This window comes from Salvelinus alpinus, chromosome 6 (assembly GCF_045679555.1).
Source record: "Salvelinus alpinus chromosome 6, SLU_Salpinus.1, whole genome shotgun sequence".
Classification (NCBI taxonomy): Eukaryota; Metazoa; Chordata; class Actinopteri; order Salmoniformes; family Salmonidae; genus Salvelinus; species Salvelinus alpinus.
The window spans coordinates 59,094,056-59,238,234 of record NC_092091.1 but is presented as its reverse complement, the minus strand read 5'-3'; positions in this window follow the sequence as shown (position 1 = coordinate 59,238,234).

The window sequence follows — 144,179 nt, the reverse complement described above, 5'->3', positions numbered from 1 at the left end:
TGTGCCCTCTTTCCATCTCTATGGGCCTGCCTCATACAGTCAAACTTGCCATGGCCACACTGGCCTTCTCTATCTCTATCATAGAGGGCTTCACCGCCCACAGATTTAATGCTCTCTTCTGCCATCAAGGGAATATCCCAATGTGCCTGTCCACAAGAGTGGCCTTTGGGCAACCACATCAAACACTAGGAAGTAACCTTGGGGTCAAATAGAGTACACAACAGATAAGCTTGGAGGTGTTCAAAATAGGCTAGTTAATACATTCATCTGAGTATAGAAACAGTGTACATTAATAAGTGTGTTAAAAAAAATAATCTAGAAATTTGAAAAAGAGAAAAAAATACTTTTGCCATTAGAACCATTGTTTATCATCTGTAGACTCGGTATTGCAAAGAAGATGAATTAAATTCGAAATGCAGCCATTTTTTTTGCAGAGATAAAAAATATCTTCCTTTGTCAAAAACCATGAATAGTCAATGACACTCATTGAAATAGAAGAGGGAGTTTGAATTAAAAACATGAGGGCGAATGGCATTATTCCTGACATGGCGAACCGAGTGGGCGCACTCTGTGAGAGAGGGACGCAATTAAGATAACCTACAAAGAGAGAATTTTGTTTGTGCTGGTTGTCAGTGTGGGGCACCTAACCGATTCTTCTGGCAGGTGGATGTTTTATGAAAAACATCAACAGCTCTGATGTCTGGAAAGATATATTGTAGCTTCTTGTCCCTGGACATGACTGAACATTTACATTTTACATTTGAGTAATTTAGCAGACACTTTTTCAGAGCGACTTACAGTTAGTGCATTCATCTTAAAATGGCTACAAAGGGAACAAAAGGACAGTCTTAAACTGACCTCTGGGAAGGTGTTCACTGACATTTCTCTCGTCGTGTTAAACACCCTTTAACTAGCATGTGGTTAGCTAGGTTTTGTGCCAAAGTAGCAATGTCATTTTGAGAGGATTTTAAGATTTTAAGGTTTTTCAGAAATTAAGATTCCTGCTTTAAATTTTCCATTTGGAATTCTGCATAACTTCGTAACAAGAATTGGTTCACTGATTTGAAATAAATATGAATGAGAACCTTTTTTTGTAATGAGTCATTCATGACACCCAAGGACACTGTACACAGGCAACAATAAAATACAAAAGCAAAAATGTAGGATTAAAAACATTGAAGGTGCAATAGTTTGATAAAACAGCTACCCACTGGGTTCAACGTTATTCCGTTGAAATGATATGGAAACAATGTTGATTCATCCAGTGTGTGCCCAGTGGGTAAGGCAAAAGGCAGAGCCCCGATAAGGGAAAGCCCAGATGTAAATGTATATTGGGGTAATATGTATCATATATGCAATTATATACACTTCATATCACATGCGACCCATAATAAGACTATGCAATTAACCTGTTAAATGAATTACAGTGGCAAGAGAAAGTATGTGAACCCTTTCGAATTACCTGGATTTCTGTATAAATTGGTCCAAAAATTTGATCTGATCTTCATCTAAGTCACAATAGACAAACACAGTCTGCTTAAACTAATAACACGCAAACAATTATACGTTTTCATGTCTTTATTGAACACACCATGTAACCATTCACAGTGCAGGGTAGAAAAAGTATGTGAACCCTTAGATTTAATAACTGGTTGACCCTCCTTTGGCAGCAATATCCTCAAACAAATGTTTTCTGTAGTTGCGGATCAGACTTGCACAATGGTCAGGAGGAATTGTGGATCATTCCTCTTCACAAAACTGTTTCAGTTCAGCAATATTCTTGGGATGTCTGGTGTGAACCGCTCTTTTGAGGTCATGCCACAGCATCTCAATTGGGTTGAGGTCAGGACTCTGACTGGGCAAATCCAGAAGGCGTATTTTTTGTTGTTGATTTACTTCTGTGTTTTGGGTCGTTGTCCGGTTGCATCACCCAACTTCTGTTGAGCTTCAATTGGCTGACAGATAGCCATACATTCTTTGGCAACATGTCTTGATAAACGTGGGAATTCATTTTTCCGTCGATGATATCATGCTGTACAGGGCCCGAGGCAGCAAAGCAGCTCCAAACCATGATGCTCCCTCCACCATACTTTACAGTTGGGATGAGGTTTTGATGTTGGTGTGCTGTGCTGTTTTTTCTCCACACATAGTGTTCCTTCCAAACAACTCAACTGTAGTTTCATCTGTCCCCCGAATATGTAGCCAGTAGCGCTGTGAAAAATCAAAGTGCTCTTTTGCAAACTTCAGACGTGCTGCAATGGTTTTTTTGGACAGCAGTGGCTTTGTCCTTGGTGTCCTCCCACGAACAACATTTGTGGTTTAGGGTTTTACGTATTGTAGACTTCGTCAACAGAGATGTTAGCATGTTCCAGAGATTTCTGTAAGTATTTAGCTGACACTCTAGGATTCTTCTTAACCTCATTGAGCATTCTGCGCTGTGCTTTTGCAGTCATCTTTGCAGGACAGCCACTCCTAGGGAGAGTAGCAACAGTGCTGGACAATCTACATTTATAGACAATTTGTCTTACCCTGGACTGATGAACCTCAAGGCTTTTAGAGATACTTTCGTAACCCTTTCTAGCTTTACGCAAGTCAACAATTCTTCATCTTAGATCTTCTGAGATCTCTTTTGTTTGAGCCATTGTTCACTTTAGGCAATGCTTCTTGTGAATAGAAAACTCCAATTGTGATTGTTTGTTATAGGGCAGGGCAGCTCTAAACAACATCTCCAATCTCGTCTCATTGATTGGGCTCCAGGTTAGCTGACTCCTGACTCCAATTAGCTTTTGGAGAAGTAATTAGCCTAGGGGTTCACATACTTTTTCCAACCTACACTGTGAATGTTTAAAGGATGTATTCAATATAGACAAGGAAAATACAATAATTTGTGTGTTATTAATTTAAGCACATTGTGTTTGTCTATTGTTGTGACTTAGATGAAGATCAGATCAAATTTTATGACCAATTTATGCAGAAATCCAGGTAATTCCAAAGGGTTCACATACTTTTTCTTGCCACTGTATCTGACCGTGTTTAACTGACTAAGATTAAGGAATGGTCATGAGAAGTGAATATCAAAGCAAGTATTATTTATTAACTGTAATATGAATGGATTCCAATACAAGGCATAAAGCTTAAGTTACAAGGCCATTTTTTCTTGTTTTATTTAACCTTTATTTAACTAGGCAAGTCAGTCAAATAACAATTATTATTTATAATGACGGCCTACCAGAAGGCAAAAAGGCCTCCTGCAGGGATGGGGGCTGGGATTAAACATTTGTAATAAAATAAAAATATAGGACAAAACACACATCACGACAAGAGAGACACCACAACACTACATAAAGAGAGACCTAAGACAACAACAGCATGGCAGCAACACATTTATTTTTTATAAAATGTTTATTTATTTAACCTTTATTTATCTAGGCAAGTCAGTTAAAAACAAATTCTTATTTACAATGACGGCCTACCAAAAGGCAAAAGGCCTCCTGCAGGGACGGGGGCCGGGATTAAAAAAATAAATAAATAAAATATAAATATAAATATATGGCAAAACACACATCACGACAAGAGAGACAACACAACACTACATAAAAGAGAGACCTAAGACAACAACACAGCATGGTAGCAACACAACATAACAAGATAACACATGAAAACACAGCATGGTAGCAAACAATACTGACATCATCATAGCAGTCATAATACAGGTATAAAGACCCTAAAGTTAAGTTACAAGAAAAAGCATGAAGAAAGAGATGCCTAGAGAATGAGAAAATATTGTAAAACCGGTTTCCAGTGGACAGTATATAGGATAAGAGAGATAACAACGACCATCATTGCATTTCTGACTTCTAAAGGTAAAATTTTTCAAACCATTTTCAAACCAGCCACCATTGACCAATGATACCAAGTTTACAGTAACCTGATCTCCCAGGCCCACTCTCCACATGTCACCGCATCTAAATTCTTGTGTGTGGGGATGAGACCAATGTATATGAGACAGAATTCCTGAGATAGCAATAAAACCCCTTTGCACAGAGTAATTCAGAGTTCACCCTATGCTGATACAAGTAACTACAGAGATTATGCATCCTTAGCATAGCGTCCTCCTTAAGGGGCACATTTCAGATAGATACTAGACATGGCTGCTGGAGGAGTACTCTATCACACGTTCCAGTAATCAGTCCTCTGGATACTGTAGAGAGATAGATACATTTTGGCCCCTTGATGGGTGGATGGGCTGACTGGTCCTTGGACATTGTCCTTAGTGTTTTGTTGAGCCATTTGCCATGCGGCCGAAGGTGACAGAGAGCATATAAATTAAGGCCGAGCCTACGTCTTCTTTCCCAAATATACAAACGCTCTACACCCACACACTTTTCCCAACACATTATCTCTCACATTTCCCCAAATTGGACAGCTATAACTTCATCATGTCTTTAACAGGTAGCATTCATCACTTTATCAAACCCTGCTCTGACTTTAACTCATTCAAAAACATAAACGGAGATAACGCTGCCTGTGTCTTGCCATCGTCACTCATATACAGCCCATTCAACCATCAAATGTTCATCTTATGGGGCCAACATGTCTAGAGAGAGGCCAAAACACTAAAGTGTCAGATGGAGGAATATTGTTCAGAAGCTCATCTATTAATGATCAAAGGAGAAATCCTCACACTCGGCAGTATTCTTGTAGTTAAAATATGTGGTTCACCAAAAGGGCAGTTTCATTTGTTTAATATTCGGAAGATAAGGCTTAATTAATACCTTATAGCTGCCGAGGAACAGTGAGAGAGCTCTAACCGGTCTTGATACATGACCAAAGGCTCATTCTACATAATTCATTAGTATACTGTCATATACAGTTGGACCAAACTTCCACTTCAATATCAATGAAATACTGTATGTACTGAACTTAAAGGATGCATCCTAAATGGCACCCTATTCCCTATACTGTGTGATCCATATGGGCCCTTGTCAAAAGTAGTGCACTATTTAAGGGAGAAAAGTGACATTTTATACTCATCCTTAAGAGTAATAATAAGGGTCAGGTTAGTATGAATTGTTTATACGGGGTGGGAAAAGACACCAGACACATGATCCCGACCTAATCTTGCGAGAAACTTTTACTATCAATTTAAACCACTAAAAGGTAAGAGATTATTCAGAGTATTCATTATTCAGATTATTCATTATTCAGAATGTATTCATTTCTTCTCATTACTTCTCATGAGTTAGTCCTCTCACACTGTAGTGCCTACGTGTGTGTGTGTGTGTGTGTGTGTGTGTGTGTGTGTGTGTGTGTGTGTGTGTGTGTGTGTGTGTGTGTGTGTGTGTGTGTGTGTGTGTGTGTGTGTGTGTGGGGGGGGGGGGGGGGGATTTATCACTATTTTTCAGTCCTTTTTCTCCTCTTTTATGATGAGTGGATTATGGAGAGGCTGAGTGTGGTCTGGGGCTGAGGAAGAGGTCTGCTGATTTATGCCCAAGAGGGTAATTTGTTACAGGGATATTCACACAGTGGAGAGATGCTGGGGATATTGGAACAGTACTTAACTGGGCTGACTCCTAGACAGATTGGTTGTTTAGCCCCTAAAAACTCCATATTAATGCCCATGATTTTGGAATGAGATGTTTGACGAGCAGGTGTCCACATACTTTTTGTCATGTAAAGTGTTGGTCGCATCTTTCATGAGCTGAAATAAAAGATCCCAGAAATGTTCCATATGGACAAAAAGCTTATTTCTCTCAAATGTGCGCAAAATGATTTACATCCCTGTTCATGAGCATTTCTCCTTTGTCAAGATAATCCATCCACCTGACAGGTGTGGCATATCAAGAAGCTGATTAAACAGCATGGTCATTACACAGGTGTACCTTGTGCTGGGGACAATAAAAGGTCACTCTAAAGTGTTCCGTTTTGTCACACAACACAATGCCACACGTCTTTAATTTTGAGGGAGCATGCATTTGGCACGTTGACTGGAGGAATGTCCATCAGAGCTGTTGCCAGAGAATTTCAAGAACTTTGAACGTTTCTTCAAGTGCAGTCACAAAAACCATCAAGCGTTATGATGAAACTGGCTCTCATGAGGACCGCCACAGGAAAGCAAGACCTAGAGTTACCTCTACTGCAGAGGATAAGTTCATTAGAGTTTCCAGCCTCAGAAATTGCAGCAAAAAATAAATGCTTCACAGAGTTCAAGTAACAGACACATCTCTACATCAACTGTTCAGAGGAGACTGCATGAATCAGGCTTCCATGGTCAAATTGCTGCAAATAAACCACTTCTGAAGGACATCAATAAGAAGAAGAGACTTGCTTGGGCCAAGAAACACAAGCAATGGACATTAGATCGGTATAAATCTGTCCTTTGGTCTGATGAGTCCAAATTTGAAATTTTTGGTTCCAATCGCCATGTCTTTGTGAGATGCAGAGTAGGTGAATGGATGATGTGTGGTTCCCACCGTGAAGCATGGAGGAGGAGGTGTGATGGTGTGTGGGTGCTTTACTGATGACACCATCTGTGATTTATTTAGAATTCAGGGAAAACTTAACCAGCATGGCTACCACAGCATTCATCAGCAAAACGCAATCCTATCTGGTTTGCACTTAATGGGAGTACAATTTGTTTTTCAACAGGACATTGACCCAACACAGCTCCAGTCTGTGTAAGGGTTATTTGACCAAGAAGGAGAGTGATGGAGTGCTGCATCAGATGACCTGGCCTCCACAATCACCTGACCTCAACCTAATTGAGATTGTTTGGGATGAGTTGGAATGCAGAGTGCAGGAAAAGCATATGTGGGAACTCCTTCAAGACTGTTGGAAAAGCATTCCAGGTGAAGCTGGTTGAGAGAATGCCAAGAGTGTGCAAAGCTGTCATCAAGGCAAAGGGTGGATACTTTGAGGAATCTGAAATTTTAACACTTTTTTGGTCATTGCATGATTCCATGTGTTATTTCATAGTTTTGATGTCTTCACTATTATTCTACAATGTAGAAAATAGTAAAAATAAAGAGAAACCGTTGAATGAGTAGGTGTGTCCAAACTTTTGACTGGTAGTGTATATCATTTGTTTTAAAGACCTGTGCGCATTTATGGGGCAAAACAGGCGGGGTTGGTTTAGATCCCTTTCAAAATACAGAAATCGTCCCCGTATGATGCATGTAGCATCATATGATGATGCATCATACGTAAAGTTTTCTGTATTTTGAAAATGACATACCTTTAAAACGTTTTTGCTGACAAGCTAAACTTTTTGGGAATATGTCAGCAATGGATTAGTGAAACAAATACCGAAAGATAGTTTTGGGTGGAATATTCCTTTAAACCCTTCAAAAGAAAGGGCCACATTTGTAACATACGTTAAAATAAATGGTCAATTTAAGATATGATTGTTATGATTATCAATGGAAAAAAATATTTTTTTTTACCAATGAAGACTTGTATGACATCCCAAATTGCACCCTATCCCATAGGGTTCAGGTCAAAAATAGTGCACTATATAAGAAATAGGATGCCATTTGAGACGCAACCCATAAATGGGTTAGCTGACAACGTCACGTAAATGGTGCATACGGGGGTCAAAAGAGAAACAAAATAAGAAATAAAATAAAAAATAATGTGAATTTGGTTCAGTAACCTCTGGTAGCCACTAAACACGGTTGTAATAAACAGAGCACTTTCTGTTTTCTTCCGGAATGTACGTACATTTCCTGTGCCAATGACTGTTCTCTTCTTTAGTCTCTATTTGATTGATTTTAATAGCGTCTGAAAAAAAGATGTTTGCTGTACTATTCCTAGTCTAATGGGATACTGTACGTGCCATACTGGGACACCATATGAGCGATAGTCTTCTGTGCCATTGTTGCTGGTTCTCTTTAGGGACCTATTCATTCTGCATCATGGAAGTTCAGCTTTACAGCGTGTGTCAAATCTAATGGCAATGTTCCTGCTTTAGTGGAGAATGCGTTCACGGTAAACCGGCTCAATTGGAAATGAACTTTACATTTCTATTGTGGAATCTGTAACGCTTCAGCTTTACAGACTGAAAACACTCTTTTCAGTCTCCATTTTATTGCATCCTAGAAAAGTAGTATACTATTCCTTATTTATTGGGATGCCGTACGTGCCATACCGGAATACATGTACTGTATGTGCGAAAGTCTGCCATTGTAGCTTGTTCTCTTATTGTCAGTCTCCATTTTGTTGCATCTAAGAAAAGTAGTTTACTATTCCTTATCTATTTACATTTCCTGTTTCACACTTATGTAGATGAGACATACAGTATGGGAGTGTAAATGTTATACAATTTGAGCGCTCGTTGTTTCGTATAGCAAGGTCGGTGCTTCTCAGAAACGTTCCACAACGGGGAAAGAAAACAATGGGTATAGTGTGAAGTGGGCTAACAATTAACGCAGCGGCACATGGCTTTTCACGTGCCGCTGAATAATCTGAGCGGCCACTGTGTGGATTTCTCTGTTTTAAGTGGTTGTTTTGACTGAAAAACTATCTCTGAAAGAGCCACTGCAAACAGGCATGAGGGAGAGCCGGCTCTTTCAAGGCTATGCAGGGGCGTACACAAGCCCCTGAAAATGGTTGTGTTGTCTTCATGGAATAAGAGGTGGTTAATTTCAGTTGACACTGTTTGAATGCTACCATTTTGTGTGGAATCTTCTCTTTATTTTGTGTTTGAATTCCTCAAATAGAGGTACATTTCAGTTGACACTGTTTGAATGTTCCCATTTCTTGTGGTATCTTCTCTGCCTCTTTTGTAACATTTGCATATTTTGACCGCCTTGAAGTAGTTCAGAGGGTTTTAACCTGTGCAGAACTAAGTCCTAGAATGTCTTTTAAGGTCACATTGTCTCTAGTTATAAACAGGGCACTGAGGGGATGTCAGAAATTGTATATTTTCAGGCTACCTGCAGAACCAAAACTGAGAGAGAAATGTGTGAAAGTTGGCCGAGACAGTTATCGGCTCATTATGTTTTTTGAATGGCGATTCCTCAGCTCAACATGCTCCAGAGTTGACCTTTGCTCCAGAGTTGACCTGAATCTTCTGTGTTACACAGAGGCAACATGCTCACGGTTCGGTTCCCTGTCTCCCCAGAGTGTGGATGTGGCTGGTGCAGCCCCAGATGGTTTATCAGGGCGAACTGTTTGGGTCACCACGCTCCAGTAAGGTCACGCTTCACAGCCCACCTCAGGCAGATCGTCATCCCAGAATCACTGCAGCGGGAAATGGCACCTTTCCCTGATGTGTCTCATTTCAGCTCTCGTACAGATTGGCAGTTTTCGTTATGACACTAGATGAATAGCTCAAACAGTAAGGCATATTATACGGCATGTTCATCAAAGGACTGTTACGTTTTATGGTCAGATTCAGAGGTTATTTTGAGGTTATGAAGTTTTTCTTGTGTATTGAAAAAAATTGAACAATCTGTAGCTGTCACTTGACAAGACGTTTATGTGAATCGCAGTTGTTGTCGGCATGACAGACAATGACACTTCAAAGCTAACACCTTATCAAAAGAGTGAAAAAGAGCTGAGATTCATTTGAAAGCAATCAAATCCACATGTGAAGACAGTCCAATCAGAGAGGAATTCACCCCAAAAAAAGGTGAAACCTAATGCGTAATTCTGCTCATTCGTCACAGAAACCATTTAGACACACTATTAGTGGTGTGAAAATAACAGCAAGGCTGAAAATAGTTTTCATCTTGGAACAGACCGAAAGTCTAGAAACCTGGTCCAAGTACAAAATACGTTTCTACAACCTTGATAAGGTTGTAGAAAGGTTGTTGTTACATACTCACTCGCTTCTTATTTACCATCCCATTGGTCCTATTGGCATTGTCATAATTGGAGTGCATAAATGCAAAGCGGCATTTTTAAACTGGTTTCATAGTCTTGGATATATTCATGAGATTCTCCGGAGAGCCTCACTGATCCGTCAGAGTTGGAGACCGGCCAGAAGAAATAAAGATAATTACTTTTAAAAATGTTGAACCTTTTTTTATATTTAACATTTACACAAACCTTTGAGAACGACTAACTACTTGAAACATTTCCCATTTTCCCATGTCATTTTCTCCTCTCCCAGTACTGTGCACCTTTACCTTCTCCTCATAGTGCAACACTAAAAATGAATGTCATGTGAGTACATTGAATTCTTCCCCATATGTTTCCTGTCAGCAACAAAGGAAAAAGCCACAGGTACAGACAATAGCAGACCCCTGAGTGGAAGCACAAAGAAGCCCCTGTCCAAGCACCTCTGCAGCCTCTGCTTCTGAGATGTGTGTGTCAGACTTCAGAGCCCGAGAGCTGAATAGCCCAGTGCCAGCCATGGAACAGACCCAGAACCCACCGCTGTGGGAGGCTAGAATGAACAACAATGATGCCTTTTTTCTCCCTGAACCACCAGAGACATGTTTTGGTTCTGTGTCCATTTGGCACAGTCTCCCATCCTGCCATCCATCCATCAATTCCAAGGTAGAGAGCACTCATTTCAAAAGTGCCTAACAGCCAACCTGAATGAGCTTGAATAGAACCAATTCCGAATTAAGTCTCCACAGTCTCCACTCTAGTTCTGAGCTTTGGGTCACTCATCTGTGACAGGGATGACAGTGAAAAATACAGCATTCACCTTGGGAAAGAGCCAAAATGGATGCCTAATGTCACCTATTATACCTGAGGACTGAGCCAAAAGAAATAACTGAGTGACGTGGCTCTGAATGATTCATTATCACTGCATGGGAAGGGACTGTAGGTTCTCAAAAAAACACATAGGACTCAATCCAAAGTGTATTTTCAGCCTAATGGCTGAGAAATAATTGTGATGAACCTGGATTTCACCCACAGGAGTGACTTCCGGGGGCCCTTAACAGCTTCTAATAGACTTCCTGGACTTAGTCACATGGCACTTAATCGCGCTTTCTCGAACAATGAGAGTAACCCACTGAGCTCTCCAATGATTGACAGGTAAGATGGGGGAAGTGATTATTTGCGTAGGTGGGCAAAGAGCAATTTAAATGCACACCTGAGTAATTTTTTTTGCTAAGAATGTTCAAGTACTGTATATGGTATCCATATTGTGCTGAGACTGAGGCAGTCCTAATACGGACATTGTACTTTTAATAACACTATTTACCTCCAGCTTTGTGAGATGCATCACACCTACAGTATGATGGAATGCAGCTGCCCCCTTTGCTGTTAAAGTCTTGAGGTAATTGGCTGAAGAAAAGCGTAACGTGGAGCTATGAATTGTACTGTACAGACCAAAGAGTGCATATTTTTCCTGGAACTGTCTCCATATATTGCAAGGCTGGAACGGCTATTTAAGTAAATTACATCCATTTTCTGTGGGGCTTGACCTATACCTCAAGCTCTGGTCCGAGTCTGAAGTGTTCGCAACGAAAGCTGTTCAGATATTAAATTAACTTGGTAAAGCCAAGGGGAGATCTGTTATTTGTGTTTTGTTTATGAGTGGCAGTTTAAACAGATTTAATTTTGAAATACAGAATTACTAAAATGACTCCAAATTGTGAAAAAAAGCGTTTTGTTTATGAGAACTGCTTGAAGCGTTTCTGTCTTGTCTCAGCCTATCTTGACGTTCTCTTAGATGATGATCGTCCCTAATATGACAGACAAATGACTTGTTCTAGAAGAGATTCTCTCTTGTGCTTCTCTCCCTCAGAGAATGACGTTCATATCCATAACGATCCATTTCTGTGTAGTACAGATCAGGGACCCATGACGAAATTCCGTTGCTGCAATTTCCTGGGTGCAAATCAACTTCACTTACTGAAGTTCAATAACCAAAAGAGATGTGTTCAAAGTCAAGATGTCATGTCATAGCTGCCACTACATTCTTTCAGCAGACATCTTTGAGTCTTAATTCATCGTCTTCGGAAAACATGGTCACTTAAAAACTGAGGGAGATTTAACCAAATTCTGTTACCAAACTTTGCATCCTCAAAGTTCTTACAGTAAATGTGTCTTTGTAAAATGTTCAGGGTAAATTATTAAAAGTTGTGCTTGTGCATGAGTTTTATGGTTTGTTTAACTTTGAAATGAATGTTCTTTGAGTGGCATACATTTTATGTGAAAAAATCTGCCCAGGGGTGGAATCCCAAAATACATGTTTATTGTGTAAAGTGGTAGAAAGAACTGTAACTAGCATTTCATAGATAAAAGGACCTCCTTCCCTCCCTCACCTCCTTCCTCATCTTAACTTTAGAGGATACCAACAGTTTTTAACCAAATGATTTCCTTCTTTGTCTACTGTAAATATGCTTATTCAGTATACCTCTGTGCCATCCATATTTTTCTCAAAGCATCTGGATTATCACCCTTAGGTAAATAAGACAATTACATACTACTTATAAACAAACACATGCATATTCCCTAAACCAACACATTCATCACAACAAGCACACTAATCTGAATGAACTCGTTCATTCATTAAACGAAGATGATCCTTCTAACGAGCATCAGCTGTTTGGGACGATAAAACCTTGTCTCTGTAATCACATCTGTATCCAATAAATGACAAAAAACAATCCTGCATCTTAGAATAGGAAATAATTCCACTTCCACAATAAATAAATAAATAAATACATTTTTCAGAAAACAAAAATTCCCCCTAGGTTCGTTAGTGTTGCGTTGGTATTTTAGAGCTCTCTTTCCAATGCTTTTCTGACCCAGGGGGGATACCAGTTCCAATCCTGAGGAAAAATAATACGAGAAGTCAAAACTCAGAGGTTGTATCCTCTATATATTCTCTATTAAGACACAGTGCAGAAGGGCATTCTCTCAGGACAAACCAGGTGAGAGAGAGAGAGACAAATGAGAGAGAGAGGGGGAGAGGAAGAGGGAGAGGGAGAGCAGTTTCCTAGAAGCCTATGCTACAGAATGAACCAATCAACAACATAGAGAGAATGCCACACAAGCCATCGCACACAGACACAGATAAAGATCGGCGCTGTCCCGTGTTCCCAGTGCGATCATGTGCTCGGTGTGTTAAATGCTCTCCTACATTCCTGAGGTAATTTCTGGGTGTATAAATAGTCTTGTTTGTATCCAGACGATGACAGCAGGCCAGGGAAGAAGAGCGATGTGAAGTTGTGTTGGGTTACACAAAGCAGACACAATTGGGTGTGTTTGACTGGAAACGTGCTGAACGTGTCATTTGTTGAGTTACGGAGGCAAAAAGGACCTGCACCTCAGAACAGCCACACGTACATGGAAGTTTATAAATGTTAAATAATTGATATAATTGTCTTTTCACTTTGACATGATGGAGTATGATGAAAAAAATCCCAATTATATCCCACATTGTGACACAACGTGAACAAGTCCAAGGGGGTGAATACTTATTACTTGCACTGTACATATCCTATTATGGACACTGTACATATCATATTATGGGCACTGTACATATCCTATTATGGACACTGTACATATCCTATTATGGACACTGTACATATCCTATTATGGACACTGTACATATCCTATTATGGACACTGTACAGGTGAACGTCTGATGAGAGGTTTTACATACAGAGACATTGAAATGTTGGGCTTGTTGATATAATGGAAACCAGAGGTGTAGTGGAGGGTGAATGCACATCAACACCGTTTACTCAACACTTTTGTTTTGCTCTAGCGTACAGCCAGTACGAAAGTATAGGGGGCGTTACTTTACTCACCGCAAACGCCGATCAGTATTTACCCACATATTAATCTTACCACTGCATCCCTGATGGAAACACACTGTAGTTGTATTCTGTTGACTTATGCAGAAGTTGTATTGTGTTACAACATTTGAAACACCTGCTCTTTCCATGACTTAGACTGACCAGGTGAATCCAGGTGAAAGCTATGATCCCTCATCGATGTCACTTGTTAAATCCCCTTCAATCCGTGTAGATGAAGGGGAGGAGACGGGTTAAAGAAGGATTTTTAAGCTTTGAGACAGTTGAGACATGGATTGTGTGTGTGTGCCATTGAGAGGGGGAATGGGCAAGACAAAATATTGAAGTGCCTTTGAACGGGGTATGGTAGTCGGTGCCAGGCGCATCGGTTTGAGTGTGTCAAGAACTGCAACGCTGCTGAGCTTTCACGCTAAACAGTTTCCTGTGTGTATGAAGAATGGTCCACCACCCAAAGGACGCCCAGCCATCTTTGACACAACTGTGGGAAGCATTGGAGTCAACATGGGCCAGCATCCCTGTGGAACACTTTGACACATTGTAGAGTCCATGCCCCGATGAATTGAGGCTGTTCCGAAAAAATGGGGTGCAACTCAATATTAGGAAGGTGTTCGTAATGTTTTTTACACTCAGTCTATGTATGGCAATTGCAGGAGAACCTTAAAGTAACCTATACAAGTTAAAGTAACCTTACACATAGGCATCTTGTACGTAGTAGAGAGACTGAGAGGGCACAATTATACACATTTGTAGAACAAAATGCAAAAGAATTAGCTTATTTTACACATCATTAATTTGAAAGTCCTTCAGTGCCTCTTCAAATGTCATGATTATGCACGAGCACATGATTCTCCTAGATTTACAATAGGCTAACTGTGTTTCATGAACTGCCCCAAGGAGCCAATTATAGGGGACATCTTACTAACTATATGCCATTGCATGTCATTACCTGATTTCTATTAAACAGCCGCACATGGATTCTACTGTAATGTGAAGGTCACAATGTTTTAGCGCTCATGATTTGATATTTGACCACTGGCACATGCGAAACTACATTTAAGACATGAAAAGTCCAATTCAAATGAGTGATGTTTTCGTTTATTTCTGGTTCTCAAGGCCATCTTATAAACTGGCCACCGTCGTCTGCTTCGTGACATTTGGCTGAAATATCACGAAATGTCAGACAGGGTGAAATTGACTGGTGGATATGTTTGAAAACAGTTTTAAAGTGTTTGTTTGAGGGAGTTTTAAGACATCGAGTTAAATGAATTAAGCTGTGTGTGTGTGTGTGTGTGCCCTTCTCTCTCTCCCTGGGGTTGTACTGTATAGCTCAGTGTTTTGGGTTCTGTTGAAACATATCAGGTTTCTCTGTAGAATGGTGTGCCAAAGGCCAGTGACATTTCCTCTTCCTCTGAACGAAGTTCACTGGTTCAGAGCTCTCAATGGTGCCTATAGTGCATGACTTCCCAACCAAATCAGCTGTTTCCCAGCCTCATAGTCATACTTAACCACTGTAGGGCCCATATTCATAAAGCGTTTCAGAGTAAGAGTCCTGATCTAGAATCAGTTTTTCCTTTTAAATGATATTGAATGGTCAGATGGGACTAGACCAGCAGAACTTCCCCGAGACAGTTTTTTAAAATTATGGTCCCAGAATCCTTGTCTGGGACACACCAAGGTAGTCATCATCACCGAGAAATGGCTCCCTGGTGGGTGTAAATAAGCTGTTTAAAACACATTGGTGCCACTTGTTGAATCCTAATCCTTGTCTATCACAGTATACAGTAGTGGAGAACGGGTCTGGATCTCAACAGCTCACATTTCTTTACCTATTTTATTCAGCCTCTGTTCTACATTAATTGAATTAACAGACAACAGTAACTTGATTATGCAATTATGCAATTATGACAGGAGTTTCATGTTGAAATGTCGATATTTTTTCACGCCGTAGGTTATGTCAAAATGAAAATACTGTACAGGCTTGAACAGGCCTTGTCAACTTGTGGCAACCAGCCCCACATTACATGCAATTATAATTTCATTAGTAATGCGTTATCTCCAGGTGCTATGAAAAGAGACGTATGAATGCTTCTGTGTAGAAACATATTGAATTCTAGGACATTGTGTGCAGTTTGCACATTGTCGGACATTTCCCCCCATCACCATTGACTACAACAGTTCACTGTCTGGCATCTGCTGAAATGGCAACTTGTCATCTACTGCAGTGTGCTCATACAATGTGTGTGTCCCAAATGGCACCCTATTCCCTATATACAATAGTGCCCTACTTTGGACTAGAACCCCATGAGCCCTTGTCAAAAGCAGTGCAATATATAGGGAATAGAGTGTCATTTGGGAGACATCCAATGCCTATGTAAAGTGATATATCTTATTCGCCTGCAGCAGCAAAAACAAGACTTCTTGCCCTTCCATTATGTGTCAGCGAGGGAAAATTTCTCCCCCGGATGAGTGGCAGCCACATTGTTTGACTGGTTATATATGTGAAAACACACACAAAAAGAGTGGTCCAAAGATTGGATTCCTTCCCTTCTTATCCCCCTGATATCAGACACATCAGGAATGCAGCTGTCTCTCTTTTTTCTCTTTTCTGTCCTTCCCTCTCTCTCTCTATTTCTAATTCTCTCTCTCTTCCTTGTCACTCTCTTCATTCTATTCACTTTTCTCTCTGCCCCCTCTCTCTCACTCTCTTGCACTATCTCTCTCTTTCTCTCTCCTTGTGCCTCTCTCCTCCTCTCCTTCAGGTCTTTGTTTGACATGGATTAAAATCAGTCCAGAAGACACATACCAGGGCCTATCAGTAGCATGAGATCTGGAGAGGTAAAGTGAGTCATAGTGTGGACTAGCAGGGTCTGTGTGTTCACCTGTAGAACATGGCTGGGGGGTGAGGTCACTGCTGCTCAAAGTAGCTCTCAATCTGAACAACCGTAACCACAGTTGGACCTCTCTCTATATATATACATATATATATATACATACATTACCAGTCAAAAATGTGGACACACCTACTCATTCAAAGGCTAATCTTTATTTTTACTATTTTCTACATCAAAAATATGAAATAACGCATATGGAATCATGTAATAACCAAAAGGTGTTAAACAAATCAAAATATATGTTGTATTTGAGATTCTTCAAAGTAGCCCCCCATTGCCTTGATGACAGCTTTGCACACTTTCGGAATTCTCTCAACCAGCTTCACCTGGAATGCTTTTCCAACAGTCTTGGAGGAGTTCCCACATATGCTGAGCACTTGTTGGCTGCTTTTCCTTTACTCTGCGGTGCAACTCATCCCAAACCCTGTGATTGTGGAGGCCATGTCATCTGACGCAGCACTCCATCACTCTCCTTCTTGGTTAAATAGCCCTTACACAGCCTGGAGGTGTGTTGGGTCATTGTCCTGTTGAAAAACAAATAATAGTCCTACTAAGCGCAAACCAGATGGGATGGCTTATCGCTGCAGAATTCTGTGGTAACCATGCTGGTTAAGTGTGACTTGAATTCTAAATAAATCACAGACAGTGTCAACAGCAAAGAAACCCCACACCACTACACCTCATCCTCCATGCTTCAAGGTGGGAACAACACATGAGGAGACCATCCGTTCACCTACTCTGCGTCTTACAAAGACACGGCGATTGGAACCAAAAATCTACAATTTGGACTCATCAGACCAAAGGTCAGATTTCCACCGGTCTAATGTCCACCGCTCGTGTTTCTTTGCCCAAGCAAGTCTCTTCTTGTTATTGGTGTCCTATAGTAGTGGATTCTTTGCAGCAATTCGACCATGAAGGCCTGATTCACGGAGTCTTCTCTGAACAGTTGATGTTGAGATGTGTCTGTTACTTGAACTCTGTGAAGCATTTATTTGGGCTGGAATTTCGGAGGCTGGTAACTCTAATGAACGTATCCTCTGCAGCAGAGGTAACTCTGGGTCTTGATTTCCTGTGGCGGTCCTCATGAGAGCCAGATTCATTGTAGTGCTTGATGGTTTTTGCGACTGCACTTGAGGGAAACTTTCAAAGTTCTTGAAATTTTTAACTGACCTTCATGTCTTAAAGTAATGGTTATTTGAGCTGTTCTTGAGCTGTTCTTGCCATAATATGGATTTGACCAAATACGGCTATCTTCTGTATACCACTCCTACCTTGTCACAACACAACTGATTGGGTCAAACACATCAAGAAGGAAAGAAATTCCACAAATTAACAAGGCACACCTGTTAATTGAAATGCATTCCAGGTGACTACCTCATGAAGCTGGTTGAGGGATTGCCAATAGTGTGCAAAGCTGTCATCAAGTCAATGGGTGGCCGCTTTGATATATTTAGATTTGTTTAACAATTTTGTTTACTACATGATTCCATATGTGTTATTTCATAGTTTTGATGTCTTCACTATTATTCTACAATGTAGAAAATAGTAAAAATAAAGAAAAACACAAGAATGAGTAGGTGAGTCCAAACCTTTGACTGGTACTGTATATCACACAAAAATTCTCACATATCCAGCAGACTGAAACAACTCCTGCTGAGAATAAGGCAACTCCTGCTAAGATTGGAAGAACTTCTGCTGAGACGGTCCTAATATGGGCACTGTACAGACAGCCACAATATATCAGAAGCATATAGCCAATCTAACATATCACAAACATTCGATTAGATATACTTTACTCTCTGTTGTTCACATAAATGTTATTTCCATACAGAAAAAGCAACGCGTTTCGTCACACATACATTTTTTATGGATGTACATGAACACGTTTGAGTTTGCAAGAAAGGCCTTTTACTGTACTTGTGCATGCGAAATAAAAATTTGAAAGTTGAAACATTTACCCATGATCAACTCTCATTCAAACCTCTCCTAGTAATGTCTTACTCTGTTCTGAATAGACGGTAGACATATTGTGCCAAGACCTCATTTCCAAAAGAGCTCTATTTTTCCGTTTGCTGAAAATCACCAATTCTCATTCTGTATAAAGTCTCGACAGGAGTTTGCCACTCTCCAGATAGCTTGCTGAGAGCTGAACTACTAAACTTCAAGAATAGTTCTAGTTTCTAGTTTTTCTCCCTGATAGACATATTTATACTTGCTATGTGATTCTGTACGTTCCAGCTTAATATCCCTGCCGCGAATTTCCCACTTTCTTTAGTTTTAATGGATTTTCTTACGTAACGCTTCCACTAAAATCCCTCGAAATCAAATTCAAGTAGTCCATTAAAATGCCTCAGCTTTTTTCTCCTTTTCCATTTCAGAGTGTCAGACAGGCATAGCGTGGGACGACTCAGGTGAGTGACACTTTCCGACCAACGAGGGGCCTTCTCTCGTTCGGGCAAAAGTCTGTCTTCCGTCCTCTTTCCTCTGTGACTGGGAAACCAATAAGTGGTTGAGTGGTCGATTAGTGAGTCAATTCATTGGTAGGCAAACGAAATACGGTCCATCCCCTCCTTCATAGCTTCCTTTAAGCGAGGAAGCACAAGTGTATCCTACTGCAGAGGATTTTTATTTATTTATATCAGCCACACCCTCTTTGAATCAGCTGTTGTATTGTCAGAGGACAAAAGCATGCGCACATTTAAAAACGATATTCTACTTATCCTTTTATCTATAAAATGTCTTGCACAGCTAGCTTCATTTGTTTTTCTCAACGTACACATGTATTTTGGGAGCCACCCCTGTAAACGTAATTTGCTTGATGGGAGGTTCCGAGTGGAGAAGGAGCTTCTCATTTCATGTAAGCACATTTTCGTCCACGCTCACTCTCCTCGCCGCCTCTCCTCGATTACCTTTAACCTTTTTCAAAAGGAGGCGAGAGAGGATGGAGGAGAGAAGATGCAAGAGTCGAGCAAATCTAATTGAGAAAAGGACAGGGTCAGGCATGCTCTTAGTTCCTACCACATCCTGTCAATCACAGACACAGCGAGGACCCACTCCGATTACTCCGTGGACAGAATGTTATGGTATGGTAATGAGCATTGCATTAAAGATACCCCTGGATCACCAAGTAGCCCTCAGTCCCTGGTCTACTCTGTGTTCCTAAGTTAGGAGTTTGCTCTTAGCCAGAGTGCCGGACTTGGAATAGTGGTTCGGAAGAGTGGTTTGGAAATAAGTGGATGCGGGTCAATACATGTAAATAAACATTGTTTTCAAGGGTACATTGCTTGTCTAAACGACTCAGCCAAGGTTTCAAAGTTTCAAAGTTTTAAAGTGTATTCGCTACGTGCACAGGATACAACAGTTGTAGAACAGAACAGAAACATTCTTACCTTGAGTGTTCTGTCCAACAATGCAGTGATAATATAGATAATAATTTAAAATAGAATTTAAAAAAAAAAGTACAAATACAAACCACACAAGAACTATGATGAGAGTTAAAGAAACAAGAGAATGCAGGTGTTTACAGGTCAGTGTCAGTACCTTATTCAATTTTCAGGGGTACTGGAGTGGTTGTATATACAGGGCAGTGTCAGTACCTTATTCAATGTGCAGGGGTACTGGAGTGGTTGTATATACAGGGCAGTGTCAGTACCTTATTCAATGTGCAGGGGTACTGGAGTGGTTGTATATACAGTTCAGTGTCAGTACCTTATTCAATGTGCAGGGGTACTGGAGTGGTTGTATATACAGGGCAGTGTCAGTACCTTATTCAATGTGCAGGGGTACTGGAGTGGTTGTATATACAGGGCAGTGTCAGTACCTTATTCAATGTGCAGGGGTACTGGAGTGGTTGTATATACAGTTCAGTGTCAGTACCTTATTCAATGTGCAGGGGTACTGGAGTGGTTGTATATACAGTTCAGTGTCAGTACCTTATTCAATGTGCAGGGGTACTGGAGTGGTTGTATATACAGGTCAGTGTCAGTACCTTATTCAATGTGCAGGGGTACTGGAGTGGTTGTATATACAGTTCAGTGTCAGTACCTTATTCAATGTGCAGGGGTACTGGAGTGGTTGTATATACAGTTCAGTGTCAGTACCTTATTCAATGTGCAGGGGTACTGGAGTGGTTGTATATACAGTTCAGTGTCAGTACCTTATTCAATGTGCAGGGGTACTGGAGTGGTTGTATATACAGGGCAGTGTCAGTACCTTATTCAATGTGCAGGGGTACTGGAGTGGTTGTATATACAGTTCAGTGTCAGTACCTTATTCAATGTGCAGGGGTACTGGAGTGGTTGTATATACAGGTTAGTGTCAGTACCTTATTCAATGTGCAGGGGTACTGGAGTGGTTGTTTATACAGGTTAGTGTCAGTACCTTATTCAACGTGCAGGGGTACTGGAGTGGTTGTATATACAGTTCAGTGTCAGTACCTTATTCAATGTGCAGGGGTACTGGAGTGGTTGTATATACAGGTCAGTGTCAGTACCTTATTCAATGTGCAGGGGTACTGGAGTGGTTGTATATACAGGTCAGTGTCAGTACCTTATTCAATGTGCAGGGGTACTGGAGTGGTTGTATATACAGTTCAGTGTCAGTACCTTATTCAATGTGCAGGGGTACTGGAGTGGTTGTATATACAGTTCAGTGTCAGTACCTTATTCAATGTGCAGGGGTACTGGAGTGGTTGTATATACAGGTCAGTGTCAGTACCTTATTCAATGTGCAGGGGTACTGGAGTGGTTGTATATACAGTTCAGTGTCAGTACCTTATTCAATGTGCACGGGTACTGGAGTGGTTGTATATACAGTTCAGTGTCAGTACCTTATTCAATGTGCAGGGGTACTGGAGTGGTTGTATATACAGTTCAGTGTCAGTACCTTATTCAATGTGCAGGGGTACTGGAGTGGTTGTATATACAGGTCAGTGTCAGTACCTTATTCAATGTGCAGGGGTACTGGAGTGGTTGTATATACAGTTCAGTGTCAGTACCTTATTCAATGTGCAGGGGTACTGGAGTGGTTGTATATACAGGGCAGTGTCAGCACCTTATTCAATGTGCAGGGGTACTGGAGTGGTTGTATATACAGGTCAGTGTCAGTACCTTATTCAATGTGCAGGGGTACTGGAGTGGTTGTATATACAGTTCAGTGTCAGTACCTTATTCAATGTGCAGGGGTACTGGAGTGGTTGTATATACAGTTCAGTGTCAGTACCTTATTCAATGTGCAGGGGTACTGGAGTGGTTGTATATACAGTTCAGTGTCAGTACCTTATTCAATGTGCAGGGGTACTGGAGTGGTTGTATATACAGTTCAGTGTCAGTACCTTATTCAATGTGCAGGGGTACTGGAGTGGTTGTATATACAGGGCAGTGTCAGTACCTTATTCAATGTGCAGGGGTACTGGAGTGGTTGTATATACAGGTCAGTGTCAGTACCCTATTCAATGTGCAGGGGTACTGGAGTGGTTGTATATACAGTTCAGTGTCAGTACCTTATTCAATGTGCAGGGGTACTGGAGTGGTTGTATATACAGGGCACTGTCAGTACCTTATTCAATGTGCAGGGGTACTGGAGTGGTTGTATATACAGGTCAGTGTCAGTACCCTATTCAATGTGCAGGGGTACTGGAGTGGTTGTATATACAGGTCAGTGTCAGTACCCTATTCAATGTGCAGGGGTACTGGAGTGGTTGTATATAAATGACTTAAATGTAAATGTATACAGGGCAGTGTCAGTACCTTATTCAATGTGCAGGGGTACTGGAGTGGTTGAGATGGGTTTATACATCCAACGTGACTTGTAGTTAGATTACATGTAAACAGGGCTGAAAAGTGACTGGTAGCAGGAATACACATATATACATACTTATGGTAATAATATAAGCCATTTAGCAGATGCTTTTATCCAAAGCGATTTACAGTCATACGTGCTTACATTTTCCTTATGGGTGGTCCCGGGAATCAAACCCACTACCTTGGCATTACAAACTCCATGCTCTACCAACTGTGCTACAAAGGACAACTAACATGGTCCATACACAGTATACTAACGGCAATATATACAGTTGAAGTCGTACGTTTACAAACACTTAGGTTGGAGTCATTAAAACTCATTTTTCAACCACTCCAAATTTCTTGTTAACAAACTATAGTTTTGGCAAGTCGGTTAGGACATCTACTTTGTGCATGACACAAGTCATTTTTCCAACAATTGTTTACAGACAGATTATTTCGCTTATAATTCACTGTATGACAATTCCAGTGGGTCAGAAGTTTACATACACTAAGTTGACTGCCTTTAAAAAGCTTGGAAAATTCCAGAAAATTATGTCATAGCTTTAGAAGCTTCTGATAGGCTAATTTACATAATTTGAGTCAATTGGAGGTGTACCTGTGGATGTATTTCAAGGCCTACCTTCAAACTCAGTGCCTCTTTGCTTGACATCATGGGAAAATCAAAAGAAATCAGCCAAGACCTGTCTCCTAGAGATGAACGTACTTTGGCGCGAAAAGTGCAAATCAATCCCAGAACAACAGCAAAGGACCTTGTGAAGATGCTGGAGGAAACAGTTACAAAAGTATCTATATCCACAGTAAAACGAGTCCTTTGTCGACATAACCTGAAAGGCCACTTAGCAAGGAAGAAGCCACTGCTCCAAAACTGCAATAAAAAAGCCAGACTACGGTTTGCAACTGCACATGGGGACAAGGATTGTACTTTTTGGAGAAATGTCCTCTGGTCTGATGAAACAAAAATACAACTGTTTGGCCATAATGACCATCGTTATGTTTGGAGGAAAAAGGGGGGCCTTGCAAGCCGAAGAACACCATCCCAACCGTGAAGCACGGGGGTGGAAGCATCATGTTGTGGGGGTGCTTTGCAACAGCAGGGAGTAGTGCACTTCACAAAATAGATGGCATCGTGAGGTAGGAAAATTATGTGGATATATTGAAGCAACATCTCAAGATTTCAGTCAGGAAGTTAAAGCATGGTCGCAAATGGGTCTTCCAAATGGACAATGACCCCAAGCATACTTCCAACATTGGGGCAAAATGGCTTAAGGACAACAAAGTCAAGGTATTGGTGTGGCCATCACAAAGCCCTGACCTCAATCCTAAAAAACTGAAACTGAAAAAGTGTGTGCGGGAAAGGAGGCCTACATCCTGACTCAGTTACACCAGCTCTGTCAGGAGGAATGGGCCAAAATTCATCCAACTTATTGTGGGAAGCTTATGGAAGGCTACCCGAAACGTTTGACCCAAATTAAACATTTTAAAGGCAATGCTACCAAATACTAATTGAGTGTATGTAAACTTCTGACCCACTGGGAATGTGATGAAAGAAATAAAAGCTGAAATAAATCACTCTCTACTATTATTCTGACATTTCACATTCTTAAAATAAAGTGGTGATCCTAACTGACCTAAAACAGGGAATATTTACTAGGATTAAATGTCAGGAATTGTGAAAAACTGAGTTTAAATGTAATTGGCTAAGGTGTATGTAAACTTCCGACTTCAACTGTACATGTAAACAGGAAATATAATCTAGTGTGTGAGAGAAATAGAGATTTGTGTATGTGTGTGTGTGTGTGTCTGGGTGCAGTTGCACTTATAAAATAAATGCTTTATGCTTTGTGGGTCCGGCGCAATGCAACAAATTAATAGATACCAACGTTTTGAAAGCTATGCTGTTGTAATGATGGGGCAGTGAGTTGGAAGCAGGTGCAGGTGAAACTTTTTAATTAAACAACAAAACCAAGAACACGACACTAACATAAGGCAGAACACCGATACACAAAAACAATACCCCCTGGTGAGTGAACATGGGAGAGTGACATATAAAGGGGAGGAGACGATGAAGGTAATGGTGTCCAGGTGTGAATCGTAATGATTAACAGGTGCTCGTAACAATGAGTGCCAGGTGTGCGTAATGATGAATCCCAGGACCGGTGGTTTTTACTCTGGCGATGTCGTACGCCGGAGGGGAGGAGCAGGAGCAGACGTGACAGCTGGTCAAAAGTAGTGCACTCAGGAGCAGACGTGACAGCTCAGGAGCAGACGTGACAGCTGTCTTCATCAGAGTTTCATCTGATGGTTTTTCAAGGTGGAGTTACAACCATATTTACCTGGTAAAATAAAGGTTCAACCTAATAAAATATTGTTTCCATTTATCCAGCCTTCTCAGATCTACATGAAGTGCCTAAGAAGAAGAGGCTAGGGTTTTGATCCTGAACAAGGCCGCAACAAATAAGAATGGGAGAGTGTCAGTAAGCAGAGCACTCTCTCCGGGATTCAGATGTCTGATGTATATTCATAGCCTACTTGACGGTTGTCTTGGATACGGTTTGTGTTGGGAAATGGTAGAATTTATGTTTTCCTGAGAGGAAGTATTTGGAAAGTGTCTGCCTCCCAAATGGCACCCTATTCCCTATGTAGTGCACTACTTTTGACCAGAGCCCTATGGGCTTCCCTATGGGCCCTGCTCTAAAAACATGCAGCTATTGTGGCTGAATGGAGTTTACAGTGTTGGGGAGTAGGGAACTACATGCTGTTCAACTATATAGTAATTAAACACATTAGCTTGGAAGTAGGGTAAATCAATTCTAATCATGGTAGTGTTTTCAGTAGTTGATAACTTGTTGCCATGGAGCGGTGTCGCTAACTACTGGAACTACACACAACTTTGTTTTGAAAAAATTAAATATGGGTGAAGTAGGCCATTTATTTTTCAGCATCAGACCCGCCTAATTCTCATTTGAAACACAGTTTTTGAAATTAAAGATTTTGTTAACATCTAAATCCAGAGTGATCTGTTATAACAATTTGTATTCAATGAAATTTCATATTTAGATAAGACACTTTTTCATAAAGTAGTTTGGATGTAGTGAACTAGCTTTAGTGAAGGAGACTGTAGGTTAACTTCTTTCATTGTGAAGTAATTGCTAGCTTGATAAACTATATTTTCAGAGTAGCATCCCCAACGCTGTTAGTTTGTTTGGTTCCAGGTTGCATATGAAGGAAAATAAATCACAGATCTTTCTCTTTTGTTCTCTTTCTCACACACACACACACACACACACACACACACACACACACACACACACACACACACACACACACACACACACACACACACACACACACACACACACACACACACACACACACACACACACACACACACACACACACACACACACACACACACACACACACACATTTGGCTCTCAGTCATTTTCAGCAGCAGCTGGGGACTGGAGGAGACTGTGGTGAAAAGAAACTAAGGGGGGACATTACCCACTGTGTCTGCTATAGTGGTGCGTTTGTGCGTGCATGCGTGTGTGTGTGTGTTGAGACTACAGGGGTGGACTGGACAGGACATACCTCACCTCAGCCTACAGCATTACAGCACTAACATTCAAGGGAGGTACATGCTACGAATTTGATCTGCAGCAGTTTATGGACAAACCAGGGGTTGTATTCACTAGGAAACAGATGGGAAGGATCTACCGGATTTTGTCCAATAAGAAACTCTCGTTTTCACCTAACCGTAGGTCAGGATGCATTGCAAAAAAAACAATGTGTGTGCGTGCGTGTGAAGTGCTTGGCTTGAAGTACTTGAGAAGCTACTTTACAAAAAAGAAATGGAACTTGTCCCCCAATTTTATTCTTATCCAAACCCATTTAGCTGCTGGCCAGTTACCATAATGATCAACTGATTATCCTTATATTTATCACTGTCCCCCAAGTAAACAGAATATTCTACAGAGTCCTTATCGAGACGAACTCCTGTGGTGATGTTGGTGTAATTCTGGCCACATTTAGAGACTTCTCTCAGCTGAGGTGTGTTTTTCTCTGTGGCTCTGATAACGGTCGACTGCTGGGAGTAAATCTTTATGGTGGTGCACCGCCTCGCTCCCTCTGTGTCCGCTGCACACCTGCAGAGCTCAGATTAAAACGGAATTATCTGTGTAGAGAGAGAGAGAGCATCTGCCGCTGCCTCCTCCTCAATCATGGGTTTCATCTGGCGCTTGTTGTTGACGTTTTCCCTAGAAGTGAGGGAGGAGGACTGCAGTCCAGCTTATATGCCTCTCTCTATGTGAACACCTGAATGTTAACAGCATGTCACTCAATACCAAAAACGGTCTATCTACCTGCAGGGAAAATGCTTCGACTTTAAATAGCCATTACGGCCACATGTTTATTCCATTTTAGTAATTTACTAGACGCTCTTATCCAGAGTGGCTTACAATCAGTGCATTCAACTAAAATAGGATAAACAACCACATATCTTAGACTGCTGTGAGTGGCGCAGAGGTCTAAGGCACTGCATAGCAGTGCAAGAGGTGTCACTACAGACCCTGGTTCAATTCAAGGCTGTTTCACATCCAGAATGTCAAAGTGGAATTATGTTTTTAGAATTTGTCGAAATTAATAAAAAATGAAAAGCTGAAATGTATTTAGTCAATAAGTATTCGGCGCCTTTTGTTATGGCAGCCTAAATTAATTCAGGAGTAATAACGTGCTTAACAAGTCACATTATTAGCTGCATGGATTCATCCATGCAGGATCCTCTGCATCTCTGTACCCCACACACACAGTTATCTGTAAGGTCCCTCAGTTGAGCGCTGTATTTCAAACAAAGATTCAACCACAAAGACCAGGGAGATTTTCCAATGTCTCGCAAAGAAGGGCACCTATTGGTAGATAGGTACAAAAAGAAATCAGACATTGAATATCCCTTTGGAGCATGGTGAAGTTATAAATTACACTTTGGATGGTGTATCAATACACCCAGTCACAGAAAAGGTACAGGCATCTTTCCTAACTCAGTTGCCGAGAGGAATGGAAACCGATCGGGGATTTCACCATGAGACCAATAGTGACTTTGAAAGAGTTACAGAGTTTAATGGCTGTGATAGGAGAAAATAGGTAGGATTGCTTGCTCAACAACAGTTACTCCACAATACTAAGCTAAATGACACAGTGAAACGAAGGAAGCTTGTACTGAATACAAATATTCCAAAACATGCATCCACAAGGCACTAAAGTAAAACTGCAAAGAAATGGGCAATGAAATTCAATGTATGGCCTGAATACAAAGTGTTATGTTTTGGGCAAAATCAACACAACACATCACTAAGTACTACTCTTCATATCTTCAACCATGTTATGAGTATGGTTGTCATTGGCGAGGACTAGGTCGTTTTTTAGGATAAAAGGGAATTAAAAGAGCTAAGCACAGTCAAAATCCTAGAGGAAAACCCGGTTCAGTCTGCTTTCCAACAAACACTGGGAGACAAATTTAGCAGGCCCATTATACACTGGAGTTGCTTACCAATACAACATTAAGTGAATTTGAGTGGTCTAGTTGCAGTTTTTACTTTAAATCGGATTGAAAATCTATAGCAATACTTGAAAATGGCTGTGTGCAAAGGTGTTCAAAGCTCTTAGAGAGAAAGACTGACAGCTATAAATACTGCCAAAGGTCATTCAAACATGTATTGACTCAAGGGTGTGAATATTGTGTAAATAAGATATTTCTGTATGTCATTTTCATTTTTTTTTTTAAATAAAACATTAAAAACATGTTTTCGCTTTGTCATTATGGGGTAGGCTGTAACACAGCAAAATTTGGAATAAGTCAAGGGGTATGAATTCTTTCTGAAGGCACTGTAACTTAAAAGCCTCAATGTAGACACTGTGATAAGGAAGAGATGTGTATTAACTAAGGTGTTAAAATGGAGGATCCTTCACCACAGCAGACATGAAAGAGCTCATATAGAAGCTTCAGCATAATCAACTGCAGGTGCACTGACCTTGTTTGACCCTCATCTATCCCCCTCCTCTCCTCTTCCTTCTCCTCCTCTCCTCCGTCGTCATCCTCCACTGACTCTATCATTCATACACCTGCTCTTGACGTGCGATAGGGAAGGCAAGACATCAGCGGGAGAGAGCAAAGCTGTTAAATACAGTCATTCCAGGTTACTTTGTCAAAAGGAGGGGAGCAATTCCATACCATCAGCTTCTGTTCAGAGCTATAGATTGTTTCCACACAACTCTAATGTTATTATGTCCCCTTGATAGACATGGTTACAGCTTTTCTGAACAACAGACACTTCTTTGCCATGCAGATAGGGCCCTAGAAGGAAATCATCCTATACTTTCAAATGCCATCACAGAAACATTTACGATAGTGGGCTTGCATGCTAAACAGAATAACATATTCTCTTCTCTTGCTTCCACCTGGAGGGAAACCAGGGGGAAAGCACCAGCGTGCCTAGAATGCAATGAGTTTAGCTATATCCCCCCCAACACACACACACACTCTCAACGGGAATATGACACACAGGAGCTATAGACAGACACTGATTGGCTGGGCTGGTTTGTCCACACTCCAGGTGTGACTGGAGGTTAACTAGAATGGGGAACATTCCCACTTTGGGGAGGCTGCTGTTTATCATGAGGCTGGAGCTGCCTGAGCTGCCTGAGGAGGAATACGAGACGACCAACCACAGAATTCAATTCAACATTATATTATATATCTCTATGTGGCCAACAGTCAGAGAAAAGCCCTAGCTGAAACGTGTTAGGTGGAACTGAATAGATATAGGGACTAATGGTGCACACTGTGTGTGTGTGTGTGTGTGTGTGTGTGTGTGTGTGTGTGTGTGTGTGTGTGTGTGTGTGTGTGTGTGTGTGTGTGTGTGTGTGTGTGTGTGTGTGTGTGTACGATTGACATAATGCTTTGAACAGACGTACAGAGAGCTTGAAGAAGCCTTCCCAGGCCCAGTGACGGGTTGATGGCAGTAAAGGGGGTTGTGAGCAGAGCAGAGCTGTCAGGTGTTGAGGTGTCTGACAGACAGAGGGGTCAGGAGGAACCACAGGGGCCAGTACCAGGGGCCACACTGTTCCTTTAACACACTGTGTACAGCTGCACAAATCACGCATGCACACAAGCGCACACACACAGTTTTAAAAAGACAAACGGTACAGAGCACAACTGCAAAAATAGAATAGAATTGTTTTTTAAACAATCTGTTTAGTCTCCTGGTGAAAAGAGATCGCCAACCTTATACCTCCAACTGTCAGAGCAGTGGTGTATTTTCATAAACACATTAATCATGGCTGCAAATGAGAGGCAATCTTCATGCTTAATAACGCACAACAAGAAATTCATGAAAAAACTCAAATCCCCATAGCTCTACCTCACATAACTTTTTTATCAAGATAATGGCTGACATTTTTGCGCTATTTAGTGTGTTTTTTTTTCTCACATGTTTGTGACTTAATTTTGACTTAATGTTTCTGCCACTGTCTCTTATGACCGCTTCTGGATATTTATTTATTTATTTATTAAATCTTTATTTAACTAGGCAAGTTAGTTAAGAGCAAATTCTTATTTACAATGACAGCCTAGGAACAGTGGGTTAACTGCCTTGTTCAGGGGCAGAACGATATCAGAACAGTGATTACTCACCTCGAACTGGACAAAGATTTTTTCTTTAACGAGTCGGATGAGAAGGATATACTGCTGCTCCAGGACCAGGCTCAAATCCCCGCCATTCTCATTAAGAGGAGACGCCAATACAAAGGACGCAGATCTGGGTGCCTTGTGAGAATTTGTCGGCGAGTGGGTAACCCGCCTCTACCATCTGTCCTATTGGCTAACGTGCAATCATTGGAGAATAAACTGGAGGAGCTCCGATCGAGACTATCCTACCAACGGCACATTAAAAACTGAAATATCTTATGTTTCACTGAGTTGTGGCTGAACGACGACATGGATAATATACAGTTGGCTGGGTTTTCCGTGCATCGGCAAGACAGAACAGCTACCTCCGGTAAGACGAGGGGGGGGGGGGGGTGGGGTCTGTCTATTTGTCAGTAACAACTGGTGCGCAAAATCTAATATTAAAGGTTTTACTCACCTGAGGTAGAGTACCTCATGATGAGCTATAGACCACACTATTTACAAAGAAAGTTTTCATCTATCTTATTCGTAGCTATCTATTTACCACCACAAACCAATGCTGGCACTAAGACCGCACTCAACGAACTGTACAAGGCCATAAGCAAACTTGAAAATGTTCCCGATCACGGCTGGTTGTGATAAGACCCGGTTATGAACCTGGGTCTGTAGTGACGCCTCCAGCACTGTTACGCAGTGCCTTAGACCTCTGCGCCACTCTGGAGCCCAATAAGTACATCAATGATGTCGTCCCCACAATGACCGTACGTACATACTCCAACCAGAAGCCATGAATTACAGGCAACATCTGTCCTGAGCTAAAGAGTAGAGCAGAAATTTTCGGGACACTAAGCAGGACGGTGAGAAGAAATCCCACTATACACTCCAACGAACCATCAAACAGGCAAAGCAGCAATACAGGACTACAGCGGCTCTGACAGTCGTTGGATGTGGCAGGGCTGGCAAACTATTACGGACTCCAAAGGGAAGCCCAGGAGCGAGCTGCCCAGTGACACAAGCCTACCAGACGAGCTAAATTACTTCTATGCGTGCTTCGAGGCAAGCAACACTGAAGCATACATGAGAGCATAAGCTATTCCGGACGACTGTGTGATCACGCTATCCGTAGCCGATGTGAGTAAGACCTTTAAATAGGTCAACATTCACAAGGCTGCAGGGCCAGACGGATTACCAGGACGTGTACTCAGAGCACGCGCTGAGCAACTGGCAAGTGTCTTCACTGACATTCGCAAGATTTCCCTGACTGAGTTTGTAAAACCTATATGTTTCAAGCAGACTATCATAGACTGCTTGAAACATATAGCATACTAACATTCCACATAGAGGTGGAATGTTTTAATGGCTGGAAGTCATTCATCAGTTCCCTGTCCTAAATGGCACCCTATTCCATTGTTAGGACACTACTTTTGATCACTTTACTCAGTACTTTGTTGAAGCACCTTTGGCTGTGATTACAGCCTTGAGTCTTCTTGGGTATGATGCTAAAAGCTTGGCACACATGTATTTGGAGAGTTTCTCCCATTATTCTCTGCAGATCCTCTCAAGCTCTGTCAGGTTGGATGGGGAGCGTCGCTGTACAGCTATTTTTAGGTCTCTCCAGAGATGTTAAGCCTCGGCTTTGGCTGGGCCACTCAAGGACATTCAGAGACTAATTTAATGGCCGGAAGTAGAAGGAGAAATCCTAGTTGAGTTTAAGAGGGAACAATAAATAAAGACATTGCACTTCTAATTTCTGGCATCGGAGCAACGTGACAAGATTTGGCCCTCCAATCCGGTGTCTCCCTATTCTGTCCATTTGAGATGTCCTCCTGACAACTCACTTCCTCTTATGGTCCCGTGTTGTCTTGGCTGTGTGCTTAGGGTTGTTGTCCTGTTGGAAGGTGAACCTTCGCCCCAGTCTGAGGTCTGGAGCGCTCCGGAGCAGGTTTTCATCAAGGATCTCTCTGTATTTTGCTCCGTAAATCTTTCCCTCGATACTGACTAGTCTCCCAGTCCCTGCCGCTGAAAATCATCCCCACAGCACGATGCTGTCACCACCATGCTTCACCGTAGAGATGGTGCCAGGTTTCCTCCAGATGTGATGCTTGGCATTCAGACCAATTAGTTCAATCTTAGTTTTATCAGACCAGAGAGTCCTTTTGGCAAACTCCAAGCGGGCTGTCGTGTGTCTTTTACTGAGGAGTGCTGCAGAGATGGTTGTCCTTCTGGAAGGTTCTCGCACCTCCACATAGGTACTCTGGAGCTCTGTCAGAGTGACCATCGGGTTTTTGGTCACCTCCCTGACCAAGGACCTTCTCCCCCGATTGCTCAGTTTGGCAGAGCGGCCAGCTCTAGGAAAAGTATTGGTGGTTCCAATATTCTTCCATTTAAGAATGATGGAGGCCACTGTATTGTTGGGGACATTCAATGCTGCAGACATTTTTTCGTACACTTCTCCAGATCTGTGCCTCGACACAATTCCTTTGACCTCATGGCTTGGTTTTTGCTTTGACATGCACTGTCAACTGTGAAACCTTATATAGACAGGTGTGTGCCTTTCCAAATCATGTCCAGTCAATTGAATTTATACAGGTGGACTCCAATCAAGTTGTAGAAACATCTCAAGGATGATCAATGGAAACAGGATGCACTTGAGCTCATAGCAAAGGGTCTGAATAGTTATGTAAATAAGGTATTTATTTATTTATTTTTATACATTTTCAAAAATGTCTAAAACTGTTTTTCGCTTTGTCATTATGGGGTATTGTGTGTAGATTGATGAGGGAAAAGCATAATTTCATCAATTTTAGAATAAGTTGAAAAAATTGAAAAAATGGAAGGGGTCTGAATACTTTCCAAATGCACTGTATCTGCTTGTTTTTTGTTGGGTCTCCTCACCTCTTCCAGCTATGCTAAGTGTTTGACTCCTAATTGGAAGGATGTTAGCAGATTATGACAAATTAAATGCATCTCCCTCGGTGTGCAATTGGACTGTGATCTGACTGTAACTTGTCTGGTTGTGAATTTGGAATTCCCTATACTCCTCAATACCCCGAGTGGAATCACAGTCACTGGCTGTGCTCAAGTCACGGCTATATAATGATGTTGATATGTTGCGTGTTAACCACATGCAAAAGACAATTTTCCAACGTATGAATATTTCATGGACAATAAAGCTTTTTAGATTTGAATCTAATTCAAGAAATTTGAATCAAGATGGAGCTTCCTACACTGAATTTAAGCAAACAACCCAATTTCAAATTCTCACCATGGGTTGAAATGATGCAGACACACACCAAACAGTTGTCTGACTTTGACTAGACAGACCAGCAAACTGTAGCCTCTGACAATTGTCTTGTTGACACACAGCAAATAGTCTCCGACAGAGTTTTCTCTGTTTGGGTATAGGAAAGAGCTATAGGGAATAAAAACATTCCCATTAAAAATATTGCTAAGGCCCTCACTGTACGTTAACTCAGCAGGGTGTTGAAAAAATACATTTAGGATTACAAATGTTCACGTCATGTTTTGCTCACCAGACACCAACAGACATGAAACCAAACAGTATGGTGCCATTTGGCGTAGAGACAACACACAGCAAATGACAGATTTGCTTTATCTTGACTTTATCTCTTGGTGTCTGTTTTATAACTGCCCAGCGACAAATCCATAACCAAATGCTATGTGTAACGAGTGAGTTACACAAAAGCAATTACTCAATTAATCGTGTTTATGCTTTGTAACTGAACGTAACATTCGAACAACAATCAGCTGTAACCTCCTCCTTTACATCCAAATCAATTGTCTTTTTACTTACCGGAGAGACATTTTTCACGGGATGCGTTCCAAAAACCGTCGAGAAATCTCGACGATAAAGCCAGGTTCACAAAAATAATTTTGGTTTTACGGTGTCCATATTAGGACAGCCTCCGCCTCACAAGAAGTGCCAGTCTCAACCATCTCCTTATGAAGCTGTCCTTTTGGTCACTGTGAGTGCTTCACATTTAAGCAGTTTATGGCCACTTCACCCCAGAGAACACAAAAACAGCTGAAGCGACTTCTAGCTTAACTTAATCTTGAGAAACACACACACATAAACTGCACCGGCAGATAGTGGACAGAGAGAGACTTCTGTTGAGGGATATCTCTACCTCTATCTCACGCAGAATCACATCAAAAAGTGTGTGGGTTTCGAGCCATTTGGTCACTGTGTGTTTCACACTTTAGGTTCAGTTCATGCTCAGAAGGGTACTACTGAGCTGAGAGATACCCTACTCTTATCTCAAGCAAAATCACATTTCTCACTTTCTGTCCCCTAAAGTCCCCTAAATCCCAGGAATAGAGCTTAGCCTTGTAGCCACCTCAAAATGGCCCAGTCTGAGAAAACCGAGACTCCAGTGATTTCTAAACTCGTGTCTTTTTCCCGGCCTGCTCACAGCACTTTTTTGTAACACTTTTTGTGGGAACTGGTAAGGGAATTAATGAAGGGACGGAGCATTGGGACGCAATGGTAATTTTTCCAACTGATGGACATCTGCGGATGAGCAAAATGTCGTATCTGTGTATCGGCGAAATCCCTCATCGCAGTATCAAGGTCGGAGCATTTATGTGGGACCCTCTAGGACCGTCTCGGGAATTAAAATGCCAGAATCCTTCATTGTCCCTAATTTTGTGTCAAGGCACATCTTGCATTGGTCTACAAAATCAAAAATGGCCACTGCAATGCTTCCCTCTGCCTGGACAGGAGAGCATGGCTGCATCCAGGGACCAAATACTACTCCAAGACACTTGTGTAATTCTGAAGGAATTGGATACATGTGAGCAATATGGTAAAATGTCATATCGGGGGATAATATGGAGCTATTAAAATATTCCCTACACCTATCAAAGTCTTTCAGATCTAGATTAGAGAAAAGTACCTCCGGGTTATGTCTGTAGGGGCCATCATTAGACAAGCTCCTAAGCACAGGTAATAATGGACCCCTGAGGCACCACTTCATATTGCCTGGTTATAATTTGCTCACACACACACACTGAGAGCAAATGAGCTGTTCTGGCTAAGTGGCAGACCTCCAACAGCTCTACCTGCAAATGTATGAGCAAAAATCTAACAGCTCAGAACTGTCTCTCCCTCTTAGTCGGTAACGCTTTATAATAACAAATACCATATTTATTAAGGTAGATTATTTGAAAGTGTTTCTTCTTGGTTTTATATTACTGTACCAACAGCGTCCTTCAGACCCAAAGGGTTGCTTCTTTCATTCTAGCCCAGCACTAACTCACTGGATTCAGCTAATCAATTCTTCACCAAAGCTTTGATTAGTTGAATCAGACGTGTTAGTGCTGGGCTAGAATTAAAATAGTGCACCCCTTTGGGTCCCAAGGACCAGGAAGAATCAGGAGTGGGAAACCACTACTGCTGTACAGTAAGCACATTGTGTAACTTCCCCTGCTCTGGGTCCTATTGTTCAGGGCTTGTCACATTGCATTGCGTTGAGTTTAATGTGATTTTAGATCTCTGGCTGGGATCAAACTGACATTGCTGACCCCCGTGTCGCCCAGCCTGTGGCGGACACTGTGATCTTTGCCAGCTCCAACACCGATGCCTCTCCCTTTGAGCTGCTGCTGCCTCCACACACTGCATGACTTCTGTCATCTTCTGCTGTGTTTGCATGGTGGGGTGTAGACGCACACGTGCACACGCACACGTGCACACACACACACACAAACACGCACACGCACACACAAACACACACAGACACACACACACTGATGGAAGGACAGATACACACATGCCATCACACATGTTATTATAGAAGCAGTTGTATTTCACTGCTGGAATTGGTTAAACATATATTTTATTTGTATGTCTGCATAGTTCATGTGGCATGTGTAGGTGGTGGAATATAAAACTGAAAAAAACAAACGATTCTGACATTCAAGAGGATGTTTATTAAAATTGAGATATGACCCCAATTATAGAAGACCAAACTGAATTAGTTTGACCTCAATTTGTCGGTAATTAGGAAACATATTCAATGATTAAATGTCAGTTGTTTGAAATTCAGCGAGATCCCAGTATAATTAACTTCACTCACAGTACCCACGCTTATTGTTCTCCATTGTACGACTGAAGGTTAAGTTAGTGCTCAAATCTATCCTAACACTCCCACAGAAAAAGGCGTAAATACACTTGATCTTTGCAATAATTATTTTACCTGTTATTTATATAAATGTTTCGTTTTATTTATAATTTTTGTGAATACAAGTGAATGAGTTAAACAGATACATAAAGATGAATACCATGTGTCAATGCTCATCCTCGTCCTTTTCTTAATGAAGGCCTATCTACCGCTTGTCCATGCTGTGTAGGCTGTGTAATCAATTCAATCAATCATGAATAAAGATCAACGCCTGTAAATTGATTGAAGTACCTGTTAACAAAATGGACACACAGCGAGATCCTTGAAGTAGAACAAAACTTGGTCGGAAATTCTGTCCCCCCCCCCAATTATAGCAGTATCCTATGGTATCTCTTACTGCAGTTCCCCAGCAACTGACTGACAATGAATGACTTGCTTATCATCCTGTGTGTTTGAGCACCACTGCACATGACAACTTGGGCAGTTATTAATATTCAGAGTCAAAACGACGCTCCTCAGCTCATGGCGGGATTTCGGCAGCTCATCGGCAACTATTGTGGTTCTGATTCTTTTACGTTGGACCAAAGGTTGCGTTTTAGTCATTGATGAAAAGTCGAGCCACAAACGACTTTTCAAAACGGATGTTAACAGGAATGTGCTGACACAGCCACTGCACTTATTTGTGAGACAGCACCCATTTTTATATGGCTTTCTGTATTTGATGCTTTCTTATAAAGAGAAAAAAGAAAGAGAAAAAAGAAGAAACCTGCACACTGCTCCTGATAGTATCGCTGCTCTTTAATACGCTTTACGTATCGGCCTCGCGGCCTTCGTCAGAGTTTTTGTGGGTAACATATATTTTTTTTTAAGTGCACCCTTATGTAGACATAGCTCCACCCGCGTCCGTTCCATGCAACCAATGGGGTTGGAGTGAAAGGAAAGTAAGTAGGTGTGTGTAAAGGCCTTGGGGCTGATACGTAAAGCTTATTAAAGAGCAGTGATACTATCAAGAGCAGTGTGCTGGTTTCTTCTTTTTTCTCATATTATTCAACTGTTACCAATGCACCTGCATAAAAGATAGCTCAGATGTGTGAGTGGTTTTAAAATAAAAAATATATATATGAAAAATAAGCTATACTGCTTATACAATCCCAGCAGGGGATTGCAACCTAAGTGTAGAGCATTAAGAGAATACTGTAGGCTAAAATGGGGGATATAGGCTATATCTTATCCAGACTTAGAGAATGTCTTATCCAGGATAATCTAGTTAATATGTGACACAGTTGGCCAAGAATCCTGACTTTTCCTGCTACTCAATAATCGCCATGCAGGGAACTCCGCTCTACACTCACTAACAGGGTCATATTCATAAGGCACCAAACAGAGGAAAACGGTCTGAAACAAAGAGGGACAACCTGAACTAATCCAATGAGAAATGCTCGCTTTTGGTTTCAGTTGGTAGAAAAACGTTTTGCTACATGTTGCCCAAATGAATATAACCCAGCCAAACATGAGCTCATCTATCTGCACAAACCTGTAAAGAGATTAGCTTAAAGAAGACCTATTCACCAAATAAATTGGATCATGAAGATCCTCTTTGGGTCTCTCAGTCAGTCTGTGAGGTCATCATATTGGCGCCAAACTAAGGTTTATGGGGAGGTAATCAGGGCTCAGCCCAGCACTGAATTGCCTACTCAATCTGCTTGTTTTTGTTACTGTAGCTGGTGTTCAATGGCAGTGGTTCCCAAACTGAGGGGAACAAATATCCTTTACGTTGATGACCTTTTGCAGATCCAAATTAGTTTTACACGTTGATTCTACAACATCATTTTATTTTTATGAAGGGATGTGGAAACACCGTCCCATACCTAATGTGCTATTGCCAACTACTGTGCTGTTGACACCTCCTGTATGTTCTGTAGCCATCTACTGTGCTGTAGCCAACTACTGTATGTATTGTAGCCAACTTCTGTGCTGTGGCCAACTACTGTTATGTTCTGTAGCCATCTACTGTGTTCTAGCCAACTACTGTGCTGTAGCCACCTCCTGTTTGTTCTGTAGCCATCTACTGTGGTGTGGCCAACTACTGTGCTTTAGCCAACTATTGTGCTGTAGCCAACTACTGTGCTGTAGCGAACTACTGTGCTGTAGCCAACTACTGTGCTGTAGCGGACTACTGTGCTGTAGCGGACTACTGTGCTTTAGCCAACTACTGTGCTGTAGCCAACTACTGTGCTTTAACCAACTATTGTGCTGTAGCCAACTACTGTGCTGTAGCGAACTACTGTGCTGTAGCCAACTACTGTGCTGTAGCGAATTACTGTGCTTTAACCAACTGTTTTGCTGTAGCCAACTATTGTGCCATAGCCAACTACTGTGCTGTAGCCAACTACTGTGCTGTAGCCATCTACTGTGTTCTAGCCAACTACTGTGCTGTAGCCACCTCCTGTTTGTTCTGTAGCCATCTACTGTGGTGTGGCCAACTACTGTGCTTTAGCCAACTATTGTGCTGTAGCCAACTACTGTGCTGTAGCGAACTACTGTGCTGTAGCCAACTACTGTGCTGTAGCGGACTACTGTGCTTTAGCCAACTACTGTGCTGTAGCCAACTACTGTGCTTTAACCAACAATTGTGCTGTAGCCAACTACTGTGCTGTAGCGAACTACTGTGCTGTAGCCAACTACTGTGCTGTAGCCAACTACTGTGCTGTAGCGAACTACTGTATTTGCTGTAGCCGCCTCCTGTACGTGTTGTAGCCATCTCTTGTGCTGTAGCCAACTACTGTTATGTTCTGTAGCCATCTACTGTGTTCTAGCCAACTAATGTATGTGCTGTAGCCAACTACTGTGTTGTAGCCACCTCCTGTAAGTTTTGTAGCCATCTACTGTGTTGTAGCCACCTCCTGTAAGTTTTGTAGCCATCTACTGTGCTGTAGCCACCCCCTGTAAGTTGTGTAGCCATCTACTGTGCTGTAGCCACCCCCTGTAAGTTTTGTAGCCAACTACTGTGCTATAGCCACCCCCTGTATGTTCTGTAGCCATCTACTGTGCTGTAGCCAACTACTGTATGTGCTGTTGCCAACTACTGTGCTGTAGCCAACTACTGTGCTTTAGCCACCTCCTGTTTGTTCTGTAGCCATCTACTGTGTTGTAGCCAACTGCTGTATGTGCTGTAGCTAACTACTGTGCTGTGGCCAACTACTGTGCTGTAGCCAACTACTGTATGTGTTGTAGCCAACTACTTTATGTGCTATAGTCAACTACTGTGCTGTAGCCAACTACTGTATGTGTTGTAGCCAACTACTCTATTGCATGACAATGATTGAAGAGTTGGCAACAGCACATACAGTACAGGACCAGGTTAGGCAATAATACTCTTTGTCATGAGACGGTTGTTTGGATCATGATATTAGCTTTGAAGACAATCCGTGTGAGACGACCACAGCTAACTGCTTGACTAGCCATGCGGCCAGTGTATGGAAATGAAAACAAATCCCACCACTCTCAGGGATAATCCAGAGACAGGGTTTAATCTGATCCAAATTGAGATCAAAGGGTGAAACGGCGGCCATGTTTTATGGAGTAGTTCTACTCATTGCAAAGCTGCTTGTCTCACAGCCTGTCGGTTCTGGTTATGTTCGCTAGCTAGGTGACAGCAGATGACTCATATCACTCTGCCTGGATTACGGAAGTCACCAAAAGTAATCCTTTGGTTGTGTTGATGATGGTAACATTAGAAAAAATATGTATTTGAAAGATCACAATAGCATTTTCATTTGTTTATGTTACTGTAGGCTGTTTTCTGCCGCATGCTCACCTGTGGAGAGCATGGAACAGCGGTTATTCTTGGAAAAAGTGATATTTTGAAATAGAGCTCATCTCTTACATCTTTTGGAAACCTCTGAATATGGTCTTTTGGCGCTCCGTTTCCCTACGTCTGTGACATGACATGTCCTCTCAAAACTGCTTAAACCACAAATTCTGTTTGTGATGTCAAAATTCAAACAATATATGTGCGTTAAATATACTGATTTAGTTAAGGTCCAGGACGGAGTGGGCATGACTTTAAAAATGACAGAGATATTTCAAATTTAAATGAATATGCAGTCAAAATGATTGCCTCTGCGCTTCTAGCGTTAGACAGCAACTTTAGAAGCTGGAGGGAAATGATCTTACTGAACCGCTGTCCTACATTGGACACCGTATTGCAGAACTTTCTCCCATAAACTTGTGCTTTGGGAGGCCATTATGCATCACAAGTACCTCAAGGGTGAATGAGTAATCCTCAGGGCTCTGCAGTAACATGAGTGGTTTTACACCAATTATACTGCACTGTACCTGCTCCAACCTGCTGCATGAACGACACATTAGATTGAAGTCAATTAAGACATCCGCTCTCAGGAGTCCTGTTCATTTAGGCGCCAAACGGAAGAAAACCAGCTGGGCGTTTTGCCACGGTGTGCCCTACTGAACATGGCCAGTTTCACTCCATTTTCAACACTGTGTCAGGTCATGTCTTTCAATCCCTCGTTGAGAATGAATCTGATATTTAGCCAGTCATTATTACTCATCATCTAATACTAACGGATCTTCAAAAAAACTTACCTACAAACTATAAGCAAACTTTTATATGGTATTTAAAAGCTGATGAAAGGCTCCGTTTTAAATCTAACGAGTGTGCCATGACTTTAATCACATCAATTAGTTTGATGATAATGTGACCAACTGAAGAGTTTCATTCCAAAACGCTGTGTATCCAATTTCAGAAATGTTGGAAAATTAGCTTCTATTGTTTAAAGAATGTATGAAACAGATTGGTGTGTTTTTTCACTATCTAATCAGGACACTGGGTTTTTCAATGACAGACATGTACTTTATTTGTTTTGAAATCTATCACTTGATGGTTTCATTTCAGAGAGACAGATAATCATCTATTTTTGTTTTGCTAAACGCTATACACTGAATGTACAAAACATTAGGAACACCTTTTCATGACATGGACTGACCAGCCGAATCCAGGTGAATGCTATGATCCCTTATTAATGTCACTTGTTAAATCCACTTCAATCATGGTAGATGAAGGGGAGGAGACAGGTTAAAGAAGGATTTTTAAGCCTTGAGACAATTGAGACATGGATTGTGTATGTGTGCCATTCAGAGGGTGAATGGGCAAGACGGAAGATTGAAATGCCTATGGTAGTAGGTGTTAGGGACACACCGGCACACCGCTAGGTTTTACACACTTAAATGTAACAAATAACTCTCTTTTTTTTAAGAAAGATCTGTACAAATGATACATTGTGACTTCAATTCTTTTTCAAACGATTCAATCCATTAATATGATATCTGAATCTAATTAGCAGATGCTGTTATCCAGAGAGACTTCAAGTTAGTGCATTGATCCTACAGTAAGATATTTAGGTGAGACAACCATATATCACAGTGAAAATATACAGTAGTCAAACATTCCATTCCGGCTAAACAATGGATATATAGCGTTTTGCTCAAATTTATAATAAGACATACAGTGGGGAGAACAAGTATTTGATACGCTGCCGATTTTGCAGGTTTTCCTACTTACAAAGCATGTAGAGGTCTGTAATTTTTATCATAGGTACACTTCAACTGTGAGAGACGGAATCTAAAACAAAAATCCAGAAAATCACATTGTATGATTTTTAAGTAATTCATTTGCATTTTATTGCATGACATAAGTATTTGATCACCTACCAACCAGTAAGAATTCCGGCTCTCACAGACCTGTTAGTTTTTCTTTAAGAAGCCCTCCTGTTCTCCACTCATTACCTGTATTAACTGCACCTGTTTGAACTCGTTACCTGTATAAAAGACACCTGTCCACACACTCAATCAAACAGACTCCAACCTCTCCACAATGGCCAAGACCAGAGAGCTGTGTAAGGACATCAGGGATAAAATTGTAGACCTGCACAAGGCTGGGATGGGCTACAGGACAATAGGCAAGCAGCTTGGTGAGAAGGCAACAACTGTTGGCGCAATTATTAGAAAATAGAAGAAAATAGAAGAAGTTCAAGATGATGGTCAATCACCCTCGGTCTGGGGCTCCATGCAAGATCTCACCTCGTGGGGCATCAATGATCATGAGGAAGGTGAGAGATCAGCCCAGAACTACACGGCAGGACCTGGTCAATGACCTGAAGAGAGCTGGGACCACAGTCTCAAAGAAAACCATTAGTAACACACTACGCCGTCATGGATTAAAATCCTGCAGCGCACACAAGGTCCCCCTGCTCAAGCAGGCGCATGTCCAGGCCCGTCTGAAGTTTGCCAATGACCATCTGGATGATCCAGAGGAGGAATGGGAGAAGGTCATGTGGTCTGATGATTCAAAAATAGAGCTTTTTGGTCTAAACTCCACTCGCCGTGTTTGGAGGAAGAAGAAGGATGAGTACAACCCCAAGAACACCATCCCAACCGTGAAGCATGGAGGTGGAAACATCATTCTTTGGGGATGCTTTTCTGCAAAGGGGACAGGACGACTGCACCGTATTAAGGGGAGGATGGATGGGGCCATGTATTGCGAGATCTTAGCCAACAACCTCCTTCCCTCAGTAAGAGCATTGATGATGGGTCGTGGCTGGGTCTTCCAGCATGACGACGACCCGAAACACACAGCCAGGGCAACTAAGGAGTGGCTCCGTAAGAAGTATCTCAAGGTCCTGGAGTGGCCTAGCCAGTCTCCAGACCTGAACCCAATAGAAAATCTTTGGAGGGAGCTGAAAGTCCGTATTGCCCAGCGACAGCCCCGAAACCTGAAGGATCTGGAGAAGGTCTGTATGGAGGAGTGGGCCAAAATCCCTGCTGCAGTGTGTGCAAACCTGGTCAAGAACTACAGGAAACGTATGATCTCTGTAATTGCAAACAAAGGATTCTGTACCAAATATTAAGTTCTGCTTTTCTGATGTATCAAATACTTATGTCATGCAATAAAATGCTAATTAATTACTTAAAAATCATACAATGTGATTTTTGGGATTTTTGTTTTAGATTCCGTCTCTCACAGTTGAAGTGTACCTATGATAAAAATTACAGACCTCTACATGCTTTGTAAGTAGGAAAATCGGCAAAATCGGCAGTGTATCAAATACTTGTTCTCCCCACTGTATCTAGAATCTATGAATGAAAAATCTGAGAACAGTAAAATTTTACACTCACATGAACGTACCCATAATCAATCACTGCTAGTGAAAAATGTGTGGATGTAGCATTTGGAAATAAACTCTTCAATTCCCTACGGTAATTATGATGTGTTTAATTTTGAGTGTAATGCGATCACACACTGAGTTGCTTCGATTGAAAATTACATTGAATATGGATCCCTGGAGTGACAAACATCTTTATATCCATTTACTCTAAGTAATGCTACTCCCGAGCCTATAGTACTGTACATTACACTTAATGTGGGCAAAACTGGATGCTTTGTCACGTCACGGTCAGGTTGTGTAATGGTTGTAAGAGGACGTTTTTTAGAGGTCTGAAAAAGAAAACGACTTAAAGAAAGTCCTGAAATCTGGTCTAAGACCTTCACCTGGTTGTAATACGGTTATCTGGCAATAGTATAAGGAACTTGATGCAGTAGCAATCGATTTGGCCAGAAGCCTATATTCCACAAGGCGTGAGATGGGTGCCTATTTCAGCACAAAGGAATGTGACATTCTGGTGAGAACGTCTGTACAGCACAATGTGCATAGCCACTATGTGAACATCAATGCAGTCAACACACACTGCAGTGGGAGCCTTCATGGATGTGGTCTTTCTTCCTGACAAAACGGACGTTTGGACCGTTACCGGTAAGTTCGTCAGGCATGAGCTCCCTGACTGTAGGCTGTGAAGTCACAGTAGGAAGTGGTGAGATAGAGCACTTTGATCTCTCACATCATTCAAAGGCACAGTCGGGTGTGACATTTGACAGGCAAGCAGAATGCAGCTCCTACAGGATAGGTTCATTTCCGTTTCATGGATGTACAGGAGAGGTTATTAGGAGTGTTACTGTGTGTGTGTGTGTGTGTGTGTGTGTGTGTGTGTGTGTGTGTGTGTGTGTGTGTGTGTGTGTGTGTGTGTGTGTGTGTGTGTGTGTGTGTGTGTGTGTGTGTGTGTGTGTGTGTGTGTGTGTGAGAGAGGGAGAGAGAGATTTAGTAACATTTCCTGATTGTAAAGTAACTTGATGCACTACAGCTTCGTCACTGCATAGTGGTATGATTACCACTAAATAAATCAGGGTATGGACTTGTGTAGACGAGAAGGTGACTCAGCTTTCAGCAGTTTGCCAAATAAAAACAACTGAGTGTTTCTCTCATTGTCCACACACGTACGCACACCCACCCACCCACACACACACACACACACACACAACACTACATCAATCTTGGCCAAAGCAATTTGCTGACTGCATGAAAGCAGTTTAACGGTGCAGAAAAAGGGAACATCAACGCCCAGATTTGGAAGTCGCCATTGATCTTTGTTCCATTAGAAGCAGAACAAAGGTTCCATTGAAGCCCACACATCCTCACCTATGATTTATAACTGACTGGTGGCCATCTCGGGATCTGAAAGAGTGTGTTATTAATGATTGTGGGAAGGTTGCGGCAAACCTGGGAGAGAATGGCCCAGAGGGGAAATAACGGCAGTCGGCAGTTCACTGCTTAGTGAGGACCTGAAGGACTGAACTGTCCTTCTAATACAATGAGGATTATGGCTCTGAACTGTCCTTCTAACCTAATACACCGAGGGGTTAAGGCACTGAACTGTCCTTCTAATCTAATACACTGAGGGTTAGGGATCTGAACTGTTCTTCTAATTTAATACACTGAGGGGTTATGGATCTTAACTTCTAATCTAATACACTGAGGGTTATGGATCTGAAATGTCCTTCTAATCTAATACACAAAGCGGTTAAAAATCTGAACTGTCCCTCTAAACTAATACACTGAGGTTTAGGGATCAGAACTGTCCTTCTAATCTAATACACTGAGGGTTTATGGCTCGGAACTGTCCTTCTAATATAATACACTGAGTGGTATGGCTCTGAACTGTCCTTCTAATCTAATACACTGGGGGTTAGGGATCTGAACTGTCCTTCCAATCTAATACACTGAGGGGTTAAGGCTCTGAACTACTAATCTAATACATTTAAGGTTAGGGATCTGAACTGTTCTTCTAATCTATGGCACTGAGGGTTATGGCTCTGAACTGTTCTTCTAATCTATGGCACTGAGGGTTATGGCTCTGAACTGTTCTTCTAATCTAATACACTGAGGGTTAGGGATCTGAACTGTCCTTCTAATCTAATACACTGAGGGTTTATGGCTCGGAACTGTCCTTTCAATCTAATACACTGAGGGTTATGGCTCTGAACGGTTATTCCAATCTAATACACTGAGGGTTATGGCTCTGAACTGTCCTTCTAATCTAATACACTGAGGGTTATGGCTCTGAACTGTCCTTCTAATCTAACAAACTGAGTTTTATGGCTCTGAGCTGTCCTTCTAATCTAATACTCTAAGGGTTATGGCTCTAAAATGTTTTTCTAATCTAATACACTGAGGGTTACGGCTCTGAACTGTTCTTCTAATCTAATACACTGAGGGTTTATGGCTCGGAACTGTCCTTCCAATCTAATACACTGAGGGTTATGGCTCTAAACGGTTATTCTAATCTAATACACTGAAGGTTATGGCTCTGAACTGTCCTTCTAATCTAATCTAATACACTGAGGGTTACGGCTCTGAACTGTCCTTCTAATCTAATACATTGAGGGTTACGGCTCTGAACTGTTCTTCTAATCTAATACACTGAGGGTTTATGGCTCGGAACTGTCCTTCCAATCTAATACACTGAGGGTTATGGCTCTGAACTGTTCTTCTAATCTAATACACTAAGGGTTAGGGATCTGAACTGTCCTTCTAATCTAATACACTGAGGGTTTATGGCTCGGAACTGTCCTTCCAATCTAATACACTGAGGGTTATGGCTCTGAACGGTTATTCTAATCTAATACACTGAGGGTTAGGGATCTGAACTGTACATCTAATCTAATGCACTGAGGGTTAGGGATCTGAACTTTTCTTCTAATCTAATACACTGAGGGGTTAAGGCTCTGAAATGTCCAACTAATCTCATACACTGAGGGTTAGGGATCTGAACTGTCCTTCTAATCTAATACACTGAGGTGTTAAGGCTCTGAATTTCTAATCTAATACACTGAGGGTTAGGGATCTGAACTGTCCTTCTAATCAAATACACTGAGGGTTCTTGGCTCTGAACTGTTCTTCTAATCTAATACACTGAGGGTTTATGGCTCGGAACTGTCCTTCCAATCTAATACACTGAGGGTTATGGCTCTAAACGGTTATTCTAATCTAATACACTGAAGGTTATGGCTCTGAACTGTCCTTCTAATCTAATCTAATACACTGAGGGTTACGGCTCTGAACTGTCCTTCTAATCTAATACATTGAGGGTTACGGCTCTGAACTGTTCTTCTAATCTAATACACTGAGGGTTTATGGCTCGGAACTGTCCTTCCAATCTAATACACTGAGGGTTATGGCTCTGAACTGTTCTTCTAATCTAATACACTAAGGGTTAGGGATCTGAACTGTCCTTCTAATCTAATACACTGAGGGTTTATGGCTCGGAACTGTCCTTCCAATCTAATACACTGAGGGTTATGGCTCTGAACGGTTATTCTAATCTAATACACTGAGGGTTAGGGATCTGAACTGTACATCTAATCTAATGCACTGAGGGTTAGGGATCTGAACTTTTCTTCTAATCTAATACACTGAGGGGTTAAGGCTCTGAAATGTCCAACTAATCTCATACACTGAGGGTTAGGGATCTGAACTGTCCTTCTAATCTAATACACTGAGGTGTTAAGGCTCTGAATTTCTAATCTAATACACTGAGGGTTAGGGATCTGAACTGTCCTTCTAATCAAATACACTGAGGGTTCTTGGCTCGGAACTGTCCTTCCAATCTAATACACTGAGGGTTATGGCTCTAAGCGGTTATTCTAATCTAATACACTGAAGGTTATGGCTCTGAACTGTCCTTCTAATCTAATCTAATACACTGAGGGTTACGGCTCTGAACTGTCCTTCTAATCTAATACATTGAGGGTTACGGCTCTGAACTGTTCTTCTAATCTAATACACTGAGGGTTTATGGCTCGGAACTGTCCTTCCAATCTAATACACTGAGGGTTATGGCTCTAAACGGTTATTCTAATCTAATACACTGAAGGTTATGGCTCTGAACTGTCCTTCTAATCTAATACATTGAGGGTTACAGCTCTGAACGGTTATTCTAATCTAATACACTGAGGGTTAGGGATCTGAACTGTCCTTCTAATCTAATGCACTGAGGGTTAGGGATCTGAACTTTTCTTCTAATCTAATACACTGAAGGGTTAAGGCTCTGAACTGTCCTTCTAATCTAATGCACTGAGGGTTAGGGATCTGAACTTTTCTTCTAATCTAATACACTGAGGGGTTAAGGCTCTGAAATGTCCAACTAATCTCATACACTGAGGTTTAGGGATCTGAACTGTCCTTCTAATCTAATACACTGAGGTGTTAAGGCTCTGAATTTCTAATCTAATACACTGAGGGTTAGGGATCTGAACTGTCCTTCTAATCAAATACACTGAGGGTTCTTGGCTCGGAACTGTCCTTTTAAACAAATATACTGAGGGGTTAAGGCTCTGATCTGTCCTTCTAACCTAATACACTGAGAGTTATGGATCTGAAATGTCCTTCTAATCTAATAGGCTGAGGGGTTAAGGCTCTGAACTATCCCTATCTAGTACACTGAGGTTTAAGGATCTGAACTGTCCTTCTAATTTAATACTCTGATGGTTAGGGATCTGAACTGTCCTTCTAATCTAATGCACTGAGGGTTATGGCTCTGAACTGTCCTTCTAATTCAATAAACTGAGGGTTTATGGCTCAGAACTGTCCTTCTAATCTAATACACTGAGGGTTATGGCTCTGAACTGTCCTTCTAATCTAACAAACTGAGTTTTATGGCTCTGAGCTGTCCTTCTAATCTAATACTCTAAGGGTTATGGCTCTAAAATGTTTTTCTAATCTAATACACTGAGGGTCATGGATCTGAACTGTCCTTCTAATCTAATACACTGGGGGTTAGGGATCTGAAGTGTCCTTCTAATCTAATACACTGAGGGTTTATGGCTCGGAACTGTCCTTCCAATCTAATACACTGAGGGTTATGGCTCTGAACGGTTATTCTAATCTAATACACTGAGGGTTATGGCTCTGAACTGTCCTTCTAATCTAATACACTGAGGGTTACGGCTCTGAACTGTCCTTCTAATCTAATACATTGAGGGTTACGGCTCTGAACTGTTCTTCTAATCTAATACACTGAGGGTTAGGGATCTGAACTGTCCTTCTAATCTAATACACTGAGGGTTTATGGCTCGGAACTGTCCTTCCAATCTAATACACTGAGGGTTATGGCTCTGAACGGTTAATCTAATACACTGAGGGTTATGGCTCTGAACTGTCCTTCTAATCTAATACACTGAGGGTTACGGCTCTGAACTGTCCTTCTAATCTAATACATTGAGGGTTACGGCTCTGAACTGTTCTTCTAATCTAATACACTGAGGGTTATGGATCTGAAATGTCCTTCTCATCTAATACACTGAGGGGTTAAGGCTCTGAACTATCCCTATCTAGTACACTGAGGTTTAAGGATCTGAACTGTCCTTCTAATTTAATACTCTGATGGTTAGGGATCTGAACTGTCCTTCTAATCTAATGCACTGAGGGTTATGGCTCTGAACTGTCCTTCTAATTCAATAAACTGAGGGTTTATGGCTCAGAACTGTCCTTCTAATCTAATACACTGATGGTTATGGCTTGGAACTGTCCTTCTAATCTAACAAACTGAGTGTTATGGCTCTGAGCTGTCCTTCTAATCTAATACTCTAAGGGTTATGGCTCTAAAATGTTTTTCTAATCTAATACACTGAGGGTCATGGATCTGAACTGTCCTTCTAATCTAATACACTGGGGGTTAGGGATCTGAAGTGTCCTTCTAATCAAATACACTGGGGGCTATGGCTCTGAACTGTTCTTCTAATCTAATACACTGAGGGTTAGGGATCTGAACTGTCCTTCTAATCTAATACACTGAGGGTTTATGGCTCGGAACTGTCCTTCCAATCCAACACACTGAGGGTTATGGCTCTGAACGGTTATTCTAATCTAATACACTGAGAGTTAGGGATCTGAACTGTCCTTCTAATCTAATACACTGAGGTTTTATGGCTCGGAACTGTCCTTCTAAGATTAGGGCAACTCTAGAGTAGCCTATGTCCTTATCTGACCAGTGGCACACTATGCTTTGGCCATCACCCAAATGAGCCACATTAAGGCTGTGCTTTGCTAGAGCTTGGTCTACCTTCTGGCATGCTGTAGTGCTGGTGTGACAGACTGGGTTCAAGGACCGGTATCTTGCTCACCACAAGACTGTATAAGCCAGGTGAGTTAAAGTCTGGGCATTCGGGAAGCTAAAGGAGGTCACCAAACCATCTCCGTTACTCTGGCACCATCACCCAAATGAACAAGACAAAGGCTTCCCTTGGCTGTCAAACCCCTGCCCTGTGCCCACTCCGCTCCTGGTCCTCTCTCTCTCTGTATGCCAAGCAGTCAGCTAGGGTACTGGGACAATATGCTTATTAAACAGGACGTCCTGAAGGATTTCGGTCAAGGGATTAGAAGACTTTCACTCTTGGCTTTAACTCTTAAGCATCTGGAGGAAAGAGGCTGCTGCTGCTGTTGCTGCATGATTATGGTGATGATGCTGATTATGGTGATGATGCTGATGATGGTGATGATGGTGATGACGATGGTGATGATGACAATGATGATAATTGCGATGATGGTGATGCTCGGACCACTGGCCGACTACTTCGACCATGTGAAAGCAGATCAACTGAAACAACAGGATGAAAAATCGAATTACCCAGTGACACCAATAAGCCATTAGTCCGTCTGGCCCAACCAAGATTAGTAGCATAATCACAGGCTAATAATGTCGCAATCTGCATCAATAGCATCCAATCACTTTGGGCTGTGAAAAGCACTGTACAGTACCAAATCGAAATTTATGAAACTCAAATACGTTATATAAACTCAGCAAAAAAAGAACTGTCCCTTTTTCACGACCCTGTCTTTCAAAGATAATTCGTAAAAATCCAAATAACTTCACAGATCTTCATTGTAAAGGGTTTAAACACTGTTTCCCATGCTTGTTCAATGAACCATAAACAATTAATGAACATGCCTGTGGAACTTGTTCAGTTTATGTCTCGTAATATGTTGAATCGTAATATGATCATACAAATATTTACACGTTAAGTTTGCTGAAAATAAACGCAGTTGACAGTGGATTTTTTTATTTCACCTTTATATTTCCAGGTAGGCCAGTTGAGAACAAGTTCTCATTTACAACTGCGACCTGGCCAAGATAAATCAAAGCAGTGCGACACAAACCACAGCACAGAGTTACACATGGAATAAACAAACGTACAGTCAATAACACAATAGGAAAGGTATGTATACAGTGTGTGCAAATGGTGTAAGGAGGTAAGACAATAAATAGGCCATAGTAGCAAAGTAATTACAATTTAGCAAATTAACACTGGAATGATAGATGTGCAGATGATGATGTGCAAGTAGAAATACTGGTGTGCAAACGAGCAAAAAAGTTAATAAAAACAATATGTGGATGATGTAGGTAGTTGGATAGGCTATTTACAGATGGGCTGTGTACAGCTGCATGGATCTGTGAGCTGCTCAGATAGCTTATGCTTAAAGTTAATGAGGGAGATATAAGTCTCCAACTTCAGTGATTTTTGCAATTCGGTCCAGTCATTGGCAGCAGAGAACTGGAAGGAAAGGCGGCCAAAGCAGGTGTTGGCATTGGGGATGACCAGTGAGATATACCTAGTGGAGCTCGTGCTACGGGTGAGTGTTGTTATGGTGACCAGTGAGCTGAGATAAGATGGAGCTTTACCTAGCAAAGACTTATTGATGACCTGGAGCCAGTGGGTCTGGCGACAAATATGTAGCGAGGGCCAAACGATGAGAGCATAAAAGTCGCAGTGGTGGGTAGCATATGGGGCTTTGGTGACAAAATGGATGGCACTGTGATAGACAGCATTCAGTTTGCTGAGTGGAGTGTTGGAGGCTATTTTGTAAATGACATCGCCGAAGTCAAGGATCGGTAGGATAGTCAGTTTTACTAGGGAATGTAAAGTCCATGGAGAATAAGAGCACCTCCTCCCAGCTGCCCACTGCACTGAGGCTAGGAAACACTGTCACCACCGATAAATCCACTATAATTGAGAATTTCAATAAGCATTTTTCTACGGCTGGCCATGCTTTCCACCTGGCTACCCCTACCCCGATCAACAGCCCTCCATCCCCCACAGCAACTCGCTCAAGCCTCCCCCATTTCTCCTTCACCCAAATCCAGATAGCTGATGTTCTGAAAGAGCTGCAAAATCTGGACCCCTACAGATCAGCCGGGCTAGACAATCTGGACCCTCTCTTTCTAAAATGATCTGCCGAAATTGTTGCAACCCCTATTACTAGCCTGTTCAACCTCTCTTTCGTATCGTCTGCGATTCCCATAGATTGAAAAGCTGCCGCGGTCATCCCCCTCTTCAAAGGGGGAGACACTCTAGACCCAAACTGCTACAGACCTATATCTATCCGTCCCTGCCTTTCTAATGTCTTCGAAAGCCAAGTTAACAAACAGATCACCGACCATTTCGAATTCCACCGTACCTTCTCCGCTATGCAATCTTGTTTCAGAGCTGGTCATGGGTGCACCTCAGCCACGTTCAAGGCCCTAAACTATATCATAACTGCCATCGATAAGAGACATTACTGTGCATCGGTTGAAAAGCATGCATTTAGGTTTACTAGCGTTTAAGTGCAGTTGGAGGCCACAGAAGGAGTATTGTATGGCATTGAAGCTTGTTTGGGGGTTTGTTAATACAGTGTCTAAAGAAGGGCCAGATGTTTACAGAATGGTGTCGTCTGCATAGAGGGGGATCAAGGAATCACCCGCAGCAAGAGCGACATCGTTGATATATACAGAGAAAAGAGTCGGCCCGAGAATTGAACCCTATGGTGCCCCCATAGAGACTAAGACAGTGAGAGGACGTTTCTTGTTTTCCTGAGTTTAGCTGTGTGAGTGAAGTTTAGATACAAGAGAAGCCATTTAAATGCCAAACATGGCTTATATAGTAGTTACAAAAAACAGTTCCATTATAACATTTTATGTACAAAACGGAAATTTATTTATCAAACTTAAACCCAGCAAATGGCCTATCTATCAGACTTGTTTGAGGCAAATAATGTTAATTCCCTCAAAGAAAATTATGTAAAACATATTCTACAGCTTGTGTCTACCGCATTTTATGATTGGCCCAAGGGCACAGACAGGTTGTGCTTGTAATGTTAAAACGCTCGTCCCATGGTATGTCTGAACAGTGCAATTCCACAATTCCAGGGAATTGCGCGGAGACTCAGATTTTTTACTTAAAATGTTCACAAAAAGATATTGATTTCCAAGTTTAACAAACCATACAACTCGATGCACCAGGACTACTTTTAACAATTTCCACTGAACATTTTACATAAACACATTTACTGGAAGAACTGTGCAGATGCAAAGTTTGGTAACAGAATTTCGGTAAAATCTCCCTTTGTTTTTTTGTGTCCACATTTTCCAAAAACTCTGTTAAACATCTGCTCGAGATTGAGATTCAAAGCTGTCTGCAGAAAGAATGGAGTTTCAGCTATGACATGACACATTGACTTTTGGTTATTGAACTTCAGTAAGTGAAGAGGATTTACACCCGGTAACAGAATTATGGTAAGGGAATTACATCGTGGGTCCCTGATCTGCACTACACATAAATGTAATTCTCTTCATGGTGATGTATGCTCAATAGTTGCACAAATATATAAATATGCAATATACTCCTTTGTATATTTGGGTATTATTCTACATACTGGCTATTATTTAATGAGTTCTGCCCCAAAACAAGACCACATTTGGTTGGTCCGGACCAGACCAAATCTGAACCAATCATAAACATCTATCTTTCACAAGTTTGGACATCAAAGTACATCACAGTAGAGTACAGTAGAGTACTGAGGAGCACAGTACTTTAGAGTAGAGTTCAGTTTAAAACAGTAAAGTTCAGTACAGTACAGTATAGTTCAGTGCAGTAGAATACAGTACAGTACAGTAGACTATAGTGTACTCAACTCTAGTGTGCTCTACTGTGTACTGTACTGAACTGGACTCTACTGTACAGTAATGTAACGTACTGAACTATACATTACGTTTCTTTGCTCTATTGTGCTGTACTGTGCTGTACTGTTCAAATTTATGAACCCAGCTATGGTTTGTGATTACTATGATTTCCAATTGTAGCCAATCAATTGTAGAAATTCCGTTAGCGATTTTTCAGGAAATTATGTTACCAATTTGGTAACGGAATTTCACGTTTTAATCACTTACAAATTCATAAACAAAATTGATATTAGTAAAAACATTAGAACTAATTGGTAGGTCTATCTCTACTTGTTACTTCTGTGATCTATCATTATCCTCCCTCATTAGGGAGAGAAATTTGAAAAGAATAAAAAATATTTCAAGGCACAAGGCAATGTTTCTTAAACTTAAAGAAGGCAGAAACATTTCTCCAAAACGAAATATACTGTAAGTGTTGATATTAGTAGGCAGGAGTCTTTACTTCAACATTATCGTGTTTGTAAGGACCCGACGCCGGGGATGAGAAGCAGCTATGGGGAGTCAAACATTTAATCAGGAACAGACATTAAACAAGACAGGAACAGCGTCAGCACACGGGTATACAAGGACATAAGATAATCAATGCAGAAGCAGGGAACAGAGCGGGGAACCAGACAAATTCAGGGAAGGTAATGACAGAGGTGACTGAGTCCAGGTGAGTCCAATAATCGCTGATGCTCGTGACGGGGGAAGGCAGGTGTTCGTAAAGTTGATGGCAAGAGTGCGCAAGGCTGGAGAGCATGGGGGGGGGGGGGAGTGGGAGCAGGCGTGACAGTGTTTTGACGTCTTTTAACGACTTTTCCTGGTAGATGTTTTCTAATACCCCGTTTTCATCTGTTTGACCCGGAATCAAAGCCTTTTCTTATTCCCCCAAAAATTATGAAACACACTGTGTGTTTACTGGCATGAATGAAGATCCTTACATTGACTTGTTACTTCTAAATATATTGTATATCACAATTCTGGGCTCTGTCACATGTGACTCTTAGGTGTAGGGGTTATTGTAAGAGTTCACTCTAACTGGAGAGCACAACTTTTATGTGTCTTGAGATACGACATTAACACAAATCATCCATATCTAGGAAGCAATTGTTCCCGAAACATTAACATCAGCTGCATAAGAGGCCTTAAGTCAAGAGAAAAGGGCTAAATTGCCACAGGAGAGCCGAAATAAATCTTAGTACAATAACGTGAGTTATGGATTTCCTTGGGAAAGAGCTACCGGGAGATGGAAGTCCAACTATTTTCGCAGATGTATTTGGAAGGCGGTCAAGATTTCCGTGGATCCACAGAAACTGACAGACAGTTGGCAGTTGACTGCTCTTATTGGCAGTAAGCAGTGGAGAGCTGTGGTCACTACACACACACACACACACACACACACACACACACACACACACACACACACACACACACACACACACACACACACACACACACACACACACACACACACACACACACACACACACACACACACACACACACACACACACACACAATGTTTCTATATAGCGCTAAATAAGGGTTATTTGGCTTGTAACCATAGTGGAACACTTTTTGATGCTATGTGGAACCTTTTTGAAGACCATGCTCATAAGGTTCTAAATGAATGTGTATGTTGCTATAAAGACACATTTCCTAAGGTTCTATAAAGAACCATAAAAAAAGGTTTTATATAACACCAAAAAAGGGTTCCGCTATGGTCAAAACCCTTCTATGGGCTGTATAGAACCCTTTTTATGGTTCGTTATATAACCTTTATGGAGAATGGTTTTATAAAGAACCTCTCTCAATCTCAAAGGTTCTTTGATTGCTGAACAAAAATATAAACACAACATGTAACAATTTCAAAGATTTTACCAAGTTACAGTTCATAAAAGGATATCAGTCAATTTAAATAAATTCATTAGGCCCTAATCTATGGATTTCACATGACTGGGCAGCGGCGCAGCCATGGGTGTGACTGGGAGGGCATAGGCCCACCCACTGGGGGGCCACGCCCAGCCAGTCAGAATTTGTTTTTTGGAGGGCTTTATTACAGACAGAAATACTCCTTAGCACCCATTTTAGAGAATGCACAATTTGTTTTATTTTTTATATCCGAAACATACAATAGACTCCCATGCAGAGCGACACACAGAAGCATCCAGGGTTAATGCCCCGCTCAAGGGCACGTCGACAGATCTCCCACCAGGCCAAAAAAATGTGAATCTGAACCCTCCAAGATCCCCCCCACAGTTCCCCAATAGCTGTCCCTCAACCATTTGAGACCCCTCCCACAGAAAAAAAAAATAAAAAAAAAATACATTTAATTCCATTCCCCACCCCCAAGAAATCCACAACATTTGAGAGAAATAAGCTTTTTGTGCGTATGGAACATTTCAGGGATCTTTTATTTCTGCTCATGAAACATGGGACCAGCACTTTACATGTTGCCTTTATATTTTTGTTCTCTAAGATATACGACAGACACTTCAGAACAAACTTTCTTTTGATTTATTTCATCTGTTGTACTTAATCTGTTATTCCGTGCATTTGTATTTTTTTTTAAATCTTTTTTTCGTACTTCAAGGGTTCTTAAAATTAGAAATCAAATAGGAAAATGATCCTTGGTATGACCTTCTTAAAACAATTCCATATAACTTAGTAGAAATAGTAAAATAGAAATAGTTGACCCCTGACCCCTGATATACATTTTTCTAAATTGTAATGGACATGGTGCAACCTTTGGTATGTAGTCTGCTAGCAGGATTTGGCTGCGGAATCAAAGCAGTGGAGCATGTAGTGAAGCAAAACTTTAGTGGCCAAAGCCATTCATCTTGGGGCAACGATGGAAGCGTGTTTGCAAAATTCTATCATATTAAGCAATTATACCATTTATTAAATGGTCATATATATTTTTTTTTTCTTTTAATACAGACTAGCTTAAAGATAAGAGAAAATGCACAAATGATCCAATGGATAATTTTCTGCTTAAAAAAGTAGAGGTCCAAAAACCTAAGTTAGCACCCCCTATTTTAATTTGCCTAATGTCTCAGGCAGCCAAGTGGACACAAGGCTGTTTGGCTCATCGCATTGGCTAAGAGGAATAACTTTGAAGCTGTTTATGATTAATAAACAATGCCATGCTGGTGGGTTGTAACATTCAAATAATACCCAGCCCTGAAACAAAATTAAGGCAGAAAATAATTTGTATGTCATATCATAGGAAAAGACACTGCATTCACACAGATTTGCCACTTCAAGCCCAAATATATCATACTTTGACAAAAATTATGACTTATTGACTTAAATCGTGCAACATCATGGGTAAGCTCCGGCCTTCATCTTTCAGCTTGAAAAAGTGGATCTCTACTGGTGTGGGCGTTTAAGCATACGGTGGTCATTTTCTTTGATGTAAAACGCCTAGATTCTAGTCCCCATCTCTTATTTTTTCGACAAGCACAGTCTATCTCAGACACATTAAATATTCATCCTCAATCCATTTATTTAACACTTCATGTCAGATAGAAGGGAGTCTTACCACTTTTTACTTGATCAAACACATGGCCTGATTTAGAAACATATCAGGTGATGGGTGTCAGATGTGCAAGATGTAGCAAAGATCGAGAGACTCACACATATTGAGAGTGTTCTGTAATGGTCCATTTGCACTTGAAAACACTTTCAGGTAGACCACACTGTGCCATGGAGATTCCAAAGGCATCCTAGGATTCAGATAAACATGGAACAGCTCTGCTACAATCGGGTTCTTCTTGTTATACTTGGAAAGTCTGAATGATCTGCTGTGGCTAAGAGTCATTTCAGTTAAACCCACATTACAGAGCTTAAATCGTAGCATACAGTATCTTTGAAACCCTGTCTCACATGGTCAAATAAGATAAGGGAATGATTTTGGGTGATCAAAATTCCAGTTACACTCCACTCACAGGTAGACGTTTCCTGAATTCAGAACGTGTGTGCGTGGGTAGACACTGCATAAACATATGTGGCATTGGCATGGGGTTTGAAATATGACAACTAGTTAAAACAGAACAATTAAACACCCATTGTTGAGCCATACGACTCATTCCAACTGAAATATACCCATAACATTCCATTCATAAGTTTCATCCATCATTAGCCAAATTATATCATTAACAAATTCAGCACATATGTGTGAGGGACTTTCGGTCACATTAAGAACGGCTCATGGTATTATTATATTATCTCATTACCCAAAATGCATTTGGTGCCCAAGGCAAAAGGACACATTTACAATTAATTAAGCATGGGAGGTTTTGCGTGTGGGGCACCATATGGTGTGTGCCAGTTAACTGTAATTTTGCCAGGGGTTATTACAGTTTGGCATCAGGCGTTGGTTAAAGAATGGGTAAAAATCCTCAATCCTTCCTGATACTTCCACGCATAGCAACGAGTGAGGTCCTAGGCATATTCTAGCCCTCAGCTATTATGCGAGACAAATTAAATAAATGTGTGGTTAAAGCTTAGTAATAACCAATATACAGTCAGTTATTAGGTACACACATACAGTATAGTACCGGGTCGGACCCTCCTTTGCCTATCAGCTAAAAACAAGAAGAAGCGGCTCCAGTGGGCACGCAATCACTAACACTGGACAATTGAGGATTGGAAAAACATAGCTTGTTCTGAAGAATCCCGGTTCCTGTTGCGTCATGCTGATGGCAGAGTCAGGATTTGGCGTAAGCAGCATGAATCCATGGCTCCATCCTGCCTGGTGTCAATGGTACAGGCTGGTGGCGGCGGTGTAATGGTGTGGGGAATGGTGTGGGGAATGCTTTTCTGGCACACATTAGGTCCCTTGATACCAATTGAGCAACATTTGAACACCACAACTTATAGAACCCATCCCTCGAATAATTCAGGCTGTTCTGGAGGCAAAGGGGGGGTCCGACCCAGTACTAGATGTTTGTAGCTAATAAACTGGCCACTGAGTGTACGTACACTTGTAAAGATGGGTGGATGGATGGACAAATGGCTGGCGTAATTGCTGGATGTCTTGATGGATGGACGGATCTTCAGGCTATATCTGTGTCTTATGCCACATTTGAATTCTGTCATAAACACTTGCACATAATTACTTACATAAGAAGAGCTGTTGCAGGTACACAAATAATCACAAACATTAAATGAAACTAGCTCTAGTCGCATGCAGCTTCACTTTAAACTAACTGAATAATTCCAATTTAAATGTGACATCTGGACCTCAAATCACCTTAATTTCCTTTCAGCGCCTGTTTACTCAGCATTAGCTAAGACAATACAATATCTATCAGATTATTCTACCATATGTTTTCTGCCGTGGTTCTATTTATATAAATATATCTAATAAAATTGTGTTAACTGAAACAAGTCATGGTCCATCAATCATCATTCTATTGTACATATTAGTCCACTTTAATCAGTATGCTTGTACACACATGTGTGAACACACACACACACGCAAACACGTACACAGGCACAGGGACGGATTAAGAAATCAACGGTCCCTGGGCTGTATTGTATTTTTATAGTCCCCCCCATATACTGTATGTACAGTGCCTTCGGAAAGTATTCAGACCCCTTGACTTTCTCCCGTTTCTTTTAGGTTACAGCCTTCTTCTGAAATTGATTAAAATGTTTTTTTTTTCCCTCATCAATCTACACACAATACCCTATAATGACTAAGCAAAAATGGGTTTTTAAAAAATGTACTCAGTACTTTGTTGAAGCACCTTTGGCAGCGATTACAGCCTCGAGACTTTGGTATGACGCTACAAGCTTGGCACTCCTGTATTTGGGAAGTTTCTCCCATTCTTCTCTGCAGATCCTCTCAAGCTCTGTCAGGTTGGATGGGGAGCGTTGCTGCACAGCTATTTTCAGGTCTCTCCAGAGAAGTTAGATCAGGTTCAAGTCTGGGCTCTGGTTGGGCCACTCAAGGACATTCAGAGACTTGTCCTGAAGCAACTCCTGCATTGTCTTGGCTGTGTGTTTGGGGCCGTTGTCCTGTTGGAAGGTAAACTTTTGCCTCAGTCTGAGGTCCTGAGCACTCTGGAGCAGGTTTTCATTAAGGATCTCTCTGTACTTTGCTCTGTTCATCTTTTCCTCGATCCTGACTAGTCTCCCAGTCCCCCCCTCTAAAATCATCCCCACAGCATGATGCTGCCACCACCGCGCTTCACCGTAGAGATGGTGCCAGGTTTCCTCCAGACGTAACGCTTGGCATTCAGGCTAAAGAGTTCGATATTGGTTTCATCAGACCAGAGAATATAGACAGGTGTGTGCCTTTTCATATCATGTCCCATCAATTGAATTTGCCACAGATGGACTCCAATCAAGTTGTAGACACATCTCAAGGATGGTAAATGGAAACAGGATGCACCTGAGCTCAATTTTGAGTCTCATAGCAAAGGGTCTGAATACTTAAGGTACCAGTCAAAAGTATGGAAACATCTACTCAAGGGTTTGTCTTTATTTTTCACTATTTATTACATTGTAGAATAATAGTGAAGACATCACAACTATGAAATAACACATTTGGAATCATGTAGTAACCAAAAAGTTGCCTGGTCTGAGTCTGCTGGGTCAGTGGTTCGGTTCTCAGAATATTTATTATCACAAAGGGTCAGGCAAAACGGCAGGTCAATGGCAAGCAGAGGTTCGTAATCCAAGGCACAGTCAACAAGGGACAGAATGGCAGGCAGGCTGAGGGTCAGGGCAGGCAGAAAGGTCGGAACCAGGAAGACTAGAAAACAAAACTGGAGCGACGGTAATCCACGGGAGACACCCTGAGACGACTTGACGAGACAAGCCGAAATGGCAACACACACACAAACAACGCAGGTATAAATACACAGGGGATAATGGGGATAATGCTTGTCTCCACCTGGTGGGGGGTGGAGACAAGCACAAGACAGATGAAACAGATCAGGGTGTGACACAGCTGCAACGAACCATAAAAATATAATCCATAAATGGCAGTTCCCATTCAAATCAGGACTGGCAGCCACAGCCAGCACCCATGAGTTTAACAGTCAAATTGCCTGGGTAAGACGTTCCAAAACCCTTCTATGGACTATATGTCAATGGCCACAACACAACGCATGCTGCCCAAACTGCGACCTTCCTGAATGTAGGCATACGGATATTTGACAAAATAAAGGAAACACTTGAGTAAATGATGGATGTAAAGTATATGTTATGGTGTGGGGTGCATTTTCCTGGCATGGTCTTACAGTAGGTCCACTTGTAGAATCTATGCCATAGCGCATTGACGCTGTTCTGGCATCTCGTGGTGCCCTAGCACCCTTTAATGTTGGTGTTTCCTTTATTTTGTCAGTCACATGTATGTGCTTGCGATAAAACTTGATCCACAGTTCTTTTTTAACTATCGATCTTGATGCTCTCTGGTGCATGATGCTCTCCTGTGCATTTTGAATATTGAGAGCAGGACCCTGTTATTGGATAAAAAACATATCGAATATTTGTATTTGTTTTGCCTCTTGGGCCACCTACAGGCTTGGGCCCAGCCCCTGACTCACACAATTGACCAGTCACGTATATGTATTATGCTTCTTTTTTTCTTTTCTTTTTTTTTTACAATCAATATTTATACATCAGTTACCCAATCAAGGCAGTGTCCCCCAGTTACCCATGTGTTCCCCCTACTTCATCTCCTCCCCCCATTTGTCGACACTGTCTACAGGTTGTCTACACTCATTGAGAGCGGGCTCCTGAGTCTTCCTGTGGTTGGCGGTTGCAGTAACAAAAGTACAAAATATATAATAAATACCGTATTTTTTTTTGCTTATTTTTGTTTTATTGTACTTTTTTGCTGCCTCTTGGCACACAGACACAGACATTTTGCAGTGTCCTTTGTTTTGGTCACAGTCCCTGCATGTGTGCCCTCTAAGGTATTGTAATCTGGCCAAACTAAATTAATCTCCTGTCCAAAGACTGAGACCTCTGGCTTTAGGGGAGTGTTGAGCTGCATCCCAAAACAGCTCCGTAGACTTCAAGCTGCAGGCCAGCTTTACCCAGACAGGCAGGCAAGCAGGCAGGCAGGCAGATAGCTAGACATACAGTCAGACAGACAGAAAGACATGCAGGTGAAAGATACCTTCGGGTCAGATAGTTAAGAAACATTAGACAGACAGACAGGGAACCGGTCTTGTAGACAAACAGGCATGCTGGAAGGTTGAGAAGCAGACAGACAGACAGACTAAAATACAGGCAGACGATAGATACCTTGTGGTCAGATAGTTATAAAACATTAAAGAAGGAGCAGCTCTAATCCACCCATCTGGTCTGTTCTACCTGCAGTGGGACTCCACAGTGACTCATACATAACTCGTCCTCCAAGGCCGTGTCACAGTAAAGAGACCACAGTGTCTCTCCTGAACAGCAGGTATTGTGAATGCAGGAGCTCCACTGCAGTATAAAGCTAACGGCTAAGGTCTAACAAGGGGAGCCCACTGCAGTATAAAGCTAACGGCTAAGGTCTAACAAGGGGAGCCCACTGCAGTATAAAGCTAACAGACAAAGAGCTTAAACGGAGGCGAAGATAAGAAACTCCGGCTAACATGTTTGATCTTGAGACAAAGACACTCATTTTTGAAGTCTAATTTTGGGGTTTGAGGAGAGACAGTTAAAAAGAGATGTCATCTCTCCTGAAAGACAGCTCTGTGCTGGTGTCTTCTGGCGAGACGGTGTAGATGTTTAAGTAACGTGTGATTCGTGACGGTGATGCAGTGTGTGCGTGTTTGTGTGCATGTGTGCGTGCGTTGTGGGCTTGTTGTTCCAGGTTCCAGCAGTAACACATGAAACACAGGCAGAACCCAGGTGGAGGAAGGCTGAGACACAACGGAGGAGAAAGAAGAACCTGCCTGCTGCGTTTGACTCATCACAACAGGAGCGGAGCTGAGATCCAGCCAGCCTGCTATGGCTTCAGGCCGCAGGACGTCTCCGCTCCAATCAACATTACCAACTCCAATCATGGATTTATGGGCAGTGAGGTGCAGAGAGGAGTTTCTTAGATGTAAATAAGGACATGGAACATCAAACTGATTTATTTACCCGCTATGTATTTATTGTTTAATAGCCCGTCTGGCTGCACCTCATGTCGCAGTGAAGAAAGAGCTATAAAGATCCCTTTGTTGCCTGAAAAACGGATCAAATAAACAGCATTGCCACATGTAGCGCTTCACGTGGGGCAAAAATGGGACTGTTAATGATTCCCTGGTCAGACGTTAGTCACAAAGAGCAGACTATGAGACCTAGTGTGTCACAAATGGCACCCTATTCCCTATGTAGTGCACTGCTTTTGACCAACGTTCCAAAGGGGCATAGGGTGCCACTTGGGACGCATCGGTGAGACTTCATGATTAACGGTCAGCGGTCGTCTGTCACCTGGTTGCCTTGTGGCTGCGAGTGTGTTCTGAGGTTCCTTTGTGCTCTCTGTTTATGACTTAGACCCACGTGTGGACACACACACACACACACACACACACACCTACTGTATGTATAAAAGCACACACACACACACACATGCATGAGTGCAGACATGCAAAAACACATACACATACACACACACACACCTACTGTATGTATAAAAGCACACACACACACACACACATGCATGAGTGCAGACATGCAAAAACACATACACATACACACACACACACCTACTGTATGTATAAAAGCACACACACACACACGACATTGGCTTACAAAATTGATGAATAAATGAACGTTTCATCAAGCCCCCAAAAAGGGCTGTTCAAACTGTGAACGTTCGACCTTTCACTGACAAACAACACGATCCACTATATCCTCTCTTCTGTGTTCAATGGCAATTCGCATGTCGTTTCCTGGATGTTACTAAGAAAGACATAACTGTATGGGTGGTGATGGGAAATTAAATATACATCTAAGGCAGACATCAATGACTCATGACAGCACGCAATATCAACAAGGAAGAGGATTTTCATAGGTTGTAGGCCCTTAGACACATGTTGCGAAATTCAAGATTTTACATCGTGAGGTGTGCGTCTACTAGACAGCATGACAGCACAATGGTGTGTTTTCCTAGAATGTATCAAAAACATGCAAAGATATCCAGTACAGTAGATACAATGTCTGTGCTGACAAACTGCCTGGGAGCTCCTCAGTGGTGAAACTCCTCCTCCTTCAATCAGTGGTGAACCAGGTGGAACAAATCTTCCAGGCAATCTGGGCGTGCCAGCACCTGGCTCTGCTGTTGTCTTTAGACCGCAGTGAAAGGAGCATTTATAACACCACAAGACCAAGGAAACTTCATCTTTGTGATCAAGGTGACTGTGCAAGTCCAAGCCCTCCACAAAACTGTGAAAGACAGCCGGTAAGCGCCATATTAGCCATGCTTGGCTAGACTGACTTAAGCAGTGCACTGCTAATGATACTCTGGAAAACACAGACTCTTAACTTTGATAGGACTTTTGCAGTGGTATTTATAACTTCAAATGTTCTTTGGCAAAAAAATGTAAGATTTGTCTGCTTAAAACTACTGATTAGAAAATAAATGTAATTTTTTACTACTAAAAATATTTTGAATGTATTTGGCTAAAATGCAAATTTAGAGAAAATATACTGATTCTGCTCATTTGATTAAAAATGGTGGGTTTCTATTTTGGGAAACATTTGCTTAAAAGTGGAAACCTTGTGTTTTATGGTGGCAGAAATGTGTTTATCTGGGGTGAATGTGGATAATTTTGTGTATTTGATTGGGCTGTCAACTCAAATAGTAACTTGTATTTGTCATCTCTTTGAGGTTTTTCACCTGTTTACTGCCAACCAAAGAATGGTAAATAAAAGACAAACAACTGATTCCATGGCTGTTTATTGAGTGAAATCCAGTTAAAATCTTCATGTGGAGGGACTGTCCTTTTCAAGTGGGGAATTGCACAAGAAAGAGGTCAACTTGACAATGTCCCTGCCCTGTAGATTGAGCTCGTTGTGTCTGTCTGCCTGCCTGTCTGTATGCCTGTCTGCCTGTCTGTCTGTATGCCTGCCTGTCTGTATGCCTGTCTGCCTGCCTTTCTGCCTAACGTTATTAACGCAGGTGTAGACAAAGCCTAACAGATGAATGCAAAGTCTGTCAATTCAAGCATTACTTCTCTGTCTTAATTTGGGGTCATTGCAGCCTTTCATTAGGAAGTAAATAGCACATTGATCCCAGACAAAGTCTTAGAACAACAGAATGGTAATGAACGAGGGGATTGAGGAAGAGGAAACGCTGTGATTGGATAGGAGAAGAGAAATGAAGAGATTAATGGAGCTGTACTTGTCCAGACTGTCAGATCACTGATGTCTCTGTGTGACTGGCTGGGAGCTTTCTGGGGACTCTGTATCTCAATATATATATACATCAGCAACAGCTAGTTCGGCACAGAGAGAAGGACCATGTATTGCACAGATTTAGTAGGTCAGCACTCCGGCATTGTACCAGACCCTAAGAGGGACTGAACCCAACATCATACTGGTACTAGTACTTGTTGCTGCTCAACAGGACCGTATTTTGCACTGGTTATAACCAGTAGGACAGAATCCTATCATACTGGTTTCAGAAAATCTGGAGTTTATCAACTGGAGTGTCTCTAGTCTAGCAGCCGGTGTCCATTCACGTGGTGTGATGGTTGTATGTGGCCCTGATTTAGATCGACATAGAAATGAACACACCAGCTTTCTATAGCCCTGACGACAAAGACCAGCAACTAGTGTTCCATAGTATGTTCTTTTGTTACATTTTTAAGTGTGCTCTTTATGTTTGACTGTATGAGACTACTTGCTGGACTTCATCACATCGATCTGTGTAGAGAGTGTGAGTTGGCGTTCATATTATTGTTGTGTAGAGAGGAGAGGAAGAAAAGGAGGATATTAAAAGGAAGCATTTATTATCTGTCACACAAGGACAGGGTTGTTCTACGCCGCATGTGATGCTTCATGGTTGTTAGTGAGTGAAAGGATGCTAAGATTGCTACATTACAGAAGACGGATTGGGAAAACACGTTCTTTTCTCACAAGAGAAACATGCGTGTTATCATACACCCACAGATTTGGAGATACACAAGCAAAGGTTTGATTTACATTACTTCGTTTTGGGTCTGCCAGCAGGCTGCACAGTGCTCTGCTAGCAGCTTGCTAGCTAGCTGGCTAAAATAAAAACAGCAAGCAAGCTAGCCTTTCAGCTTCCCACATGTCCCCCTTTTGAAAAAATATGATTATTTTGCCTTGGTAAATATTCTTATGGTTTACACGCCTGTGTAACCTACAAGTGTATCCCAATTTGATATGCTGCTTCAATGTATTCACTCCCATATCAGCTAAAAACAGAATGTCATCATATCACAGGTAAAAAGGCTCATGGCCACCAGCTGTTTTTCCCGTGTAGCAGAAGTCATTACTTCTCAACAAAATACCTTGCTGGGGGGATTCTAATGAGGCTACAATGTTGTTTGGTTTACTGTTTGAACAGTTACTGAGATTATCTTTGATGCATAACCTATATATCATATGAAGATACCTACTGAAAACACTGCCCCTTGTAACAAAAAAGTGTAATTGTAACACTGAACTACGCTCCGTACCTACTGTCGCTGTAGACTCCTTCACCTAAACTGCCTTACATTGCAAATCCACAGCTTTATCACGACAATGTGAACAAGTGTCATGCTGGTGCGCCATCAACACACTGTGGGGAAAACCCAACAGTGTGATGGTCTTTAAAAAGGACATCACACAGAGCAAATCATTTGGAGTAATTGCAGTCACATGCTCTGGTGGGCCCTGGGGATATAACCGTCACAAATACATTCCTGCAAATCCGTCGAGAAAATAAATAAGCTTCATCAGTAAACATTTGTACTCGGTCGTGATTGAATGAGGATACACAGAGCCCATACTGTACATGTTTATACACACACACGTATGCACGTGTGCATACAAACATGCAAGCATGCACACACACGTATTGAGACGTCATTGAAAAGAAATACTCTTTCTTTGATTATTCGATTCGTTTACTTCCTGAATTAGCTGCCTTTAATTCTAACTGAGCCCAACCCCAACACACACACACACACACACACACACACCATCAAGTTCACCAACTAAAGGAATTTAAACAAGTCGGCTTGTTTAATACATCCCCAAGGCCTCAATACGACACAAGAGGTGAACAACTCCAGTCCTCAAGGGCTGCGGTGTGGGCTTGTTTTTGTTCTTGCAAGTTATTGACTGATTCAGACCTGGGGAAAAGCTTGTGTTTACTCTCTGGGCAAATGTGACATTAACAAATCAATTAAGTGCCTGAGGGAAGAGACAGGTCTGGAGTTGTGCATTTTCCTGTCTTAGGACATTCCATGTCAAACAAACCTGCATTTTTTTTTTATTGAGACAATGTTATAAGAACGCCTTTTCTCATGTTGCTTTGGCAAAACTCCACGATAACAGAGTGACTCCGAGACTTTACACTTTAAAATGTATGCCAAACATAGGTAAGATGTTCAGTGGAAATCGCCCTTTATCAAATGAACCGCTGTCGCTTCTCGCACCGATACACACTGTTTGCACCACCACGTCAATTCAACAGCAGAAAATATTCCCTCACCTTCTGTCATTTCATACAGCGCACGCTGTTTTCAGGCTGAAACAGAACATTCGCGAGGAGCAACCCGATCGGCCCTGGCTGTAAGGAGCGCAGTGCTCTTACCGCCACTTCACGTCGCTGAACATATCGCCGGAGTCCCTACGGGAAACGTCACGGAGAGAAAAGGGAGAATGAGCATCACACATCAAACGGAAGAAATCGATATGACCCTGGCACGTCCTCCCTACGGGGGCCCGAGGTTCCGCCTAGGTTCCTCACACAGCAACCTTCCACTGCTAAATAGAGATGATCAAGGATTCAGTTTCAATGCAACACGCTGTCAACTATGTTCTACTATAGATCAACTTTAAACCCCTTAGCACCACTCATTATCCATATGTAGGTAATGAACTGTGGCAGACTGGCTTATTACCGGGTGTATATGGTGAAGAATATGTATGGCGGTTTGCAGAAGAAGAATGAGTAATACTGTTTAAGACTAATAAGTGCGTTAGTAAAATAACAAATGAAATGATAGCTGTTGGTATTGCTTTTACCCAGCTAACAAAACATGATCCAAAACAAAACAAAATCCAAGAATGATTAGAAAATATATATATTATTATTTTCTCACCTTTATTTAACCAGGTAGGCCAGTTGAGAACAAGATCTCATTTACAACTGCGACCTGGCCAAGATAAAGCAAAGCAGTGCGACAAAAACAACAACACCGAGTTACACATTGGGATAAACAAACATACAGGCTGTCACGATCGTTGAAAAGAGGAGACCAAGGCGCAGCGCGCATAGAGTTCCACATAATTTTAATAAAGAGAAACTCACTAAACAACAGACGAAACGTGATTCTACTGGAGTGCACAAAGGCAACTTACTGTAGACAAGATCCCACAACTAACAATGGTAAAAATGGCTACCTAAATATGATCCCCAATTAGAGACAATGATAAACAGTTGCCTCTGATTGGGAACCATATCAGGCCACCATAGAAATGTAATACACCCACCCTAGTCACTATCACTCCCCAACCAACACAGAGAAAAACAGCTTACTATGGTCAGGGCGTGACACAGGCAATAACACAATAGAAAATCTGTATACAGTATGTGCAAATGAAGTAAGGAGGTAAGACAATAAATAGGTCATAGTGGAAATACTGGTGTGCAAAGGAGCAAAAAATGTAATAATAATAATATGGGGATGAGGTAGGTAGTTGGATGGGCTATTTACAGATGGGCTGTGTACAGCTGCAGCGATCAGTAAGCTGCTCTGACAGCTGATGCTTAAATTTTGTGAAGTCTCCAACTTCAGTGATTTTTGCAATTCGTTCCAGTCATTGGCAGCAGAGAACTGGAAGGAAAGGCGGCCAAAGGAGGTGTTGGCTTTGGGGATGACCAGTGAAATATACCTGATGGAGCCCGTGCTACGGGTGGGTGTTGCTATGGTGACCAGTGAGCTGAGATAAGGCGGAGCTTTACCTAGCAAAGACTTATAGATGACCTGGAGCCAGTGGATCTGGCAACGAATATGTAGCGAGGACGAGGGTATGTTTGGTAGCATGAGCAAAGGAGGCTTTGTTGCGAAATAGGAAGCCAATTCTAGATTTAATTTTGGATTGGAGATGCTTAATATGAGTCTAGAAGGAGAGTTTACAGTCTAGCCAGACACCTAGGTATTTACAGTTGTCCAGATATTCTAAGTCAACCGTCCAGAGTTGTGATGCCAGTCGTGCGGGCGGGTGTGGGCAGCGATCGGTTGAAGAGCATGCATTTAGTTTTACTAGCTTTTAAGAGCAGTTGGATGCCACGGAAGGAGTGTTGTATGGCATTGAAGCTCATTTGGAGGTTTGTTAACACAATGTCCAAAGAAGGGCCAGATGTATACAGAATGGTGTTGCCTGCGTAGAGGTGGATCAAAGAATCACCCGCAGAAAGAGCGACATCATTGATATACACAGAGAAAAGAGTCGGCCTGTGAATTGAACCCTGTGGTACCCCCATAGAGACTGCCAGAGGTCCGGACAACAGGCCCTCCGATTTGACACACTGACACACTGAACACTGAACTCTATCTGAGAAGTAGTTAGTGAACCAGGCGAGGCAGTCATTAGAGAAACCACGGCTGTTATGTCTGCCGATAAGAATACGATTATTGACAGAGTCGAAAGCCTTAGCCAGGTCAATGAAGACGGCTGCACAGTACTGTCTTTTATCAATGGCGGTTATGATATTGTTTAGGACCTTTAGCGTGGCTAAGGTGCACCCGTGACCAGCTTTGAAACCGGATTGCACAGCGGAGAAGGTACTGTGGGATTCAAAATGGTCAGTGATCTGCTTGTTAACTTGGCTTTCGAAGATTTAGAAAGGGAACCTTATCTTCTGTTCCCCTATGCCTGGAAGAACACATTCAAGAAAAAATGTGATGGGTCCTGGGACTCGTGTAAAAAAATATCTTCCAATGTGTTCCACAAACATTCTAGAAACTATCACTCTTTTCCCTGTTGACTCAACCAGCTGAGATAGTCCACTCAACATACAAATAACATGATGTTCCACTTACCTTGACTGTAGTCAAGTAACGAAGACTTACCTATCTAAGTAAGGTAAACAGATATCCAAAAACTCTCGGTGAATGAACTACACAGGCAAGTGGAAAATCCTGCTAATTTCTATTTTGAGGCGGACTATCCCTTTCAACCGACCCAGTTTGCACAACTTGCACCGACAATAACACATGGTCAGATATACAAGCTAAAATGCTCAATTGCAATATTGCAGCATTAAATCAAGTCATATCCCATCCAGCATGACCGATAAGTGGAAAACAATGGTCATTGTTCATTCCAGGTCTCTCTTGAAAAATATATACTGTATATTTTTATCTCAACTAGACTAACCTGGTTAAATAAAGGTTAAATACAAACAAAAAAATGTTTTATTTTGAATGGACTGTCCCTTTAAACCACCTAGCTAGCCTTAGCTCCCCCCAACAACCACATGCATACAGAGAGAGATACAAAGCTCAAGTGTAATATACCATTATTAAATCATATCATATCCCACCCAGAATGCGCAACAAGCGGTGCGTCCGGGTCATTAGTTATAATTATATCAATCATCACCCCCACATCTAAAATGGCATGTTCCACCCCGTTGTGAGCATTTACGCCATTATATTAATCTGAGACACATTGAAATTCGAAGCACAAGGAGTACAAACTCAATTTGCCTGCACCCCCTGATGCATTCTCCTCAAGAGAATGCCCTTTATTTTTTATACAGAGGAAGAGATGCGTGTTGAAGGAGGCAAGGTAAAAAATAAATTAAAAAACATTATTGCCGCCCCTAGCAGCAGGAAAGAATTTAAAAGGGCACATTTTGGAATGACCCTGTGCAGAACTTCTCAATGGACGTGTCGTATCAAGCTGTGTTTAATTTGCCGAGCTATTTATATCATGTGGTTTGACGCATGGTGTAACGCCCTCGTGGAATTCTCAAGTTAGTTATTCTAAAACTCGAGCTCCGGGTTACTCTAAGTTACTTCTTAATATAATAAATGTAATAAAACAGTATTTTAATAGGGTCAAGAATGATCAATAAGGGGTCTTATTAAGGGTTTTATAGATGTGTGCAGTATGTGCAGTTGAATCAGGTGTGTTAGTGCAGGGCTGGAACAAAAGCTTGCACACACTAGGACCGGACTTACCCACCTACACAAGGGACCAAAGTGTTTCAGTAGTTTTATCCCCTTCTTTTGTCCTCTCTCGCAATGTAATAGAAAACCCTCTCACTTTCTTCTATTCCTGTTTTTAGTCTAGGTCTAAATTTAGACTTCCCATAAAACCAGAGACTACATCTCCTTTTTGAGACAAAAACACTTTTAGTGAAATACCAGAGTAATGACTTTCACAGGACAGCTACTCAAAGGACCATCCATGACTGTACTTTCTCCATAATTCAGAGTTTAAGAAAGTTAGTGAGAAGAGAGAACTGATTGGCTAAGTCAGCATTACATGGCTGTTTAGAATAACTCTGAGATTTTAATAAGGTACCTTACATGACCCTGGTATTCAAAACAATCCCATGAAGCCTTTTGCTAATCAGATCAAGAAATTACTCTTTAATCTGTGTTGTTAGCATGCACAGTGTGGTTTGAGCACGCATGCACGCACACACACACACACACACACACACACACACACACACACACACACACACACACACACACACACACACACCACACACCACACGCACACCACACACACACACACACACTATAAACACACACACACACATATACTATAAACACATACACACACACGTGTGTGTGTAAACTGAGCTCCTTCAGTTCCTCTGCAGAGTTAAAGACAGAAGCAGCTCCAGCGTCTGAACTGAGGTCAGCTCTATTTAAGGAGCAGACAGCCAGACTCCTGTACCCAGAAGACTGAGGGGATGATGGACCCAGAGAGAAGACATGAAAAGAGAGGGGAGGGAGCGATAGAGGGAGAGACAGACGGTTAAGGGGCTGAGAGAGAGCGTGAGAGAGGGAGAGAGAGAGAGAGTTAGAGAGCGAGAGAGAGAGTGCAGGAGAGAGAGAAGGCGAGGCCAGGAAACTTGAAACCCAGCCATGCTGCACCAATCTCCTTGACACAAAATCTGGAGTCTCCCAATCTGTCTGTCGTCAGGAATCTGGGAGAGGCATTCATGAATGCCCTGTAACCACCATCCCCACCACCTACTAATGTCATGGTCTATGGTAGAGGTGTGTGTGTGTGTGTGTGTGTGTGTGTGTGTGTGTGTGTGTGTGTGTGTGTGTGTGTGTGTGTGTGTGTGTGTGTGTGTGTGTGTGTGTGTGTGTGTGTGTGGAAGGGAGTGAGTGAGGCGAACGGACTGTATTGAGAGCACGAGTGCATATTTACATATTCACTCCCTCACTTGTGGTTAGGCGGAGGCATGTGGTCCCCTATTACACACACACACACACACACACACACACACACACACACACACACACACACACACACACACACACACACACACACACACACACACACACACACACACACACGAATATATACGCACAAGCACACACAGCTCCAACAAATCTACTTGTCTCTGACAACGCATTAAAATGCAGACACTGTCAAACTTTCAACAATGCACCATTACAAATTATACCGTGAGGCTGCTTATAATTTGCATTCTAAATTGCCTAACGGGAGATTCAAACCATCAAGCGTTTTGCAAATGGCTTTCCTAACAGGGGAATAGAGGGATCAGGTACTGTAGTGGATGCAAATGATGCATGAAACAAAACACAGAGAGACAATGGGGAGTGAGAAATGTTAATGACATGTTAAGGTAAACAAATGGACAGCTCTGCTGGGGAATGTGTTCATCTCAGAAAGACCAAATCAATGTGCCTTCAGCACAGAGGAATGTATTGTGTACTCAGACACACAGAGAGATACATGCAACATGTGTTAAAGGAAGGCCAAGAAGATCATTAAGGACCTCAGTCACCTGTTCATTCGGCTACAGTCTGAGGGAGACCGGGAGACCAGAAAACAGCTTCTATTAACCAGGCCATCAGACTGTTGAACAGCCATTACTAGCCATCTACCAGGTGATGCCCACTCACTCACACAAAACAGACACACACACACTCCTCAAACTCACAAACACACGCCCACACACACACACACACACACTCTCACGCACACACTCATACACACAGCCAACACTGCTGTCTCATGTTGTAGAGACATTAAACCACCGGACATTTCCCCGTTTCACACTGTGTATTTAGATGCTGTATTTTCTATACTAATATTCATACTAATATTCATACTAATAATCCACCTCTGGCCTGCTCGCCTCCCTACCTCTGAGGAAGTACAATTCCCGCTCAGCCCAGTCAAAACTGTTCGCTGCTCTGGCACCCCAATGGTGGAACAAACTCCCTCACGACGCCAGGTCAGCGGAGTCAATCACCACCTTCCGGAGACACCTGAAACCCCACCTCTTTAAGGAATACCTAGGATAGGATAAAGTAATCCTTCTAACCCCCCCCCCCCCCCCTTAAAAGAGTTAGATGCACTATTGTAAAGTGGTTGTTCCACTGGATATCATAAGGTGAATGCACCAATTTGTAAGTCGCTCTGGATAAGAGCGTCTGCTAAATGACTTAAATGTAAATGTAAATGTAAATATTTATACTACTGTACATTGCATTTTAGTTACACCGTCTATACACACCACATATTTATTTATATACTGGACTCTTGACATAGCTCTTTCTAAGAATGAATACAATTTTATTTTTGTGTCAAATCGCCAATTGGCAACCCATCCCTTATGGAATTCATTTACACATAAACAAACATTACAATAATTCACTATTGTAATTAGATTATATTTATTCTTCTGGTGTTCTCTGCATTGCACATTGAATAAAGAGTGAAAAACTCTAAAGTAAAAATCAATACATAATAGTAAATAATAATTATATCCCTAGAGCAGTAAAATAATATACATACATACATACATACATACATACATACATACATACATACATACATACATACATACATACATACATACATACATACATACATACATAACATATACAGATAAATAAATATAGAAAAAAAAACTGATGGCATTTGAACCCAGTCTGGCACTAAGAGAAGATTCTTATGGGAGACAAGCCTAACACAATCTATATACACATTTACCACATAGAAGCTAAATATTTTTAAAATGTAATTATAGGAAGCCCTTTTTCTTTTATTCCAGGCTTTATCTAAGCATTCCGCAAACGGAAATGCACAATGGACAAAAAAACATTTCATTTTCTCCTCATCACTCAGCCACATAATGCCAGGGTATATTTTAGGCTGTCATCGTAAATAATAATTTGTTCTTAACTGACTTGTCTAGTTTTTATATACAGTATATCTGGTGTGCTTTCTGGAATATTAGCAAGCGTATATCGTGGTAAAAGGTGCAATAGAGGATCAAATTAGTTCCATTCTCTATTTCTTCAACGTCACAATAGTTACACAGTTTTTCAACTTCCATTTCACCACAATACGAACCTGTTTCAATACGCAGAGGCATTATCCCTGATCTAACCTGTGCACATAGCGATCTCTTGCTTCTAGGTAGGTTATACATAATATATATCTCACACACAAATTCACCCTTAATCAAACAGAAGGTTCTCAATTCGGGTTTATGATTCATCTCCGCCACCCATTTTCTTTCATATTGCATCAACAGTTGTTTTTTAATCATATCTATGTCTCCCTTCATTTGGTTTTCATACAGATGTTCACAGTCAGAATGTTGAAACAGGTCAGACATTTCAGTTGCCCAGGCTCCCCCTATGAATAGATCCCATTGAAATACTTTACTAGATATTCTGGCAGTTGGCATATCCAACAGTCTATTCTATAGTCTCACCATACATGCCTTCCATCTCACCTCAGAGGGTTCCCAGCCCATGTCCCCAGTTATTGCAAGTATAGGTGAAAACTTGTGTACACCTAAAAAGTAAAGTACTGCTCTGTTATCAACATGCTCATTTTAAAAATACTTCTTAGCACCCCACACTCCTGCTGGACGCATGTATTGGATATCCTTGAGATATTGGTTATGCTACGTATTCCAAATTGTATCAGACATGCATGTGTCCTGTTCTGGACTATCCAGCAGGAGTGTGTTGGGTCATTGTCCTGTTGAAAAACAAATGATAGTCCCACTAAGGGCAAACCACATGGGATGGCGTATCGCTGCAGAATGCTGTGGTAGCCATGCTGGATAAGTGTCCCTTGAATTTGAAATAAATCACAGACACTGTCATCAGCAAAGCACCACCACACCATAACACCTCCTCCTCCATGCTTTACAGTGGGAAATACAGATCATTCGTTCACCCACACCGTGTCTCACAATGACACGGCAGTTGGAACCAAAAATCTCCTATTTGGACTCCAGACTAAAGGACAAATTTCCACCGGTCTAATACAGACTTGCTCTGGTTTCTTGGCCAAAGCAAGTCTCTTCTTGTTATTGGTGACAGGTGTGCATAATAATGAGCAGCCTGGCGACCTCGTGTGCCGGAGAGGGAGTATACGTGGCAGTATGCGACCAATAAACTCTGATTTCACTTGATGCACACACACACCGACGCATTCACGTGCGACACAATGACAGTTGTCGTTGGATAGACAGTCGAGAATACAGGTGGAGCACATGGGGATGTCCTCAGCCTGAAGTGTCCCCACTTGCGCCAGCGAATAGCTAGCTTTTCACGTTGGCCGACTCGTAAGAAGCTTCAGGAGGGTTGTCACGTGTGCTAGCAAGGCAGACTGAGTTTGCACCAGGTATGGGCCGAATCTGGAGGATTGCAAGCGTGACGTCCTTTACACAGTGCCCATACACTCACACACACACACAGTCACTCAACCCTTGTTGGACAGACAGGTGAGAAGCAAGCAGCGACTCGTCCTCACACACTACTGTATTTGTCTGCAAAACACAGCAGAGGATGTTGGTGGTTGCCGTGTTGAGGGAATGTATGAATTATTTCTCTAGGTCATTCTATAAACAGTGGATCTACACCCCATGACTGCTTTCTGTTTGTACAGATTGTGTTGCCCAGGTCAGAAACCTGCTATGTCTTTTTCAGTCAATGCATCTTACTGTGGGTCATTCACCAATGACTGTGCGTGATGAATATTAAAATTTCCCTTTACATGGCATGAGCTTGACCGAGCTACCCGAAGAACGCATCCCCCAAGGCAATGAAATGCGCAAGTCTTGTGTGGCTCCATTGGTAAAGCATGGTCCTTGCAATGTCAGGTTTGTAGGTTTGTTTCCCGCTTGGGCCACCTCCTAAATGGTGTATATTATATTATGTTATGTGTGACATTAAAACATTTCAGTCACTTTTGGGGACATAGTCAATATAAACTAGGAGTCAATATTACAAACTACAGTCAATATAAATGTATTGTAATACATGTTGAACCCTACGAATATCTATCTACTAATTATGTAGTGATTATTATATGTACTTTTCAGATAAGTTCAATATTCATAACAGGAGAACACCACCCACAAAGTCCATTGTTGTTATAAAACATGCTGAATCACTAGGTACGTTTACATGCACACTAATAATCAGATATCAAGCTGATTATGGCATAGGCAGAGTATGGAAATAGTCATGTAAAAACCTTATTCTGCTTATCTTAATCGGCTTAATGTCATAATCGAAGAAAGAATACGGCGATTAAAACACCTTGTTTTCTCAGCAATCTTTCAAATTATTATTAGTTGTTAACAGCTTAAATCAGCAGAGAGAGAGAGAGAGAGAGAGAGAGAGAGAGAGAGAGAGAGAGAGAGAGAGAGAGAGAGAGAGAGAGAGAGAGAGAGAGAGAGAGAGAGAGAGAGAGAGAGAGAGAGAGAGAGAGAGAGAGTTAACTTGTCAGAAAGAGCACTAGGAAATAACATGTCACCCAGGCTCAAAAAAACTATTCTTTCACATTCAAGTGTCGCTGGGAGTGTTGAAAAGCCGCTGTCAAATAAATTGCTCGTCTCACAGCCGTCCCCAGAACTCATACAAAATTGTAAGATGAAAAAAACACTTAGCAGAAAGTGTCACCAGTATCATGACAGGCTCTGTGATTGTGAGTAATTTCTTAAGAAATAAACGGCTTGGTGAGAATCTGATAAAAACAGGTGATGTCTAAAACCGACTGCAATGCATTCACAATAGATCTGCGTTCAGATGCTATTCAAATTAATTGTAAATACCACAGTCGTGGCCGAAGGTTTTGAGAATGACACAAATATTAATTTTCACAAAGTCTGCTGTCTCAGTTTGTATGATGGCAACTTGCATATACTCCAGAGTGTTATGAAGAGTGATCAGATGAATTGCAATTAATTTCCACTGCATTTCAGCCCTGCCACAAAAGGACCAGCTGACATCATGTCAGTGATTCTCTCGTTACCACAGGTGTGAGTGTTGACGAGGACAAGGCTGGAGATCACTCTCTCATGCTGATTGAGTTCAAATAACAGACTGGAAGCTTCAAAAGGAGGGTGGTGCTTGAAATCATTGTTCTTCCTCTGTCAACCATGGTTACCTGCAAGGAGACACGTGCCGTCATCGTTGCTTTGCACAAAAAGGGCTTCACAGGCAAGGATATTGCTGCCAGTAAGATTGCACCTAAATCAACCATTTATCGGATCATCAAGAACTTCAAGGAGGGCGGTTCAATTGTTGTGAAGAAGGCTTCAGAGCGTCCAAGAAAGTCCAGCAAGCACCAGGACCATCTCCTAAAGTTGATTCAGCTGCGGGATCGGGGCACCACCAGTACAGAGCTTGCTCAGGAATGGCAACAGGCAGGTGTGAGTGCATCTGCACGCACAGTGAGGCAAAGACTTTTGGAGGATGGTTTGGTGTTAAGAAGGGCAGCAAAGAACCCACTTCTCTCCAGGAAAAACATCAGGGACAGACTGATATTCTGCAAAAGGTACAGGGATTGGACTGCTGAGGACTGGGGTAAAGTCCTTTTCTCTGATGAATCCCCTTTCCGATTGTTTGGGGCATCCGGAAAAAAGCTTGTCCGGAGAAGACAAGATGAGCGCTACCATCAGTCCTGTGTCATGCCAACAGTAAAGCATCCTGAGACCATTCATGTGTGGGGTTGCTTCTCAGCCAAGGGAGTGGGCTCACTCACAATTTTGCGTAAGAACACAGCCATGAATAAAGAATGGTACCAACACATCCTCCGATAGCAACTTCTCCCAACCATCCAGGAACAGTTTGGTGACGAACAATGCCTTTTCCAGCATAATGGAGCACCTTGCCATAAGGCAAAAGTGATAACTAAGTGGCTCGGGGAACAAAACATCGATATTTTGGGTCCAATGTCAGGAAACTCCCCAGACCTTAATCCCATTGAGAACTTGTGGTAAATCCTCAAGAGGCGAGTGGACAAACAAAACCCCACAAATTCTGACAAACTCCAAACATTGATTACGCAAGAATGGGCTGACATCAGTCAGGATGTTGCCCAGAAGTTAATTGACAGCATGCCAGTGCGGATTGCAGAGGTCTTGAAAAAGAAGGGTCAACACTGAAATGATTGACTCTTTGCATCAACTTCATGTAATTGTCAATAAAAGCCTTTGACACTTATGACATGCTTGTAATTATACTTCAGTATTCCACAGTAACATCTGATAAAAATATCTAAAGACACTGAAGCAGCAAACTTTGTGGAAATTAATATTTGTGTCATTCTCAAAACTTTTGGCCACGACTGTATATATGTGCTTGATTAAGCCTGTTTTAATGGACCAATAGAATAGTCCCAAAACTATAAACCTGGCCTAGAACTACAGGCAGGCTAGAACACACTTTCAATGGATTTGAACGATTTCAAATAGTATTTGAACCCGGGTCTGATCCACAGACAATTGGCATTCAGGGAAGGCGGTTAATTACATTTCCAAGGTGTTACTTACCACCTCTCGAGTTGCTTGTTCAGTGAAACATGGGAGACAGGTGACTGTAAAGCATACCCTGAGGGTAGGAGCTTTTAACAGTACACCACAACTAAAGGGTGATACTGTGCAGCAAGTGTTTTCAACAAGGTGATATGTGAGTTTGTGTATTTGTAGCAGTTTTGATATCTTAAAAATCCCTTCAAATACAGACGTCATACAAAGACACTTTGTGTTGTTCTTCATCTTATAAGAAGTGTCTTGTACGTATTGGGATGCTCTTTCTGCCAGCTAGGATTTGATAGCATGGCTGGCCTTCACCTGTCCTCAAATACAAAATACCATCAAATGTGAAATGGGGTCTAAGCAGTTGGATATTTTCATTTTCATTTTAGTTATTTGGCAGATGCTCTTATCCAGAGTGACTTACAAGAGAAATAAGGTTGAAGTGTCTTGCTCAAGGGCACATGGACAGATTTACTATCCCGTAGCAGCTTATAGCTCCTTTTAGTAAAGAGGCATGGGCTAAAGGTGTTCTCAAGTGTTTTACACTCCAGCTGCCTATTTGGCCGGGGCTGTGACTGAATTGTCATACTACATACTTGTGAGAATTCTGAGAAAAAGGCATTCTGGAGTTGCCTATTTGGCTAGGGCTTTGAATTATCATAAATGTACTATGTACACCGAACAAAAATATAAATGCAACATTTAAAGTGTTTGTCCCGTGTTTCATGAGCTGAAATAAAAGATCTCAGAAATGTTCCAGATGCACAAAAAGCGTATTTCTCTCAAATGTTGTGCACAAATTAGTTTACATCCCTTTTAAATGAGCATTTCTCCTTGCCAAGATAATCCATCCACCTGACAGGTGTGGCATATTAAGAAGCTGATTAAACAGCATCATCATTATACAGGAGCACCTTGTGCTGGGGAAAATAAAAGGGCACTCTAAAATGTGCAGTTATGTCACACAACACAATGCCACAGATATCTCAGGTTTTGAGGGAGCATGCCAATTGACATGCTGACTGCAGGAATGTCCACCAGAGCTGTTTCCAGAGAATTGTATGTTAATTTCTCGACTATAAGCTGCCTCCAACATCGTTTTAGAGAATTTAGCAGTACGGCCATCCGTCCTCACAACCGCAGAACACATGTATGGCGTTGTGTGGAAGAGCAGTTTGCTGATGTCAACGTTGTGAACAGAGTGCCCCATGGTGGTTGTGTTATGGTATCGGCAGGCATAAGCTACGGACATTGAACAGAATTGTATTTTTTCGTGACGAGATACTGAGGCCCGATGTCATGCTATTCATCCGCTGCCATCACCTCATGTTTCAGCATGACAATGCAATGTCGCAAGGATCTGTACACAATTCCTGGAAGCTGAACATTTCCCAGTTCTTACATGTCCTGCATACTCACCAGACATGTCACCTATTGAGCATGTGTGGGATGCTCTGGATTGCTGTGTACGAGAGCGTGTTCCAGTTCACGCCAATATCCAGCAACTTCGCACAGCCATTGAAGAGGAGTGGGACAACATTCCACAGGCCACAATCAACAGCCTGATCAACTCTATGTGAATGAGATGTTGCGCTGCATGAAGCAAATGATGGTCACACGAGATACTGACTGGTTTTCTGATCCACGCCCCTACCTTTTTTATGAAAAAAAGTGTCTGTGACAAACAGATGCATATCTGTATTCCCATTCAAGTGAAATTCATAGATTAGGCCCTAATGAATTCATTTCAATTGACTGATTTCCTTTAATGAAATGTAACTCAGTAAAATCTGTGAAATTGTTGCATTGTTGCGTTTTATATTTTTGTTCAGTATATATTTTTTTTAAGTGTGTGGCTGCTCAGCCATGGAAACCCATTTCATGAAGCTCCCGATGAACAGTTCTTGTTCTGATGAACAACAAACAGTTATTGTGCTGACGTTGTTCCAGAGGCAGTTCGGAACTCGGTAGTGAGTGTTGCAACTGAGGACAGACGTTTTTTACACCCTACACACTTCAGCAGACGGTGGTGCCGTTCTGTTGCTCCTAGACGTTTCCACTTCACAATAACAGAACTTACAGTGGCTTGCTAAAATATTCACCCCATTGGCATTTTTCCTATTTTGTTTCCTTACAACTTTGACTTAAAATAGATTTTGGGGGGGTTTGTATCATTTGATTAACACAACATGCCTACCACTTTGAAGATGCAAAATATTTTTCATGAAACAAACAAGAAATAAGACAAAAAACTGAAAAAATGAGCGTGCATAACTATTCACCACCCGAAAGTCAGTACTTTGTAGAGCCACCTTTTGCAGCAATTACAGCTGCAAGTCTCTTGGGGTATGTCTCTATAAGCTTGGCACATCTAGCCACTGGGATTTTTTTCCCATTCTTCAAGGAAAACCTGCTCCAGCTCATTCAAGTTGGATGGGTTCCGCTGTGTACAGCAATTTTTAAGTCATACCACAGATTCTCAATTGGATTGAGGTCTGGGCTTTGACTAGGTCATTCCAAGACATTTAAATGTTTCCCCTTAAACCACCCGAGCGTTTCTTTAGCAGTATGCTTAGGGTCATTGTCCTGCTGAAGGTTAAAGCGTTTCAGCCAATCAGTTGTGTTATGACCAGGTAGGGGTGATATACAGAAGATAGCCCTATTTGGTAAAAGACCAAGTCCATATTATGGCAAGAACAGCTCAAATGAACAAAGATAAATGACAGTCCATCCTTACTTTAAGATATAAAGGTCAGTCAATAGTTTCTTCAAGTGCAGTCACGAAAACCATCAAGCGCTATGATGAAACTGGCTCATGAAAACCGCCACAGAAAGGAAGACCCAGAGTTACCTCTGCTGCAGAGGATACGTTCATTAGAGTTAATTACACCTCAGAAATTGCAGCCCAAATAAATGCTTCACAGAGTTCAAGTAACATACACATATCAACATCAACTGTTCAGAGGAGACTACTTGAATCAGGCCTTCATGGTTGAATTGCTGCAAAGAAACCACTACTAAAGGACACCAATAACAAGAAGAGACTTGCTTGGGCCAAGAAACATGAGCAATGGACATTAGACCGGTGGAAATCGGTCCCTTGCTCTTAGTCCAAATTTGAGGTATTTGGTTCCAACCGCTGTGTCTTTGTGAGACGCAGAGTAGGTGAATGGATGATCTCCTTAGGTGTGATGGTTTGGGGGTGCTTTGCTGGTGACACTGTCAGTGATTTATTTAGAATTCAAGGCACACTTATCCAGCATGGCTACAAAAGCATTGTGCAGCAATACTCCATCCCATTTGGTTTGCGCTTAATAGGACTATCATTTGCTTTTCAAAAGGACAATGACCCCAAACACACCTCCAGTCTGTGTAAGGGCTATTTGACCAAGAAAAGTGATGGAGTGCTGCATCAGATGACCTGGCCTCCACAATCACCCGACCTCAACCCAATTGAGATGGTTTGGGATGAGTTGGAATGTAGAGTGAAGAAAAAGCAGCCAACAAGTGCTCAGCATATGTGGGAACTCCTTCAAGACTGTTGGAAAAGGACTGGTGGTCCCGTGTGGCTCAGTTGGTAGAGCATGGAGCTTGCAACGCCAGGGTTGTGGGTTCATTCCCCACGGGGGGACCAGGATGAATATGTATGAACTTTCCAATTTGTAAGTCGCTCTGGATAAGAGCGTCTGCTAAATGACTTAAATGTAAATGTTGGAAAAGCATTTCTCATGAAGCTGGTTGAGAGAATGCCAAGAGTGTGCAATGCTGTCATCAAGGCAAAGGATGGCTACTATGAAGAATCTCATACATAAAATATATTTTGATTTGTTTAACACTTTTTTTGTTACTACATGATTCCATACGTGTTATTTCATAGTTTTGATGTCTTCACTATTATTCTAAAATGTCGAACTTAGTAAAAATAAAGAAAAACCCTTGAATGAGTAAGTGTGTCCAAACTTTTGACTGGCTCTGTATATACACTGCTCAAAAAAATAAAGGGAACACTTAAACAACACAATGTAACTCCAAGTCAATCACACTTCTATGAAATCAAACTGTCCACTTAGGAAGCAACACTGATTGACAATAAATTTCACATGCTGTTGTGCAAATGGAATAGACAAAAGGTGGAAATTATAGGCAATTAGCAAGACACCCCCAAAAAAAGGAGTGATTCTGCAGGTGGTGACCACAGACCACTTCTCAGTTCCTATGCTTCCTGGCTGATGTTTTGGTCACTTTTGAATGCTGGCGGTGCTCTCACTCTAGTGGTAGTATGAGACGGAGTCTACAACCCACACAAGTGGCTCAGGTAGTGCAGTTCATCCAGGATGGCACATCAATGCGAGCTGTGGCAAAAAGGTTTGCTGTGTCTGTCAGCGTAGTGTCCAGAGCATGGAGGCGCTACCAGGAGACAGGCCAGTACATCAGGAGACGTGGAGGAGGCCGTAGGAGGGCAACAACCCAGCAGCAGGACCGCTACCTCCGCCTTTGTGCAAGGAGGTGCACTGCCAGAGCCCTGCAAAATGACCTCCAGCAGGCCACAAATGTGCATGTGTCAGCATATGGTCTCACAAGGGGTCTGAGGATCTCATCTCGGTACCTAATGGCAGTCAGGCTACCTCTGGCGAGCACATGGAGGGCTGTGCGGCCCCACAGAGAAATGCCACCCCACACCATGACTGACCCACCGCCAAACCGCTCATGCTGGAGGATGTTGCAGGCAGCAGAACGTTCTCCACGGCGTGTCCAGACTCTGTCACGTCTGTCACATGTGCTCATGTGCTCAGTGTGAACCTGCTTTCATCTGTGAAGAGCACAGGGCGCCAGTGGCGAATTTGCCAATCTTGGTGTTCTCTGGCAAATGCCAAACGTCCTGCACGGTGCTGGGCTGTAAGCACAACCCCCACCTGTGGACGTCGGGCCCTCATACCACCCTCATGGAGTCTGTTTCTGACCGTTTGAGCAGACACATGCACATTTGTGGCCTGCTGGAGGTCATTTTGCAGGGCTCTGGCAGTGCACCTCCTTCCACAGAGAAATGCCACCCCACACCATGACTGACCCACCGCCAAACCGCTCATGCTGGAGGATGTTGCAGGCAGCAGAACGTTCTCCACGGCGTGTCCAGACTCTGTCACGTCTGTCACATGTGCTCATGTGCTCAGTGTGAACCTGCTTTCATCTGTGAAGAGCACAGGGCGCCAGTGGCGAATTTGCCAATCTTGGTGTTCTCTGGCAAATGCCAAACGTCCTGCACGGTGCTGGGCTGTAAGCACAACCCCCACCTGTGGACGTCGGGCCCTCATACCACCCTCATGGAGTCTGTTTCTGACCGTTTGAGCAGACACATGCACATTTGTGGCCTGCTGGAGGTCATTTTGCAGGGCTCTGGCAGTGCACCTCCTTGCACAAAGGCGGAGGTAGCGGTCCTGCTGCTGGGTTGTTGCCCTCCTACGGCCTCCTCCAAGTCTCCTGATGTACTGGCCTGTCTCCTGGTAGCGCCTCCATGCTCTGGACACTACGCTGACAGACACAGCAAACCTTTTTGCCACAGCTCGCATTGATGTGCCATCCTGGATGAACTGCACTACCTGAGCCACTTGTGTGGGTTGTAGACTCCGTCTCATACTACCACTAGAGTGAGAGCACCGCCAGCATTCAAAAGTGACCAAAACATCAGCCAGGAAGCATAGGAACTGAGAAGTGGTCTGTGGTCACCACCTGCAGAATCACTCCTTTTTTTGGGGGTGTCTTGCTAATTGCCTATAATTTCCACCTTTTGTCTATTCCATTTGCACAACAGCATGTGAAATTTATTGTCAATCAGTGTTGCTTCCTAAGTGGACAGTTTGATTTCATAGAAGTGTGATTGACTTGGAGTTACATTGTGTTGTTTAAGTGTTCCCTTTATTTTTTTGAGCAGTGTATATCGGTATATCTCAAATGCGTCAACATGAGTGCACCTTGAATTAAATTTAAAACGTTCAGATCAAGTTATGTAGTTATGCTCTAGAATGGGTTAGTTGGCTCTGATGACTCGTCCAAAGAGAGCAAAGACAACTCTCTAATATACTATAACAGTTGCCATGTCATGACCCATAACCCATAGCTGCTAACACTGCACTGTGCAGCTGGTAAAGCAGCATCAGTTCAATCATGTCTTCATCCTAAATGCTTTTTGACGATTGCTTTTGTTCCACACGCTCTCATCTACCACATGGACGATTCACCGCAACCTAGCCCATCAAAAACTGCTGCAGAAGGCAACCAGCTGGTGGAGCGGAAAGGTCTCAGAGGGAGAGCAGCCTCCTGCAGCTTCAAGAGTTCATAATTAACGCACCTCGTGCCAGTTTTCCTTCTAGCACCAGCGGAGCAAAAAGACTTGAAAGCTTTGGAAAGTCAGAGAGTAGATCAAAGCTGTGGAGGCACTTAGACAGAAAGACATCAACTTTTAATACACCGCTCAACACATGTCACCAATTAGACATCGGCTGGAATCACTCCATCACTCCTTAACAAAAAACGGATACGGCGGTTTCATCCCAAAATGCCACCCTACAGTGCACACCAGGGCCCTGGTCAAAAGTAGTGCATTAAATTGGGAATAAGGTGCAATTTTGGGAAAAAAGATGGTAAATGGGGAGGATGTTGTGAATGTTTCGGTTTGACACTAGATTTGGTCGCAATGATTGGAGTCGATTGGTTTTGCCCCAGGCATTCAATGCATTGTTAATCTATCTGGCATTCTCAAAACAGTGTTTATATGTTCATGGACTATTATTTTTCGCACAGTTGTGCGTCTGTGCATGAATACAATTGAGCATGTCATAGTGCAGGTGCTAGGATGATGCGTTATGACACCTTTGAACCTAAATTAAAACTTTTACAACTTGCTTTTCCAGTCATAGCACCAACAGATTGAAAATGCAAGTTGATGACTGGTAATGAAGGTGGATGGCAAAAGTGTACGTGGAAGGCACAAAAATGGAAGGAAGGAAGGGAGGAAAGGAAGGTGTCATGCCCTGACCTTAGAGATCCTTTATATGTCTCTTTTTTGGTTGGTCAGGGCGTGAGTTGGGGTGGGCATTCTTTATTTTGTTCTGTGTGTTGTATTTCTATGTGTTTGGCCTGGAATGGTTCCCAATCAGAGGCAGCTGTCAATCGTTGTCTCTGATTGAGAACCATACTTATTTAGCTTGTTCCCACCTGTGTTTGTGGGTAGTTGTTTTCTGTTTTGTGTTTTGTACCTTGCAGAATTGTTCGTTCGTCGTTTTTTTTGTTCAAGTATTCGTATTTATTAAAAGGTATTATGAATACTTACCACACTGCACCTTGGTCTTCTCCTTTTCCCGAAGACGGTCGTTACAGAAGGAGAAATTAGCAACAGCAAAGATTAACTATTATATTGACAAGATAGTCGAGTGACCGCTCTGTCAATGGAAATACATGTCCTCAAATATGGAAGGCAGGCAGGAGGAGGCGAGATCAGGTGGAACCATTCTAGCCAAAGAGAGGGCAGATACCTGCGTGAACAACAGGCACAACTTCGATTTAAAGTAGACTATTCGATCAAATAAACCTCACATAGCAAATTAGCAATTACATTTTTTGTTGACCAAATTCGACACTCTCTCATTGATCTCCATACATAAATTCCTCACTTCCTGGTCTTATTTTCGTGTACAGACTTTGGGGGGATTAAACCTTCCAGCTTTACCTCTTCCTTTCTATATAACTGGGGAAGGAGAGGAAGTGTGGGTCATGATGTGATCCATGTTGACAGGCTGCACATGATCTGGGCTGTGGAGAAGAAGCCCCACTCTCTGTCTCACTATGGCTATAACCCCTTATAAAACCCTCCATTCTCCCAACTGGATTGAGGGAAGAAGAAATCACTCAGGCTGAAAGATAGAGAGATGCATCAGTGTAGAGATCCACATGGGGTGAGACATGAATTTCCTTAATGTGTTTGCTAAATATTTGGATCAGAGGAAGACTTGATGGAGAGCAATTCTAACGCTAGCGCCGGCTAATGCTGCCACTGAGCTAAACACCCTAGACAAATTCTCCCTCTGCAGAGCAGTCAGCATCAACTGCTAAGAAAGGAAAACTTTAAGGGGGATTTTGGGAACCTGTCTCCTCAACCATTATAACAGTCATCAGTGCTGACGAGGCTCAGACCAAACAGACAGGGAACATCTCTGAAACATTCTGTTGCCAGACAGTTAATGCCAAGCCAGCATCCACAACGTCCCATTCTCCTTTCTTTTTCATTGAAAGCCCAATATGCTTTTGTTATCTATTACCGTATATCCTAACTGGCATAATGCTCAAATGTATCGCTGATGTGTTGGATTCTCTCCTCAGAGAAGATATTCTACTTTCTGTTTACTTCCTGTTTATATAGGAAGTGAATATGGGTTATAGCCATAGTGAGACAGAGAGTGGGGCTTCCCAGATCTTGTCCTAAACAGCATGGCCGAAGTATCCAGACCAAAGCGATGATTCCGTACCGTAAATGTACCAGCTCGAGTTCAGCTCATCCTCATTTCAGCCATCTCCTGACTACTGACTCTGTCCGTGTTTCCAGCGTAGAATCCGCGATAATGCAGAAGTTAACAAATCCTTTTGTATTATTTTTGTAGGCTATATTTAAACTTTCCTGCTGTCGTTGATGAATCGCAGGCGGAGTATTTTCTCTCAGAAGGGCGGAAACTGGTCTGGAGGCGTGACTGTGGTGGGGAGGAATTATGTTACCGAATGAAACTGCAACGAGAGAATGGGACGTCCTGGGAGATAATGGATTTATTTGTGTGTGTGACTGTGTGTTGGCATTTTTCTTTCATGGTACATAAACTAATAATAATGTGTAGCCTAACAGAACTGCACACAAATACAAACACGGGCCCAAAGCCAAGTGAGCATTTAATAAAGATGAATCATACCAACATTAATAATTATAAATACTTTAGACATGACTGTACAGATAAACTCCAAATGACAATACAAAATATACAAAAACAGTGACAGTTCCTTTCATTTGCAGCCCTATAATATCCATAGCAATAAGCAGGGTTGTGTTTCCCTGTGTGGTGGGGTCTAGGGTGGGGAGCCAAACCACTTTCCAGTTTCAGTCAGAATCATGGGAACAAGTATGCACCTCCGTACCTTCAGGCTCTGATCAGGCCCTACACCCAAACAAGGGCACTGCGTTCATCCACCTCTGGCCTGCTCGCCTCCCTACCTCTGAGGAAGTACAGTTCCCGCTCAGCCCAGTCAAAACTGTTCGCTGCTCTGGCACCCAAATGGTGGAACAAACTCCCTCACGACGCCAGGTCAGCGGAGTCAATCACCACCTTCCGGAGACACCTGAAACCCCACCTCTTTAAGGAATACCTAGGATAGGAGAAAGTAATCCTTCTAACCCCCCCCCCCCCCCCCCTAAAAGAGTTAGATGCACTATTGTAAAGTGGTTGTTCCACTGGATATCATAAGGTGAATGCACCAATTTGTAAGTCGCTCTGGATAAGAGCGTCTGCTAAATGACTTAAATGTAAATGTAAATGTAAATCTCCCTCCATAATCAAGGAGACAGTGGAACCTTATTACTGATATGTCCATGGTTACTGTAAATCACCCCGACGACAGCAGATTAATGACAGTGACCAGGTTGATAAAGCATCCTGCAGATGTAGTGAAGCTCTGTCTCCATTCTCTCTGGTTATACACCTCCTGTATAACTAAGGAGAGGAATAGGAGCTGCCTGAAGTCTGATAAATGACCAGGGGGAAATATTAGTCTTATCTCGGATTTCTCTCAACAGGAATCATGATAAATACTGACAAGAGGAGGAGAGGGGATATTTACAGTGCCTTCAGAAAGTATTCACACCTCTTTACTTTTTTTTTTACATTTGTTGTGTTACAAAGTGGGATTAAAATGGATTTAATTGTAATTTTTGTCAACGATCTAAACAAAATACTAATACTGTATTTCTTGAATTTCAGTAAGTCAATACGTTAGAATCCGTAGTGGCGAAGTAATTACAATTTAGCAATTAAACACTGGAGTGAAAGATGTGCAGAAGATGAATGTGCAAGTAGAGATACTGGGGTGCAAAAGAGCAACACAAATAAATAACAATGTTGGTGTCACGTTCTGACGTTTATTTCCTTTGTTTTGTCTTTATTTAGCATGGTCAGGGCGTGAGTTGGGGTGGGCAGTCTATGTGTGTTTTTCTATGTTGGGGTTTTGTGTTCGGCCTGGTATGATTCTCAATCAGAGGTAGCTGTCAATCGTTGTCCCTGATTGAGAATCATACTTAGGTAGCCTGGGTTTCACTTTTGGTTTGTGGGTGTTTGTTTCCTGTGTCTTTGTGTATGTCACCAGACAGGACTGTGTCGTTTCGGTTTATTCTCGTTTCTCGTTATTTAGTTGTTTTGTTCGAGTATTTCAGTTTTCATTAAAAGGAATATGAATACTCACCACGCTGCAGTGTGGTCCTCCTCTCTTTCTCCTAACGACGAGTGTTACAGTTGGGATGAGGTAGTAGGATGGGCTATTTACAGATGGGCTAGGTACAGGTGCAATGATCTGTGAGCTGCTCTGACAGCGAATGCTTAAAGTTAGTGAGGGAGATATGAGTCTCCAGCTTCAGAGATTTTTGCAATTCATTCCAGTCATTTGCAGCAGAGAAATGGAAGGAAAGGCGGCCAAAGGAGGAATTGGCTTTGGGGGTGCCCATTGAAATATACCTGCTGGAGCGCGTGCTACGGGTGGGTGCTGCTATGGTGACCAGTGAGCTGAGATAAGGCGGAGCTTTACCTAGCAAAGACTTATAGATGACCTGGAGCCAGTGGGTTTAGCAAGGGCCAGCCAACGAGAGCATACAGGTCGCAGTGGTGGGTAGTATATGGGGCTTTGTGACAAAACGGAAGGCACTGTGATAGACTGCATCCAATTTTCTGAGTAGAGTGTTGGAGGCTATTTTGTAAATGACATCGCCGAAGTCAAGGATCGGTAGGATGGTCAGTTTTACGAGGGTATGTTTGGCAGCATGAGTCAAGGAGGCTTTGTTGCGAAATAGGAAGCCGATTCTAGATTTAATTTTGGAATGGAGATGCTTAATGTGAGTCTGGAAGGAGAGTTTACAGTCTAACCAGACACCTAGGTATTTGTAGTTGTCCACATATTCTAAGTCAGAACCGTCCAGAGTAGTGATGCTGGACGGGCGGGCAGTTGCGGGCAACGATCGGTTGAAGAGCATGCATTTAGTTTTACTTGCATTTAAGAGCAGTTGGAGGCCACGGAAGGAGAGTTGTATGGCATTGAAGCTCGTCTGGAGGTTAGTTAACACAGTGTGCAAAGAAGGGCCAGAAGTATACAGAATGGTGTCGTCTATAGAGGTGGATCAGAGAATCACCAGCAGCAAGAGCGACATCATTGATGTATACAGAGAAAAGAGTCGGCCCGAGAATTGAACCCTGTGGCACCCCCATAGAGACTGCCAGAGTTCCGGACAACAGGCCCTCCGATTTGACACACTGAACTTTGTCTGAGAAGTAATTGGTGAACCAGGCGAGGCAGTCATTTGAGAAACCAAAGCTTTTGAGTCTGCCAATAAGATTGTGGTGATTGACAAAGTCAAAAGCCTTGGCCAGGTCGATGAATATGGCTGCACAGTAATGTATTTTATCGATGGCGGTTATGAGGTTATGATATCGTTTAGGACCTTGAGCGTGGCTGAGGTGCACCCATGACCAGCTCGGAAACTAGATTGCAAAGCGGAGAAGGTACGTTGGGATTCAAAATGGTCGGTCATCTGTTTGTTAACTTGACTTTCGAAGACCTTAGAAAGGCAGGGTAGGATAGATATAGGTCTGTAACAGTTTGGGTCTAGAGTGTCTCCCCCTTTGAAGAGGGGGATGACCGCGGCAGCTTTCCAGTCTTTAGGGATCTCAGATGATTCGAAAGAGAGGTTGAACAGGCTAGTAATAGGGGTTGCAACAATTGCAGCGGATAATTTTAGAAAGAGAGGGTCCAGATTGTCTAGCCGAGCTGATTTGTAGGTGTCTAGATTTTGCAACTCTTTCAGAACATCAGCTATCTGGATTTTGGTGAAGGGAAAATGGGGGAGGCTTGGGCAAGTTGCTGTGGGGGGTCCAGAGCTGTTGACCGGGGTAGGGGTAGCCAGGTGGAAAGCATGGCCAGCTGTAGAAAAATGCTTATTGAAATTCTCAATTATAGTGGATTTATCGGTGGTGACAGTGTTTCCTAGCCTCAGTGCAGTGGGCAGCTGGGAGGAGGTGCTCTTATTCTCCATGGACTTTACAGTGTCCCATAACTTTTTGGAGTATGTGCTACAGGATGCAAATTTCTGTTTAACTGCCTGTGTATATTGGTTCCTAACTTCCCTTAAAAGTTGCATATCGCGGGGGCTATTCAAAGCCAATGCAGTACGCCACAGGATGTTTTGTGCTGGTCAAGGGCAGTCAGGTCTGGAGTGAACAAAAGGCTATATCTGTTCCTCGTCCTAAATTTTTTGAACGGGGCATGCTTATTTAAGATGGCGAGGAAAGCACTTTTAAAGAATAACCAAGCATCCTCTACTGACAGAATGAGGTCAAAATCCTTCCAGGATACCCAGGCCAGGTCGATTAGAAAGGCCTGCTCGCTGAAGTGTTTTAGGGACCGTTTGACAGTGATGAGGGGTGGTCGTTAGACCGCAGACCCATTATGGACGCAGGCAATGAGGCAGTGATAGCTGAGATCCTGGTTGAAGACAGCAGAGGTGTATTTAGAGGGCAGGTTGGTCAGGATGACCTATGATCTATGAGGGTGCCCATGTTTACGTATTTGGGGCTGTAACTGGTAGGTTCATTGATCATTTGTTTGAGATTAAGGGCATCTAGCTTAGATTGTAGGACAGCCGGGGTGTTAAGCATGTCCCAGTTTAGGTCACTTAATAGTATAAGCTCTGAAGATAGATGGGGGCAATCAATTCACATATGGCTGAAGGTGGTCTATAACAAGCGGGACCGGTGATAGACTTGTTTCTGGAAAGGTGGATTTTTAGAAGTAGAAGCTCGAATTGTTTGGGCACAGACCTGGATAGTATGACATAACTCTGCAGGCTATCTCTGCTGTAGATTGCAACTCCCCCTTTGGCCTTTTTATCTTGTCAGAAAATGTTATAGTTAGGGATTTTTGGTGGCCTTCCATACCTTAAGGGAACTCTGAGACGGGAGCCGTATGGTTAGTGAAGAAAGTCCCATTGCAAATGTACGGTCCCTTACCTGACGTCTTAATACGTCGCAGAAAATCGCGGACGGCGTCGGGCCGTGGGCGGCGGAGAGCTCTTTCAGGAAGTCACTCAAAAAAACGTTTCGGAATTTCGGTTTCCGTTTTATAAAAATGACAAATTTTTGACTTTTTTCTGCATTCTCGAAAATTCCCACAAGAGGGAAAATAAATCATATTGCAGGCGCACGAGCACGTGGCAAACGAGCACGGCCTTTTCTCCTAAACTGAAAATATTTCGAAGACGAAACTCGGCGAGCGTAGGTTTGGAGTAATGGGCAGTTGGCCCCGAACAAGATGGCGTCGAGACCTCGGCGCTTTTTGAGTTATGGCCATTTTTCTGGGATTAAAGGGTTAAAACGCAAGTAGGGTGCTAATTTGACCGCTTCATGTCAAAGTACATAAGCATACGGTGTCAGGAAAAAAAGAACCAGCCGTTTATCTATCGTAATTTAAGAGAAATCGTACATTGTCCATTTGGTGATGTTCACGAAGAGGATTTTTTTTTTCAAAAAAATCACAGATCCAGTTGCAGTTTGTTCACACGAACATTTTTAAAGTGGGTCTCGAAGCTCTGCGAGAATTCTGTGATTTTATGTGATTTTATGAAGTAACACACACTCATTTAACCCTCTGTTAATAAGTCAGTTCTTAACATAAAGACTTAAAGCTCAATATTATATAAGAGCCTACCCCAAGGAGGGTATGTGTTCACGTTCAGCTTCCTATGTCAACTGGAAGTACCTTAAAATGGTGCATAGGGTCAGGTTTGAAGGGTAATAAAGGTCAAGTACGGTGCTTAAAGACACACAAAGCCTGCAATGGCATGACTATTATCTCCAGGCCGTGCCGAGTTCAACGAGATGCCCCGCTTGACCGTAGCTCACTCGGTCTGAGCGCAGCGACCGTTACAAGAGAACGGACACGAATGACCTTTTGACCTCAATGTCAATTTGATTTGCTTTTGGGAGACAGAGAGAGAACCGTTAAGGTTAGAAGCACAATTTCACCTCAGGAATGTTCTTAAGGTCCTCCCGATCTGTGCAAGCCTAACCTTGACCTTGTGGCATTAACCCTTGACAGTTAAAAGAAGGTGTTTACATCAAACAGTTTACAATGACATGTCTCCCCATTGGAATGCATTGACTGCACCTCTAAATTCAACCTAAAGCCTATGTGGGTTATGAATGTCTTATGAACTTGTCTTTGATGTCAGTCCATCAGGCCACCATGAGGTCTACCTGTGTCGATTCTAAGCTTCCTGGAGCAACCGGAAGTGGTTAAATCACCCTAAAAGTGTTTGCCATAGCCAACCTGCAGTTTGAGAGAAATAGTGCATTCAGCCCTATGTAAATCAGTCAATTTTTAACATACAGACTTAAAACTCAGGATTCTGTAACAGCCTACTCCAGTGATGATATGTGTTTATTTATAGCTTCCTGTGACAACCGGAAGTGCCATAACTGGTGTCAAATGGGCTGTTTCGAAGGGTTAAAAACGTCAAATCTTTCCAAAACTTCATATATGTGAATAGACAACCCTCATGAACTGTAAATCAGTCCTTCATCCCATCAGATTTAAAAAAAAAAAAAAAACACACCGACACAGAAATGATGGAGGGACACACTGAGGGGCTAAGAGGCAGACAGTGCCTGTAGTAGTTACTTTTGTTCCAACTTTTAAAGAACCGTCAGACCTAGAGTTCTGAAAATTTACAAACCTGTTCTAGACCTCAGGTCGATTGTGCACAGTGAATTATGTGGCTCTAGAAGGTTCCCGGATCGATAAAAAGCCTCGTGTATTTGCCATGTTTTCAATTCATTTTGACCTCAACGAAACGGACGACATTTAGGAAAGTCCCTGAGTCTCAAGACTAGGTGCGTTGAAACCGGCTCGGCCCATAGAGACAGACCCCAACAAGCCTGTTTGATTGCTCATTCAAGGGCCCCGTAGCAAGGCAATGAAAAAAGTGGAATTTCAGCACCAATTAGGGTTTTGCTCGGGCACCGAATGACCTATCGAGCCGAAACTTGGGATTCGAGGTCGCCTCACATAGGGCTAAACATAATGTGAGCACTGGACCCGCAGCTAGAACATAACTACGTATTATTTGTTTTATTATGGTTTAACCTGTCTAGGATGAGAGTGCCGCTAGCGGCACTCCCCCCCCACCCCCACTGAAAAACCAGTGCCGCGAAATTCAAAAACAATATTTTTTAAAAATATTTAACTTTCACACAGTAAAGTCCAATACAGCTAATGAAAGACACAGATCTTGTGAATCCAGTCAACATGTCCGATTTTTAAAATGTTTTACAGGGAAGACACAATATGTAAAGATGTACATCTATTACCTAAAAACACATTAGCATAATCCACCATCTTTTATTTGTCCACCAACACCAGTAGCTATCACCAATTCGGCTAAACTAAGATATTTATAGCCCCTAACCAAGAAAAAAACTCATCAGATGACAGTCTGATAACATATTTATGGTATGGGATAGGTTTTGTTAGAAAAAAGTGCATATTTCAGGTAGATGGCATAGGTTACAATTGCACCCACCGTCACAAATGGAATAGAAAAACTACTTAGAGCAACGTGTTTACCTACTTACTAATCATCAAACATTTCGTAAAAATACACAGCATACACGAATCGAAAGACACAGATCCTGTGAATACAGACAATATTTCAGATTTTCTAAGTGTCTTACAGCGAAAACACAATAAATCGTTATATTAGCATAGCACATAGCACATAGCAGCCCAGCATTGATTCTAGCCAAAGTGAGCGATAAAAGTAAACATCGCCAAAATATATTAATTTTTTCACTAACCTTCTCAGAATTCTTCAGATGACACTCCTGTAACATCATATTACACAATCCATATAGAGTTTGATCGAAAATGTTTATATTTAGCCACCAAAATCATGGTTAGACAATGTGAAATGTAGCTCAGCTGGTCAGAAAATGTCTGTGCGCCACTTAGACAGTGATCTACTCTTATACATAAATACTCATAAACGTGACTAAAAAATATAGGGTGGACAGGGATTGATAGACAATTTAATTCTTAATACAATCGCGGAATTACATTTTTTAAATTATCCTTACTTTTCAATACAGCTTGCGCCAAGCGAAGCTACGTCAAAAAACATGGCGTCCTAAGCCACTAACATTTTTCGACAGAAACACGATTTATCATAATAAAAATGTCCTACTTTGAGCTGTTCTTCCATCAGTATCTTGGGCAAAGGATCCTTTCTTGGGTCCAATCGTCTTTTGGTGGAAAGCTGTCCTCTTGCCATGTGGAAATGCCAACTGCGTTCGGGATGAACTGGAAGCGTTGTAACGGCTGTCGCTCTCCTCATCCTCGGATGAGGTGAGGAGAGAAGGATCTTCAGACCAAAACGCAGCTTCAGGGAAATAAGCCATCTTTATTATAAATACGACAGCAACAAGAAACAAAACAAAACACTTTCAAAACTACAAAACAAGAAAACGACGTAGACGACAAAACCTGAACATGAACTTACTTAACTGAAACGTAAAACTCACGGACAGGAAACAGACTACATCGAAATGAAACAAACCGAAACCAGTCCCGTGTGGCGCAACGACATACACAAACACAGGAGACAATCACCCACAAACAAACAGTGAGAATGCCCTACCTAAATATGACTCTTAATTAGAGGCAAACGCAAACCACCTGCCTCTAATCAAGAGCCATACCAGGCAAACCGAAACCAACATAGAAACAGATAACATAGAATGCCCACCCAACCTCACGTCCTGACCAACTAACACACAAAAACTAACATAAATAGGTCAGGAACGTGACAGTACCCCCCCCACAAGGTGCGAACTCCGGACGCACCAGCACAAAGTCTAGGGGAGGGTCTGGGTGGGCATCTAACCACGGTGGTGGCTCAGGCTCCGGGCGCGGTTCCCACCCCACCATAATCCATCCTAGCCCCCTCCCTTCAAGAATGTCCACCCTCTTACTTCCCCCACAAAATCCTCCTAATAACAAATCTAATAATGACAATACCGGGACAGAGAGATAAACCAAGACAGAGGGATAGATAAGACTATAGAGGTAGATAAAGATAGAGAGGGAGATCAGGATAGAGGGGCAACTCCGGACTGAAAGGCAGCTCCGGACAGAGAGACAGCTCTGGACTGATGGGCAGTTCTGGGTATCTAGCCTTTTCAGGCTGAAGGGCAGCTCATGGCTGACTGACGACTCTCGATGCTCATGGCTGGCTGACGGCTCTCGACGCTCATGGCAGGCTGACGGCTCTCGACGCTCATGGCAGGCTGACGGCTCTCGACGCTCATGGCAGGCTGACGGCTCTCGACGCTCATGGCAGGCTGACGGCTCTCGACGCTCATGGCAGGCTGACGGCTCTCGACGCTCATGGCAGGCTGACGGCTCTCGACGCTCATGGCAGGCTGACGGCTCTCGACGCTCATGGCAGGCTGACGGCTCTCGACGCTCATGGCAGGCTGACGGCTCTGGCTGCTCATGGCGCTCTGACGGCTCTGGCTGCTCATGGCTCTCTGACGGCTCTGGCTGCTCATGGCTCTCTGACGGCTCTGGCTGCTCATGGCTCTCTGACGGCTCTGGCAGATCCTGTCTGGTTGGCGGCTCTGGCAGATCCTGTCTGGTTGGCGGCTCTGGCAGATCCTGTCTGGTTGGCGGCTCTGGCAGATCCTGTCTGGTTGGCGGCTCTGGCAGATCCTGTCTGGTTGGCGGCTCTGGCAGATCCTGTCTGGTTGGCGGCTCTGGCAGATCCTGTCTGGCTGACGGCTCTAGCGGCTCCTGTCTGGCTGACGGCTCTAGCGGCTCCTGTCTGGCTGACGGCTCTAGCGGCTCCTGTCTGGCTGACGGCTCTGTAGGCTCATGGCAGACGGGCGGCTTTGCAGGCTCATGGCAGACGGGCGGCTTTGCAGGCTCCTGGCAGACGGATGGCTCAGACGGCGCTGGGGAGACGGATGGCTCAGATGGCGCTGGGGAGACGGATGGCTCAGATGGCGCTGGGGAGACGGATGGCTCAGATGGCGCTGGGGAGACGGATGGCTCAGATGGCGCTGGGGAGACGGATGGCTCTGGCCGGATACGGCGCACTGTAGACCTGGTGCGTGGTGCCGGAACTGGAGGCACCGTGCTAATGATAAGCACCTTCCTACTAGTGCGGGGAGCAGGGACAGGGCACACTGTATTCTCAAAGCCTACTCTATCCCTGATGCGTGGTACCGGCACTGGTGACACCGGTCTGAGGACAAGCACATCAGGATTAGTAGGGGGAGAAGATACAGTGGGTACAGGGCTCTGGAGACGCACTGGTAGCTTAGTGCGTGGGGCCGGAACTGGAGGCACCGGGCTAGATACACGCACTACAGGGAGAGTGCGTGGAGGAGGAACAGGGCTCAGGATACGCACTGGTAGCCTAGTGCGTAGTGTAGACACTGTAGGTACTAGGCTGGGGCGGGGAGGTGGTGCCGGAAATACCGGACCGTGGAGGCGTACTGGCACTCTTGAGCATTGAGCTTGCCCAACCTTACCTGGTTGAATACTCCCGGTTGCCCGACCAGTGCGGGGAGGTGGAATAACCCGCACCGGGCTATGTAGGCGAACCGGGGAAACCATGCGTAAGGCAGGTGCCATGTATGCCGGCCCGAGGAGACGCACTGGAGACCAGACGCGTTAAGCCGGCCTCATGACACCTGGCTCAATACTCAATCTAGCCCTACCAGTGCGGGGAGGTGGAATAACCCGCACTGGGCTATGCACTCGTACAGGAGACACCGTGCGCTCTACTGCGTAACACGGCGCCTGCCCGTACTCCCGCTCTCCACGGTAAGCCTGGGAAGTGGGCGCAGGTCTCCTACCTGCCCTTGGCCCACTATCTCCTAGCCCCCCCCCAAGAAATTTTTGGGAATTACTCACGGGCTTTTTTGGCTTCCGTGCCAGACGCGTTCCCTCATAGCTCCGGTTCCTCTCCCAGGTAGCCTCTGCTCTCCTCAATGCCTCCACCTGTTCCCATGGGAGGCGATCCCTCCCAGCCAGGATCTCCTCCCAAGTGTAGCAACCCTTTCCATCCAAAACATCGTCCCATGTCCATTGCTCCTTTCTCTCCTGTCCCTTACTCCGTTTCGTTTTCCCTTGCCGCTTGGTCTTAGCGTGTTGGTGGGTGATTCTGTAACGGCTGTCGCTCTCCTCATCCTCGGATGAGGTGAGGAGAGAAGGATCTTCAGACCAAAACGCAGCTTCAGGGAAATAAGCCATCTTTATTATAAATACGACAGCAACAAGAAACAAAACAAAACACTTTCAAAACTACAAAACAAGAAAACGACGTAGACGACAAAACCTGAACATGAACTTACTTAACTGAAACGTAAAACTCACGGACAGGAAACAGACTACATCGAAATGAAACAAACCGAAACCAGTCCCGTGTGGCGCAACGACATACACAAACACAGGAGACAATCACCCACAAACAAACAGTGAGAATGCCCTACCTAAATATGACTCTTAATTAGAGGCAAACGCAAACCACCTGCCTCTAATCAAGAGCCATACCAGGCAAACCGAAACCAACATAGAAACAGATAACATAGAATGCCCACCCAACCTCACGTCCTGACCAACTAACACACAAAAACTAACATAAATAGGTCAGGAACGTGACAAGCGTGCCCAGCAATTCACAGCGTTTCAGAAATAAATGTCCCAAAATCGCACTAAACGGATATAAATTGCTATAAAACGCTTTAAATTAACTTCTTGCGACTACAGGGGGTGCTGTTCCGAATTAGCATTTTGTCGTCTCCAAATTAAACTGCCTAGTACTCAATTCTTGCTCGTACAATATGCATATTATTAATTATATTGGATAGAAAACACCTTCTAGTTTCATACAACGTTGAAATTATGTCTGTGGGTGACCCAGAACTCTTTCTACAGCGAAATCCATGACAGACAGTGAAAGGTCTGAGAGCGAAGCTCTGGTTTCAGATCAGTTTTTAAGGTCTCTGTCTATCCTATGGAACGACACGAACTGCACCCGCCTTCCCCTGGATGTCAGTAACCAATGAGAAGTGGAATGGGCCTTCTAGGTAGCTCTCAGAGGTTATAAAAGACCAAGGAGCGAGAGTAGCCCCCCTTTCGACGCTCGCCCTTACGCAGGATGGGACCTCCGGATGCCATTTTCACAGGCTCGGTTATCAACTTGAAATGTATCCGTCTGTAATTTAATTCGATATAGGACTTAGAAACATCATAAGGTAGTTAATTTAAACCGTTTTATAGCAATTTATATCCATTTAGTGCGATTTTGATGCATTTCTATGTGAAGCACCGGGCACATTTCGGGGTCCTGGTTGAACGTTAGCGGGCATTTAGACGGACAAAGGACATCTTTCGACCAAAAGAAGATTATACCCAAGAAAGAATACATTGCCCAAGAATCCGATGGAAAATCACCTCATAGTAAGTAATATTTAATATGATAAATCGTTGTTCTGTCGAAATATTTTAAACGCATATTTCGCCATTTTGTTTTCTATCCCTTCAATTGGCGAACCCTGTATTGCACAGTAAGGATAATTTTAGAAATGTAAATCAGCGATTGCATTAAGAACTAATTTGTCTTTCGATTCCTGTCAACCCTGTATTTTTTAGTCAAGTATATGATTAGCTTTTAATTAAACTAGATCACTCTGATAGATGACGTCAGACATATTGAGGCTTGATTTCCTAGTATTTTTATTGTGTAACCACGGTTTTGTATGGCTAAATATGCACCTTTTCGAACAAACTGTATATGTATGTTGTAAAATGATGTTACAGGAGTGTCATCGGAAGAATTCTGAGAAGGTTAGTGAAAAAATTAATATCTTTTGGCGGTGATTACGTTATAGCGCTCTTTGGCTGGAATCGATGCTCTGGTAACGTTTTCACATGTGGTATGCTAACTTATCGATTTATTGTGTTTTCGCTGAAAAACGCTTAGAAAATCTGAAATATGGTCTGAAATCACAAGAACTGGGTCTTTCCATTGCTATGCTTTGTCTATTTTTATGAAATGTTTTATGATGAGTAAATTGGTCATACACGTTGCTCTATCTAGTAATTCTAGTCGATTTGTGATGGTCGGTGCAATTGTAAACTGTGATTTCTACCTGAAATATGCACTTTTTTCTAACAAAAACTATCCTATACCATGAATATGTTATCAGACTGTCATCTGAAGAGGTTTTTTATAGGTTATTGGCTATCAATATCTTAGTTGAGCCGAATTGGTGATAGCACCTGAAGGAGTAAGAAACTGATGGAGTTAGAATAGTGGTGTATTTTGCTAACGTGTTTAGCTAATAGATTTACATATTTTGTCTTCCCTGTAAAACATTTTAAAAATCTGAAATGGTGGCTTTATTCACAAGATCTGTATCTTTCATCTGGTGTCTTGGACTTGTGATTTAACTTTTACTGCCTCAGAAACCCGGATCCGGGAGCACCCCCCACCCCCCACACACTGATTAGCATAGATAGCATAGCTTCAGAAGTAGATAGTAGCATCTAAATATCATTAAATCACAAGTCCAAGACACCAGATGAAAGATACAGATCTTGTGAATAAAGCCACCATTTCAGATTTTTAAAATGTTTTACAGGGAAGACAAAATATGTAAATCTATTAGCTAAACACGTTAGCAAAATACACCACTATTCTAACTCCATCAGTTTCTTACTCCTTCAGGTGCTATCACCAATTCGGCTCAACTAAGATATTGATAGCCAATAACCTATAAAAAAAACCATCAGATGACAGTCTGATAACATATTCATGGTATAGGATAGTTTTTGTTAGAAAAAAGTGCATATTTCAGGTAGAAATCACAGTTTACAATTGCACCGACCATCACAAATCCACTAGAATTACTAGATAGAGCAACGTGTATGACCAATTTACTCATCATAAAACATTTCATAAGAATAGACAAAGCATAGCAATGGAAAGACCCAGATCTTGTGATTCCAGACAATATTTCAGATTTTCTAAGCGTTTTACAGCGAAAACACAATAAATCGATAAGTTAGCATACCACATGTGAAAACGTTACCAGAGCATCGATTCCAGGCAAAGAGCGCTATAACGTAATCACCGCCAAAAGATATTAATTTTTTCACTAACCTTCTCAGAATTCTTCCGATGACACTCCTGTAACATCATTTTACAACATACATATACAGTTTGTTCGAAAAGGTGCATATTTAGCCATACAAAACCGTGGTTACACAATGAAAATACTAGGAAATCAAGCCTCAATATGTCTGACGTCATCTATCAGAGTGATCTAGTTTAATTAAAAGCTAATCATATACTTGACTAAAAAATACAGGGTTGACAGGAATCGAAAGACAAATTAGTTCTTAATGCAACCGCTGATTTACATTTTTAAAATTATCCTTACTTTTCAATACAGGGTTGGCCAAGTGAAGCTATACCAAACAAAATGGCGATGTATGCGTTTAAAATATTTCGACAGAAACACGGTTTATCATATTAAATATTGCTTACTTTGAGCTGATCTTCCATCATATTCTTGGGCAATGTATCCTTTCTATGTTATAAACGTCTTTTGGTCGATAGATGTCCTCTGTCCTTCGAATTGTCCATCACCAACGACCGACACCCTAAAGCGTGTCCAAACTTTCAGAGTGCACGACAAAGAAATTCCTCAAAATCGCACTAAACGGATATAAATTGATATAAAACGGTTAAAATTCACTACATTATGATGTTTTTAACAACTATAACGACTGAAAACATGACCGGAGAAATACTGCTGGTTAGAAAACGATTTGGAACGAGGCAGGTCCGATGGCCTTCACGCTTGAGGCGCACGTTGAGAAAGAGGGGTCTCTGTACATTTTTGTGATTTATAATGGCTGTGAACGTCCCATAGACTTCATTGAAAACGTGATGACGTACAGACACCCAGAGGAAGACGTAGGTAGTGTCGGTTTCTTCATAGCATTCACTGTGGCCTTATAAACAGACCCCAGATCAGAGGTAAAAATTTCTGAAATCTGAACCCTGTCATGAAAAGTGCTGTAGAAATTGTTCTGTACCACTCAGAGACAAAATTTCAACTCCTATAGAAACTATAGACTGTTTTCTATCCAATAATAACAATAATATGCATATTGTACGATCAAGAATTGAGTACGAGGCAGTTTAATTTGGAAATGTAAAAAAAAAAATAATGCTAACAGCTCCCCCTATTGACAAAAGGTTAATGATATTTAGATGCTACTATCTACTTGTGAAGCTATGCTAGCTATGCTAATCAGTGTGTGGGGGGTGGGGGGTGCTCCCGGATCCGGGATTGATACTCGTGAAAGGTTAACTACCTTATGATGTTTTTAACTCCCATAACGAGTAGAAACATGACCAGAGTAATATTACTCCCTCCACTAATGCTTGGAACAGGTGCGGGTCGGTGTCCTCTAGGCGCATGACGCAGCTCCAAAAGAGTGACTAGCCTCAGGGTTTTTTAATTTATAGTGCCTGTGAACGCGCAATCGACCCCATTCAAATCGTCATCACGTAAAGACATCCAGGGGAAGACGTAAGCAGTGTCCGTATAGTCATAGCAATAACAGTGCCCTTTTAACTGACTCCAGAACAGTGGCCAAAATTTCTGAAATCTGACTCCATGTCAGGGAAATTGCTGTAGAATGGGCTCTGTTCCACTTAGAGACAAAATTTCAACTCCTATAGAAACTATAGACTGTTTTCTATCCAATAATAATAATAATATGCATATTGTACGATCAAGAACTTTGTGGGAAGCCGTTTCAAAAATTACACGATTAGCATAAATAGTCACAACAGCGCCCCCATCCTAAACAGGTTAAATAGAAGGCGCTGTGAATTTTGGGCCTGCTCTGAAATATGTTATAGTTGGCATCTAAAGGAGTTGGAAAAAGTGAGTTTGGAGTCAGATGGTATCAGTTTGGTGTCTGAAAATATCTATTTGACTGATGGACACTGACTTGCTCGTTGACTTTTGTACATTTGCAATATGTTTCAACGGGGAGGTACCATGAGGAAAAAGCGACACGATGAAATTTCACGAAACGGGCGATGGAGAGGAACCACTATCACTGCCCGACCATCCTGAGGTCATCAGACCGTTGACTTTTGCATTTCTAAAGTATTTAAAGAATGCCCGTTAGATTTGCAATATGATTCAACATCACATCATATTGCAAATGCCTGTTATATTTGCAATATGATGTGATGTTGAATCATATTGCAAATGTAACGTGCATTCTTTAAATAATTTAGAAATACAAAAGTCAACGTCCTGATGACCTCAGGATGGCCGGGCAGTGATAGTGGTTCCTCTCCATCGCTCGTTTCGTGAAATTTCATCATGTCGCTTTTTCCTCATGGTACCTCCCCGTTGAAACATATTGCAAATGGACAAAAGTCAGCTAGCAAGTCAACTAGCAAGTGTCAACAAAAGTCAACTAGCAAGTGTCCATCAGTCAATTACATCTTTTCAGACACCAAACTGATACCATCTGACTCCAAACTCACTTTTTACAACTCCTTTAGAAGCCAACTGTCAAATATTTCAGAGCAGGGCCAAAATTCACAGCGCCTTCCATGAATGCACCAAAATAGCATTCTGAAATCACCACTAAAACGACATCACCATAGTCTCCAGGCCGTGCCGAGTTCAACGAGATGCCCCGCTTGACCGTAGCTCACTCGGTCTGGCCACAGCGACAGTGACAAGAAGACAGAGCAAAATGACCTTTTGACCTCAATGTCAATTTCATTTGCTTTTGGGAGACAGAGAGAAAACCGTTAAGGTTAGAAACACAATTTCACCTCAGGAATGTTCTTAAGGTCCTCCCGATCTGTGCAAGCCTAACCTTGACCTTGTGGCATTAACCCTTAACAGTGAAAACAGGTTTTTACATCTCACAGTTTACATTGACATCTCTCTCCATAGGAATACATTGACTGCACCTCCAAATTCAACCTGAAGCCTATGTGGGTTATGAAGGTCTTAGGAACCTGTCTTTGATGTCAGTCCATCAGGCCATCATAAGGTCTACCTGTGTCGATTCTAAGCTTCCTGGAACAACCGGAAGTGGTTAAAATCACCCTAAAAGTGTTTGCAATACCCAACCTACAGTTTGAGAGAAATAGTGCATTCAGCCCTATGTAAATCACTGAGTTCTTAATGTATAGACTTAAAACTCAGGATTCTGTAAAAGCCTACTCCAATGAGGATATGTGTTAACGTTCAGCTTCCTGTGCAAACCGGAAGTGACATATTTGGTGTCAAAAGAGCTGTTTCGAAGGGTTAAAAAAGTCAAATCTTTCCAAAACTTCATATTTGTGATTAGGCAACCTTCCTAAACTGTAAATCAGTCATTAGTCCCATCAGATTTCAAAGAAAAATTTACACACCCAAACAGAAATGATGGAGGGACACACTGAGGGGCTAAGAGGCAGACAGTGCCTGTGGTAGTTACTTTTGTTCCAACTTTTAAAAAACCGTCAGACCTAGAGTTCTGAAAATTTACAAACCTGTTCTAGACCTCAGGTCGATTGTGCACAGTGAATTATGTGGCTCTAGAAGGTTCTCGGATCGATAAAAAGCCTCGTGTATTTGCCATGTTTTCAATTCATTTTGACCTCAACGAAACTGGCGACGTTTAGAAAAGTCCCAGAGTCTCAAGACTAGGTGCATTGAAACCGGCTCAGCCCATAGAGACAAACCCCAACAAGCCTGTTCGATTTTGTATTTCTAAAGTATTTAAAGTATTTAAAGAATGCACGTTAAATTTGCAATATGATTCAACACATCATATTGCAAAAGTAACAGTGTGTGTTATGTTTGCAATATGATTCAACACATCATATTGCAAATGTAACACTGTGTTATGTTTGCAATATGATTCAACACATCATATTGCAAATGTAACAGTGTGTGTTATGTTTGCAATATGATTCAACACATCATATTGCAAATGTAACAGTGTGTGTTATGTTTGCAATATGATTCAACACATCATATTGCAAACGTAACAGTGTGTGTTACTTTTGCAATATGATGTGTTGAATCATATTGCAAACATAACAGTGTGTGTTACTTTTGCAATATGATGTGTTGAATCATATTGCAAATTTAACGTGCATTCTTTAAATAAACCCTATGTGGGTTATGAATGTCTTATGAACCTGTCTTTGATAACAATCCATCAAGCCACTATGAGGTCTACCTGTGTTGATTCTAAGCTTCCTGGAGCAACCGGCAGTGGTTAAATCACCCTTCAAGTGTTTTGCCATACCCAACCAGCAGTTTGTGATATATAGTGCATGCAACCCTGTGTAAATCAGTCAGTTCTTAACGTATAGACTTAAAACTCAGGATTCTCTAAGAGCATACTCCGATCCGGATATCTCTTTACTTATAGCTTCCTGTGACAACCAGAAGGGCCTTAAGATGGTGTCATAGATGCTGTTTTGAAGGGTTAAAAGGTCAGAACTTTTCAAAACTTCATATATGTGATTAGACAACCCTCATGAACTGTAATCAGTCATTTCTCCCAACAGATGTCAAAGAAAAGCTCTCTCACACAAACACACACACACAAAAAGCAAGGATGGAGTGAAAAAGTACGGTGCTTAAAGACACACAAAGCCTGCAATGGCATTACTATTATCTCCAGGCCGTGCCGAGTTCAACGAGATGCCCCGCTTAACCGTAGCTCGCTCGGTCTGAGCGCAGCGACCGTTACAAGAAGACGGACACAAATGACCCTTTGACCTCAATGTCAATTTTATTTGCTTTTGGGAGACAGAGAGAGAACCGTTCAGGTTAGAAGCACAATTTTACCTCAGGAACACTCCTAAGGTCCTCCCGATCTGTGCAAGCCTAACCTTGACTGTGTGGCATTAACCCTTAACAGTTAAAAGAAGGTGTTTACATCAAACAGTTTACAATGACATGTAGCCCCATAGGAATACATTGACTGCACCTCTAAATTCAACCTGAAGCCTATGTGGGTTATGAATGTCTTATGAACCTGTCTTTGATAACAATCCATCAGGCCACTATGAGGTCTACCTGTGTTGATTCTAAGCTTCCTGGAGCAACCGGAAGTGGTTAAATCACCCTAAAAGTGTTTTGCCATACCCAACCAGCAGTTTGTGATATATAGTGCATTCAACCCTGTGTAAATCAGTCAGTTCTTAACGTATAGACTTAAAACTCAGGATTCTCTAAGAGAATATCCCGGTCAGCATATGTCTTTACTTATAGCTTCCTGTGCCAACCGGAAGTGCCTTAAAATGGGGTCATAGGTGCTGTTTCGAAGGGTTAAAAAAGTCAGATCTTTCCAAAACTTTAAGTGTGTGATTAGGCAACCTTCATGAACTGTAAATCAGTCATTTCTCGAAACAGATGTCAAAGAAAAGCTCACACACACACAAGTCCAAACTGTTTGTGCACCTGGTATTTTTAGGTTACCAGATGCCCTGGTTGAAATTGCGTTTAGGGGGCATCCAGACTTCCATACCCGCTCTGGGAGCACTATTCGACGGACAAAAATCAATGGGTGTTGGCCTGAGTGATTTATGGAGGTTTTCCAAAAAAGTCAGAAAATATTCTGTTTTTTTTTCTGAAAAATATTTTTTGTTTTTTATTCTCGAGTCAATGGCCTGAGTGATTTCTGGAGTTTTTCCAAAAAACTCAAAAAATATTCTAAGTCCAAACTTTTCGTGCACCTGGTATTTTTTTTAGGTTACCAGGTGCCATGGTTGAAATTGCTTTTAGGGGGCATCCAGAATTCCATACCCGCTCTGGGAGCACTATTCACGGGCAAAAAACAATGTGTGCTGGCCTGAGTGATTTATGGAGGTTTTCAAAAAAAGTCAGAAAATATTCTATGTTTTTTCTTCTGGAATTTTTGTTTTGTTTTTTCTTCTCGTGTCAATGGGGGTCCAGCCTGAGTGATTTAAGGAGGTTTCCAAAAAAAGTCAAAAAAATGTTCTGTTTCATTTTTTGGGTTACCAGGTGCCATGGTTGAAATTGCTTTTAGGGGGCATCCAGAATTCCATACCCGCTCTGGGAGCACTATTCTACGGGCAAAAATCAATGGGTGCTGGCCTGAGTGATTTATGGAGGTTTTCAAAAAAAGTCAGAAAATATTCTGTTTTTTCTTGAAAATATTTTATGTTTTTTCTTCTCGAGTCAATGGCCTGAGTGATTTATGGAGTTTTTCCAAAAAACTCAAAAAATATTCTAAGTCCAAACTTTTCGTGCACCTGGTATTTTTTTTGGGTTACCAGGTGCCATGGTTGAAATTGCTTTTAGGGGGCATCCAGAATTCCATACCCGCTCTGGGAGCACTATTCGACGGGCAAAAATCAATGTGTGCTGGCCTGAGTGATTTATGGAGGTTTTCAAAAAAAGTCAGAAAATATTCTATGTTTTTTCTTCTGGAATTTTTGTTTTGTTTTTTCTTCTCGAGTCAATGGGGGTCCGGCCTGAGTGATTTAAGGAGGTTTCCAAAAAAAGTCAAAAAATATTCTGTTTCATGTTTTGGGTACCAGGCGTCATTTTTCAAAACCGTTTTAAGTGCTTCATTTTGGCCTTTTAAAAACAAAATGTTATTTTTGACTATGAAATCCAAAAAATCACTTTTTTAAAGGGGTTGATAAGTTTTTTCTAATTTATTCACATTTTTGACTTTTGACTTTTGACTTCCTATGAAATCATATTCCAAATGCACAAAACATATTCCTTAAGGACAAGTAAACATTTCAAAAAAAATTATGATAATAAAATGTGACTAAAGTATCTTCATACAGTTCTTATACATGTGTAATTGACCTAAAAATCGAAAGAATTTCGAAAAACGGTCCAGAAAGCACCTTTTTAAAGGGGGTGACACGTTTTTTCCAAATTTTTGACATTTTTGACTTTTGACTTTTGACTTCCTATGAAATCACATTCCAAATGCACAAAACATATTCCTTATGTTCAAATAAACATTTACAAAAAAATTATGATAATAAAATGTGACTAATGTATTTTCATACAGTTCTTATACATGTGTAATTGACCTAAAAATCGAAAGAATTTCAAAAAACGGTCCAGAAAGCACTTTTTTAAAGGGGGTGATACGTTTTTTCCCAATTTTTGACATTTTTGACTTTTGACTTTTGACTTCCTATGAAATCACATTCCAAATGTACAAAACATATACCTTAAGTTCAAAAAAAAAAATCAAAAAAAATTATGTTAATAAAATTTGAAAAAAGTATTTTCATATAGTTCTTACACATGTGTAATTGACATAAAACTCGAAAGAATTTCAAAAAACGGTCCAGAAAGCACTTTTTTAAGGGGGTGATAAGTTTTTGCCAAAACTTTCAAAATCTCAAAATTTTACTCTTGGGTCTTGACTTGCGTTACATAAAGCCTATGAAAAATTTAGATAGAACACACTCGCCCACTATAGGAATTTTGGAGTGTTACACAGCTCATTTGCAGCATGGCATTTGCCATCAGCTTTGGATGAAACCGGGCCAGAACTAGTGTACTTGTCCATCGTGTATATGCTGCGCTCGGTGTCAATAAGTTGCCATGTTATTTTGTACAATTGGGGGGGGACTTCCCTTACTAAGCCAGGATTCAGACACGGCTAGGACATCCGGGTTGGCAGAGTGTGCTAAAGCAGTGAATTAAAGAAATTTAGGGAGGAGGCTTCTAATGTTAACATAAGGGTATAGCTAAAGGCTATAAGAACTGGTTGTCTAGTGCATTCGGAACAGAGAGTAAAAGGAGCAGGTTTCTGGGCGCTGAAGATTAGATTCAAGGCATAATGTACAGACAAGGGTATGGTAGGATGTGAATATAGTGGAGGTAAACCTAGACATTGAGTGACGATGAGAGAGGTTTTGTCTCTAGAGACACCATTTAAACCAGGTGACGTCACCGCATGTGTGGGAGGTGGAACAAAAGGGCTAGCTAAGACATATTGAGCAGAGTCTCTACAGTGAAATAAGACAATAATCACTAACCAAAACAGCAATGGACAAGGCATATTATCATTAGGGAGAGGCATGCTTAGCCGAGTGATCATAGGGACCAGTGTGTAGCTAGGCGAGCTGTAGACACGGCGATTCAGACTAGCGGGCCGGGGGTAGCAGGCCCCGACGGAAGAGTCTGTTGAAGCCCCCTCAGATGGTTACGTCGGCAGGGCTCTGTGTAGGCAGTAAAATGGTCCAGGCCAATTGGCAAAATGGGTATTGTAGCCCAAGAAATTGGCTGATGGACCTCTTCAGCTAACAGTCTGATATGCTCTAGACAGCTAGCGGGCCGCGGATAGCAGATGGGCCTTCAGAGGACGTCGTGACGGAGGAGCCTGTTGAAACCCCCTCGGGCAGATTACGTCGGTAGACCAGTCGTGATGGATCGGCGGGGCTCCGTCTCAGCAGTTAAAGGGGTCCAGGCCAATTGTCAAAATAGGTATTGTAGCCCAAGGAGTGGCTGATGGACCTCTTCAGCTAGCCGGGAGATGGGCCTAGCACGAGGCTAGTTCCAGGCTAACTGGTGCTTGCTTCGGGACAGAGACGTTAGCCAGGAGTAGCCACTCGGATAGCAGCTAGCTAGCTGCGATGATCCAGGTGAAAAGGTTCAGAGCTTGCGGTAGGAATCCGTATATGTGGAGATTTGGTGGAGAAAAAGCCATCCGGTCTGCTCTGGGTTGAATCGCGCTGTGCAGACTGGCAGGAGTTGACCGGGCTAAGGTTAGCTGATGACCGCTAGCAGTGGCTAACTGACTAATAGCTAGTAGCTAGTTAGCTGGCTAGCTTCTGTTGGGGGTTCCGGTTCTAAAGTATAGAAAATAGCAGATCCATACCACATTGGGTGAGGTGGGTTGTAGGAGAGCATGTTGAAATTCAGGTTAAAAATAAAAAAAATATATACGAAGAAAAAAAAAAATATATACATGGACACGACAAGACAAAGACAAAGACGTCTGAACTGCTACTCCATCTTGGAATCATTTGGCAGCTATCATTTGGCAGCTGTGAATCTTTCCAAGTAAGCCTCTAAGAGCTTTGCACACCTGGATTGTACAATTATTCTTTTAACAATTCTTCAAGCTCTGTCAAGTTGGTTGTTGATCGTTGCGAGACAGCCATTTTCAAGTGTTGCCAATTTTCAAGCCGATTTAAGTCAAAACTGTAACTAGGCGACTCAAGAACATCCAATGCCGTCCTGGTAAGCAAATCCAGTGTATATTTGCCCTTGTGTTTCAGGTAATTGTCCTGCTGAAAGGTTTATTTGTCTCCCAGTATATGTAGGAAAGCAGACTGTACCAAGTTTTCTTCTAGGACTTTGAATGGGCTTAGCTCTATTCCGTACATTTTTATCCATCCACCTGACAGGTGTGGCATATCAAGAACCTGATTAAACAACATGATCATTACACAGGTGCACCTTTTGCTGGGGACAATAAAAGGCCACTCCAAAATGTGCATTTTTGTCACAAAATACAATGCCACAGATGTCTCAAGTTTTGAGGGAGAGTGCAATTGGCATGCTGACTGCAGGAATGTCCACCAGAGCTGTTGCCAGAGAATTGAATATTCATTTCTCAACCATGAGCCACGTCCAACATTGTTTTAGAGAATTTGGCAGTACGTCCAACCGGCCTCACAGCTGCGTGTATGGCATCGTGTGGGAGAGCAGTTTGCTGATGTCAACGTTGTGAACAGAGTGCCCCATGGTGGCGTTGGGGTTATGGTTTCGGCAGGCGTAATCTACGGACAACGAACAGAACTGCATTTTATCGATGGCAATTTGTATGCACAGAGATACCATGACAAGATCCTGAGGCCCGTTGTCGTGCCATTCATCCATTGCCATCACCTCATGTTTCAGCATGATAATGCACAGCCCCATGTCGCAAGGATCTGTACACAATTCCTGGAAGCTGAAAATGTCCCAGTTATTCCATGGCCTGCATACTCACCAGACATGCCACCCATTGAGCATGTTAGGGATGCTCTGGATCACCGTGTGCGACAGCGTGTTCCAGTTCCCGCCAATGTCCAGCAACTACAGGCCACAATCAAAATCCTGATCAGCTATATGCGAAGGAGTCGCTCTGCATGAAACAAATGGTGGTCACACCAGATACTGACTGGTTTTCTGATCCACGCCCCCAACATGTGAAATCCATAGATGGATCCTAATGTATTTATTTCAATAGACTGAAATGCTTACATGAACTGTAACTCAGTAAAATCTTTGAAATTGCTGAATGTTTTGTTTATATTTTTGTTCAGTATATATACTGTATATATATACACTACACATTCTGAATGTTTTCAGACCCCTTCCCTTTTTCCACATTTTGTGACGTTACAGCATTATTCTAAAATGGATTAAATAAAAAAAATCCTCATCAATCTACACACAATACCGCATAATGACAAAGCGAAAACAGGTTTTAGACATTTTTAAAACATTTATTAAAATGCAAACCTTATTTACATAAGTATTCAGACCCTTTGCTATGTGACTCAGAATTGAGCTCTGGAACATCTTGTTTCCATTGATCATCCTTAAGATGTTTCTACAACTTGATTGGAGTCCACCTGTGGTAGAATCAAGTTCTGGAAAGGCACACACCTGTCTATACAAGGTTCCACAGTTGACAGTGCATATCAGAGAAGAAATCAAGCCATGAGGTCGAAGGAATTGTACGTTGAGCTCCGAGACAGGATTATGTTGAGGCACAGATCTGGGGAAGGGTACCAAAACATCTCTGCAGCATTGAAGGTCCCCAAGAACATGGTGGCCTCCATCATTCTTAAATGGAAGAAGTTTTGAACAACAAACCAAACTGAGCAATCTGGGGAGAAGGGCCATGGTCTGGGAGGTGACCAAGAACCCGATGGTTACTCTGACAGACCTCTAGAGTTCCTCTGTGGAGATGGGAGAACCTTCCAGAAGGACAACCATCTCTGCAGGATTCCGCCAATCAGGCCTTTATGGTAGAGTGGCCAGACGGAAGACACTCCTCTGTAAAAGGCACAATAGTTTTCCAAAAGGCACCTAAAGACTCTCAGACCATGAGAAACCAGATTCTCTTTGGCCTGAATGCCGAGCGTCACATCTGGAGGAAACCTGGCACCATGCCTACGGTGAAGCATGGTGGTGGCAGTATCATGCTGTGGGGGTGTTTTCAGCGGCAGGGACTGGGAGACAAGTCAAGATCGAGGCAAAGATGAACGGAGTAAAGTACAGAGAGATCCTTGATGAAAACCTGCTCCGGAGTCCTCAGCACTTACGACTGGGGCAAAGGTTCACCTTCCAACAGGTCAACAATCCTAAGCACACAGCAGAGACAATGCAAGTTTGACTTCGGGTCAAGTCTCTGAATGTCCTTGAGTGGCCCAGCCATAGCCCGGCCTGGATCCCGATCGACATCTCTAGAGAGACCTGAAAAAAGCTGTGCAACAACGCTCCCCATCTTACCTGACAGAGTTTGAGAGGATCTGCATAGAAGAATGGGAGAAACTCCCCAAATACAGACGTGCCAAGCTTGTAGCGTCATACAAAGGTGCTTCAACAATGTACTGAGTAAAGGGTCTGAATACTTTTGTAAATGTGATATCTTTTTTGTTGTTGTAATTAATTAGCAAAGATTTCTGACAACCTGTTTTTGCTTTTTCATTATGGGGTACTGTGTGTAGATTGATGATGGGAAAAAACGATTTAATACATTTTAGAATAAGGCTGTAACCTAACAACATGTGGAAAATTCAAGGGGTCGGAATACTTTCTATATGCACTGTATTATGAACTCAGTCGGGGTCTCAATTTACTGTGGAGATTTAGAATAATAGATTACACACGGTGCAATTTTGAAATTTAGTTCTACATCAGTAGTCACTCATTTAGCCAATGTCAGCTAAAATGTTTAGAAATGCAACAAACTTGCTTTAAAACTGCAACATTCTCTCTACACCCCATAGCAGAATATGCAGAATTGCAGGAAATGGACATTAAAACTTATATTTTTTTCTCTGTCACGAGTAACATCAAAAGCATCCACCATCAACAACACTCACTTTGACTACTTAGGTATTATGAATCCACCTCCTCGGAAAATAAGATTGATAACAGAATTTTTCTGGATTTTGTTGCTAAAGATTGGAAAATTAACTCGACATCAAACATATCAGTAGGGGTTTCCCTAACCCTAATTATGGGAAATGGTCCTCTTTGCCCAGTAGAGATGCTACCTATTTTTGTTACTGCTGAGTAAGTCATGAAAATGCAACAGTGAGAGATCCCTGCTGAGAGTTTAATCAGCAGATTCTACTTCCCTAGCTGTCTGAGGAAGGTGTGCCAGAGCTTTGAAGAAGAGGAAGTGGGAGAAGACCAGGGGAGGTAGGATCCGGTGCAATGGAAAGGTAGTGCCAGGGATATTTTTAAGAATGTCCTAACAAAGTGGGAAAGCAGATTGAGGGTATAGCTTTTTGCTTATCTTTGCAGCTAACCTGGATTTCAGATGCAAAATGTTTCTTTATGCTACTTTATATATCTAGATGTTACAGACAGAGTAATATGAATGAATGTCATGCTGACTCCTGGTGTAGTTGAATGATGATGACATGGTAAAAAGTATAATTATATATATTAATGTTTCATTCTATGGCTTCTTTTAAGAGGAAGTTGTGCAATGTGTTATTGCTTTTAGTGGCGTGTCCAGCCGATGTTGAATGGGGTGACCAATATGGGACACAGACCCAGTTTAGGGAGGCCATAACATTTTGAAGCTTAATAGATGCAAGGTGGATTTTTTCTTTCTATATGATGATGATGGTTCAACGCATTAAATGCTTCAGCTCAGGCTTGGTACATTTCCCTATTAAAATGAACCATAAATCAATTCCAAAAGTCTTGTTACAGTCTTTTCATTCAAGGTCAGGATTTTATATAAGGGTATTACCATACAGCAGTAAATTCACTTGAAAGAGCAGTCCAGAGTGCGTATTATACCGTGGTATTCGGGGGGGGTCTGTGTTTTTTTTACAGGTCCACCTATGCTTGCACATGCCATACATTTTTTGATGGGCTTTATCGTAAAGACATGTAGTTTAACTGTAAAAATGTATTACATTTTAATGTGTCATGAACACTAGTCATGATGTTTTCATCTGATTGTCAAACAAATAACTTCAAAAAGTTGGTTAAGTGGGTTTCCTGCGCATGTTCGTCTGAGTTCAGCATTAGAACAGTGCACTGTGCACTCGCCATTTGAACGGAAAGGGACTATCTATTACAAACACCAGTGTAATGAAGTTCAGCTTACAAAGTGGCATGAATTCATGGATGCCAAGGGAAACCAGGCTTCTCCCCCAAAAAATTGCAATAAAAAAAGAAAGAATCTTACACGCAACTAATTTGTGTCTCTCAGTGTTTAAACATGTTCCTTCAATTCGCAAGAGGCCGAATCTATTTCACCAGAGAAAGCCTCCGAACAAGACAAACAGCACACCATTGTCTGAGTATCTGTAGCCTACGTATCTGATTCTGTCTGGCCCAAAATAATATGACATCGAGACCTTAGGACTATGATGGTCCATCTGCGCAAAGCATAGTTCTGAGATATTGAGCACCCAGATCTCAGTCAATTCTACTTTCATAAGAAATGTATTATGATCACCAGATGAAATATTGTCATCACTGAACAAAGATGAGACAACATTATTGAATTTTAAGATTTCTGACAGTGTTTTTGTTTTTCGCTTGTGTGCCATTATTGCTGGCTAGATTAGCCGATACCGGTGTTTCCCATCTTCGGTCCTCCAGTACCTTCATCAGCACACATTTTTGTTGTAGCCCCAAATGAAAACACCTGATTCAACTTATCTAGGGCTTGATGATTAGTTGAGTAGAAGCAGGTGTGCTTGTCCGGGGCCATGTACTTTTCGGGGTACACTGGCCTAGACATATTTATAGGGAGATGGCAAAGACACTTGTTCTGATTGTTCTGTTTGTATTTGTTCAGGCTTGTGATTGGATTGCAGATACAACCTTGTAGCGCCAAGTTCAAATGGGTTTTGCAGATAGAACTTTCTAGTTTTCATTTTCTTTCACCTGAAATTAGCTTCAAACAAATCTAGCTTCACAGACATATGAAGAACAATTATACGCGACTAACACATTTTTCTACAAAAATGTCAGACAAAACCCTTACAGTCCCAAGGTCTCGACAGCATCAGACACATGGGTTTCACATACAGTACTAAGACCGTGTGGCGCTCATCTAAGCAAACGTTCCTCCCAGAGATGCCTCTCTCACGCAAGGCTGTCATTGGACCGAGTGCTCTGCGGTTTCACCAAGGACCACCTTTCCCATCAGCCATCAGTTCGTTCTGCGTTAGATGACACGAATACATGACTTGGGGGCTAATTCAATCAGTATGAAAGCACAGTGCGGAGGGATGTCACAGCCGCCCTTGACGACCCATGGCACATCATAAATAGCAAATGCCCCAAGTTTATTTTCATATTCTACTACTGTTCCCTGGCTACAAGATGACCGACCTTCAGCGACGACAACAAGAGCCAACTAAATGACTAAGATCCCCTACACACATCTTTGTACGTGTTCTTTGGTGGTGAATACTAAGTGGGAAATCCATGTAAATTCATGAACGTTTTATGAATCAAGATTAAGGTCTTCTTATTCGTGACAAAGCAACACAACAGACTATGTCCCTGAGCCTTATTTTGAGTCTATTTCTGCCTGGCTTTTGGTGTATTAACTCAAGGTCAACGGTGTCACGCTCATGTCGACTCATTTATCCATTTCAAGCCTGCTGTTCCCCTATGTTGGTGTACAGAATCCTATCAAGGCCGACTATAGTGCTGGCAGGCTTTTTAATTCTGTTCAATTGGAACTGGTGTTTGCTGAGATGCCCGGTAAATTGAGTTTGATTTAAGCACAATATGCTTTTATTAGAGATGGTGGAGGTGTGAAGAATGGAGAGATCGAGGGATAGAGGTGGCCCGCAGGGACACCCAGGAGACCAAATTGGGCCAGAAAATGCTTAATGGGAGATACATTCCCCTTTAGAAAGCCATAACATACACAAGGTAATAGCACATAACTGTCCACTGCCTTTCCACAAGTATTTCACAATTCACCTTCCATGTTAACACCTGAATGCCTATAAGTGTAACCGAGGTGGTTTGGTGATCCACGCTTGCATGATAGGTCATATTTTAAGGAGAGAAGAAGTCTTGCATTAGCTCCCAGAGCAAATGCCTAGGCTTTAGCTCAGAGGGCTAAATCTTACACAGTATTGTGTCATGCAAGAGACCCAGGTTCCAACCCCAGTCTGTCACACTAGGCTAAATATATACCAGAACAACCCCCTCTGTCACTCAAAGTGTAGCTGGTCCAATAAGGTTACCCTTCTAAAACAAGTTTGGTAACCAATGCCCTACAGTAACCAGTATGTACTGTGCTAAATACCAATATTTAGGGTATAACATGGTGACCTATTTTTGATCCTGTGTGAACCACATTTGTATGATGGAAGGTTTCAATGAGCCTGTCTGTCAGCCTGTTATCATTATAGAAGAATTTGAAAGGTTAAGCTTTCTCTCACACTATCTCTCTGGAATGACAACTAAGGAAGTGAATCACTGCTGTTTGGGCTTGTGGTAACAGAGCGGTATTTGTTTGGCTTGCATTTGATTCTACTCGTTCACAACGACACAGCAATGCACAGATAGTGATTTGAACTAAGTTGAGTTAGTTGATTTTCTGACCTATTGATTGGTTAGGGCCCTTGATCTATACCAGTCAGAGTCACCTACAGTGCCTATAGATTGTCTACACACCCCTTGGATTTCTTCACATTTTATTGTGTTACAAAGTGGGATTAAAATGTGTTTAAATGTCATGTTTCTCAACAATCTACACAAAATACCCTGTAATGTCAAAGTAGAATAAAACACTAATATCGCTTGATTATATAAGTCTTCACCCTCCTGAGTCAATACACGTTAGAAACACCTTTGGCAGTGATTACAGCTGTGAGACTTCTTGGGTAAGTCTCATAAGAGCTTTGCACACCTGTATTGTGCAATATTTGCCAATTATACTTTTTAAAATTCTTCAAGCTCTGTCAAGGTGTTGGGGACCATGGTTTGACAGAAATATTCAAGTCTTGCCATAGATTTTCAAGCCAAAACTGTAAATCAAAACTGTAACTTGGCCACTCAGGAACATTCACTATCTATTTGGTAAGCAACTCCAGTGTAGATTTTGACTTGTTTTGTAGGTTATTGTCCTGCTGAAAGGTAAATTCCTCTCCCAGTGTCTGGTGTAAAGCAGAAGCAGGTTTTCCTCTAGGATTTTGCCCGTGCTTAACTCCATCCAGTTTCTTTTCATCCTGAAAAACTCCCCAGTCTTTGCCGATGTCAAGAATACCCATACCATGATGCAGCCACCACTATGCTTCAAAATAAGGAGGCAGTTACTCAGTGAGGTGATGTATTGGATTTGCGCCAAACATAAGGCTTTGCATTGAGGTCAAAAAGTGTATTCATTTGCTTTTTCTTTTCTTCAGTATTTCTTAAGTCCCGTATTGCATAAAGATGCATATTCTGTATATTTGCATTCTTATTTTCACTCTGTCATTTAGTTAATTATTTTGGAGTCACTTGTTGATCCATCCTAAGTACACTGCCATCACAGCCATTGAAATCACCAATGGCCTCATGGTGACATCCCTAAGCAGTTTTCTCCCTGTCCTGTAGCCCAGTTAAAAAGGACGACTGCATCTTTGGGGTGTCTGGGTGGTTTAATACATCATCCATAGCATAATTATTATCTTGAGCATGCTTAGCCCCCTAAGGTCGATGTCCATGACTCTCTGGAAATCAAATTAGCATAATAAAAAAACACATTTCCCACATAATGGGAAAATCAAAAGAAATCAGCCAAAACCTCAGAAAAAAAATTGTAGACCTCCGCAGGTCTGGTTGATCCTTGTGAGCAATTTCCAAATGCCGGGAGGTACCACGTTCATCTGTACAAACAATAGTATGCAAGTATAAACACCATGTTACCGACCACGCAGCCGTCATACCGCTCAGGAAGGAGACGCGTTCTGTCTCCTAGAGATGAATGCACTCTGGTGCCGAAAAGTGCAAATCAATCCCAGAACAACAGCAAAGGACCTTGTGACAATGCTGGAGGAAACAGGTACAAAAGTATCTATATCCACAGTAAAACGAGTCCTATATCGACATAACCTGAAAGACCGCTCAGCAAGGAAGAAGCCACTGCTCCAAAACCGGCATAAAATAGCCAGACTACGGTTTGCAACTGCACATGGGGACAAAGATCGTACTTTTTGGAGAAATATCCTCTGGTCTGATGAAACAAAAATATAACTGCTTGGCCATAATGACCATCGTTATGTTTGGAGGAAAAAGGGGGAGGCTTGCAAGCCAAAGAACACCATCCCAACCATGAAGCACAGGGGTGGCAGCATCATGTTGTCGGGGTGCGTTGCTGCAGGAAGGACTGGTGCACTTCACAAAATAGATGGCATCATGAGGTAGGAAAATTATCCGGATATATTGAAGCAACATCTCAAGACATCAGTCAGGAATTTAAAGCTTGGTCGCAAATGGATCTTCCAAATGGACAATGACCCCAAGCATACTTCCAAAGTTGTGGAAAAATGGCTTAAGGACAACAAAGTCAAGGAATTGGAGTGGCCACCACAAAACCCTGACCTCAATCCCATAGAAAATTTGTGGGCAGAACTGAAAAAGCATGTGCGAGCAAGGAGGCCTACAAACCTGACTCAGTTACACCACCTCTGTCAGGAGGAATGGGCCAACATTCACCCAACTTATTGTGGGAAGCCTGCGGAAGGCTACCCGACATGTTTGACCCAAGTTAAACAATTTAAAGGCAATGCTACCAAATACTAATTGAGTGTATGAAACTTCAGACCCACTGGGAATGTGATGAAAGAAATAAAAGCTGAAATAAATCATTCTCTCGATATATTATTCTGACATTTCCCATTCTCAAAATAAAGTGGTGATCCTAACTAACCTAAAACAGTTTTTTTTACCAGGATTAAATATCAGGAATTGTGAAAAACTGAGTTTCAATGTATTTGGCTAAGGTGTATGTAAACTTCCGACTTCAACTGTATGCCTAAGTGTACTCCCTTCCTTTGATGGTGTATGGTTGCTGTATTTGTCAATCAGACCTAGATAGGGAGTGCTTGTCATTGAAACCCAGACCTGGGGATCTGTTCTACAGATTCCTCATTGTTAATCATATCCATTACGTGGGGAAATACTTAACTGACCGGAGATCATCACCTAGGGGCAACAGCTCTAACTCATCCAACTCTGCGCCACCTCTCCATACACCCACCCACCCATTCATCTGATATCAGATCATGTCTTATGATGGAGACCCTGTCTGGCACTATATTTCTGTTCTGTCTCCCTGCCCACACTCTCAGAGTGGCAGCTTTATGATATTTTCTGTGAAATATGGTTAATATGGTTACACCTGCTGTGTAGGAAGGAAGTCAGCAACCCTCTGAGCTTCACACCCTGTTGGAAGTGATATCACTCAAATTACGTCTTCAAACACAGTTGTCTGCTATAGAACATGAACAGAAAGCCAAGAAATAGCTCATTGATGGTTTACTTTATGAACGCATCTATCTGATAATGGGAGATTTCTTTCAATAGTTGGAAATGTTTGTGTAATGAGTTCTTTCATTTTCTTAAACATAACTTACAGCAATACAGTATACACACACACATTCAGATACACACACACCCCACTCACATGCACATGCATACACACACACACACGCACCCACACAGATACACACACACACAGATACACACAGATACACACAGATACACACACACGCCACACACAGGGTCGATGCATATTGACATGCTTAATTAATGGTTCCCAAGTTGTTCATTGCATCCAGTGTTTAAAATCGGACAATAGCGTTCCATTTTTGGGTGCTACACATGCTAATTATCCCGTCATGCGGTTGGGAGAAGGATCTGGTAGTGTTTCTGTCTAGAGGGACAGAGCGAAGCATCTTGCTGGTGAGTAATGACTTTCTAATGGCAACATTAGCCCACTGAATGGACAGAGAAGTGCTTAACGTCTCCTATGATTAAGGCCGGCGAGCCGTGATGTCAGAGTTCAGTCGCTCCGTTTGATTGGTGGAATTACTCGATTCGCATGTGGAGATTAGGGTTGCGATATGGGCGGGAGGGTCAAAGTTAATCAAAGAAGGGTCTGGTATTAACCTCCATTGACTCAATCCATAGGCATCATCTTGATTCTAATCTAATACATTATAAAAATTATACTAATGCATTTTGCAATTCTGAACCTATGAAGAAAAATGGCCATTGGGATCATGCTAGACACTTTGATCGTGAAGTATTTTTCTTTATTGAGCAGTGTAATTCTCATAGTTGTGATATCCTCCCAAAACCTGAGAAAAAACATCAATACCCATAAACCCCTGGCTTATAGTTTCTGTCAAAAACTGATTCGCTCTGCCTACACTGTTGCTCGTGTAACTTACGACTAACACACAGAGTTTGTTGACTAATTACTCCTTGACAACCCAATTAGTAGTGACAGATACAGTACATATTGCTGCTAAAATAACTCGCTTAGGGGTAGAATGACCAATCTCAATCACCTACAGTAGTTCTTGTGTTTGAGAGGAGCAGAGCTGGGTTTAAACACTAAATCTTTTAAATTCTTTGAACGTTTGCTTTAGCCCGCCTGTAGCACCAGGTGGGCAGGTTTTAGACTTGTTGGACGTTTCTATTGACAGTACTATTCTCCATTGCAACAGACGAGCTCAATCACAGTTCAAGTATATGAAAGGATTTAGAATACTATTGAACCCAGGTCTGGAAGCGAGGCAGAATGCATTCTCCAGGGTGACCTGATGTTGAGGGTCACCATGTTGTTGCGAACTAAGACATTTCAGGCAATAGCCTTCCTTTGATTGATCGGGCAAGTCTAGATTTATATGTTGAGTCATCCATCACTGTGGCCCACCAATAAATTGCTATTTTTGGCCGGCCTGACAGAAACTGCTCAGTTTGTCACCAACCTTGAGATGTAGTTTTACAGCTCCTGTTATCTCACCACCGACGAAAGGTAAATTATTCTTATGAAGCCTTAACTATTGATTGCTGCATGCGCTAGCTCCTGAGACGGCTCGGCTTATCTATCCACCTCACCGTCTGATTGGCATTTTAATTACATATTTTCACTTCCTCGCTCCTTCATTCACCCTTCAGACAGTATCTCTCGGACATATCCCTCGACACTTGCTCAACCTGCGATAACGCTTCATACAAATGGCCCCCATTAGCCATAAGCTGTGGACTTGTACATGTACACAGGAGCAAATAATACATACATTATCACTGTGGACTTATACATGTTGAACAAGTTTGACGATAGAGCTAGCCAGCTTGTGTTATGACTGAGAGAGAGGAGTGCACAGCTGAAATGTGGAGTTTATTACCATATTGTGTTGAGTAATCGGCTGCGTGTTCTCCAGGGGGTCGTCTGTTATGGGGAGGCTGAAGTTGTGCTCGAGTCATAAGAGAGCTACAGTGGAGTACGGAGAAGCCCGGCAGCGTCGAACAAGCGGAATTTATGACAGGATATCACCGGAGGCTCGTAATTTTAAAGAGCTTTTTCCTGTATTTTTCTAGTTAAATAGTTTTGAATGATTTAATGGCCGTGCGACCCCAAGGAATGTCCCTGTTTAACGTTGTATTTAAGCCACGCAAACACCACCACTGCCTGTTCTTACACTACTACTTTGAGAGATTGTGAAATGAGACACCAGTTCCATTTGATGGATTTACGTTTTAGGCTGAAGAAATGTACGCCCGCAAGTGGTTCCTGAATTATTCATGATATGCATTAACATGAAAGGACCGAAAGCTTATATTGAAATTATGCTTCCGTTACAATTTGTGACGAGTCATGTTAAAGCATGCATACTCTATTAAGTAGGAGGAAGGGAGGTAGAGTTAAAAATCTTTTAGTATGGCCCAGCTATGATTTTGAAGGTTTGCTTTAGTCTGCCTGTAGTGCCTGGTGAGTGGGTTTGGACTTGTTGGCCCTTTCTATTGACAGTTTGATGGGCCATTGCTGCAGACGAGCTCAATCACCGTTTTAAGTGTATGGAAAGGATTTGGATTAGTATTGAATCCAGGTCTGGAGGGGAGGCAGAATGCATTCTCCAGGGTGACCTGATGTAAGGGTTCGCCATGTTGTTGTGGACTAAGACATTTCAGGCAATAGCACTTATTTGATTGATCAATCAACTCCTATCCTTCTACGTTAAAGCATTAACACCCGGATAGCCAGAATGACCCAACTACAAGAATGGCCATGACGACCGTTGATATTTCAATTGTGTAAATATTCCATAATACACAATACATTGGTAAGTGAATGCATTTATTATGTTGAAATAGGTCATAAGAACCCTCAGGACACCAAATATAATTTGTAATCAGTCAGAAACTGTATTGATTGATCCAGAAGAGCATAGACTGTAAATACAAAAATAAGACAACGGTGTATTTTCTGACCATAAGACTACAGTTGCCTGCCCAGCTGGCCCATTCAAACTACACCTAAACTACTGCATATTGAAACTAATTTCACACATATAATAATAGTAAAAGATGTGATTTAAAGACCAGATTAAATTGACAATAGTCTGATGGGTGACAATATTATCAGTTTTCAAATTGAGAATAAAGAGACCAGTGCAGGGTGCATTGACAAAGAAGCAACCAAATAGCACTTCAATACCATCCTACAGAGGTCCATGCAGGCCAGACGTTTTGATTGCTGTACCCTATAAGAAAGAGCAGATTACCAGGTTTCTAATGAGCCTATTTTTTGCCAAACAACTGTACAAATTGTGCAGATGGTCTCTGTTTCAAAATGTAACTTTTTACTAAAATAACCATGGTGAGTTCCTCATGTGAGTAGGCTACTCATGACAATCAGCAATAAAACAATGATATGTTCCATTTTCTTTTGCTATATTCCATTATATTGTTACTGTAAAATACGCGTGTTGGCTGTGGTAGGGCAGGACCTGTGATGTCTGCTAAATAAACAAGTTGATTTCATTGGCAAGGCCCATCCATGGCCTTGGATACTAGGCACAGATAAATGCAACTCAAAACATGCTATTCTGTTCTTTTGAAATAAATGGTCTTGTATCATGTTTGTTATGACCTTCTGTTATTAAATGTTTAATAACACTTTTAAAGGCATGTCCCCTTTGTCCTGGACTTTTCCCAAATAAGTCTATGTAACACACTGTCCTTGTCAGAATCTTAACATCGCAACTTGAATTTTTTAATATCACAAATAGAACTGGTGGTATAACCTGTTTTATGAGGGCACATCACTTTTTTTTGAATGGGTTTCCCTGTTACCCCTCCTTTTTGACAGTAGGGCCTGTTCCACTTCTTCCAATAGTTTAAAGTGCCGTGCCCAGTTGATAATCACCCCGACAATTGCCTCGAAATTGAGCCTAAACTATACCAAAACAAATCACACAAAAAACAATAGATCAAATACATGTAAGTATGATGGAGGAGAAAGAGGGAGAATGGGTGAGTTGATGAGTTAGGGGAAACGAAAGATGCATAATTATTTAATCACCAAATTGTGAATGAAGCCAGGGTGGGCCGTTCTATTGTATTCATCTAAACTCAGCAAAAAAAGAAACGTCCTCTCACTGTCAACTGCGTTTATTTTCAGCAAACTTAACATGTATAAATATTTGTATGAACATAACAAGATTCAACAAATGAGACATGAACAAGTTCCGCAGACATGTGACTAACAGAAATTGAATAATGTGTCGCGGAACAAAGGGGGGGAGGTCAAAATAACCGTCCAGTATCTGGTGTGGCCACCAGCTGCATTAAGTACTGCAGTGCATCTCCTCCTCATGAACTGCACCAGATTTGTCAGTTCTTGCTGTGAGATGTTACCCTGCTATTCCACCAAGGTACCTGCAAGTTCACGGACATTTCTGGGGGGAATGGCCCTAGACCTCAACCTCCGATCCAACAGGTCCCAGACGTGCTCAATGGGATTGAGATCTGGGCTCTTCGCTGGGCATGACAGAACGCTGACATTCCTGTCATTCCTGCAGGAAATCACGCACAGAATGAGCAGTATGGCTGGTGGTATTGTCATGCTGGAGGGTCATGTCAGGATGAGCCTGCAGGAAGGGTACCACATGAGGGAGGAGGATGTCTTCCCTGTAACGCACCACTTTGAGATTGCCTGCAATGACAACAAGCTCAGTCCGATGATGCTGTGACACATCGCCCCCAGACAATGACGGAACCTCCACCTCCAAATCGATCCCGCTCCAGAGTACATGCCTCGGTGTAATGCTCATTACTTTGACAATAATCACAAATCCAAACAACACCCCTGGTGAGACAAAACCGTGACTCGTCGGAGAAGAGCACTTTTTGCCAGTACTGTCTCGTCCAGCGACGGTGGGTTTGTGCCCATAGGCGACATCGTTGCCGGTGATGTCTGGTGAGGACCTGCCTCTCAGTCCAGCTTCTCTCAGCCTATTGCGGACAGTCTGAGCACTGATGGAGGGATTGTGTGTTCCTGGTGTAACTCGGGCAGTTGTTGTTGCCATCCTGTACCTGTCCCGCAGATGTGATGTTCAGATGTACCGATCCTGCACAGGTGTTGTTACACGTGGTCTGCCACTGCGAGAACGATCAGCTGTCCGTCCTGTCTCCTTGTAGCGCTGTCTTAGGCGTCTCACAGTACGGACATTGTAATTTATTGCCCTGGCCACATCTGCAGTCCTCATGCCTCCTTGCAGCATGCCTAAGGCACGTTCACGCAGATGAGCAGGGACCCTGGGCATCTTTCTTTTGGTGTTTTTCAGAGTCAGTAGAACGGCCTCATTAGTCTCCTAAGTTTTCATAACTTTGACCTTAATTGCCGTCTGTACCGTCTGTAAGCTGTTAGTGTCTTAACGACGTTCCACAGGTGCATGTTCATTAATTGTTTATGGGTCATTGAACAAGCATGGGAAACAGTGTTTAAACCCTTTTACAATGAAGATCTGTGAAGTTATTTGGATTTTTACGAATAATCTTTGAAAGACAGTGTCCTGAAAAATGGATGTTTCTTTTTTTGCTGCGTTTACTTTTTTATCTCAAAACGGAGTACCCTATATCAGTCCACCGATTCCAAGCAGTTGTATTAACTACCCTAGGCCGCTTGGAGTAGGCTGCACAGTGAGAGCGTGCGTAATTTACAATGGCAAGGCCAAGACCAATGGATGCACTTGCTGTGTTAGCGTTGCTACAAGATCTGAATGAAAATGACTCGGATGACAGGGAAGAAATGAATCATGACATCTCTGACGAGTATTATTCTGATTCATGCTAAACGGCTTTCCATATCTGGGAAAGGATCCATATCAGGCAGCAGGTGAGTGATAATGTTTCGAATCACTGTGTTCTACAACATGCTCGCCTTGGCTGCTATCAACGCACACCTGTTGTTCAAGCAGTGCATGAACAACACCATGAGCAGGAGACACTTCATCATGAGTCTGGCAAACGGGCTACGTGACAGACATATGATGGCCAAGGCAACAGGAAAGATTCCAGGCGAGCCTTTTGCGCGAGCCAAATTGCGCACAGCTCGGGTGGAGGAGAAACTGCCGGGTGGGGTGATACACTCGGAACAGAACCCATGACACCTGTTTCAGCTGCTAGCGACCTGTTCGTGAGAGGTGTCGCAATCAAGTGAAAGTGAGGAGGATTTGTGGTGACTGTAAGGACAAGGTATAACAGCTAAACGAGATCCAACTGTTGCATGAGGACGCCTTCCATACTGTAAGCACGAGCGCGGTCACAATTAATGTGTCCAATAACTGACAATAATAGACTAGTTTTGACCGCTGTCATATCAACACTTATATTCATCATAATGCCATTATTGCTTTTGTGCTGATTTTCACTATTCCCAGTCACGCTTGGCTCTTATACTGATGATTACACTACTGATACGGTATCGCTGATATTTTTTTTATTGGGTATTTTGGGGTATTTTGTCGTTATAAAAAAACGTTTTTACCGTGTTCCAATGCACAAACTTTTTGTGTCACAGTTGTAACAAAGGCACTCAACGAATAAAATAGTTTTTACACTTGAAATTCTGTGTTACTAGTGTTTTTTTGGTTTTCACATACAGCCAACAACATAAACAATCAAAATGTTATGTTCTTTCAAAAATGTGCATTTCTTATTCTAACGTTACATAACATCTTCATTAACACAACCAAATGACATTGGCAAGAATGTCCCATGAGGCCAGGCTTTTCTAGTTAAATTGATTTTTTAAGACTTGTGGCTTTTGGTAGTCCTTTCATCCTCAAAGCGCCATGACATAATTGAAATGTCCTTTTTAAAAACTCTTTCTAAAGTGAAATGTTTTAACACTAGGATTGGACTCTGACATGGACTGAGCATAGGGGTCCAGGGAATAGAGATTCAATAAGGCAGAGATGAGATTACATTAGTTTGACATGTGAAGTTATACAGATCACAAAAAACTCAGTTCGAGCATAATCACACAATTGCCATACATTGCATGCTGCACCCTCTATCCTTGCCAGTGGGTTTTTGAAAGCTACAGTGTGGTCATGAATACAAGTATTCAACTTTACCCCATGGAATAACTTTGTCAGCGTCCCTAGCTGGTTTAATGATATATCTTCCAAATTCCAGTATTGAGCATCATTTGTTGACCTCACTAGCCGGCTAAAATTGATTTGAGTATAGCAAAGCTAAAGCACCTTTAAACAGGGGGGAGTATCATCATTTACTCATCTCAATCCCCTCAACGTGTTTAATTTTGACAAAATGCGGGGTTGGGAAATTGTCAGTGTTCATTATGCCGAATTAGACTGATGGGAAATAGAAGGCTAGATTAGCTGACAAAACCCTGCAGTTTAGCGATGTGGCTAGTCCGATCACCGGAGCACGACTCTGTTCCAGTACATGCCTACGGCAGCACATCAAAACGGACATGAACGAATGATTGACAAGGCGACTCGGCCCTGTAGCTGTTCACCCGTGAAATATACACTAAGGCTATTGCCAGGTTTTTAACTTTCACATTTTCACCCTCGATTTGCCACATTGTCATTGACGGCTCCATCCCTTAACATCCAAACAACCAAACGCTTTTGTCATTCATGAGCATTGCTTTAGGCATGATAGATTTTTCCCCCCAGCAATGCTCTACAACGTATTGTAAACAACCCCTGTGGCTTCTGAGGATTTCAGGAGTATGTTATGAGCTTTCACAAATCATACTTATGGGTATTATTATTATTGCCTGTATAATATCCATTGTTTATCCATCTCTGTTGGTATGTGCTGTTAAACCCGAATACAGCGTTGTATATTCACTCTGGCAAGCAAAGCAAACAGCACTATTGTTATTTCCCGAGAGCATTCGAGTGGTTTCTCACTCATGAGTGCCCACAGATAAGACCTCTGTTCCATTGTAACTGCAGTCAATATGTATGAGAAGGTGAAGGAATGTCATTTTAAAGAACATGAACAAAATACATTGAATTTCTTCGCTCGCTTTAGTGTACCTGCCTCAGTCTTGATTTTCAAAGAGCTTGCGGCTTTTCAACAAAGGTCAAAATCAAAGATGTTTACCTGTTAGATACTTTCTGTGGGAAATGGTCTGCTTATGACGTGAGGCAAAAAGAAAAAGAAAAGATAGAAAAGCATTTATAACAATGCCATATACACAGGGATTGGGAAAATCCACACCAGTCTTCACCCCAGTGCAATGGTCCTGTCAGGTGGTACTTCTCAAATGAGTGTGGTGAGGCTATTTATTTCCATCCCCCAAGGGCCAAAGTACTGATGGTTTTCTTTCTCCCTGGTAGTTTAATTGATCAATTAATGCAATTGATTGGTCAGATAGTTCACTAACTGGGAAAATAAATAACACATGAAAGACTGAGAACGAGCTAATGTTGTCTTTTAACGTAATTGAATAACCTTGATCTATATATGCAGTCTGTATACCCATAAAATACATACAAATTATTTGACAATTCTCTGAAATCCACTACATAAAGTCATCTCACAGCAGAATTAACAAGGATGTTGCATTAGGCCTACATTGTGTTCAAGTTCTCTCCCCCATTTCTAACTTTCTGACATGATAAATAGCCTGGGGGAGATTTCTTATCTTAACATTGTTATCTATGGCGGCAGGTAGCCTCAAGGTTAAAGTCTTGGGCAGAAAAGGTCGCTGGTTCAAATACCGGAGCCGACAAGGTGAAAAATCTTCCGATGTGCCCTTGAGCAAGGCACTTAACCCTAATTACACCCGGGGCGCATTACAAAGGATACCACGACCCCGCTCTGTGCGTGTGTCTCAGGAGTAGTTGGGGATATGCAAAAAACACATTTCAATTACACACTTGTGTGTAACAGGACAAATATAAACACCCCCCAAATTATTATTTTTATCGTCCCTCCCTTTAATCACCTTTGGTAGATTGCTATTGCCGAAAATATGTTTTGAAAGTCAAATTTTCACGTGGAGGCAGGCAAACGTTTTATCTCATCGCCTTACTAATAGGTGATAATGTGTTGAGCGTCTTGTGAACGTGCCTGTTTGTCTGCTCATGTGGTAATTGGGCAATCAGCTCTAGTTATTACAATATGGTGATAGGAATCTCCCATCCCTCTCCTCTCTGTTGCATTTTACTATATCTTTGGTCAATAACGAGAGCTTTTGAGCATGCCATTCTGATATGTAAATCTATTAGCTAACCACGTTAGCAAAAGACACCACTTTTTTTACTCCACCATTTTTTTACTCCATCAGTAGCTATCACTAATTCGACTAAATAAAGATATATATAGCCACTAACCAAGAAACAACTTTATAAGATGACAGTCTGATAACATATTTATGGTATAGCATATGTTTTTTTTGAAAAATGTGCATATTTCAGGTATAAATCACAGTTCTACATTGCAGCTGCAATCTGAAATAGCGTTGGAAGCAGCCGGAATAATTACAGAGACCGACGTCAATTACCAAAATACTCATCCTAAAACATTTCTGAAAAATACACAGCCTACAGCAATTGAAAGACACAGATCTTGTGAATCCAGACAATATTTCAGATTTTCTAAGTGTTTTACAGCGAAAACACAATATATCGTTATATTAGCATACCACATGAGCTAACATCACCCCCGCATTGAATCAAGGCAAAAGGGGCGATAACGTTATCGCCACCAAAATATATTAATTTTTTCACTAACCTTCTCAGAATTCTTCAGATGACAGTCCTGTAACATCATATTACACAATGCATATAGAGTTTGTTCGAAAATGTGCATATTTAGCATCACAAATCGTGGTTATGCAATGTAATCTGTCAAAACATGGCATGCATTCTGGCCGGCGCCATCTTGGAAAGGCACCTATGTTTACGATTATTTATCGATTAGATTGACTAAAAAAATACAGGTTGGACAGCTAATGAAAGATGCATTGGTTATTAATGCAACCGCTGATTTAGATTTTTTAAATTAACGTTACTAGACATACATTGTGAGTTACAGCCAGACTAGGGCCGCAAAAAATGGCCGACAACTGCGTTTACATTTTTCCACATAAATACGGAATAAAATCATAAATAAAACTTACTTTTGGACGAGCTTCCATCAGTATCTTGGGCAATGTGTCCTTTGTCCAAAAGAATCGTTGCTTTGTTGTAAAACGACCTCTTCAACTTCGGAACTAGCAGCTAACGATAGCTACACGGCACACACATGTCCAAATCCTCAAACGCAATACTAAGGAAATTCCGAAAAATAGCAATATACTCGCATAAACTGATATAAATCGGTTTCAAATAACTTCGTTATGATGTTTCTAACACCTATATCGAATTAAATCACAGACGGATATATCTTTGATCAATAACGAGAGCTTTTGAGCATGCCATTCTGATGTCCTCCCTTGCGTCCTGGCGAGCGTCCAAAAGAAGGGACATCTCACTCCATTGCGTTTTATAAACTCTGAGAAACACGTAGAGACGCCATTCCACTTCTCATTGGTTACTGACATCCAGGGGAAGGCGGGTGCAGTTCATTTCGATCCATAGGGCATACACAGAGCTTAAAACTGATCCGAGATCAGAGACTATTTTTCAGAGCTTCGCATGTCCTGTCATGATTTTCGCTGTAGAAAGAGTTCTGGTTCACCCACAGACATAATTCAAACGGTTTTAGAAACTAGATATTGTTTTCTATCCAATAGTAATAATAATATGCATATTGGACGAGCAAGAATTGAGTACGAGGCAGTTTAATTTGGAAATGTAAAAAAAAAAATTATGCTAACAGCTACCCCTATTGACAAAAGGTTAAAGAAAGGATGGACAGACTCACCAAAAGCCAAAGTCAGTCATGACTTCTGCTAAAAGTTACAAGGTAACTCTGTCAGTCTAGAGTCTCTAGACAAAGGTCAAAGGTCGAAGTGGAAATAGGACAGAAATAGGAGCAGCTTCCAATGGATAGAAGCTTGAATCTGTCACACCCTGCTCTGTTTCACCTGTTCTTGTTATTGTCTCCACCCCCTCCAGGTGTCGCTTGTTTTCCCCAGTGTATTTATCCCTGTGTTTCCTGTCTCTCTGTGCTAGTTCGTCTTGTATGTTCCAAGTCAACCAGCAGTTTTCCCCGTTCTCCTGCCTTTGCTATTCTCCTTTTTCTAGTCCTCCTGGTTTTGACCCTTGCCTGTTTCTGGACTCTGTACCCGCCTGCCTGACCATTCTGCCTGTCTTGACCTCGAGCCTTTCTGCCGCTCTGTACCTCCTGAACTCTAAACTGGTTTTGACCTTTTGCCTGTCCACGACCATTCTCTTGCCCTACTCTTTTTTTGGATTATTAAACATCCTAAACTCCAACCATCTGCCTCCTGTGTCTGCATCTGGATCTCGCCTTGTGTCATGATAGAATCCCTTCCAGCCAACAGTCAAAGATTCATCGAAACACTCGCTTCCAATTTCGGGAGTACGAAAAACTCGACCCTCACCCATTCCTGAATACTGCGTTTTTTAATGTCACTGATTGGTTAGAGTTTCCACACAACAAGTGTCCTTGGTTTGAATCAGTCCCTGATTGGAGGATAATAATTAAAAATGTGCTGTAGAGGTATAATTATGGATGTAATCAACTCTAAAATCCCGAGTTCACCGCCCATTGTGATTGTTCTACAAATAACTCAATATGTTCACACGGATGTTATGTTTCTTTTGCTTTGCTTACTCTATTGAAAATCGAATGACATGGGTCCTTCAGGTCTGACCTCGAAAACATCTGACCCACAACACTGAGAATAGCCTATGTGGACAATACATCTGAAGGGTTACGAATCCTGTATGTCTCTCTTATACATTGATTAGATTCACTCAGGGAAGTATACAGATCCATTAAAAAAGGTGACGACGGACAGGCAATCTGTATTTTGTTCTGTCACACTTTGGACAGACAGAACGGGTCCGAGCAGAATGGATCGAGTGCGTGAGGGTAGTTTCAGTAACCAAGTTGGAACGAGTTAAACTTTTTAGGCGATCAATCCTGAAATAGCATCTGTCAACCAATAGAGCTCGAATGACAAATCATCCACGCACACCACCAAACGCACTCAGTAGACAACTATCCATCGGAAATATGTGTTGTGTTTAAACTGGCCTCATCTCCATCCTACCTTGTCATAACATCCTATTTTCTGCAACAACAAGCCTTCTCTGAAAGATATTTCAACGTTCATGATTCAGCCATTGAAAATGAAATTGTGTTCTATTCGGAGAGCCTGTAATTATCTTCTTCCTCTACATGTGAGTCTGGGCTTTGCGCCACAGTGCAGATTGTAGGGGGTTACCTAAGACTAGCAGAACATACTCTTTCATTCATTCACTCACTCACCCAGTCACTCGCTCACTCTGAGAATCTCTATCTCAGCTTCTAGTCAGGTTAAATGGAGAGAGGTATGCCACACAAAGTAATGACAATTTGTTTTGCAGCTATAATAATTAGTCTGTTAAAATGGAACGAGATGAACGTGTCTCAGGAAATGTTAAATTAATTAAATTGCAAATTGAAATCATGCCGGAGTGCTGAGAACAACCTTTCGTATTAAAACACCTCTCTGTTTTTCTGTTACGGCTGTGACAATTCAACGTTTATTTATTAACTTGTGTATTACTGCAAATTACTAAGTAATCAAGTTATACATTGGTCACATCATTGAGCCACAAAAGTGTGGCTAAAAAGGTGTCCTTTTTCGAATAAATTCTGGATTCCATGGGTTATGGCGTCACAATAATATTCGTCCAACTTGACTTCATTGCACTGAATGACAACTTTAAACCAATTATAGATTGGTTAGTAGTGAGTAGATTGGTTAATAGTGAGTTTTGGCATCTATAAAGAGAACATTTTAGATTCAGGTTTTGTCATCAAAAAAGTTTTCCTTTAGAATCATCTTCAAATATTATTACAGTATTAATCCTCCCCACAGAACATAAAGTATAGCAGACATTATGAATCAGTTTGACAAGCTTTTTTGTCAGATGCAAATGCTGTATTATAAATAATGGTTTGCTGTGTGCGTCGGGACAGAGGCACCCAGGTAATGAGAAGTAGATGAGGCTGGCAGTCAGAACGCCAGGCAGAGTCCCACGTAGAGATTTCAAACCCTGTGTTCTCATCCTACGGCTGCCTGTCGCTTTTGGAACAGTGGGATACTACATCAAACAGCCTTTGCTGGAACAGCACACAGAGAGAGAGAGAGAGAGAGGTGCAGAGATGGAGGGAGGGAGTAGGAGAGAGAGGGAGAGCGATGGAGGGAGATAGTAGAAGAGAAAGAGGAAGGCAGAGAGAAAGGTGGGGAGAGAGAAGGGAAGTGAGAGGAAAAGGGAGGGAGTGAAAAAGGTGAGGAAAAGATAGAAAGGGAGGGGGCTGAAAAAAGAGAGCAGCAGAGACAAAGAATAGATGGAGGAGGAACGTATCTAGAAAGAGGAGGGTGGGGAAGAACAAAGACCGTGGAGGCAGGAGAGAGAGAGAGGAAAATAACAAGTGAGAGTTAGAGGCGGTAGGTGACCTGCACAGCAGCATGTACATGGTCAGAGAGCTTGAACTGGGAGTCTCTACAAATGCCTGTGAACACAAGCTGAGTGCAGTGTAATCAGAGAGTGGCAGACAGGATGAATAATTCACAAGTTGCTCTGCTGTGGTCTAGATGCTTCTCACTGACACCTAGTCTGTCATGCCTTCTCACTGGCCTGCTCTGTGACGCTTTCTCACTGACGCCTGTTCTGTGACGCCTTCTCAGTGAAGCATGCTCTGTGACGCCTTCTCAATGAAGCCTGCTCTGTGATGCCTGCATGGAGTCGTTGTCAGATCACAGCCCCAGTGTGTTGTTTAAGTTTGGACAAACTCTGATAGATCAGTCATTAGTGTTTCTCCCGCACGCACGCACGCACACACACACACACACACACGCACACACTACACGCACACAGTTGAAGTCGGAAGTTTACATACACCTTAGCCAAATACATTGAAACTCAGTTTCACAATTCTTGACATTTAGTCCTAGTAAAAATTCCCTGTCTTAGGTTAGTTAGGATCACCACTTTATTTTAAGAATGTGAAATGTCAGAATAATATTAGAGAGAATTATTTATTTCAGCTTTTATTTCTTTCATCACATTCCCAGTGGGTCAGAAGTTTACATACACTCAATTAGTATTTGGTAGCGTTGCCTTTCAATTGTTTAACTTGGGTCAAATGTTTTGGGTAGCCTTCCACAAGCTTCCCAGAATAAGTTAGGTGATATTTGGCCCCTTCCTCCTGACAGAGCTGGTGTAACTGAGTCAGGTTTGTAGGCCTCCTTGCTGGCACACGCTTTTTCAGTTCTGCCCACAAATTTGCTATGGGATTGAGGTCAGGGCTTTGTGATGGCCACTCCACTACCTTGAACTTGTTGTCCTTAAGCCATTTTGCCACAACTTTGGAAGTATGCCTGGAGCCATTGTCCATTTGGAAGACCCATTTGCGACCAAGCTTTAACTTCCTAACTGATGGCTTGAGATGTTGTTTCAATATATCCACATCATTTTCCTACCTCATGATGCCATCTATTTTGTGAAGTGCACCAGTACTTCCTGCAGCGAAGCACCCTCACAACATGATGCTGCCACCCCCGTGCATCACGGTTGGGATGGTGTTCTTTGGCTTGCAAGCCTCCCCCTTTTTCCTCCAAACATAACGATGGTCATTATGGCCAAACAGTTCAATTTTTGTTTCATCAGACCAGAGGACATTTCTCCAAAAAGTACGATCTTTGTCCCCATGTGCAGTTGCAAACCGTAGTCTGGCTTTTTTATGGCGGTTTTGAAGCTGTGGCTTCTTCCTTGCTGAGAGGTCTTTCAAGTTATGTCGATATAGGACTTGTTTTACTGTGGATATAGATACTTTTGTACCTGTTTCCTCCATTATCTTCTCAAGGTCCTTTGCTGATGTTCTGGGTTTAATTTGCACTTTTCGCACCAAAGTACATTCATCTCTAGGAGGCAGAACGCGTCTCCTTCCTGAGTGGTATGATGGCTGCGTGGTCCCATGATGTTTATACTTGCGTACTATTGTTTGTACAGATGAACGTGGTACCTTCAGGCGTTTGAAAATTGCTCCCAAGGATGAACCAGACTTGCGGAGGTGTACACATTTTTTTCTGAGGTCTTAGCTGATTTCTTTTGATTTCCCCATGATGTCAACCAAAAAGCAACTGAGTTTGAAGGTAGGCCTTGAAATACATCTCAATACACATGTATCTGACCGCATTCAGCTACAGAAGAAGCCTGCCTAATGAATAAACACGCAGATGACTTTGCCATGGCGAAGTGACAGGAACTTGGTGTGCAGGGATTACATTTTTTCATCATTAGGATTATGTTTGCTATTTATCTGTTGGCTACTTGCGAGTTAGATGTTTGTTGATTCAAACCAAAGTTGTTGGGAGAGATATTGACATTTTGAAACTTGCCGATGACGTGTTCAAATGTTCTCTGAACATAATCTGTGGCTTTATCAGTAGACCTGACTTTAAATACTATTTGAAACTTTTCAAATACATCAAGAGTTTCATATACTCTGAAGTGGCAGGTAGGTGGGGTTTGAGCTTTTGTAGGTATTCTATTGGTTACACTGCAAGAGTCAAGCTCAATCCAGCAGAGTTAAAGCATTTTAAATTATTTCAAATAGTATTTACAACCAGGTTTGGTTGTCAGCTGGGACTCTAATATCAAATGTTAAAATGCAACTCAAGTCGTTTTTTCTGCAGTATAATTAATGTTAATGAATTTTAGTGTTTTTGTTTGGATTTTAGTAGGGGTTGTAATTTTGCATACCCGACCGTTCTCTCTCCTGAGATTCCTCGTAAGCTGTACTCCCAAAAGGTGTTAAAGTAATCGTCTGATCATTTTCTTTCCCCCAATTTTAATGAGGCGGTGTAACTTGACACACAGCAGTTGCTATCATAGGTCAATTGGATAATTAAGTAGTCAAGTAAGTTTAATGTAGTTTTAATTACTGTTCTTTGGTGATTCCTTCGCTCTGTTTTGTCATGGTGTCGCATCCTTGATCATTGACGTGACAAAGTGACAGATGAAAAGCTACATTAACTTTGTTTGAAAATGACATTGTTCCAAGGTAGTGAACTTTCACTGGGAGAGAGCTTACACAACCTGCCATGGCAAGGTTAACATTCAGTAACTTTGCTTACATAGCCTAAAGTATCTACTGCCTACAGGTCAGTCTGCTACCTAACAGTGCTCAAAGCTATTCTGCAATAGCTATTCTGCTATTCTGAAAAAGTGATGTTTACCTGCCACTATATAAAACTTCTGCAACACAGGTTTGATTCAATAATAGCTCCTTTCTCGGTTTCAGAAGAGCTTTGATTTATCTAACAGAGTGCGAAGACATTCACAAGCAATTTGTGCCGAGAGCTCAGCGACAAAATCTCCATGAATCATCATAACAGACAACTGACAATAATTACCTACATTAGATTATCTCCCCAGTCACAAATCCCCCACAGAGTAAAAATAGACGAGCAGCCTAATTCTCTTTTCCACTCTAGTGTTTTAAAGTGACTCCTCACATTTCTGAGTACTGCTGAGTCATCCAATATAAGTTGTGGGTCCGTCCATCTGCTGGACTGTGAACAGGGATCAAGCTCTGTGTGCATTTTTAGCATCCTGTATTGACATGGTTTCACACTGTGGTCTAGGCCGGTTACTTTTGCCTTATCGTCCTTCCGTGGGAACTTTCACATTTTTGCACTGATGGTTAGGGTTCGGATTGGGGGAGGGGAAGCTGATCCTAGATCTGTACCCAGTTGGAGGGAGGGAGCAGACTGGGGCTATTTTCTGGGTCTTCGTGGAGCTCTACACCTCAGAGCTCTGTGTGTGGCAGGTGGGGAGCAGAACTCCAATAAAACCACGGCAACGAAGACACACACACAGACGCACCTCTAAATAACGACCGGATGATTGAATAATCAATGTCGATTGTGTTGTATAATCAACATCGGTGGTGCATGTGTGCGAGGGTGTGTTTGTGCACCTGTACTTGTGTGCACCATTGTTAAACACCCATTGCCCAGCCCCACTAGTGTTACATCACATTCCATCTGTCAGGACCGGGCGGCCAAGCTTCTTCCAGCTTAATGAACATGCCTGTCCCCGGAACCTCTTGGGAACTCAGACCCCTCTGTGACTGGCAGCCCTTTAACATGCACATCAGAAAGAAAGTTTACTTTTTTTTTGAATGATTAAGAAAGGCAGAAAGTGGTAGAGGGAGGAGATATACAGAGAGAGAGAGAGAGGACCCATTCCTTGCGATTAACAATAACCCAGTGGCCACTGGGAAAAGAGTTGGTGCTCAGTTGAGGTTGGGCAGGGTTGTCATGACCATTGTGTCACGCCGAAGGGACACCAACCGAACCCTTCTCAGTTCTAATGATATGTTTCAACCAATAAGGTGACTGTTCTGGACACGTGTCGCACACATACACACGACCACAGCTTGTCACAACACACTGTAATGACTTATCCTGTGGCTGCGAATTGATCTGTTGCTAGATCCCATGGAGCCTTAAGTGTGTTTCAGAGAGCTCTAATAAAACTGGATGTCTGCTGTTGCTTCTCTGCCAGTCGGACCCCATTGAGATGTGTAGGGACTCATTAGCAGTCCCCTGAACAGGAGCCAACATCAGAAGATGTTCTCTCATGTTCCAACACTGTCACCATGCAGAGGAGGGAAAGGTTGAGAAGCCGTCTGACGATCCCTCACAAACCTCATATCGTGTTTCACCACTGAGGGGTTTTTGACATGTGTCAAGGCGGCACTTTGTGTTATTCTCTAAGGCTCTCGAGCAAGGCAGACAAGAAGTTCTCAAAACAATGGTGTAACACAAGTGCTGTCCTGTTTTGGTGGTTTAGCGATCCACACTCTCAGAGGAATTATTTTGGAGAATGTTATTGACACGTGTTTTTTTTTGTGTGTCTGTCTGGTTTGTCAGCATGAACAGTGCTTGAAGAATCTGATTCCCACACGCTCGCAGAAGTATGACGGTGTTTTATTATGCTCAACTATTGGTAAATCATAATTTTTAAAGTAAAATCAGGCTACAATTTCAGCAAACTGCACTTCCAAAGACTTGGTACTAAGAGACAAATCATTGTTGTACTGTTGTACGGATTTACTACAGAGAGATCAAAATAATGATCTTATCTGATGTAGAACGTATGGTTTAAATAGTTGATGCGGACTGCTTCGTGGCAGTTCTGAAAATGATTGCTGATTAATGCGTTGTGACCCAAGAAGAGACCTACAATACTTTAGGAAAAGAGTCGTTAACCTTTAATCTGGTAAGAAGCAAAGCCTATTTTTTTATTTTATGAATTGGCATGTTTCATCTCAACGATTCCGTGGACATCAAAGTCCCCTTTTTGTTCTACGCTTCCATCTTCTCTGATCAAATATTCCAAACCGTTCAGGAACGGAACAAATGCAGTGCTTGGAACATGCCTGGGCTGAGTGCGTATGCACGTACTGTACAGCGGCTAGGGAGTCTCACTTGGGCCTTGTCTGACAGTGAGTGAAGGCTACCTGGATTGAATCGGAGAGCAAACAAAAAGGAAACCTGTCAAAAAGCTATTAAAGAAACAGTGTGACATTTCAGCAATAGGGAAAGTTGGGCATATCAGTGACATATCGTAGGCCCTGCAAACAGCTCCCAGTGAATTGAAAATAGTGCAATGCTTGTTCTCTATTAGCTCCTAGGTCTTTGCTCAAGGATGATTTATGGTTGTAGTGGATGGAGCCTCAGATTGGTGCTGGAAGTTGGCAGCGAGACACACAGCGACGACTGCAAGACCTCGAGAGGAAGCAGCAGGGAAATGGTTCTGAAAATAATCAGGATTTCATTACATTTTGAGATTAATTCATTCTGGCATGCTCGTCGGTTATTTCCAATGGCTACAAAATTGAATAAATACAGCAATCTGTTCTCGCCTTTACCAACCGAAGCCGATGCTTAGCTGTATTTTGGCAAAGAGACCAAATCGGTTAATGCCAGATTGCTTTAGAATTACAGTTGTTTAGACAGTTTTGATGCGGTACACTGCCAGACAAATCCCAGCTCTTACATGATATCAAAATCTACCTTCAAATTTCAAGTACATCTTTTGATTTTTTATATCAATCCTATGTCTGAGATCAATCGTCTTACAGATGATTACGTAAATACAGTATATATCACAGGTTACATTCGAGCATTCATGCTTTTCGATGTTCTGCATGGCTGCCCAGTAGCTTGATCCGATGGAGACATGTGGAGCAAGGCTCAATTTCATTCCTGACTGGAAACACGGGTTGATAGTGTACATACCTGTCTCCCCTTGAAGATTAGAAGGGACACTTAAAAGCGAAACCCTGGAGCACGTCAAAAGGAAGTCAAGATCTGTGTAGGACTGCCGATGTTAATTTAGATGTCTCCCCCATATCCCTAATGTTCAGACCCAATGAAAAGATACCAAAGGAGACGAACGGTGGCAATCGTCAGAAGAAATAAAGAGGTGGGCCTGTGATGAGATATCTAATCAGATGCACTTTAAAGAGCATAATATTGGCAAAAATCTCTTGGAAGATATTTCCATTGATATGACAAGGCACCAACAACCTTTGAAGTTCCTCCTTTGAGAAATACGACTGCACTTTGAAAGGGATGGATGAAAAACTCTGAAAATAATTTTTTTCTAAATACTTTAAATACTTCTCAAGTTATTTTTCAAACATTTTTTTACAATTCTAATAGTATGCACATACTATACATCTATTTGGACAGCTTTACAGAGAGATACACTGTCTGTTATCTACATCTCCTTCATTTCACCTTCATTCCCCTGGGAATCTAGAGCACTTCAAAGTCTCAATCACTCTACCTGGTTTAGAAGTGGTGGAGAAGAGAGGAGTACAAAATGACTGACCAATTTTACCCTTCACCTCTTCAGCCTTGGCCAATGATTCAACTCTTAAATTAGATCAAGGGTTCTGCCAAAGCCTTACCAGGATCTCGTCTTTCTCGTTCTCCTCATTCTTAAGATGGTTGCAAATAGGGAGTGGCGGCAGACCGCAGTCTACAAGCTAAGTGGAAGGCAATGGACCAGGAAAGGCTAATGGCATGCATTGGCAGCTATGTTTTGTGGGGCACATAGATCTTTGTGATGTTTCAATATGCAGACGGACAATGAGAATCAATAGCCTACTGGTGACCAGCATGAAAATGACAAGTTAAAACGTCCCAAGTCATGCATTCGTTATTCAGGGGGAATCAAAAATGAGGTATGGATTGATTTAGCAGAGTAAGCTTTGTTGTAATGGGAAACTGAGTCGGCGTTCCAATTCTTCCCAAAGGTGTTCGGTGGGATTGAGGTCAGGGCTCTGTGCAGACCAGTCAAGTTCTTCCACACCAATCTCGACAAACCATTTCTGTATGGACCTCGCTTTGTGCACGGGGGCATTGTCATGCTGAAACAGGAAAGGGCCTTCCCCAAACTGTTGCCTCAAAGTTGGAAGCACAGAATCATTGAAATTGTAATTGTATGCTGTAGCATTAAAATTTCCCTTCACTGGAACTAAGGGGCCTAACCCAAAACATGAAAAACAGCCCCAGACCATTATTCCTCCTAAACCCAAACTTTACGTTTGGCAATAAGCATTGTTCGTAACTTGTTTTGTACATAATGTTGCTGCTACCGTCTCTTATGACCGAAAAGATCTTCTGGACATCAGAACTGGGATTACTCACCTCAAATTGGATGAGGAGTTCTTCTTCAAAGAGTCAGACGCTAGGGATATACTGCAGACACCCGACCAGGTCCGATCCCAGTGATTCACTGGAGAAGGAAACAGAGATTTTGAGGCAAATGATCAGGGTGTCTTGCGAGGATCAGGCGACGAATGGCTAATCTGCCCTTCCGGTCTGCAAACTAACGTTCAATCGCTGGAAAATAAATGGGACGAACTGAAAGCACGTATATCCTACCAACAGGACATTAAAAACTGTAGCCTCTGGTAAGACACAGGGTGGGGGCCTATGCATTTATGTAAACAACATCTGGTGCATGATATCTAATGACGTCTCAAAGTTTTGCTCTTCTGAGGAAGAGTATCTCATGATAGGCTGTAGACCACACTATCTACCTAGAGAGTTTTCATTTGTATTTTTCGTAGCTGTCTACATACCACCACAGAGCGAGGTTGGCACTAAAAACACAATCAATGAGCTGTATTCCGCCATAAGCAAACAGGAAAATGCTCATCCAGAGGCGGCGCTCCTAGTGGCCGGTGACTTTAATGCAGGGAAACTTAAATCAGTTGTACCGAATTTCTGTCAGCATGTTCAATGTGCAATAAGAGGGGAAAAAATTCTAGACCACCTTTACTCCACACACAGAGACGCGTATAAAGCTCTCCCTTGCCCTCCATTTGGCAAATCTGACCATAACTCTATCCTCCCATGCAAAAATTAAAGCAGGAAGCACCAGTGACTCAGTCTTTACATTTTTTTTCAGATGAAGCAGATGCTGAACTACAGGACTGTTTTGTTAGCACAGACTGGAATATGTTCCGGGATTCTTCCGATGGCATTGAGGAGTACACCACATCAGTCACTGGCTTTATCAATAAGTGCATCGAGGACGTCGTCCCAACAGTGACTGTACGTACATACCACAATCAGAAACCATGGATTACATGCAACATTCGCACTGAGCGAAAGGGTAGAGCTGCCGCTTTCAAGGAGCGGGACCCGGAAACTTATAAGAAATCCCACTATGCCCTCCGACAAACCATCAAACAGACAAAGCGTCAATACAGGACTGAGACACTTGTCGGATGTGGCAGGGCTTGCAAACTATTACAGACTACAAAGGGAAGCACAGCTGAGAGAGCCCAGTGACACGAGCCTACCAGACGAGCTAAATAACTTCTATGCTCTCTTCAAGGCAAGTAACACTGAAACATGCATGAGAGCATCAGCTGTTCTGGATGACTGTGTGGTCACACTCTCCGCTGCCGATGTGAGTAAGACCTTTAAACAGATCAAAATTCACAAGGCTGCTGGGCCAGATGGAATACCAGGACGTGTACTCCGAGCATGCGCTGACCAACTGGCAAGTGTCTTCACAGACATTTTCAATCTCTCCCTGTCCGAGTCTGTAATACCAACATTTTTCAACCAGACCACCATAGTCCCTGTGCCCAAGAACACTAAGGTAACCTGCCTAAATGACTACCGACCCGTAGCACATATGTCTGTAGCCATGAAATGCTTTGAAAGGCTGGTCATGGCTCACATCAACACCATTATCCCAGAAACCCTAGACCCACTCCAATTTGCATATTGTACCAACAGATCCACAAAGGATTCAATCTCTTTTGCACTCCACACTGCCCTTTCCCACCTGGAAAAAAGGAACACCTATGTGAGAATGCTATTCATTGACTACAGCTCAGCGTTCAACACCATAGTACCCTCAAAGCTCATCACTAAGCTAAGGACCCTGGGACTAAGCACCTCCCTATGCAACTGGATCCTAGACTTCCTGACGGGCCGCTCCCAGGTGGTAAGGGTAGGTAACAACACATCTGCCATGCTGATCCACAACACAGGGGCCCCTCAGGGGTGCGTGCTCAGTCCTCTCCTGTACTCCCTGTTCACTCATGACCTCACGGCCAGGCACAACTCCAAAACTATAATTAAGTTTGCTGATGACACAACAATGGTATGCCTGATCACTGACAACAATGAGACAGCCTATAGGTAGGAGGTCAGAGACCTGACCATGTGGTGCAAGGACAACAACCTCTCCCTCAACGTGATCAAGACAAAGGAGATGATTGTAGACTCCAAGAAAAGGAGGACCGAGCATGCCCCCATTTTCATCAACGGGGCTGTGGTGGAGCAGGTTGAGAGCTTCAAGTTCCTTGGTGTCCACATCACCAACAAACTAACATGGTCCAAGCACAACAAGACAGTCGTGAAGAGGGCACGACAAAACCTAATCCCCCTCAGGAGACTGAAAAGATTTTGTATGGGTCCTCAGATCCTCAAAAGGTTTTACAGCTGCACCATTGAGAGCATCCTGCCTGGTATGGCAACTGCTCGGCCTCAGACCGCAAGACACTACAGAGGGTAGTGCAGAGACACTACAGAGACACTACAGAGGGTAGTGCGTATGGCCCAGTACAACACCGGGACAAGCTTCCTTACACCCAGGAACTCTATAACAGGCGGTGTCAGAGGAAGGGCCTAACATTTGTCAAAGACTCCAGCCACCCTAGTCATAGACTGTTCTCTCTGCTAACGCACGGCAAGCGGTACCAGAGTGCCAAGTCTTGGTCCAAAAAGCTTATAAACAGCTTTTACCCCCAAGAACAGATAATCAAATGGCTACCCAGAATATTTGCATCCCCCCAACGCTGCTGATACTCTCTGTTATCATCTATGAATAGCCACTTTAATAACCTTACCTGCATGTACATAATTACCTCAACTACCTCGCACCGGTGCCCCCGCACATTGACACATTGACTCTGAACCGGTACCCCTGTACTGTATATACTCCAGCTATTGTTATTTACTGCTGCTCTTTAATTATATGTTTTTTCTCATCTCAACTTTCTTTGGGGGGGTATTTTCTTAAAACTGCATTGTTGGTTAAGGTCTTGCAAGTAAGCATTTCACTGAATACTTGTTGTATTCGGCGCATGTGACAAATACAAATTGATTTGTTTGGGACAGGTAGCATTCTCCTGTCATCCACCAAACCCAGATACGCCTGTTGGACTGCCAGATGGTGAAGCGTGATTCATCACTCCAGAGAATGCATTTCCACTGCTCCAGAGTCCAATGGTTGGCTAGCTTTACACTATTCCAGCCGAGCTTGGCATTGTGCATGGTGATCTTAGGCTTGTGTGCGGCAGCAGCACGGCCATGGAAACCCATTTCATGAAGCTCCTGACAAACAGTTTTTGTGCTGATGTTGCTTCCAGAGGCAGTTTGGAACTCGGTAGTGAGTTCTGCAATCGAGGACAGGCAATTTTTACGCGCTACGCGCTTCAGCACTCGGCGGC